The sequence below is a fragment of the Miniopterus schreibersii genome, assembly GCF_964146895.1.
Source record: "Miniopterus schreibersii genome assembly, chromosome: 4".
NCBI lineage: Eukaryota > Metazoa > Chordata > Mammalia > Chiroptera > Miniopteridae > Miniopterus > Miniopterus schreibersii.
Window position 1 is genome coordinate 82346248 of NC_138105.1, and position 141717 is coordinate 82487964.

Sequence of the window (141717 nt, forward strand, 5' to 3'; positions counted from 1 at the left end):
CGAGCAGAACATGGGCTGTATTTATTCATCCTTTAGCCCGAGCCCTTAAAAATATAGACGGCTAATGTCTTCAGTATGTATGAAATATCCCATATGCTCGGAAACAAAAGGGGCTCTGTTATTAAAGTTTCATTTCCACACGCCCCCTCCCCTCCCTCCCGCCCGCCCCCCTGACACCCTGCCCTCCTCCCATCCTGCTCAGCCTGCTGGAGACAGAGCGGGACGAGGAGGCAGGCGGGCAGCCGTGGCCGGAGCCTGGGCACAGCGGGCCCTGCGCGAGCGGGTGCAGATCCTGGCTCCAGGTGAGGGGAGGCCTCGGAGGAGGAGAGCAGGGTCTTCCAGGGGAGAGGGGTCTCTCAGGTCCCCAGGATGGCCAGTGGAGGAGTGAGGGGCAAAGTGGCCCTTCTTGTGGGCGCCGATGGGGCCGGGGCCCTGCCAGGGCCCCGCTGTCTGGGACGGAAATGCCCGCTCTGCTGCTAACTGAAACCACATGTGTCTCTAGGCAGCGGGACAGAGACGCCGCCAAGCCTGGGGCCTGGGGCCTGGGGCCTGGGGCCTGGGGCCTGGGGCTTGGGGCCGGGGGAGGAGGGGTGCAGGCTGGCCCTGGGCTCTATGTGCATGAGGGGGCCTCCCTCAGGAAGGGTTGGGGTCTTTTGCATCCGTACAAGTGAGGGCATGTCAAAGAGTGTGAGTGAATGTCTGAGCTCCGTGTGTGCGCGCGTGTCGCGTGGATGTGCGTGTGTGAATGTGAAAGTCTGTCTGCTGGTCAGTGGCGTGTCCTGCTCACAGGGCTGAATCGGCCTCCCTCTTGGCCTCCTGTGACCCGAGTCCTGGGCAGACTTCTACCTGCCACCCAGAGCCTGAGAGCCTGCTGGCTACCTCCTGAGAGGGTCCTCTGGGTGATTAGACACCCCAGCTGAGTTGGTGGCTGCCCTTCTGTGCTGGGACTCCTCCGTGGCCACAGTCCTCCTTCTTTCTCTCTCTTCCAGCCAGTCCAGTCGTTTCACACCTGCCAAACTTCTACCCATTTCCAAGAGAGAAAGGCTGAGGCAGAGAGCAAGGGGCTGCTAACAATCTCTTCTCCCTCGTCTGTTTTCATCTTTTTCAGAATGCTCACCTCCAGGAGCGTGGCATGTTCGCAGTAGCCCTAGAAGGTGAGAAAACCAAGCCCAGGAGAGGGGCACAGCTTGTCCACAGCATCAGGGAGACAGTATGGGGGTTGTCCAGACCTGGAGGTGTCAGAGGATTACTGGGACGTGAGCTCAGCTTTGGGGGGGAAGGTTGGAGGCTGTGCTCAGATTCAGTGGCAAGTTTGGGCACCTGGGGGCCCCAGCGGGACCTGAGTCCTGGGTCTTCTCTTTCTAAGGCGCAAGGTTGGCTGGGATCTGGGTCTGGGTTCTGGTGGTGGTCCTGCCATTGCCTTGTGTGGATGTTGGACAGGTCTCCTTCCATCTCTAGGCCTTAGTTTCCCCATCTCTACAATGGCAACGCTGGGCCAAAATAGCATTTCCCAAAGTGTGGTTTTTGCCACTCTGGCAGCTCATGAGATGGTACCATGTGGATGACCAGTTTTTATTTAACAAGGGTTGTTATTTTCATCCACATTAGGTAAAAATATATAAAAGCAGGTCAAACCAGTGAGTGAGTTTCAATAAAAGTATAAATTACCCAAATGAATGAAGACTGGGAACTACTATAATATCCCTGGGGTCCTGTCCAGTTTGGCACCAGGCTCTCTTTATGCTTCTACCATTTAAAATGATCATAGGAGTGTTGGTTCTGGCTGTCTGGGACCCAAAGATGTGATCTACTGTGTAGACCATCTTTTGGTCCCCACAAATTTAGCAGCCCACTAATTCTGCGATTAGAGTGAAAAGCTCAGTTGTCACCTTGGAGTTTGTGTGCTGTGTGTGTGTGTGCTGTGTGACAAGGGGCTGGGGATGGAATAGGCAGAGTTAGGAAAAAGATCAGCCCATCCCAGATCAGGGCTGGGTGCCCAAGGTCAAAGGCAGGGAGTTTGGGAAAGAGATTGTTCCCTGATTGACATTTTCAAGTGCTTTGTCCAGCGTCAGCCTTGCTTTGAATTGCCAGGGTGGGTGGGTAGGCCAGGGGCCAGCTTGGCTTCAGCTTTTCCTGCCATTCAGCCTTGGCTCCATGGCCACATGGCTGCATTTTACGTGCTAACCCAGGACCGGCCTGGGAGGGGTGCAGGGGGTGTGGGGAGCCCCTTGGCAGAGACACACCCCGCCCCCCCCCCGCAACTTCTCTAGGCTGGGCTGGTTGGAGCTGGTGTCATTGAGGACATGCCCCTGCATGCCTCCCCCTTACTGAGCAGCTCGCTCTTGCTCTTATTGTTACTCATGGCGATGATTGTTTATCTGTGGATCCTCACTGGTAATTGGTTTCATCCCCAACTCTCTAAGCAAGCACATCCCTGCCCTCCTGCAGGGGGTGCAGCTACCCCATTGCCTTTTCTTGTCTCATCCTGCAACAGGCAGAGGGCACCAAACTTTGGTTCAAGGATGTAGATGGCATCCTGGGATGGGGAGTGAATTCATGACCCCTTCTTGGGGAGACAGCAGGTGCAGAGGAAGGAGCCCGGGGCAAGCTCCTTACCCTCTCGGGGCCTCGGGGCCTCGGTGTTTCCCACTGGCTCCAGAAGACTTTGTCCTTGGTAAGGCTGAAGTAATTCTCTAGCTCTGTCCTAGGATGGAATGGCATCTGTCTGCTTCTAGGAGGTTCTTGTTTCTCTAGAAGGATGCCTTCCCAGGGGTGGGGGAGTGGGGAGAAACCTGTGAGTTTTAGGACCAGGCTCCCTGGAGCAGGGATGGGTCACATGGAGTCATCCACACTTTTGGACCCAGGCTCAAAGCTGTGTCAAATCCTGGGGAAGCAGCTGGTCAGGGTCAGGGGCACATTTCTTGCTTGCAGAACTTATCACATTCTAACTGGCCTGCAGCTACACCCAAGGCCAAGGGCAAACAGAAGCCGGCTGTATGACTCGTTGGGCAGCTTTGTGGGCAGCGTTATAGAGAGATCTGCCTGCCCAGGGAGTGGGAGGTGGCACTGCGTAGTGGGCAGGATATGGGCTTAAAGAAGAACCTCTCCCTAATGGAACATTCTCAATTGGAAAGTGAAACTGTTTGTATGACCATGGTCCCCTTAAATGTGTCATTCTTGGTGGCCTAAGCCTGAGTTCAGATGGAGGCCAAGGATTCTAGTTAAACTTAGGTTACCACTCACAGTGATGCCCTGGGGCCCTGCTTTGTTAAATTCCACCTCGATTTCTTTTTCCTGACTTCCATAACAGCAGAGTGTGGAAGGGTGACAAAGCAGTTTATCTATAGGGTCACATCCAGGTCTATGGGTGACAATATTGACTCCAGGTGAAGGAAAGCTGAAGTTTGCTGCTGGGTTAGGGAAAAAGAAACAGAAGAAAAGAGGCCAGGTGGACCCGTACTCTGCTCCTGTTGCAGCTGTGGGCCTTGCCAGGTCGCTGCATCTCCCTCTACTCTACTTTCCTCATCTGTAAAATGGGCTGTTGTGAAGATTCAGGAGATGAGGCACACGAGCCCTGGTACACACTGCATCTGACCTGATCAGTAATAGGTCATAGATTATCGGCCCTGTTGATAACTCCACTGACTTAAGGAGAAGGTGTCACTGTCATTTCACTAAGAGAAAATGACACCGAATGATGTTCCCTGAGATGAGGGAAGAGCACCGGCTTTCTCAGGCCTTGGTACCATCCCAGCCATGCCCCTCCTAGCTGTGTAACTTCAAGAAGGTTGCTTAACCCCATCTGAGTCTCAGTTTCCTCATCTATAACATTGGGGAAGAGATAGCACCTACCTCAAAGGGTGGCTGTGGGGATTAAATGAGCCAACCTAAAGCTCCTGCACATAGTAGGTGCTCAGTGAATACTCCCTAGCTGAATGGAAGCCTGGAGGCCTGAGGCCTGGCCCTGAGCTGACCCCCTCAAATAGTCCCCCTATTCCTCAGTCAGTACCACAGCCTTTAGAGAGATAGCAAGGCCAGGGGAGATAGCAAGACGAGAGGCTGGGGAACCCCAGGAGGGCTTCTTCCCCAGGGACTAGCTTCAGATCTTGCCACAACAGGACCAAACACCTTCTAGGGGAAAGCTGGGCCTCAATCCAGGTGGCGGGTGAGCAGTAACCTTGTTATTCATGTTCATTGCCGGCAGGAGCACTGGATACTTTCCTACTGGAGGAAACTGGGAAACTGAGGCTCGGAGAGGGGAAGGGGCCTGTGTGGGGTCAACGTGGCAAGGAGGCAAGAACAGGAGGGTGGAGGCAAGGAGCTGGGAAATGGTGTGGAGGGAGAAGGGGAGGGCCCTGTACCTACCCTGCCAGGGCCTCCCTCCCAGCTCTGCTCTCTGGAAGCAGGAACTGGTTAAAGGGGAACCGGGAAAGGAGAGAAAGAAAGCAAACAGTCAGAGAAAGGCCTGGAGCTGGAAGTGCTGGGATTGTTTGGTCTGGCTGAGCCACCTCCTGGGCCACTCCCGGCAGCTCTGCAGACAGACTCCAGCAACCCTCGCCACATGTGTGCACGCACACACATGTGCACACGCGCGCACAGATACACAGGCATACAGACACACACACACACATGCACACACACACATGCACACAAGACACATATGGATACATACAGACACCTACCCAGACACACACTACACACATACAGACACATGGCACGGAAGCTCCAAGGGTGCCAGGGTCAGGGGCCGGGGTGGCGGGTTCCTGTGGCTCCTTCCCACTCAACCTCCTGGCTCCCCTCCTCCCAATAACTTACACTAGCCCGCCCCCCCTGCAGCCACCCTAACACCTCCCTTGCGCCCCACTGCGCTCTAAGCTCTTTACTCATACGAACTCGTTTAGTCCTTACAACAGCCTAGGAGGCAGGCACTAATTACCCCTGGCTTGCAGATGGAAAAACAGGCTCAGAGAGGTGAAGTAACTTGCCCAAGGTCACATAATTTGTTCAGCAGCCACTCCAAGGCGGCCCCCAGAGCGCAGAGCCCACGGGCCGACCGCTGCCCCACACTGTCTCCGAGGGCACCGGGCTCTGGCTCTGTGCCAGGCACTGGGATCAGCACCATTGCCCCCACAGTCCCTGCCACGTGAAGCAGCAACGTGATGTTGCCCTTTTCTCAGGCCCAGGGCAGGGCAGTGACGCGCCCGTGGCCCCAGAGCGCGGAGGAGCAGGCTGGAGGTGTGGGCGCGCTGAGCCGCGGTGAGGAGAGGCGGGCCAGCGTCAGGCTCAGTGCCCTCCAGCCGCTTCTTCCAGCTGCTTCTGCCATAGCCCCCCTTCCTCACCTGCCTGACCCCCGAGACTGCACCTCCATCCCCCAGACCTTGCGTGTCTCACATTGCCTCAACAAGTGTGTCCTGAGCGTCCTTAATAACAGCTTTGGGTGCTGTTGACAAAACATCTTTCCCTTTCATTATTTTATTTCATCCTGTATGTGTGGGGGGCAGGGGTGGTGATTATTATTTTCTTTTATCCTGGATCCACCTCTCGCTGAGAGTCCTTTCCGGCAGAGGGCCAAACTAACTGAAATACATATCAGAGTCCTCCACTGAGCCCAGAGCTTCTTGCAGAATGAACGAACGCTGAGCAGAACAGACGCGGTGCCAGCCCTGTGGAACCAGAGTCATGACCAGCGTTCCCTGAGCCCGACCCACGTACCTGGCACCAGGCCGCTGTCTCTCCCGCACCCCCTCATTAAATCCTCAGGACAATGCCTGGGACAATGGTGCTGATCCCATTTTACAGATGGGGAAACTGAGGCTTAGAGAGGCTATATCGCTCCTCATGCCCTTGCCCCCCTTGAAGATGCGCCAACCCCCATCTTCTGCCCACCTAGACTCCTTGAAGGCAGGAGGCACTTCTCTCTTCCTTCTGTTCTCTCTGTGGTGTCTTGCACGACGCTGGCCCCAGTGGCACCACTAAGTGTTTATTCCATCCCATTGGGTTGAATGAAGCTTTAGGGAAGAACAGGATATGGGGAGGAAGAGAGGATTAGTGGGGAACACCCAGCCAGGGGCAAACAGCGGCGTAACTCAGCGTCAATGCCGGCAGCCTTCTCCAAAGGCCATTTCACCCATTGCCTGTCCCACCCACCTTCGGTTTTTGGACTCCCTCTAGAGTAGCCTGCCAAGGAGTTTCCAGGCTCTGCTTGTTCACCGCCAGTGACAGGTGGCTCAGCACCTACTGAGGTAATCCAATGAAATGACTTAGCATAGTGCCACGTGGCCCCCTGATAGCTGACCTCTGCTGGGTGCTTTCTCTGTGCACATTAAATCCACACCAAAGCCAGGAGAGGTAGGTACAATTATTAGCCTAGTTTTACGGCTGAGGAAACCGAGGCATGGAGAGTTATGTAACTTGCCCGAAGCCTCACAGCTGGTAAGTAGCAGGAAACAGAATGCAATTCAAAACCTGGGACACGGCTGGAGAGCATGCCCTCCTGACCCCTAGGCCAGCGCTGCCCATGGACATAAATGTGAGCGCGTGTGCAATTTTAAATTTTCTAGCAGCCACACTAACAAAGTAAAGAGAAACAGGTGAAAAAAGGAAACTATAAAATTTATTTCAATAATACACTTATTTAAATCCAAAGCAGCATCATTTTAACATGTAACAAATCTGAAAAAATGTCATTGAGACATTTTACATTCTTCTTTGGGTTCTAAGTCTTGGAAACCTGGTGTGTATTCTTAATTTGCAGTATATCTCAATTTGCACTCGTCACATTGCAAGTGCTCAGTAGCACATGTGGCTGGTGGCCACCATACTGGACAGCACGGCTCCATACTAGGCGCTTACTGTGGCATATCCTAGCGCACGGGAAAATGCAATACATGTTAGCCACTGTTATGATTCTTTTTATCCCTGCTTGTTGCTGATGGTGGGCCAGGGGGAAGCTGGGCTGAGGCCCCAAGCCTTCAGTATCGGCACTGATGTTTCTATTCTTAATCTGAGTCCTCCAAGCCAGCAGCTCGATGGCTCCCAGGCTGAGCCAAGCTGTGAGCCCCTGACCTCTGGGTTGAAAAGAGGCAGCCTAATTCTCTCTAGGAGAAGAGGGAGAGACCAGACTGAGGACTCTCCATCTCCCCAGGCGGCCAGCTGAGCACCACATGAAGTGAGGCCTCTTCGGGGTTTATAAACCTCTGGCCCATCTGCCTGGAGTGTGTAGGGCGGCCAGGCGCACATCTGGATGGGAGAGGGCCAAAGCTCCTCCTTCTGCGGTCCCTGGATCAGCACCTCCTGCACGCTTTAGGCAGATTAGGCCTTTAAATAGAGCAAACAAGCAAACAAACACATCTCCATCACTTTTTTAATACATTTTTTTCTCATAAAACCCCATGAGTTAGGGGTGGGGAAACTTTTGGATATTTATAACATCATTCGAGGGCCATACGAAATTATCAACTTAAAAATTAGCTATGAAAAAAGCTCCTAGATTTATTGAGTTTTGAGTCCTGCCTGTGGTTGCCTTGGCAGGGCCAGACCAAATGATTTCACAGGCAGTATACGGCCCACGGGCCGGACATTCCCCACCCCTGAGTTAAATGAACCACTGCCCCTATATCTCTGTGGGTCCTGGACAGCTGCCCAGGGCTAGCGAAGAGGCAGCCAACATGAGCCAGTGGTTCCCAAACCAGTCTGCACACTGGCATCACCTGGGAAATTGCAAAATACACTGGTGTCCCCAGAGGTTGTGACTAAATGATCTGCAGTATGGCCAGGGCTTTGCAGTTCGTAAAAGATCCTCATGTGATCTACTACGCAGGCGAGTTTAGAAACTGCTGTGCTAACCCCCAGGGGCACAAGCTCCTCTAGCCCTCACAGTAGCTATGATGGAGGTGTGGTTATGGTCCCCACTTCCCAGGTGAAAAAGTAGAGGCTCCCAGCCCAAGTTCAGCCAGCCAGGGAGCAGGCATGGTAGGAATCCACTGGCCACGGTCTTGCTCAGCGGTGTGCTGGTCAATGCATAACAGCTGGCTCTCTGGGAGATTTAAAAAAGCCCTGCTTGTAGCATCTGCCCATGTCCATGGTGTGGTGACTCCCACCATGGCCGGTTTTAAGCTACCGAGTGATGTCACCGAGTGCAGAGTTGGGAAGTGATTCACACAGTTGGCTGCCGGCTCAGTTGGCGGCTCCAGCACGCGCTGGGCCACCCTGCGTGGTCACAGGAGGTCCTGCTGAGTGGGCGGCAGATACGGTTAGTCGTTTTCTGGATTTTCAGTCATAGAACCCTCTCCCAAATGAAAATTTGGGAACCTCAACATACTCAACGGATAAAACGCAGTATGTTATCAGTAGAGGCTTCTTTTATAAACTTAAATCATAATATCTTGCTCCTGCTTAAACTGGGTGAGGCCAGTTTGACCCCTCCGGATGGGGTGAGAGGGACTGATGAACATGGGCCGTAGGTGGGATGAGGAGCAGCCTCTTCTCAGAGCCAGAAGTCTGTGCCTCAGGCCCACCTCTGACCCTCGTTCCCCTGTGGCCTTGGGCAAGTCCCTGACCCTTGGGGCCTCCACTTTTTCACGTGTCCAGGAGGAGACTGGACTGCAAGCAGGATCCCCAGGGCATGGTTCCCCAGGCTGACTTTGACCCTGCTACACCTCCTGCCCGACCCCAGGCAGCCTTAACCCCGTATTTATAGCCATGACTTCAGTCTCTCCAGTTCCGCTGAAGCTAGTTCCCTGGCCCACATATTTATAAACCCAGGCGGGCAGAAATAGATGTGACGTGCAGGGGATTTGGCTGATTTTGTGAGCAGGCTGGATTCATGGCATCCATTTGGAATGGGTTCGAGTCCCCCCGCAAGCTGGGTGCCAGGACTCACGGGCAATCCAGAGCCAGAAGGGCGCTTAGAGACTCTAAGCCCAGTCCTGTAATTGTGTGGCTGGTGGTCACTGAGACCCAGGAGTGGAGGGAGGTAGCCAAGGTCACAGAGGGCATGGCAGAGCCAGGGCCAAAATGAAGGATTCTCTGGGCTGTGCAAAAACGGCCTCTCCTCGGACCCTCAGAGAATCCCCCAGTGTCCGCCCTAGCACCCAGGCACCTGTCAGGTCCCAGCTGGGTTGTTTTCCTGCTCTGGGACCAGGAGCAGAGATTATCCTCCCTGAGCCTCCATATACCCATCTGTTAAGTGGGGATAGTAGTAGGTGCCTGTCTCATGAGATTATTTGGGGGAATAAACAAGATCGTACTTAATATAATGTATCAGTATGGAGCCCCGCACATAACCAATGTTTACTAAACAGTTGTGCTTGTTCTGATTATATTCTCAGTCACCCCTTAACAAAAATAACAATCGTAATAAGAAAGTTGCATCTTTTGAGAACTTATAGGGTTAATTCATTTAGCTCTCACAGCAACTATATGGTATCATTACATTACCTTCCAGCCCACTGTATGGTATGTGTTTTCCATTGAGGAGACACTCTATCAGTATAAGGAACTTGAAAAAGACTGTTCTCAAAGAAATAATGCCAATATGTGAAATCATATTTTTATATACCAGACCATAAAAAATAGTCTTAAATGGTAGACATGTTCCTAGTGAAACATGAAGGTTCTAAAATGGTGAGCAATTGAATAGTCAGAATATTAGCATAAGAAATAGATCTCCCAGCGCTCTGCAAGGTTTGAGCTCCTGAGTTTGCCACCTAATGTTGATTTTATGTGTTTATAGTTGCATATGAGAATTTAACATAATAATGAATTTGAAATACATATGCCATACAAAACACAGGATGGGAGCTGTCAGAGTTTTTTGTATTAATACCACTGTTTTCTCTGTCTTAATGATACACTGCACGCCTCGGTCCCCTTTCCTGCTTAATTATTTTTCCACTGCATTTATCACCATCTGACATACTTTCTTATTTATTTATTATCCGTCTACCCCAACTAACATGTGAGCTTCACGTGGGCAGGGTTTCTTTCCCTTTTGTTCACTGTGTACCGCCAGCACTTAAAATAGCAGATGGCTCATGAGCATTCAGTGAATACATGCTGAATGAATGAATGCATGAAAGTGACTGACTGAGTCTGGATCTCCATGCTCCTAAGAAGGCAACTAAAATTCAATGAGATGAGTGACTGGTTCAAAGTCACCCAGTTATCTTGAGGCTAAACTGAGGCCTGGCCTACGCTCATCTCTCCTGAGGCCACCCAGTGTCCCAGGTTGGAGAGTTCTTCCCAGCTCCTCATAGCTACCTCTTGCAAAGGACTGCTTTCCTGATGCTTCCAGAGCTCCCCCCAGCTTCCCTTGATGCTGGTCTAGCCCTGGCCCCTTCTGCCCCAGGAGGTGGACAGGAACAGAGGGAGGAGTGAAGTAGGGAGGAAGGAGGAGAGGGCAGGGCAGGCTGGGCAGCCCGGGCAGTGATGGCTGGAGGCGGAGGCAGGAAGGAAGGAGGCCAGGATTGGTCAGTTTGCCCTGCAGGACTGGAAGGAGGGGTTGGTCATGGTCATGTGGGGTCACACTTGTATATCCCTGTGAGACTGACTGTGGGAAATGCTGAGAGAGGACAGGTCCAAGAGGATTCAGGAATAGCTTCAACCTTGGTTACTGTCAGTCCCACCAACCACTCTGCCCAAGGCTTTTTTCAGCTGGGGAAACCAAGGCCCATTGAAAGGAAGTGACTCTTCCAAGAACATGTAGCAAGGTAATCACAAATGCCAGGCTTCCTCCTGCTCACCAGTTTTGGAGGTTGGAGCAGTTTGGGATGCCTCCTTTGGAGTCAGGGGGAAGAGACTCCACGTTGGCACCCATCCCCTCCTTGGAAGGGAAACACTAAGGTAGGAACATACTCTTAGCTCAGATTCTTGGGAGCAATGGAAGTTCTCTTCCTAATGGCAGGGAAAACTCAACTCTGGACAGGCCAGACACCATTCCCCACCCCACTCCTGATGCCAAGGTGCTGCCAGACAAGTGGTGTTGGTACGTGCACCTTGAGCCACCTGGACCATTTCTGAGTTACCCCTTTCCCCAGGATAACCCCACTTTTGTCCTTAGGCTACATGTACAGTTAATGCCTCAGCCATCCACATTCATTATTCTACTCGATAAGTATTTATTGACTACTATGTGCCAGGCAATGTACCAGGCACTGGAGATAATCTCTTCCCTCTCTCCCTCCCATCCTCGCATCCTTCCTTCTCATTCATTCACTCACTCATTCACTCATTCACTTAGGAACTACTTAAACTATTGAGGCAGCACAGCTTTATGGGTGACAGTAATATCTGGAACTAGACTGTCAGGATATGAACCCTGACTCAGTCACTTACTGGCTGTGTGAACTTGGCAAGCCACATAAGCTTGATTTCCTATCTGTAAAATGGTGATAATAATAGCGCCTTCCTTACAGGGATGTGATGAGAATCAGATGATGCACGCTAAGTGTCTGGAATAGCACCTGACATAGTAAACATTTCATAAACATTAGCTATTATCATTGTTATTGTTATTATGTGCCTGGCACTGCGCCAGGTGCGGAGGAAATTGCTCTAAAACTCTCCTCTCACAGGGACCCCTGCATGTTTCCGTCTGCCACCCTCTGCCCTGGTCTTCCTGCCTCCAGCCACTCAGCTAGGCCTCCGGTGCTGGGGACCCTGCTTGGACTCATGGGGAGCGAGACGGGGAAGCTGACGGCTCAGGGGGAGCAGGGCTATGTGAGGAGCTGGAGCATGTCTGGGCTCCTGGGTTCCAGCACCAGGCGTGCATCTGACTCACTGTGCAACCTGGGTGATCCCTTCTCCTCTTTGAGACAAGGACAGTGGGTTGGCTGGACTCTATCAAACCTGCCTGCTGAGGCTCAGAGTCTAGAGTCTGTGGCTAGATGAGGGATGTGGATCCGGGGGAGCTGGCATTAGAGGACCCCCTTTCATTTCTGCTGAGGCTGGAGCAGACCCTCGGTGACCCACTGTGAAGATGCGCCCACACGGACAGGTGTGCTGTGTCTGAGTTTGCAACCTCAGAGGCTGTGGGGATCCCCAGAGTCAGTGTGCAGCCACTAAGAGCCATGAGTCCTGCTCTACACTCACCATCCGTGTGACTCTGGATATGGAATTACTTTTCCATGCCTCAGTTTCCCCATCTGTAGACAGCACTCACACGCCTGCCACAGACAGTGTTAGGTAAAAGGCTTGGCCCAGTACTAGCAGATGCTCAGAAGGTGGCAGCTGCCATTATAGTTATGGATCCCAGCCCTCACTACCTCCACTTTACCCCGGGCTCCTGAGCAGGGTGGGTGTCCCAGGTCTCGGGCCCACATGGGGCCTGCCCAGGCCCCCAGGCTGGGTCGGGAGTTCTCCTCCTTGGAAGGGAAATTTGAATTGGAGTGCTCCTGCCAACCCCTCCCTCCAGGCTTGGCAATGTGAAGACAACGCTGGCCAAAAATATTTGTGTGGGTGGCGGAAAGTTAACTTTTCCGCCTCTCTCTTCTTTCCTGGAAACCGTGGCCACTGTCAAATACAGCAAAACAGAAGCAGGGAGAGAGCGAGACAAGGCCCCTGCGGGGTGTCAGAGGGAGCCCTGCCCCCCATGCCCACTCCTCCTTCCTCCTGCCATCTGGCCTTCTGGTGGTGTGGGCGGCAGGTTGGGGGGCTCCAAGTGCTTAGAAACATGGCATCCTGCAATGCCAGGGCTAGACAGACCCCCTCCTCAGCATCCTTCGTCTCAACCCCGACATCGTGTCTTTGGGCAAAATGACTCCAAAATGAAGAAGGCGCCTGCCCAAGGCCACACAGCCAGTTAGGGCTCTGAATCCTGCTGGGCTCAGAATCCTACTGGCCTTTCATTAGATTTTAAGATTCTTTGAAACTCTAACGGCAGAAACCTGGCAGCAGCTAGATTTGGTGAGTGAGAAAGGATTTGGAGAGGAATGAGGCCCTGGAGCTCTCTCTTCTATGTCTCCGTGCCCACCGTCACGGTCAAGGTGTCGGAGCTGGGGTCTGATCCTGGCCCTTTCGCTCTTTGACTTAGGCCAGAAGTCACCCTGCCTACCTGAGCCTCAATTTCCTCACCTCTGAAATGGGCTAATAATAACAGTACCTCCCTCAGGGTTGTTGTGAGGGTTTACTTCGATAACCTAAGTAAAGAACCCAGCACCCAATAGGTGTCCAATCTTGTGAGCACCTGTTCTCTAGGCAGAAGGTTGGCTTCTCTGTGCTGATGTCTCCGTCTGCGAGACTGTTGTAACAGGTGCCTCTTATCTTTCTGATCCCGATATTTGTTTGCCTTCCCCTGGTTGGCATTGATTTTCCCCAGGGCCTGGTAATGCGCTTATCTTTCCTCTTGCCTACCAGACTCTCCCCGGCACAGCTCCAACCAGAAGCTGAGGCCCTGACCCAGCCTGCTGGGGCGGGGTGGCGGTGCCTGGGGATGGAGGCGTCAGAGCTGAGGTCAGTCCAGGCCCTGAGGTCAGCAGTGTCCACAGACTTTCATAATTCTCTGGGCTCTCACTGCCCAAGGGGTAGCCAGGGCGTGTGTGAGGGTCTTCTCTCCCTATTTGCAGAGGGTAAGTGAGATTCGGAATGTTCACCCTCACTGGAGTTCACACAGCTAAGAAATGATGGAATCAAGCTCTGTTAACCAAGACCTGCACATTCCAAGGTGTCCTCTACCTCCCCATCTTGGGTCATCTTGTCCACCTCTGCCCTGTGCCTCCACAAATGATTTGCAAACCTTTGTCTCCAGCCTGGAACTCTTCCCTGCTTTCCAGGCCCCCGTGTGGAGGTGACTGTGCTATCTCCCCCGGAAATCCCAAATTGAATTCATCTCCCTGCTCCCCTGAACACCTGCTCCTTTGCTCCTTCCCATTTATTCCTGATCTCTATTATTGAAAATCAAGAAACCACACTGTCACCAGAGTTGCATCTTAGACTCCACCCCCTTCCTCCACACCCACTCTCCATCTGCCTCCCAGCCCAGCCAATTCTTCCACCCAAGTTTCTCTCCCATCCATTTCCTCCTCGCATCCCCTCTCTCCTGGGTTATTATCAGTTAACATTTCTAAATAATCATACTGTTATTATTATTATCCCCGGTATCATCCACAGCTCCCACCACCACCAGATTTTAAGGCTTCATGAGCCAGAGTATATCTTCTTTATCTCCACTGTATCCCCCGTACCTTTTATAGTGTCTAAAATGTGATAGGAACTCAAGAAATGTTTGTGGAATGAAAGAATAGCCAACATGTATTAAGCTGCATCTCAGAAACTGTGCTAAGTCTTCTGCACGCATTTTCTCACTTAATCATCAATGCAACACTACGTTGGAGATATTTCAGTTCCCATTTTACAGATGGGGAAGCTGAGGCTCAGAGAGGTCACATGATTTGCTACCCATCACACAGGTGGCAGAGCTGGAAGCCTGTCACATAAGCACATTGCTGTACCATCTACCTTGGTGCACAGCCTTCTCAGGGGTCCCTGTCCCAGTCTTTTGCCCTCTGCCCCACCATTCCTGTGATTCCTGTGTTGTATGTACCTTTGGTAGCATGTGGGAGAATTCTTTCCAGAGGGCGCCCAGATAAGTATTTTTAAATAACTAGATATTTATTTAATGTGTACATATTGGGAGAATTGACTTAGCCCAACATACTTGTGGTTTCTTTGCAATTATTGCTTAAGTCCAAAGTAATAGAAGTTATTTAAAGTTGATTTACAGAAAAACATTAAGCAAATAAAGTGTCAAATGGCATAAGGATATGGCAAAACCATGGGATGTCGAGTGCCTGAAGCTTGGGACTTTCCTGTGGATGTGTGTGGGACCAGCCAGTTCTCAGGGAGACCCTAGGTGGACAGGTCTCAGAAATTCAGCTGGAACAGTCAGCCGACTGTCTCATGTGCTGTTTCTTTTCCCCCTGTGCAGATAGATCGTCTTGAAGGGGGGGCCTCACTGACTAGAGACGGGTTAAGGAGGAGGGCTCGGGGGCCCACCACCCCACCCAGCCCAGGAAGGCCGGCAGTTGGACCTCGCCCCAGCTCTGTGTCGCCTGAGGAAGTCAAAGCTGTAGAGAGCCAGAGGAGGCCTGGAGAGGAGCAGAGACCAGGGCTCACACAGGTGGCCCGGGCCCCAGCCCAGGAGCCAGCTTTCTGCATCACCGAGGAGAGACAGCACCATGCTGGGCCCTCACCTCCCACCCCCACCCCTCGGACCCAGTGAAGGGAGGCCCAACCCCTGTGCCTTCCGGATCCCGGATGGGAGCTACAGGTGTCTGGCCTTGGAGGCAGAGGAAAGCGGCGGTGAGGAGAGCCTGCAGGGAGAGGCAGGGCTCACCGACTTGGAGGAGGACAGGATGGTCACCAGGAATGGGGACAACTCCACCTGCAGGGCCACCCAAGAGGCACCAGAGTCGCCCAAAGCCCTGGGCATCCAGCCACCCAGCTGCTCCAGGGGGGCACGAAGGGAGCCCCAGCATGACAACAGGACCAGCCAGGATTGGGACATGGTAAAGGCCCAGCAAGTGATGACAGCCAGCCCCAGCCTTAGCCCCAGCCCCAGCCCTGGACCCAGGCTTCCCCAGAAACCAGGTAAGTTCATATCCCTTTTCCCCTGGACTGCCAGAGTCACAGGGGACCCCACAGGTCCTTAACATAGGGGCTTTTGACCATATTTTCCCATGATGCGTAACAGCCCATCACAGTCTCATGGGCATGCCCAGATTGACAGCTGTGGAGCTACAGGGAGGCTGTGAGCTACGTGCAAGTCCAGCTGTCCCACATCTAAGACCATCTTCTCTCTGCCAAAGAGGGCACATGAAATGGCAGCTAGAGAAAGCTGTGTTATCACGCTTGGTTGAAAACAAGCCCATCTCTCACTTTTGTCCGCCCTTTCATCACTGGTGCTAACAAATGACTGGGGAGTGTGAACAGCTGATGGGGCAGGACTGCCTGCTTGAATGTATTGAGTGCCAGCTGCTCGAGGGTGCCGGGGACGCAGCGCTGGGCAAAGCAGATGTGGTTGCTGCCCTCATGGAGCTTCTGAGGTAGAGACTGAAGATGATCTAATCTGACCTCCTAATATTACAGGTGGGAAACCGAGGCCCAGAGTGAGGACGTTAAGGACCAGTTGGTGACTGAGAGGGACGCACATTCCTCACCCAGGCCTCGGTTTCCCATCTGGTAGAGATGACAGAGGCAGGACCCACATCACCTGGGCTGCAGTGAGGACCCAACCAAGGCGGGTAGAGGAGAGCTCCGTGTGAGCAGCCCAAAGGAAGGAAGGAAGGAAGGAAGGGTGATAATAGGCAGCCGGAGTCAGCAGCAGGGCGGGGCAGGGAAATCGACACTGAATCACCTCTACCACCCGGCCCATGGAAACGCTGAAGTGGGTCCAGATGGGGAGGACGTGAACTGGGCCATGCTCGCTCAGGCCCGGGAGGGCTTGTGCGTCACGCAGGAACACTTCATTTCTCTGCAGGCGTTGCTGACGCCCCGGCTGGCATCTCACCAGCCATCCTGCCCACTCTTTTTTCTGAAATAATTCTTTCCAGGCTCTGATCTCCCCCCATAGCCAACCCCCACCACCTCCCACACTTGGGTCACACGTAGAGCTGGGCAAACTTCAATGCATCTGGGGCAGGAGGAGGAGGGCCCCAGGAGGCCCCAGCAGCCTTGAACTTGCAGGTGGGCCCTCACACCATAATCAGCCCAAATTCAGTTCCCCTAGAGCCTGAAAGCCCAGGACTTGCTTCCATCCCTCTCACAGACCATGTGTGGGGGCCGCGAGACATGGGTGCTGCTTCTGGAACCAAAGCCGACTAGAGAAACCCCAGCAAACCCCTTCCCCTTGGTAAGCTCCAGTTTCATCTGTACAAATAAAATTAAAATATGAGCCCTATCTACTTCATAGAGCTATTGTGAGGTTGTAGTGATCTTGGGGCAGCGTTTTGGAAATTTTAGTGTAATCTAGAAAAGCATGTGAAGATGTTCATAATAATTAAAATGCTCACAATCAGTTCAACAATACAATAGCTATTACTTGTTAAGCCCGTATGTGCCAAGCCCACTGTGCTGAGAGCTTTTGCACAAGTCATTTCATTTAATGATCCCTATGAGGGACATACTGTTATTATCTCCTATATACAGATGAGAAGACTGAGGATCAGAGAATATAACCGATTTGGCCAAGACTCATGGGTAGCAAGCTGCTAAGCCATGATTCAATCACAGCTTATCTTGAATAAGGGACTTTGGCCTTGGCCGCCACTGTATTGTGGATTTATAAGGGAAAGGTGTGGCCTGCTGACACCTGGAGTAAAGAGACCATAGATGGAGAGGGGAGAAGGGACTACATTTAATGAGCCCTGTTGGCTTCTCATATGGAGATAGATCATTTCATAGTATCTCATTCTCACTGACTGAGACTGTGGTCATGTTCCTCTTACCTCACAGTCTGGTTCATTCCTCTCTTAAACATCCAGCCAGACGGTTCTCCAGTTCTGTCCTGAACAGTTCTAGGGACAGAGGAGACAGAAGTGGCCTCAGAAGGATGGAATGGGCATGGGAGACTTCTCAGAGGCGGAGGCAGGAAAGAAGCTGGCTCTCGCAGGAGAGTAGAAATCGGGTGCTCTGGGGTCAGAGCCCTCACTGGCCTTTCTGTTCCTTTGGGAAAGGGAGTAGCCAGAGTCCCTTCTCTCTGCCCGGAGATCCGGAGGGAAGAGGCCTGTGGAACTGCCAGGTTATTAGTGGATTAGGGTTTCTTTTAAAGCTTCCTCCCATTACCGCCAGAGGATTATAAGCATCTTCAGACAATTACACCCGTCCTTCCGCAATTATAACTGCCTCTCTTGATAGCTTTAAGTATGGGTCAGGACATCTTCTGCCTTGGGTACTCACCACTTGGGGTGGGTGGGTACCAGTGCCATTTCTCTTAGGCCTGAGTACCAGCTGAGCATGGCAGAATGGGATCCTTGGCAGGCTGGAGGGTCAGAGGCTGCGGAGAGATGAGGTGGGCAGCAGCTTAAGTTCCCTGCCATCACCTGCTGCCAACTTGGGAGAATATATGTGGGAAGGAAAGTGTCGTGTATGGCTCATTCTCAGGCCCCAGCCTGCATTGCTTAGTCCACAGCTCACCAAGAGATCCCCGCACTATAGCTGTCCTCTCTGCAAAGTCTCAGCTAGTCATAACTGGAAGGGCTCATTGAGATTACTGTGGAGATAAACTGGTGGAGACTCTAAAGCCCAGAGCTGGCAAGCAATTTGTCCAAGGTCACACAGTAAGTTGGTGGCAAAACTAGAGCTAGAACCCAGGGCTTCTGCCTCCCAGCTCAGCTGCCAGGCTCTGTGCTAAGAGCTTTGTATGGGTTACTTCAGTTCCTCCTCTGAATAACCCTAGGGAGTTCATACTTTTCTTATCTCTGTTTCACAGATGAGGAAACTAAGGCAAACCGAGTTTAGTGACTTGTCAAAATCTCAGGCCTGCGGGTGGAAGATCTAAGATTTGAACCCTGGGAGGTCTGGCCCATGCTTTACACCACCCTCTGTGCTGACTTGTCTCCATGGAGATGAGGCAGCAGGCTGTGTTCTTCCACCCACCTGGGGCTAGGAAAAGGTTGTTCAGGCTGGGGGATGGTGGGGGACTCTGCTAGGTCATCTTCCCTCCGCCTAGGAGACACTCCGGGAGAGCTAGGCTCCGAGGCTGACCCAGCCCCTCCTTCACTCACGGCCTTGGGAAAGCTACCTCCCCTCCTCTCCTGGCCACTTGCTGTTGGGGGTTTGGGGTATCTGGAGGATACTGCCTGAGCCTCTGGGGTGGAGATGAGGACCTGGACCTGGGCTGTCAGATGAACCCTGCCCCAGGCCACGTCCATCCGGTGGAGGCGGAGGAATCTATGCCCCTGATAAGAGCTGACAGTGGTCCCTGGGCCAAGGACATGGCCCTGCTCCTCAGTCCTGTGGGAGAAAGGGCAGTCAGAGAGGCAGGGGGCCACCCACTTCTCCCACTCCTCACACTGTAGTGACCGTAATAGGAGGGTGATGGTGTAGGAGCAGGGCTCACAGGTTCATGTATACCTTGAATGTGCACTAACACATATACGCTCACCCCCCCCCATAAACATGCATGCAAACACACATGGTGTATATACACCATGTTCTTATGCAAACGCATGTGTGTACTCACATCTGCACACATGTGCATGCCCTCAGGCACCCACACATCCATGCATGGGGTATATATCCACACATACCCTCCCACAGCCCCCCACCCCTGACCCATGCATGCCTAACTTTCACATGTATCAGATTTGCATACATAGCTACGGTCCCGCCTGAAACATACAAGTACACAGATTCCCTCCTTAGATACAGGTTGAATCACGGTCCTTTCTCCATTTTCTCTTGCTCACACACCTACACTTTGCAATCTCTCTTACATATGCACACATTCTCCTTTACAGGCACATCCACTCTTGCACGCCCACTGTCACACACCTACGGACAAAACGAACCACTTTCTGCCCTCCTTCCTTTTTCCCATCTCTTTTTCTTTCATACCCACCCACACAGTAATCCTAGCCTTTCTCTTCTCTCTCTCTCACCCACACAGTTTGGTTTCCCACAGGCTGGGCTCTAGCCACTTTCTTAGCACACGCACTCACCCTGTAGGCAATATAACCTGCCTGATGCCAATTCCCCAGGTCCCCTCTGTGCCTCCCACCCCCACCTGGGGCAGCCCCAGCATAAGAGCATCTACAGTATCAGAGGGATTTTCTGTGGCCCCACGAGGCGGAGCAGCCAGGGAGGATCTGTCCCCTCCGTCACCTGACCTCCTGCGCTCTTGAGCCCGCCCATTGGAGATAGGGGATGTCCCCAAACCAGTCCACTTGTAACTCTGTGTTTGGATTTGCATCAGCACACTTCTCACTTCCTTTAGCAGAAATCTAAAACACAGAAAGAACCCTGACATAAAATACAGATGAAAGTGGAACCATTCTGGTTGAAGGGGTGGGGTACTTGGAACCCAGGGAAACTTCGGTGAAAACCCAGGCCGGCATTTTTCCAAATGTAGTTTTGTTTCAAAATTGTTGGGAGCGTGAAGGGTGCTCGTTATCAGTCCTGTTTCCAAGCCCACTGAGTCTCCCCTACACTGGGAGGGGTCACCAGAATGCGGGAATCTTGACTTTGAACAGCATCCCATGTGACTCTGATGCACACTGCCTGCTGCCTGCCAAGGAGCTCAGTGTGAATGGAGTTTAGTTCAATGAAAAGATGGGGAACTGAAGCCCAAGAGACCCAGGGCATGACTGCCCTTGTGGTTGCTGGCCCACCACTCAAGTCAGGGGATGGCCCGGGGCTTGGGAGGAGGCGGCAACCTTCCTCAGCGCCATCTGCCCAAGTTCCACCAAGGTCCACAGTTATTGCAGCTCCTGGGGCTGAGACGGGGAAAGACCAAGGTCCACAGTTATTGCAGCTCCTGGGGCTGGAGAAGGTGCTGCACCGGGTCAGAAAGGGAACGGGCTGGGGAAGCGGGAGGTGGCGCCAGTTATGGGGGAAGAATCACAAAGACAGATTTTAAGGTGCGTGAGGACAGAGAAAAAAAGGTGGAGACGGCACAGACGGGGAGGCGTGCAGATGCTGAGCGAACAGAAAGCAGAGTTTGGAGACGACCTAGAGACGTAAAAACGTGGAGGAAACAGAGAGGCAGACGAGCAGGCAGCGGAGAGTGAGGCAAAGCGGGGGAGACAGGGCGAGAGAGGGGACCCGCCGGGGGACTGAAGCCGAACCTGGGGGGGGGGGAGTCGCACCTCGGAGGGCTGGGCGGGGCGGCGAGAGGGGCGGCGCTAGGGCCCCGGGGAGCGCTGGTAGGAGCGCGGCTGGTCGCCCGCCCAGCCCTCCTGGCTCCGGGTCCCCCAGAAGCCGGCGAGGCGGTGGAGGTGGCTGTGGCCTCCGAGCCGAGGGGGTCTCGGGGCGGGGCGCCCTGACGGACGCTGCCAGGTGCGCGGAGGTGGTGGCGTCAGTGAGCTCGGGGACCGCACGGAGGCTGGAGGTGAGTGGGGGGCGCTGGCCGGGCTGGGGTGCCGGCGCCGAGCGCACCTCGCCCCCTCCCACCTGCGCTGTTCCCGGCACCAACTAGATGGAGGTGGCACCTCTTGGCTCCAGGTCCCCGCGGGCAGGGTGACCTTGGCCAAGTTGCTGCTACACCCCTGGGCCTCAGTTTCCCCATCTGTACGGTGGGGCGGAGGGCCGGCTGGAGACATCTCGAGGCTCTGGAGCAGCTCGGGAGCCGGAGGACGCCCCGACGGGAGGCCGCTCCCGGGCTGCGTGGGCGCTGCAGCCCTCCAGCCCCAGCGCGCGGGCGGATCCGGGACCGGGCAGCGCCGGGCTCGCGGGTGGGCAGCAGCGGGGGCTCTGCGCTCCCCAGCCCACCCTGGGAGAGATCGGGCCAGCTGGCCTCGGGAAAACAGCGGCTTGGACTCTGCCCGGGGTTGGCCAGCATGGGCGCCCGTGGGGCAACGGAACGGCGTGTGCTGAGCCGGCGGCCCCCCTTCCCGCGGGCGCCCCCCCCCCCGCTGGGTTCGGGCTGCGCGCGGGCCAGGCGCGCGGGATGCGAACTGTCCCACCGCAGGGACCGCCAGCCCGAGCCCCGCCGGGGAAATCGAGGCCTTTCCTGAGCTCCTCGGGGAGAGGGGGGACTGTCCCAAAGGGCCACACATCTAATTCTCACAACGTCGCTACTCTTGCTCCATTTGCCAAGAGAACTCGGAGGCCCTAGAAGGGCCCCATCCAGGGCCCTGACAAGACACCCCACCCCCGCCCCGCCGCGTGCCCCGCCTGGGTTGTCTGCAAGGGACCCGAGCGAGCAGGGAGGCAGCCCCGCCGCACGCCCCAGCCTTTCCACAGTGGCAGGTGGCGCTGGAACAAACCAACTTTCTGTGTGAGCTTGGGGCAAGACCCCTGCCCTCTCTGGCTCTGGGTGAGAGGGCGGGAAGGGAGCCCTCCAGGCACTGCCTTGGGGACAGCAGTACTTGCGGTGGCTGCAGGGGCGGTGGGGGTGCGCCCCACCCCTGTCGTGTTGCAAGGTGTTGGATGAGACAGGATGCTGGTCAGAGGGACTGGGGTGCACTGGGGTAAGGGACTGGAATCTCTGCTGGTGCCAGCCTGCCTGTCATCAGCCTGAGGCCTGGCCCCCATCCTGTGTTGGGGCAGAGCCCCACTACCTCCTCTTCCCACTACCTACCCTATACCCCAGGCAGTGGAATGGGACTCCTCAAAGGAGTTGAAAATGTCCTACTGCTTGGAGGCGGGTCCCCTGCCTCTGTCTCCATATGAGATCCTGGGTTGGTTCCTCCCCCCATCTTCAGTTTCACCATCTGTACAATGTGGGAAATGGACTAGGATCACTCTAGTTCGATACTCAGAGAACTTTGCAAAAGCAAACTGTTTGTTGCTGTGCCACCCTGGCTCCCAATCACCACTTTCCAGGTTGGCCCCCATTTTGCAGGCCATGGACCAACTGCCCCTCCCCACCTCTCAAACTAGTACCGATATTAAGTGTGGTTGGAATCAGTACCTACATGGTTAAAATAGGCCTCTAACTCCTTCCCTCCCTTGTTAGCTGTTGCTCTTCCCCTGAGCTTTGGGGGTCCTTAAAACCCTGTGACATTCAGGTGCCTAGTTCCCAACTCATCCTTAGCCCCTTCAGTCATCATTCTACCTAATCTCCCCATTTTAGAGTTGGAGAGACTGAGGCTAGAGAGAAGAGATTTGCCCAGGGTGATTCTGTGAGTAGAAGGCCGCAGAGCTGCCTTTCCTTGGAACAGAGCTGCTGCTTCTTTTTTTTAATCACTCTTTTTAAAAAAAATGTTTTTATTGATTTTAAAGAGAGGAAAGAAGAGGGGGGAGAGAGAGAGAGAGAGACGTTGATGTGAGAGAGAAACATCAGTCGGTTGCCTCCCACATGCACCCTGACCAGAGATGGAACGTGCCACCTGGGTATGTGCCCCAACCTGGAATTGAACTCGCAGCCCTTTGGTGCACAGGACGATGCTCCAACCAACTGAGCCACCGGCCAGGCCAGAGCTGCTTTTTGATAATGGGACAGGGCACATATGGCAGAGGAACCTTTTCTGTATCTCCTCTTCACCCTACCTCCACCCCCACCGGACTAGCTCTGTGGTTGACATGCGTCCCCCTGAGCCCATGTCACAGCTCTGGGAGGTAGGCTAGGCAGGGGTCAGCTTCCTCCCTCCACCTGCCAGGGCTATCATCCCACAAGGCTGAACACACCTCCAGGCCTAGGGGCCTGGCCTGGGAGGCACCTTTTCCTTCAGAGCAGCTCCCAGGCTTCCAGACATGAGCTCATCAGAGCTGCTGATGCCAGGAAGGGAGGGACTGAGGGGGAAGCAGGCAGGGCTGCCCAGATTGGGGCACTGTGAGCCCCTGGGGAAGTGGAGGGGTGCTGTTGTGGAGGACTTGCAGGCCCTGGCCCCCCTTGCAGTGTGGCGGCAAGGGCAAGATAAGCCAGCAGAGAATCATCTGGAATGGGCACGGGGACGCCGCAATGCAGGGACCTAGGTGCTAGGCCAACCTCTGCCACTTGCTTGCTGTATGACCTTGGGTGAATCCCTTGCTCTCTATGGACCTCAGTGTCCCTGGCTAGCAATGGGGTGGGTGGGTCTTTAGGCACTGGAGTTGCAATCAGGCCCCTGCCCTCAAGGAGCTACATTTTAATTGGGGAGATAGTCAAGAAAAAAGGAAGCAAAGAAATCAGCAAGGTAATTTCAGATAGGTAAAAGTGGCATGATTAAAAGTAAGCCGTGCTGCTGAGATGGAGAGGGGCTACTCTGTGTCGGTGGTTGGGGAAGGACTCTCTCTGGAGGTGGCATGGGAGCAGAGGCCTGAATGTTATCTGAAGGTGTGGTCATGGCTGGCTCATGGAGGAGGCATGACCAGAATTTAGGTCTAGAAGAATGGGAGGGATTGGATTGGGAGGAAAGTGTTTTTGAAGATGGTAAAAGGTCTAAGCTAGGAACTGGAGGTATGGAGGGGGCGGGGCATTGACTGTGGTTATGAAAATGCCTTCATCCCTTGGGGCTTCAGGCTGCGCACCCACCCAAAGGAGCCTAGGGCCCATGATCTGGTCAGACGGGTGACCCGGGCTCTGTTGAGTTCGTCCAGTGTGTGTGAACTCAGAGTCCTTTGTGAACTGTCCCAGAGGAGGAGTCAATGTGGGGACAGCCTCCCGGCCCTGTAATTCCAGAGGCTTACAAAAGCCCTCTCTCTCCAGAATGAAATCTTTACCAACTGGCCACTGCCTGAAATTCCACCATCCTAGCTTCATCTTTTCCACTTGGTGAGGCAGTATTGTATAGTACTGTGACCCTACACTACCCTGCCCCTCCTCCCGGGGCTGCTACACATGGACCAAATTCAATCTACTCCAGTACTACCTGCTTCCCTCGAGGCTAATACACAGATTCTGTGGTTGGAGCCCTGGGTTCTGCTTCTGGCTAGCTGGGAGAAGCTTGAGCATGTTATATAACCTCTCTAGGCTTCTGTTTTCTCATCTATAAAATAGAAACAATAATAGACCTTATACTGTTGCTCTGAAAATTAAATGAGATGATAAATGCTAAAGAAAAGATTACTTATTAAATAGCATTATCATGTTTTGATCTCTGTTAAAATAGCAAGCCCTTGAGGAGATGGACACTTACTCAAGACTCATATCTCAGTATAAATTACTTTTTGGCGTTTGGCCAGGAACAGGTTTTGAGGGTGGGAGGATGGGCACAGCACAGTGGAAAAGGGCCTGGCCTACGCTTCAGGAATGGATACCTGAACCTCAGGCCTTAGCTGACTGGCTGATAGTCTTGGACAAATTATTTGCTTCCTCTGGGACTCAGGCCTCTGTTCTGAGCTGCTATGAAATGGGCTAAGAAGGATATGTGGGGGTCAGGGTGTGAAAGAGCTTAACATACTCCAAAAACATGGGGTCAGCAGGAGGGGCTGTCAGCATGGTGGGTCAGAAAGGGGCAGGCTGAATGAGCCCCACAAACAGGAGAGTGGGCTGACCTGAGACTCGCATTTATCCTCTGGAATAACATCTCTTAGAGACTAAGAGTGTTCAGAAGATGAGAGCCAGTGTTCTGGAAAAATAGTTCATGTTTATGGTTATTTGCTATGTGCCAGGGGTGTTCAAATTTCTTTACATGTCAACAACTACATCAGGTAAGTACTGTTATCATCAGCATTTTACAGATGGGAAACTGAGGCACAGAGAGGTTAATTGAGCTTGCCAAATTCACACAGCTGGTAAGTGGTCAGATTCAAACCCAGGCAGTCTGGCCCCAAAACCTGTGTGCTACTACTGCATAATATGGCCCCTCCTGCTTTAGACAGAGTGCCAGAGACTCAGAGGGGCCAAGCCACCTGCTTAAGGATGCACAGCACTCTTCTTTAATCTTTGTCATCTTTGTCCCTCAAGTCCTAGAAGGAGAAACCTCACTGGGTCTGGGGTCTGGGGTTCTGAGGTTGGCCCTTGAGCCAGCTCAGCCTCGTTTCTTCCCTGCCCCTCCTCCTCTGGGACTAGGTCAGGGAGAATCAAGTGTGCCCTGGGAATGCTGTGGGCATGGGAGGTTCTGCCAGGGCCTGACGAGTAGGCGTCATTCGTGTTGTGGAGCTTGAGTGGATCCCAAGAGCCTGAGTTGTTATGAACTCCCATGGAGTCTGGCATGCCTCCCATCACTGGACACATGGTGGAAACTGAGGTCAGTGAGTCCAGAGACGAGCCCAAGGTCACAGGCAGGAGGTGCCCTTTTCCCCTGGGTCTCCTGTCCTATCCTGGGCCACTTAGTACTTGTGGGCATCACGGGGAGTGGGACTTGTGGACCCTACCACCCATCTCCAAGGTGGCCCTGGTCTCAGCCAAGATTCCTGCTATCGGGCCCTTTGGGAGAGCACACGGAGTTGGGGGATGGGAAGGGTGCTGATTAAAAAATAGACTGTCACGCGCATGGAGAGCAAGCATGCTACCACCCAGCCTGTGCCAGTTGGCTCCCCCATGCCCAGCTGACAGGTCCCACTCAGGGCTCCCACTGGGGCCCCACCCACCACACCCTGGCTCTGGGCCTGAGGCTGAATGCTCCCAGCCTTCCTCTTTTCTCCCTTCTCCACCCCTGCCCAGCCTCCAGGCAGATGGTGCCCTTACAGAGCCTGGGTGGGCCTGAAGCTCAGCTATTGGCTTTAAGCTGTGCCAGGGTGTCTGGCATCGCTACACATTGGCTGTGTGGCCTTGAATGAGACTCTTTCCCTCTCTGAGCCTCAAACAAGGCCAGAGTAATGCTACCAGTTAATGATGCTCTTTACAGCTTTCAGAGGCTTTCTCAGATTCCCCCTCATATAGACCGGACCAGCAGTGCCGGAGACCCATTCAGAGAGGCCCTGTGACGACGGAGGCCACTCAGCCTGAGTGTGGCAGAGTAGAGGGCTATGTACCCAGATAATCTTGCAAATCCCAGTCCTGTACAACTTCTCCAGGGTAAGCGAGGTCACTTGGAACCACGGAGGTGAAGGTTTTGCGGTAGTAATGTGAGCAGTGTTTTTATTAATTTATTCCCTCATTCAGCCAACAAATATTTAGTGAGCCCCAGCTATGGCGGGAGGGCAGACACAGCAGACCCTGCCCTGCGGGGGCTGCTTAGGATCAGGCAGGGCAGACTGATGCTAAAACAAATAATGATGGAATTACTTTCTCATGGGAGTTTGGAGGAGAGGCCAGGGTGCTGAGGCAGAGGAATGTGACGTTGGAGGGCAGACAAGCCCTCCCTAGACCTGGAAACAGACCTGAAGGATGAGAAGTGAAGTATGGTCAGAAAGGGACAACAGAGGGGTGAGGGGAGAAACGGGTCTAGGCAAGAGCAGCAGCCAGTGCAAAGGCCCTGAGGCGAGAGGTGCTTGGCCCCGTCTGAGCACAAAGGCCCTGTCTGAGCACTGTAGCCATTGTAGCTGGAGGGTGAAGCACCCTGAGGGGACCTGCAGCATGGGAGGAGGGGCAGTGGGGCTGTCAGGCAGGGCCTGGAGCCTGCAAAGGGGTTTGAGGCCGGTCCTAGGAAGGAGGGGCTATTCCTTGTGCCAGTTTGGGAGGCTGATCTTGCCTCCTTTCTTTTCTTCTTTCCCTCGGATGTCCATCCAGATAGTGCTGCCAGTGGGCCTCTCTGCACTCCCCCAGCCCCTTCACCCTTGACGGAATTAGACTGACTTCCAGTGCTCTGGCCAGCCCTTCCTCTCCATTGATCTGATTTGCATTTGAATGACCACCTGTTGCATCCTGCCTTCCTGGAGGGTTTGGGTCCCTCAGTCCTCAAATGCATGGTGGCCAGGGCTTGCTCTTGGGCAGGAGGCTGTAGTCACTCTGGTTGAGTGCCTCTGTTCAGGTGAATTCTATTTCCTTTTATTCCTTGTGGGAGCCTGTGGACTCAGGAGGTTCAGCTTTTGGCTGAATGAAGGCCTGTCCCTGGACCGATTCCCACAGCCCGTAATTGCTGCCTGTCCCTTATTCCACTCCAGACACCTCCATTCAACCCCAAGGTTCCCCTAGGACCAAGCACTAGGAGGAAACAGGAGGCCTGTGTTCTGATCCCAGCTCTGCTGTATGCTCTTGGCACATCCCTTTTCCTCTCTGGGCCTCAGTTTCTCCATCTGTTTGGTTTTTTAAAAAATATATCTTTATTGATTTCAGAGAAAGAAAAGGAGAGGGAGAGAGAGATAGAAACACTAATGATGAGAGAGTCATTGATCGGCTGCCTCCTGCACCCCCCGCCACTGGGGATCTAGCCTGAAACCCGGGCATGTACCCTGACCAGGTTCCGGAGATCTGCTGGATCATAGGTAAATGCTCAACTGCTGAGCCACACTGGCTGGGCTCTCCCTCTGTTTTAAAGAGAAATGCTCTAGTTTTTCTGTACTCAAGGTATGGCCCATGGATGCAATATCAGCATCACCCAGAGCTTCTTAGAAATGCAGATTCTCATGCCCCAACCCAGACCTCCTGAATCAAAATCTGCAGTTTAACAGCATCCGGAGTAATTTTGTACATTACAGTATGAGAGGCACTGTTCTAGGTTAGTCATTTCTAAACTGAGAAAAAAATAACATTAAAAGCTATCGAGTCTTCCTCTCTCTCCAAAGTTTTACATGGAAACACATAAGAGGGGAAGCACCCACTCTATTCATCACATGACGAGGGAGCAGGAGGGTGGTGGAGCGGTAGGTGAGAGGATTGGGCTTATTTTAGGATGGGGGTCAGGAGGGAGGAGACGATAAAACAGTTCTGGTAGAAAGGAAGGGGGCTCCATCTTCCCAGGCCTCCCCTCATCCTCTGAGAGCTCCCGACCAGGAGCCTCTAAGAACCTTTTAGCTCTGACCTCCAGGGTCCTCTGTCTCACAGGTTGGGAAAGATGTGCTTGGAGGGAGGGTGGTTGCCAGTCCTGTCCAACGACGTCTTCCCCTGCTTGTCCCCGTCTTGATGTCCTGCTCTCTTCACCGTGGAATCCCTGAAAGGGTAGCCGGTGCTATTCTTAGCGTGACGCAGTGGCAAGAAGAGAACATGCTGGTGCATTATTTATGCCTCTGAGTCAACAGGATTGCATTCAGGGCTCCCGGAAAACGGCCTCTCCTCCTCACTGCCTTGGCAGATGGAGGGCATTTCCCAGGAACCACAACCCCTCCCTTCTGGCCCTGACCATCCCTGCTCAGTGCCTTCAGCTCCCAAGCTGGAAAATGGGTCACAAAATACAACAGTAAGCTAGGTAAGCCAGGACTAGCGGAGTTGCTTTGGCGATATCAAGTCTTCATTCATCAGCACATTTTTATTGAGCAGGTATTACGTGTGGTAGGTGCGGGTACACTGATGAATGACAATTTCTGCCTTCCAGGAGCTCACACTTTAGCCTGCGAGTTAGTGGGGTTCCAGCCTCACAGGAGCGTACGTGCCAGGCCTGACGCTGGGTACTTTGCACAGATGAGACCTGATCCTCCCAATCGCCCTGCAGGGTAGGAATTAGGAGACTCTTTTACAGAAGAGGGAACTGAGGCTCAGCATATACAAGGTCGCCATAGCTAGGGATCGGCTCAGCTGGGACTTGAACTCAGCTTGGCTAGAACAGAAGGACCATTTCAGATCAGATGGCAGATGCAGTGTTAGGGCTTTGGGAACCCCCTGCGCTGCCCAGTGAGGAGGCCCATTAACTGGGTGAGGTTGTCCCATTCTCCATGAACCTTGAGTTATTGGAGAAGGTATGTGTGTCTAGAGTTTCTGTAAACCTGGAGTGAAAAGACAGGTACACTGAGGGTGGGAAGTCAGAACCATGTGGAATGAGGTGATAAGGCCCGAAATGGTCCATCTCCTGAGGCTGAGCCAACGACCTGCATTCTGTGATGCCCTTGGCCTTGCTCTGCTTCCGTTTCCTAGGCTATAAAATACTGTAACAATCCCTGCTCTGCTTCTGTCTCTGGCGGATGTGACAGTGCTAGGAAAACTATAAAAATGTGCATAATGAAGGGCTGGTATATAATTAGTATATATACTTACGTATATAAATCTATTCTCTTAAGTGTATTTTTTGTTAACATTCTGCATTTTCCTATGTGTTAATTTGCTTATAAACACATTTATAAAGCCATGGACTCTAAAGCCCAGTGGGTCCCCCACCTGACTGTGCTTCAGAACCCTGCAGGGAGGCTGTTCACCTGCATGTTCTGTGGTCCTGGGTCTGGGGCAGAGCCCAGGGATCTGCATTTTGGACACACTCCCTGATGGATTCTGCAGCACTGCAGGTTTCTGATTTGGGTTGGATCAGGGATGGTGCTTGCCTGAGGCCTCACAATGAGCTGGAGACTAAAATCCAGGCCTGTAGCTCCCAGTCCAGCCATTTCCTCCTACTCTTCAGCTGCTCCGAGCATCCTAAAGGGATGAAGCCAGGGATAGTGATGACTGCAATGAGCAATGATGCTGGGAGCAGCTGGTAACATTTACAGTGCTGTGCTAGGCATTTTACATGGCTTATCCATTAAATCGCAGTAGTGGTAGAAAAGGGAACATTCTCCACAGCAACAGGATCCTCTGGCACATTTGAGCATGAGGTGGCAGATTTTAATGTACCCCTGAAAAAGGGAAACCATGACGGAGGCACAGACATACTGGAGAATTGCATTTGAAACCACACCATGGAGCACTTTCCATCCTCCATAGCACGTGCCCTCCACGCAAAGGTTGTCCGGTAACTTGGTTACCTGGAGGCAGGGTAGCCTGGCAGGAGGGGGACACATGTGCCCTTCCACAGGGTGTGTACCTGCTGCATGTGCGTCCACGCCAGTCTGCCACCTGAGTGCCTGTGTCTCCATGTGCACACCTGTGGGTGCTCATCGTGCATACAGTGTGTGAGTTGGGCTGTGTGTGTGTGTGTGTGTGTGTGTGTGCACACTCTGCTTCGTGTAGGGCAGGGGTGAAGCAAGGGCACCTCTGTGCTTGGGTGTGTGTGCAGGGGAGGATGTGCTGCTGCAGGCTAGGTGCTCACCAGCATTGAGAAGCTATTGAGAATGCGTGTGTGCGTGTGTGCATGTGTGTGTGTGTGTGTGTGTGTGTGTGTGTGTGTACAAATGGTAGCAATGCAGGGGGATCCCTGAGATCCCAAAGGGCAGAGGTAGAAGGGCCATTAGAGAACCTGTTTTCCTCATTCGTGCCCCACCTCCGCACTGCATGCACCATCCTCAACCCTGCCAGTCGCGAGCCTGCCTCAGGACCTTAGCACTAGCTGTTTCCTCTGCCGGGCCTCTTTCCCTAGGCCCGCATGTGCTTCATTCAGCCCGTCACCTTCACTTCTTTGCTCAGATGCGACTTCTCAGTGATGCCTACTTTGATGATCGTTATTTGCCTTTGCACACCACTCCTCCATTTATCTCCCGTCCCCGCTTCATTTTTCTCTGTGGCATTTCTCTGTGCCACCCTGGCTTGCTTGTCTATTACTCATATATTTATCTTGCTCCCCTGCTAGAATGCGAGCAGGGATTGTTGTCTGTTTCTCTTCATGACTGCGAACAGAGCCTGGCCCTTAGCTGGTGTGCGGTAAATATTGGCTGAATGAATGAGTCCTTGCACCACCTAACTTACTTGTTTTCTTTAACTTGTCTAACTTTTGTTACTAAAATACCCACGTTCACCTCTCCCTAAGCAGTAATATACCTTTAGCAGGAATGGTGTGTTTATTAGGCTCCTTTCCCAATACGTATGTGAAATTTACATAACTATTAAGATTTTCATTATCAGGGTGCCACCTAAATACTTCTGCTTCCACTAGAGATGTAGGGGCACGACACTCTAGGAATCACTGGTCCAGGCCAGTCCCCTCTTAGAACACATGGACAAACTAAGGTCCAAAGAGGGTCAGGAATTAGTCCAGTATCTCACCCAGTCTGTGACAGGACTCACACCAGAACCAAATCTCCTGACCTCCAGTCTCCTTTTCTTTTGCAATTTGAGGGACAAGGGGAAGGTGGGGCTGGATGAGTCAGCCTCTCCTCTGGCACAGACTTCTGCTGGAGGAGAGCCAGACATGTGTAGTAATTGGTAAATGGCATGGGGGCATGGCAGGGTCAGCAGCCTCTGGCATGCCCAGGACCTCAGTGCCCTCCTGGCTGCAGGGCTGTGCACCCCAGTGATGGGAGCCAACCTCAGCTGCACCTTCCCTTCCAGGAGTCTTGGACCTGGGACTACTCCAAGGGGCCCTGGGTGCTCACATCTAGCATGAGGCCGACCTGGGATTCAAACCCTGTTCTCTCTTGCTACAGCATATTGTCTAGCCGTTGATGTTGGGGTCCCCTTGCAGAGAGGATTCTGGGGGATAAGGGGATGAGGGTGATGGTAGTTGGGCTGTGCCTGAGTGGACTGAGGAGGAGAGACCAGACCCAGAGATGGCTGGGGAAGGGGGGGAGACAGACAGAACCCTAGCTTAGTAGAATTAAACAGAGGTGAGTTTGTGCAAAAGGCTGGAGTTAAACCCCCTCAGGTGTACACAGTACTATATACTATGGAAATCATTTCTTCATCTCATTTGCTCAGCACTGGCTCTACAAAGCTGACATCACCATCCCTGTTTTACCGATGAGGAAGTTGGGAATCAGAGAGGGGAAGTGATTTGCTAAAGGTTGCCCAGGATGCCTTGGGAACAGACTGCACCCCTGGTTGGATCTGGTAAACAAGGGTTGTCTAGGGGAGGGCAGGCCTGCTGAATGAACATGGGAGTGAGAAGCAGGGGTGGACACTGCAAACCACTCACTGGTGGTAAATAATCTTGGCAAATCACAAAACCTTTCTGAGCCCCAGTTTCCTCATCTGTCCAATGGGTATAACAGTACTCCCAGTTCACAGATTGTAAAAGAAAACAAATCAGCATAATAAAATAATGGTAATGCTGAAATGAAATGCCTGGAACGTAAGAAGCAACCTGAGTAATAGATGTGAAATGCACCTGGCCCCTGATGAGCTTGCCTACCCAGGCCACCTGCCATGACCCAGGGCTGGATTCCCAGGCCGCCTTTGGCAGATGCCTGAGAGCTTGGAAGAGCCACGAGGGGCTGGGGGGGGGGGGCTGCCTGCCCCTGAGCCCCGCGGGTGAGGATACCCCCTGGGCAGAAGCAGCAGGGACACAGCCTGAGCCCAGAACAGCCTCCCTCCACTGTTTACCCTGCGCTGGGCACTGCAGCTCCAGCGCTCCTGGGACGTCATTACCATTCCTCCTGCGTTTTTTTCTCCTGGGTTATTTATTTTTCTGTGAGGCAGGAATGTGGGGAATTTACCACAGGGCTCTGCCCTTGCTTTTGGCTGCTGGGCAGCTCTTCTGTAAGAGGGAAGCAGCCGAGACAGATGGCTGAGGGCGCAGAGGCGGAGGTGGAGGCAGCAGAGGGTCCCCCTGAATCTGCGGCCCCCCAGTGGAGCGGTTATGTAACCCACCCAGAGTCTCAAGGCAGAGAGCACAGTGCTTCTGGCCTCTGGGCATGATGAACCGTAATGTCAGAGCTCCCGTGGAACTCTGCGTGTACCAACCCATTCACCCTGTCTCTAGGGAAGCCCAACGGGCGTGTTCCTCTGAAAGGTGCCGCTCTGTGCACCTGGTCTGGATTTGGGGTGTGGGTGCGGTGTGGGTAGGGGAGTGGAGTGGAGGAAGGGATTGCCTTGAGCCTTCCAGCCTCTGCTGGGCTGTCCCATTACTTGCAATGCTGCCACATCTCCATCTTTCAAGACCTAGGGCATATGCCACCTCCTCCAGGAATACTTCCCAGATTGCTTCCTTCTAACCCATCTCACTCTTAGGCTCTATATTCTCCCAGCACTTAATGGAATATTCTGCCTCTTAGGTCTAGTGTAACACTGTGGTTTAAGGTTTCATCTCCCTCTTCACCCACAGACTTGTTGCTCCCTCCCTACCACCCACTCCCACCCCCACCCCCAACAAACACCCTCTGGATCTCTGATGTAGAATCTAGACAAAATGTGAGATGCAGATGAATCTAGAATTCATCTCCCTGGGTGAGTGGACTTGGACTGTGGGAGTGCTCATCCCCCAGTAATTTATCTAGTCAACACCTATTAAACCCCAGCTGGGTGATGGCCTCTGCTGAGTGTGGGGCATTTAGAGAAGATGGACACCAGCTGCCACCCAGGCTGCCACAGGGCCCAGAGGAAGAGCTACATCTTTGTAGAGGGCCCAGGGTCTGCCAGGCCCTGGGCTGGGGGCTGGGGACCCAGAAATGGTCTGGGCCCAGTTCTGCCCCTGGTAGAGGCACAGTTTAAGGGAAACAATCACTATCCCCCCACCCCCACCGCCCACCCCACCCCAGCTCACCACCTTTTTTGTCTCCTGGATTAAGTGTTTCCTCTGGAAGGGAGGGTGTGGCAGTCCTGTGTTCCTAAGGCCCCTGGGGCTGGGATGATGGAGGCTGAGGCAGCAAGGGGGGGCCTAGGGGGCAGGCTTAGCAGGACTAGACTGGGAGGTGGGAGCCTGGGTCTGAGCTTGGCTCTCAGTGAACCAGCCCTTTCCAGCTTTCTGTGCACCTGGGGCTGAGCCTGCCTCTCTCTGCGTCACCATTTCCAAGTCCTTGAAAATCTAATTGTAGACTAATGTTTAGGCCAGTAGGGAAGGCAGGAGGGAGGGGCTTAGCTCCTGGCCCTGGACCCCACAGCAGGGTCCTGGTCAGCCAGCGGTGAGCAGTGCTTGTGGCCTGCAGGGATAGCTGCCAGCCAATGCCCTAGCCAACTTGGGAGCCCCAACCCACCCATCCTGCTCTGCCTGATCCCAACCCACTGTCACCCGGGAGATACCAGGAGTTGGGCCAACACCTGCCTCCTTCCCCTCCAGCCTTGCTTTTTGAGCTTTCTCAACCTGTGGTTTCTGCCATTGAGTCTTTCTGCTCTAAGTCCCCTAGGCCAGGTTGAGCAAGGGAAGATTACTAATCTAGGAGTCTGAATGGATTGAGAAGGGCTTCCTGGAGGAAGCGGCAGTTGAGCTGGGCCTGGGACAGTGGGTAGGGAAAGTGAGTGTGCTTTGTGGGCAGAGCTCTTCAGGAGGGGGCACACAGGCTCAGGATCAGTCAGGTTCTCAGTTCCAACTTTACTCTGCCTGCTTGTTGCTGGCTGCAGAACCTGGGGTAAGTTGGCTAATTCTCCAGACCTCGTTTCCTCATCTGTCAAATGGAGGTAAGGGAGCTTCCCTTATGAGTTGCTATAAGGATGAAAAGAGAAAAACATGCTAAACCCTTAGCTTGGCAGCATCTGGTGCTCCTCACATGTTGGCTGTTGGCATCCTCAACTTCATTGTGATTCTGTGACACTACGGAAGGTGTGGAGGGCAAGGGAGGAATACAGCAGGGGGCCCTGCTCCCAGGGCTCCTGCAGTTTATGGGGGGAAATCACATTCAGACTCAGATTGCTGCAAAGCAAGATATTGGGAGGCTACAGCCTGGCCCATGGGATGGGCCCTGGACTTGACCCTGGGCCACCCTGGGTTTGAATCCCAACTCTGTCTCTGACGAGCTGTGCCACCTTGAGCAAGTCACTTCACCACTCTGAGCCATTTCTCCTCCAACACAGGGATAAGGGTACTGCTGACCTCAGGGGTTGCTGTAAATGAGACAAAGGTCTGGCATGTGGTGAGCATGCCCTGAGGAGTAACTTAGTAAAATGAATTATGTGCAAATTGATGAGGTAATTGAATGCTGCAGATAAAACATCGGTCGGTCAGGGGAGGCTTTTTGGAGGGCTGGCGGCATTGGAGTTAGGTGGGAAGGCTGGGGCACGTAGAAAGGATGTGAGACAGAGAAAGGTTCCCGGGGGAGGTGTCTGTGCAAACCCCACAGAGGCAGGAGCTCACGGCACAGGTGTGGGAGTCGCAAGCCATTCGACCCACTCTGGCCATTGCCGAGGGCACCAAGAGCAGGGTAGCAAACTTTTGGGTGGCCCTGACGTGAGGGGCTCTGAATGCCACCATGAGGACTTGGTACTTGACCCTCCACGTCCTGGGGAGGCAGGAGAGAGACACAAGTGGAGCCAGGCGGGAGGACGATGGATCTGGCCCTGTGGGGCGGGTAGATTGACGGGGAAGAGACTGGGGGCGGAGAGGCCATTTAAAATGCTGTTGCAAAATCAGTGTTCCTGATAAAGAGCTGGGCTGAGTCATCTGTGGAGGAGTCACATCCAGCTCCTCCGAGTTGCTGGCAATGTGGGATTTTCCTCTCTGTCAGTGAGGCGATTGGCTGCCTTTCCCAGGGGCTTTGAGAACCAAGGCCGGCTCAGCACCAAAGGGAAAACTGGGCTGCAGGGAGGACCCAGCCAGAGTGAGTAAGATGGGCACTCAGAGGTGCCTTCGTGGTTGGGGGTGTGTGGCTTAGCGCATATGGCATCCCTCTCTGGTCTCAGTTCCCCCTCCGGGTATCAAGGGAGAGGCATATGGTGACTTCTGTTAGTGGCAAGGAGCTAGGTGTGGGGCTCCCCACTCTCGTTCCTATGCATCTCATGTCCTGGCAGTCCTTCCCACCTTAGTGTGAATTATTCTTCTGAGAGGAGGTCTGGCAGTCTGCCGGGACTCGGTCAGGTCGCTCTCACCAGGACTTTGGCATGGATGGAGAACTCTCCAGAGAATGAAGGCTGTGTCATTTCCTCTTTCAGTGGGAAGGATACGGGGCAGGGGCTGGCAAGGTAGCCAGACCATTACTCAGGCCCAGTTCATCTTCCTGCCCCCAGCGGAGCCAGAGGTTGTGCAGCGGCCAGCCATTGGTTCCTTCCTGACCCCACCGGGGAGGCAGTTTACCCAGCCTGTTTACCTGTCCCATTGCCAAGGCTCCCAGGCAGCCAGAGCGAGCTGCCCCCAGCCAGCCTCTATTCCTACCTCTTGCTCCCTGCCCCACTCCACCCTACCCGGGCCTAGAGACTCCCACTGACGGCAGCATGTGAAGAAACATTTCCTTGAATTCTCTCCCTGGCCTGACCTTCTGCTCTGGCCTCCCTTCCCCTGCCCCACCTCCCTCCTTTGGGTCCTTCGTCCAGACAGGCCTGATGGTAGGCAGGACAGGCAGCGACCTGTAGAGCTGATGGGTGAATGGGAGGGCAGATCCCTGCCTGAACTCAGGTCTCCTGACTCCCAACACATGTTCTTCCCACTCCACCAGTCTTTTATGTCCTAGCAGTCATTTCTACCTTAGTAAGAATGAGTTCATCAGCTCTTCTCCTGAGAGGAAGAAGGGTGAGAAAGCATGAGTTGTTCTAGGCAGCCAAATATGCCGGGGAGAGGGCACTGCCGGGGCACTGATCATGCGGTGAGGAAACAGGGTTCTGCTGACTGGAGCCTCTATCCGCGCCCCTCCCTCCAGAGTCAGGGTCTGGAAGGCAGAGTGGCTAAGAAATGAGACGCGGCAGCCAGACTTTGAGTTTTGAATCCCAGCTCTGCTACTTACAAGTTGTGTGACCCTGGGCAAGTCTCTCTGAGCTCCGATTTCACCTGCAAACTGGGAAGAATAACAATCTTATCTCTGGGGATTGTTGGGAGGGCTGGAAAAGATGTTGCGTATAAAGTGCACAGCACAGCACCTGGGCTGCAGTGAGGCCTCAATAATCACAGTAGCCATTGTGCCCTCATTCCAACGCCCTACTCAGGGCCTCCTACCCCCCATTTAGGGATTGAACCCTGGTCTTCTACCCCCTTGCCCCCCTCCGGCAGGTCTTCCTTGCACTTGCCCTCCCCTTCCTCTCTTGAAGGCCTGTCTTCAGAGTTCCTGATCCATTTCGAGGGCCAGCACCCCAACCTGGCCCTGTAGAGGCTCAGAGAAGAGAAGGGGTGTTGTGACTTACACAGGTGTGGGCTATAGCCAGGCAGACTGGGGACTCAGCAAGGTGCCTGTCCCCTGTGGCCCTTGGCCACCTCCTGCCTTTCTGACACCAGGGAGCACAATCTTGGACCCGCTGGCTGGGGCATTGCCGGGAGTGGCAGTTCCCTTGTCGGAGGAATTTGGGAGGGAACTGCCTCCCCTGGTCCCCTGCAGTGGGGGACTCTGGGGGCCGGGAGTTGGCCCAGCCCCCTTCTCTCAGCTTTGTTTATGCAGGGTGGCAAAAATCATCTGGCTTGCTAGCTGGGTCTGGTTCAAGCCTCCTGCTGAATTCCTTTTGCATGGAGTCACTGTGGGCTGGGGTGGAGGGCATGGGAGCTTCATTGGAGGCTGCACTTTCTCGCCTCCTGGCCTTTTCTGCCATGTCCCTCTGGCCCCAGAACAGCAGCGTGGGGGAGGCTCTAAGTCCAGCTGGGGGTCAGCAGACCCGGTCCAGCCCACCGCCTTCTCTGCAACCCTTTCCCTCTCTAAGCCTCGCAGGCCAGTTTATCCCTGAGACCTTCACGCTCTACATTTGAGAACTTTCTAAACCCATGGCCTTTAGAAGCAGCCTGGGGATAGATTGAAGAAGAGAAGTGAGGGGGGAAAACAGAAAGTTTTAGGAGTTCTGGGGCTTTAGGTGTTCTGGGTTAGTCAAACCGAAGCACTTTCTCTGAGCCTCACACTGTGGGAACCTCATAGCCAGAAAGGTTGGAGCTCACACATGGCTCTGCTACTTTCTGCCTCTGTGACCTTGGGCAGCTCACTTTACCTCTCTGAGCCTTGGTTTTCTCATCACTAACAAATGGATAACAATAGTCTGTTCTTCAAAGGGTTGTCGTGGGAATGAAATACGACAGTATGTATAAAGCACTTGTCGAGGTACACAGGAAGAGCCCGATCAGCTTCAGCTACGGTCGCTGCCGTTGTGTCCTAAGAAGCATCAGTGGGACTGGGGACGTTTATCCTGACCTTGTCTCATAGGGATGTGCTTTGTGTCTGTGAGTCTCTGCAGGGCTGTCAGGTTGGAAAGAGGAAGACTCTGAGGTTCTATAACTTGGGGTAATAACTGCCTGCCACCACCAGAATTCTGGAATCCCTTGCTGTGTGGCCTTAAGAGAGTCGCCTCTTCTCTCAGGACCCTGATCTGTGGAGTTATTCTCCTTTGCTAGATAGAGGAACCTCTGACCCCCTTCCAGAGAGAAGGGTGGGGTCCCCAACACCACCTCATCCCAGGGGAGCATGAGCCCTCGGCCCCATGCACCTGGGCTGGATGACAGTAAGCACCCCGCCCCCCCCAGCATTCATGACCACATTGTAGCCTCCCAACCCCAATGCCAGTGCTTTTATCATCTTGTCAGTTAAGGAAACTGGCTCTGAGAGGTGCAGTCACTTGCCAAGGTCACGCAGCTAACAAATGGCAAAGCCCAGATTTGGGCCAGGAGGCCTGGTTTCTAAGCAGAGCAGAGGAGATGGACCCTGTGAGCTGAGGGACCTCTCTGGGCCCTGATAATCTCCCCCCAGGTGGGCACAGGTGTTTGGGGGTGCAGATCCTGATGGGAGGAAGAAAGAAGGAGGTTGAGGCCAGACAGCCTGTGGCTGCTGGGCCTGGTCCCAGTGAAACTGCTATCTGCGGCCACTCTGCTCTGTGTGGCCTCCCTGCTGACCCTAGTGGGAGCTCTCCCCGCACTACTCTCTGCACCTCAGTTTCCTTATCTATAAAATGGGGGTGGGGGTGAAATTGCTCCTCTATAAGGGCCCTTTCAGCTCTGAGAGTCCCTGAATTCTGAGCCTTGCTGGCAGGATGCCTAGAAAGACTGTCCCTGGACACTCACTCAGCATGTCATGGCCAGTGCTAATGAGGGCAAGGGAGGAGGAAGGGCAAGGTCAGATTCCTCAAGAACTAATTAGCTTCCCACAGTGGGGCACAGTGGGGGAGGAATTTCCTCAGCCACTGAATGAGCTGCTAATTGTGAGCGCAGCCTGGCCCATCCACCTGTCCCTCAGTCCATGTGTCCATGCATCCATTCGTTCAGTCATTGTTCAACAGCATAAATTGAGCACCACTGTGTGCCAGCTGGGCACTGGGGATATACAGAGAAGTAGTTGCCCACAGTGAACTTACAGGTTAGTAGGGATCTGACCACAGCCTGATCCCTGACCTCCAACCCCAGACTCCAGCTCCAGACTGAACCCCGAACCCTTCTGACTGTGTTTCCCGTACGTCCCAAAGGGACCTTTTGAAACAAGCATGGGCTGTGGACCCAAAGAGAACTGGTTCTGACTCCAGCTTTGCCACCCTTTGCTGTGTGACTCTGGGCGAGTTATTTACAGGTCTCTAGACCTCCACTTCTATAAAACAAGGGCAAGGAATGCTTGTCTCCTAGCGTTCTTGAGAGTATAAAATGAAGCAATGCAATGTTCTAGTATAGTTGCTGCTGAAATTAGTTCAATTTATTACTTTTATAGTCTTAAAATATGAGAATTTTTTAATGATTGCTTAAATAAAAATGGGAAGAAACTCTGCAAGGACATAGAAGAAACTAATGACAGTTGTTACATGATTTGTGGAGTGAGGCTCTCAAGGGTGGAGGGACACTTTTCACTGTATACTTTCTTTTATGTCTTTGAACACTGTATACTTTTTAATGTTTTTCATTTTTTTAAGATCATGTGAATATATTGCCTATTCTAAAAAAAGAAGTGTTAGTGTCCGTGTTAGCAAATGACTATACTATGAGTTTGAAATGTAAAGGCCCTAAGAAAGGCACATAGAAAGTGTCCTGGGGGTTCTTTTGTGCATTTAGTCAAGCTCACTGAGAGCCCACTTTATGCCAGGTGCTGTTCTAGGAGCCAGGGTCAGAGTGCTGAACAAGTGAAGCAAGGCCATTGCCCTCTTAGAGCTTATATTTTAGGTGGGAGGGACAGATAAAGAAGATAATTCTGAATTGTGGTGAATGTCATGAAGAAAATAAAACAAAGAGATGAGATAGGAAAGGGGAGGGCTGATTGCAGAGGAAGGGCCCTGCAGAGAGATAACATTCAAGCAAGTCCTAAGTAGCAAGAAGGAACCAACCAGGAATGGCCACCTGGGAGAAAAATCGTTCCAAGCAGAGGGAACAGCAAGTGCAAAGGCCCTGGGGCAGGAACAAACTTGGCATTTTCAAAAAACTGAGAGAAAGCCAGCCAGGCAGAGCCTAGCGAGAGAGGCGAAGGTAAATGAGACGGGGATGTAGTGGGGCCTGGACTGCTAGGGTGAGGTCTTCCTGAGTTCTTTCAGCAACCTGTAGGCTCCAAATGAAGGGCTGGTTAGTCCTGACACAGTGATCAGGAAAGGTTGTACACAGGTGCTGGCATTTGATGCTGGCATTTGAGTTGGGCCATGATGGCTGGGTCAGGGATCTTTATAAGGAGAGGGTATTCTAGGAAACCAGAGTAAAGATCAAATGCCAGAGGAAAAGATCATCTGTAGGAGAGTCACGGGTGACCATCTGTCTGTCTGTATATGCCTGTGGCTCCGCATTCCCGTTTGCTAACCTGGCCTCTGTCCCTCCCTGCAGCATTGGGCCGAAGCACTAGCCTCACCGAGAAGGATCTGAAAGAGGCCAAGGCGCGGAGCCAGCAGATCGCAGCCCAGCTGACGACCCCTCCCAGCTCCAACTCTCGAGGCGTCCAGCTCTTCAACAGGCGCCGGCAGAGGGTGAACGAGTTCACCTTGGAGAGCCACGGCCGGAGGGGACAGAAGCCCAGCCAGGAGTCCCTCAGAGTGCCCCCTGCCAGCCCTACAGGCCATGCCCCAGGGCTCAGCCTGAGTCCTACCACCCTCCCAGAGCCAGACCCACCGAGGAACCCCAACGGCCAGAGCCCTGACCTAGGGGTCCCTGGTCACAGCATGGAGGGGTGCTCAGAGGAAGCCAGCTTGCTGCGGCACCTGGAGAAGGTGGCTAGTGAGGAGGAAGAAGTGCCACTGGTGGTTTATTTAAAGGAGAACGCAGCCTTGCTGACGGCCAATGGGCTTCACCTGTCTCAGAACCGAGAAACCCAGAAGAGTCCGCCAACCCCTCCTCCAGCTGAGGTCCACAGCTCAGCTGCAGATGTCAACCAAAACCTGGCCTCCTCCAATGCCGCACTCATCACACCAGCTTCTAATGGCAACCACAACCTGCCAGCCACAGATGTCAATCAGAATCCACCGGCGACGGTCACCCCTCAGAGCCTGCCGTTTTCTAGCCTCCAACAGAATTCTTTGGAGGCACAACTCCCACCAAATGGCACAGTGCCAGATTCTAAAGCCAGCACCCTGTGTGCTGGTGGGCAACCCCAGGAACTGGCTGTGGAGGTGAGATCCAGCACACTCCTAATTGACAAGGTATCAACTCCATCTACCACCACTCCCAGCTCCACCTCCCGGCCCCCAGCCCCAGATTTCATGTCCAGCTCCCTGCTCATCGATGTCCAGCCCAGTGCCTCAGCAGTGTCAGCAGAACAGGAGACGTCTGGGCGGGCAGCCGCCACCACGCCCACCAAGCTGTACAGCGAGGTCCACTTCACGCTGGCCAAGCCCCCATCCGTGGTCAACAGGACGGCCAGGCCCTTTGGGATCCAGCCACCAGGGAGCACCGGCCAGATGGAGCGGAGCCCCATGGTAGAGAGAAGGCATCTCGGGGGGCAGACCCCAGCTCCGCAGCCCCCCAGCATAGCCAACAGGAGCCCTCGGCCGCAGAGACACATAACGTCTCACAGCCCCATGGTGGAGAGGAGGCCCATGGCACAGCGAAGCCCCGCCTTGGAGAGACGCCCCTTGGGGAACTTCACCCCACCCCCCACGTATGCTGAGACCCTGTCCACGGCTCCCCAGGCTTCCCGGGTTAGGTCTCCCCCATCTTACTCCGCCCTGTACCCCAGCTCTGACACCAAGCCTTCCCATCTGAAGAGCCAGGCAGCTCCGGCCAGCAAGACGGGCATTTTAGAGGAGTCTATGGCCCGGAGGGGCAGCCGGAAATCCATGTTCACCTTCGTGGAGAAGCCCAAGGTGACTCCAAATCCGGACCTGCTGGACCTGGTACAGACAGCTGATGAAAAGCGGAGGCAGAGGGACCAGGGCGAGGCTGGCGGGGAGGAGGAGCCCTTTGCGCTGGGGGCTGAGGCCTCCAACTTCCAGCAGGAGCCAGCACCCAGGGACAGGGACAGGGACAGCCCCACCGCAGCTGAGAATGCGGTCCCTGAGTGGGCCTCGTGCCTCAAGTCCCCGCGCATCCAGGCCAAGCCGAAGCCCAAGCCCAACCAGAACCTGTCCGAGGCCTCCGGGAAAGGAGCCGAGCTCTATGCCCGCCGCCAGTCCCGCATGGAGAAGTACGTCATCGAGTCTTCGGGCCACGCGGAACTGGCCCGCTGCCCTTCGCCCACTATGTCCCTGCCTTCGTCCTGGAAGTACTCCTCTGGCAGCCTCCGAGTGGCGTCCCGAAGCCCAGCTCGGACCCCACCTGCCTCCCTCTACCACGGCTACCTGCCTGAGAACGGGATCCTGCGCCCGGAGCCCACCAAGCAGCCGCAGCCACCATACCAGCTGCGGCCCTCGCTCTACGTCCTCTCTCCCATCAAGGAACCTACCAAGGCCTCGCCAAGAGCCACCTCACCCGCCAAGCCCAGCTCCCTGGACCTGGTGCCCAGCCTGCCCAAGGCGACCCTGCCTCGGTCACCCGCCCTGCCTCGGCCCTCCCGCTCCTCGCCAGGCCTCTACACGGCCCCCAGCCAGGACGGCCTGCAGCCCGCCGCTGTGACCCCGACCTACAGCAGTGACATCTCCCCCGTGTCTCCCTCCAGGGCCTGGTCTCCGCGAGCCAAGCAGGCCCCCAGGCCCTCCTTCTCTACCCGGAATGCCGGGATCGAGGCTCAGGTGTGGAAGCCTTCCTTCTGCTTCAAGTAACGGACCCCACAGGGGTCCCGCTGCCCGGCAGGGTCCCCTCTCTGAGGGCAGGATGGAAAGCAGAGGTGGCAGGAAGTGGCACAGGGCGGAGAGTCAGGAGTATGGGGACTCAGGGCTCGAGGGCTGATGCTGCTACCAGCTAGCTCTGTGACACTGGGCGAGTCACCGCCCCTCTCTGAGTTGCAGCTGCCCATCCCCTGCCACGAGGGTGGTTGGACTTCATGTCAGAGGGATACAGAGTCTGCTGCCGGGTGGGAGGAGGGTCATGGAGAGAGAGCTCCCAAGGCAGGTCGCAGCGAGGCTGGGGCTTCCTCTGGCCTTTGTGAGCTATTGGGATGCCAGCGTCTTGCTGGGGAATGGCCTAGAAGGGGGTCCTAACGGGGACTTCTGGATAAACAGAACCTGTCAGAGCCTGTGGAACAGCCAGCCGAGGGGCTGCCTCCTCAGCTGCCCCAGGGGGGCCACCCTCACGTGGCCCCGGCTCCTGGCATTTCTGCCTGTTGCTGAATTCTCACCTCCACGGGTCTGTCTCTCCCACCTCTGCCTTCTGGACACCGTTTCCTCTCTGCTGCTTCAGGGGGCTTTGCCTCGGCCTCCACATTTTCTCCTGGATGAAGACAGCCCACCACTGCTGTCTGATGCTTTTCCCCTTCCCTCTGCTCAGCTGCCTCCATGCCTTCTCCAAACGTCTGGCTCCGCTTTAGGGACAGCTAAAGCAGTTCACCCCACACCTCCGGCCTGGTTCCACCTGGCTTGCCCTCACTGTTCTGGGGTAGGGGAGGTCCCAAGGGGCCCCTGAGAGATGGAGAGCCCTCTGGGAGGATGTGCAGATGTGGGTGTGCAGCGAGGAGAGGAGCCCCTGGCAAGGTATCCAAGGGCTAGTTTGGCTTCAACTTTGGCCAGGATCTGCCCAACTAAAAGCATCCATCTCTGTGCAGTGGAAGGGAGACAGGCAGGAGGGGAGGGTCTGGTCCCATCTCAGCCTCTCATTTGCTGTGTGACTTTGACTAAGTCACTTTCCCTTTCTGGGCCTCAGTTTTGTCATTTATCCAATGGGGGCTCTAAGAGCTGTGACAGTCTGTAAGGACTGAGAGGATAGGCCGGTGCTTCTGGAGAAAGGCCTTGTAAGTGATGGCAGTCCCCTGGGAAGAGAGGGGAAGGAACTGGGCAGTTGCCATAGGACAGATGGAGATTAGATGTCTGCAAGGACATTCTGAGGAGGGTGTGGCTGAAATGAGCTGCTGGAGGAGCCAGAAGATCAGAAGTCTAGGTAGGGATGGCTCAGGTGCAGGACTGCTGGAGACCGTGGGAGCGGGGTAAGGGCTGGGCGGGAGCACAGCAGCTCAGTGAGACGGGACGGAGGAGACCTTACGGTTTTGAGGAAAAGGCAGGGATATAAAAGACTGACTCCATGTATATCTTTGGGTCTCAGTCTCCATGTGTATCTTTGGGTCTCACTCTTAGTACACAGTGAGGGTGTTGAGTCGGGTAGTATGAGAGCTTTACCATCTGACAGCTTTGATGTGCTACAGCCCCCCCAAACCAAGCTTTGTGGGGGATGAGAAGACAGAGGCAAGAGGCAGAATTCAGATGGAAGGTTCCCAATGCTGGGGCCTGAGCACCACCCACTTTCTCTCTCCCAGCCCTATTTCTGGGCTCCCCTGTGGGGAGAGGGGTGGTGGAGGCGGTGCCCATGATGGGCTGAGCCTGCAGTTTTCCCGAGCTCCGGGCTCATCTCCATGGGAACAGGGGGTGCCCTCCCAGTGAGTTCATTCTGCCCAGAATGCAGGGGGCATGTATGGGGAAGTCATGAGTGAGCTCAGCGACTCAGGCCAGCCCCCTCCCAGAACAGAGTGAAGCCCCTGCCCCTGGGCCCCGCTCCCTCCTGAGGGCCAGCTGCCGAAGAGCCCACCCTCCATCCTGCAGCGCCTGCGGCCAGGCCGGCCGCGCTCTTCCCCGACTTTGTTTTCTCTCCTGTTCTCAATACACTCTGCCTCAGATCTGTCTTGCTTCTTTCTTCCTTCCGTGCTCGCTGGCTTGGTGGTCAGGGCTGTCGCCCTCCTCCCTGATTCTGGCCTGGGGCTCGGGGCGGGACTGCTCAGCTACGTGTGTGAACGTGTGGTGCGTCTCGCGTGCTGCCTGCGTCTGCTGCGTGTGTGCATCAGCCCCGGGCACAGATGTGTGCCGGCGTGGAAGTGAGGTGCCCCCTCTTCCCGGAAACCAGAACCCTGTGGGAAGCACGCTCTTCTGTTTTCTCCTCCCTGCAGAGTTTGGCCCAGAAGGTTGTAGAGCACGGAGAAAACCTACAACCTCTTACAGTCCAGGTTGGTTTGAGTTCTTTTAAAGTGGAATGTAAATGCCTTTAGCCAGAGCATACGCTTTCCGGTCCCCTCAGGTCCCCTCCTCTCCCTGCTATATCTAAATCTGGCCATTTCCCATGTTCATCACCACCTGCCTCCTGAAAACACTGAGTTTCTGCCCCTGGTGGAGGGGAACAAACTGCCATCGAGAGTCAGAACTGGATTCTAGTCCCAGATCTGCACCTGACTCCTGTGTGACCTCAGACAACCCCTTCCCACCTCTGGGCTTCAGTTTCCCCTTCCAGGCAGTGAAAGGATTGCAGAGGTGGTCTGGGAGCTAGCTCTGGTCGCTAACAGTTCCTGCCTGACTCTGCTCTCCTCATGCCTTCAACCCCACACACGTGCCCTGCTTTGGGGCTGGGGCTGGCTTAAGTGGGTGCACTTTCTGAATTTTCACCCATGTGTTTTTCAGAGGAGTTCCAGTGTATACAGGTGCATACAGATGCATTGAGATCATTGCCAGAAAGTGAACAGCTCTGATTTCCTGCAGCCTTTTTGTACTGTGCACCCCATTCCACACACACCCCCCCCCATACACACACACAGTCAGTATCTAGCCCTGGCAGTTCCAATGAGGTCAGACTTTGGCCCACCTCCAAATGACGAGGAGCCGTTCACCCTCCCCCAACATTCCAATACAGGCTTGAGAAGTCCTGTTATTCCTGCCACTTGCCCGCCCTAGCCTTCCCCCTGTGGCCACCAAAGGCAGAAGCAACCCTTAGAGATTTCAGACATTTATTACGGCTCCCCCTGCCTCAGCCTACTTTTCTGCCTAAAGAGCCCTGGTTGTTCTGCGTCAGTGCGTGTTGATGGGCTTTGATCACGAACTCTTGGCCCCACTTCCCTCAGCTGGGCTGGCGGCAAGCTTTCTGGGATGTAGCACAGACAGAGTAGCTCCCAGTGTCTGTGGCTCACGTATACACAACTCTGACCCTGGGAGTAAAAGGGGTGGATCCCATGCCGAGCTTTAACTTTCCTACTTGATGACTGAGGCCTTGGGTCACTTCAGCATTCCCATCCCATGAAAAACTCCTGTTCAGACTGCTGTACAACTTTTCCCGTCCGGTTAATGGGCTCAGATTCTCAGTCTGGACTCATTTAGTAGCTGCTACATTGGAGAAAACAAACTTTGTCTATTGCTTCCTTTTGATTGGGAGAAATCAGGTTCTGATTGGATGAGAGGCTGAATGGCTTGGCTGTGGCTGATTACTGACTGGACTAGAGAATGCGCGTTATGAGATATTGACTGGGTAGGAGGCATTGAATGGACTGGCTAATTCTGGACTCAGGGATGACTGGTGGTGAATTTGGATTGGATTGAAGGATGAGTGGACTGGTTATTGCTGGAATCTGATTGGATGAACACTTGGATGTTTTAGCAGATACATGCTGGGCATAGACCCCCACTCCCTGCACTTTCTTACCAGTTTAAACTGTTTAAGCATGATGTAGCCTTCAAGCAGTAGACAGTCACACACACACACACACATTTCCTGTGGGCAGAACACACCGGATAGTTATTCACACCTCTGAACTTCATCTTCATCATTGTAAAATGGGTAGGACAATGCCAGCTACCTCACCAGTCTGTTGTGAGGGATCTAATGAGACCAAGGACGAGACTGAGCCTTGTAGACTGGAAAGTCCCTGAGTAGGCAGGAAACAAATACAAGAGTGTCTAGCAGAGCAGTGCTTTATAACCTCAGAGATGTCCACACTCCCCACCCCATGCCAGCAAGAAGTCCGGTGAGTGTGCTGCCAGGGGAGGACCCGACTTCCTTTTGTGTTTCCATCTGTCAGTGAGATCCAAGGAAAAAATCAGAAGGTGACCATGGCAACATGGCAATGGGGTTGGTGCTGAGAGGGCCTCTGCCTAAGTCCAACCTCCATAATGATCAATATTTTTGCTTTTTAATTTTTGAATAGATAATACATCCATATGGTTCCAAAATCTAAACTTACATAAAAAGTAATACATTACAGGCCTTATTCCCATCCCCGGGACTGTACCTTGCCCCGCTCACCCCATTTCCTAAGGAACCACTTTGGTTCGTTTCATGTGAATTCTTCCAGTGTTTATGGTAACTGACATCCAGTGAGCACTTTCTCCAGGGAATCGTCTCCTACATGTAATACTCTTCTACGTTAGTTAGCTCATTCAGTTCTCACAACCACCCTATGGGGTACGTGCTGGTATGAGACCCCCATTTTACAGAGGAGGAAATGAAGCCCAGAGGTTTCCAGCTGCTTCTGCTGCTGAAGCAACTTGCCCAAGTTCAGTGAGCATGGGGGGCTGTCTCCAAAGCGAGAGGGCCTGACCGGTCGCCCGCCTGGCTGTTGGAGGCAGGGGCAGGCAGCGCGCTCCTTCAGGCGCCTGGGCTGAGCGGGGCACCTGCGCCCTGTTGCAGGCGCCACCCGCCTTTGGTCGCTGGCCCCCTGCCCGTGCAATGGGCAGGCTGCACTCGGTCTCTTCTGAGACCCCGGAATGGAGGACCCCAACACTAACGCTCGCCCGCACCCCCTCTGCTCTCTCCGCAGGACCGCCGCGAGAGCCTGCCCACGTCCCCGCCGCGGACGCCGGGCGCGTCCCGGCCCCCCAGCAGCCTGGACGGCTGGGTGAGTCCGCGGCCGTGGGAGCCCGGCCGTGGGAGCGGCATGAGCAGCCCCCCGCCGCTGCCGCCGCCGCCGCCGCCCATGTCCCCTTCGTGGAGCGAGCGCTCGGTATCCCCGCAGCGGCCCGAGGCCGAGGTGCGGCCCCCCAGCCGCCAGCTGCAGGCTCTCCTGGCGCGAAACATAATCAACGCCGCCCGGCGCAAGAGCGCCTCCCCGCGGCCGCCGGGCGCCGAGAGCCTGCCGCCCTTCTCCCCGCCGCGGGCGCCGCCGCCGCCGCCGCCGCGCATGCGCTCGCCGCAGCCCGCCCGGCCCGGCCCGGCCGCCGCCCCCGGGGCCACGTTCGCGCCGATCCCGCGGAGCCCGCTGCTGGCGGGGCCCTCGCCCTGCGCCAGCCCCCGGAGCCCGCTGCCCGCACCGTCCAGGCCCTTCCCCTATCGCCGCTCGCCCACGGACTCCGACGTGTCCCTCGACTCCGAGGACTCCGGGGCCAAGTCGCCCGGCATCCTCGGCTACAACATCTGTCCCCGCGGGTGGAACGGGAGCCTGAGGCTCAGGCGCGGCGGCAGCCTCCCGGCCGAGGCCTCCTGCACCACCTAGAGCCGCGCCGCCCGCAGCCCGCCCCTCTCCCGAGGGCCACGCGGGACGCAGTCTCGGGCTCGGGAGGTCGGCGCGTCCCCGCGGGGCCTGGCCTCTGCGACAGCCCCGGAGATAGGGGTCGGGGAGGAGCGCTCTGGGCTCGGGTGGGGTCGCGACCCAGGCTTGGGTTCTGGCCCTAACTCTATCGCTCAGTCGTCGTGTGAACCTGGGCAAGACCCTTCCTCTGTCTGACCCTCAGTTTTTCCACCTGTTTAATGGGGTTTTGGCCAAAACAATCTCCGAACGTCTAAATGCCCCTCCCCATCAGTACACACACACACACACACACTCACACTTACACACACACACTAGTGCCTTGAAAGAGGCAGGGTGTTGTGTACATGGACCCCTGGACTTTCTGCATTCCAGGGTTCTGTACTCCTCCCTCCCTTCCTGGCTCTGCTCTCTGGAGTCTGGCAAATGAGGGGTGTGTTCAGAAGATCATAGCCCTAAGTTCCCTGTCCAGGTCCTGGCTTGACCATCCGCCTTCCTGGCTCCAAGTCCCAGGCAGCAGCAGCTGTTTTCCATCCCTGCCCAGACTAGCTCTATTTTTACCGCGGTGACCTTTAGAGAGGTCTCCCAGGCCAGCTCAAGGTGCCCCACTCCTCTGGAGAGAAGGGGCAGGAAGATTCCTCCTCCCTGATCCCTTTTATGCTTTTCTCCGCCCCAGCTCAGACTGCCCAGGGCATCCTATCTGCAGCCAGAGAAGAGCGCTGTACAGCAATGATTTTCTCCAGGCCCAGGACTTGGGCCTCCAGCAGTGCTATAGGTGCCTCCAACCCATCTAGCCCTTCTGGGCCCTTTCATGGCAGCCCTTTCAAGGCTGAGCCCTTTCCGAGTTGATATGGAGCTCTCTGCTCGCCTGTGGCTTTACCTGATGGCCCCGAGTTTGAGGTTGCCTGTGCAGCAAGAGGGAGGCAAAGAGTTCCTTGTTATGGGATGTATGCAGGCAGTGGCCAGGATGCATAGAGGAGATTTTAGCAGCAAACAGATTGGCTCAGATGACCTCTGAGGGCTCCTCCAGTCCTGAAATGCATTCCACAATATTAGGAAGGGAGGGAGAGTAGTGGTGGAGGATTGGCTGGGCAGAATTCAGAGGCAGGTGAGCTTGGGTGGGTGAGGGGTTAGACCAGAGTCAACCTGTGTTTCTGGTTCCCTAGGAAGTACCCACTCTTCAGTTCCAGGCCCCGGCATCCATATCATGCCCTAATGAGCAGGGACTTCCCTGTCCATCTCCTTCCCATTGCACTCTAGTACCTGGTGCCCAGTAACCTTGGGGAGCCTGGCAGCAGGCTCTAGCCTGTCCTTTAAACCTTGGTGGCCCTGATTTCAATCCCCAGAGGAGATACGGGGAGGAATGTGGGTAAGTTCAATAGTTTCCAGAGTTGGCTGGTGGTGCCCTCTAGAGGTCCAGACCATCGACCTCAGGATCTTAGGTGCGGGGTGCAGGTGGGGGGGCGGGGTGTTGGAATTGGCTGAAGATCAAAGATGTGTAGGTGAAAGGATACACCAGGATGTTGCTAAAGATGAAGGACAGAGAATGATTTGGGATTAGGGGTAGACTTACCCTCACCCAAACTGACTTGTTGGACCTGGAACTCTTAGGTGAGGCGAGGAGAAGCTGGGGGTCCTAGGGCCTAAGGATGAGGGTTCCTAGGGCCTAAGGATTGGGAACACAGGCTCTGTAGGTGGGGAGATGAGAAGGTGCTCCAATTTGGTCAATGATGAGTGACCACATTTACCAAAGTCCTCACCTGCTTCAGGGTCCCTTGTAGCATGGAAGCTGAGCTAAGACCTGTTTCGAAGAGACACTCTTAGGCCACTGGCTGAGGCAGTGGCATAGAATAGCTCTGTCTACCTGCATTTCCACAAAGAGCCAGCAGGAGGCAGCCTTGGGAAGCTGCAGTTCTGTCTGGCTGTTCCCCCGCCTCACTGCCTTCTCCCCCAGTCCTCTCCTCTCACCCACTAGAGATTGCCTGTGTCCTGTCTCTTGCCTCCTATAGAATTCAGCTCTGGCCCTAAATAAATACTTTCTGAATCCTTCTGCCTCCTGGGTCATTTTCAGCTGTGTCTAAAGCCCTTCCCTTCTCCCCAACTATGGGACAGTCCATGGAACTCTGAGTGGCTGGGCGTGTTTGACACACATGGGATGGGAGCTTGGGAAGTAGCAACGGTAAGGAGAGATGCGGAACAACGGAAAAACTCCAGGCCACAGAAGAAGTCACTGAGTTGAAGACCTGGTCCTATCATCTATTAGCTAGGTGACCCTGGGGAAGCATACTCCTTCTCTAGGCCTCAGCGTCCCTGTCTGTGTGATGAGTGAGCTGGGCTAGGTGATGCCCAGGGTGCTATTGCCCAGGCCCTGACCACAAAGCACTATCGCTAGAGTGTGCAGGCCAAGCTGGAGCATGGCCCAGTGTTCTGGGGCTGCTTCCTCATGGCAGTCGGGCCTCCAGGCAGGAAGAGGAGGACATGTCCAAGTCCAAACAACCCTAGTGAGCTCAGGACTCAGACAATTAGGAGTGCTCCTCTCCTGATGGGGGTGTCCTTCACCCAGAGAAGGGGATTGTGGCCCCACTCCTGGGTGATGCCAAGCCTGCCCTGGGAACATTCCTCACCTTGCTCTCTAGAAGCTCAGGCCCCGCAGAGGCTGGGCAGAGGAGCCTGAATGGAAGCCGAGCTCAGGCAGTCCACAGCAAGGTCCAGCTTCTTCCTAAGAGGGTGTCAGAAATACGTCCTCAGACATGCAGGTACAGACGCTCCCTGCCCCAGACCCAACGCATCCCTGCTGCTCCCACCCGTCCATGGGGTGGTTGGTATGCCTCTCACCGGTCTTTACCTTTAGCTGGAACCTCCCCTAAACTCAGTGTCGCCCTGCCTCCTGGTGATCTCAGTCCCCAGACAACTCAAACCAAGTTCATCCCAAACTGAATTCTGTATCCGCGCCCCCAACCCCCAGTGCCCTGCAATCTGCTCCTCCTGTTACCTTCCTTAGTCACCTAAGCCAGACACTAGAGTGGCCCTCTCCTCATCTCCCACATTCAGTCTCTCACCAGGACCTGGTGATTCCCCAAATACCCCTCAAGTCCCTCTCCTCCTCTGGATGCCCTTTGTCACTGCCTCATCCAGCCACCCCCATCCCTCCCCTGACCACAGTGAAGGGCTGCCTCCAGTCTGTCCCCCTCCCCCCATTTTCCACATGGCAGCCAGAGATATCTTTGGAAAAATGCCAATCTGACCACTCCATTCCACCACTTTAAACTCTTCAACGGCTCTTTATAAAGCACACTTGCCTTTGGAAAAGCTTGCTCTGATCTGGCCCCTGCCCACCTGTCTGGCCTCATCTCTCAGCACTGCCCCACCCCCGGCTCTGGCTCTACTTGCCGACCCCCTGCCACCCTTAGCCACGCAGCAGCCTCTGCCTGCAATTCCTGTGCCCTCTCCCTGCCCAGTGAACTCCCACTCAGCCTTCAAGGCCCAGCTCAAATGTCTCTTCCTCTGGGAAGCCTTCCCCGCCCCCAGGCCGAGCTGGTGGCACCCTCCCCTGGGCCCTCCCAGAGCATTTCCCATGATGCATCTCAGAGGCTTATTTATGGGTCTGACCTGGCGGAGCTCCTTGAGCACAGAGTCCGCTTATTTATTTTCAGTCCATAGAGGCTCAGAGAATGTGAGAAGGTGGAGGGAGGGAGAGAGAGAAGAAGGAAGGAGGCAGAAGGAAGAAATGATGGCAGGAAAGAAAGAGCAAGTCAGAGAAAGATATTGAAGGACAGTTCACCCATCCACCCACCCATCCACCCACCTATCCATCCTTCCATCCATCCACCCACCCATCTACCCACCCATCCATCCACCCTTCCACCCACCCTTCCATCCATCCACCCATCCATCCTTCTTCCATCCATCCATCCATCCATCCACCCACCCACCCTTCCATCCAATTACCCTTCCTTCCTTCCTTCCTTCCTTCCTTCCTTCCTTCCTTCTACCCACCCTTCCATCCATCCACCCATCCATCCATCCATCCATCCATCCATCCATCCATCCATCCATCCATCCATCCTTCCATCTATCTATCCATCCATCCATCCATCCATCCATCCATCCATCCACAAATATCTATGGCAATCCTATCAGGCCCGTTCTAGGCACTAAGGCTACAATTAGCAAGCTCGTGACTGGAGACTGACTCTCAGCATTTCCAGGTGACTTTGGTGTGTGCATATAAACGTGTGTGTACATGTGCATGCAAACCCTTCTGTCGGCAAGGGCCTGCTGCTGGGGCACCTGTCTTCCCTGGGGCCTGGTGCTTTTAGCATCTGTCCCTGGATCCTGTTGCAGCCCGAAATAAGGCTGTGAGCCACGACAGGGCAGGAACAAGTCTCGTCAGCTGAGGCCAGAGCTGGCTGCCGGGCACCCTGAGCTCTCTGAACGCCCGACCGCTGTACAGACACCGACCACCCAACTTTCAGCTTCCTGACAGAAGTGTTAATCTTGAGGGTCTGACATTCTCTCTGCCCACTGTGGTCCCAGCTCTCAGGTACCAGGATCCTAGGGGAATTTGAGGAGCTGTGGGGAGTGGGTGGAGGAGATGAGCCAATTCCCGGGGCCCCTTCCTGTCCAAGCAGAGGAAGGGCCCTGCAGAGAGTCTGGGGAGTGTGGGGCCTCGTGGAAGCCTGAATCCTGAGTTGGGAAGGGAGGGATTCTAGCCCTAGGTCACTCTAGGTTAAATGGGGAGGGGATGGCAAGGATTCATGGTGGGGGACTCCAAGATCTTTAGGTAGCAGAGGAAAGCAGGGTCCCTGCCTGGAAAATAAAGAGCCTTCCAAATGTCTCTGAATTTCTGTAAAGGGGGTACTTATTGAGGAACAGATCCACAGCCTGTGGCGTCCTCAGTGGTCACAGTTGGAGCACTCTCAGTCATCTTCTGACCCTCACCCTAAGTGCATGCAGACATGCTCATGTTTGCATCTAGTTTTAGGGGTCTCGTGGATGCTCTGAAGCCCATCCATGGATCCCCATGATCTAGCCCAATGCCCCTATGTTACAGAGGGGGGAACTGAGTCACAGAGCCGGAGAGCAACTTGCTCACAGTCACAGAGGAGTCAGGGACACCGATTAGATGCCAGGTCACCCAGCTCAGTACCCCCAGACCTAGGCTGGGAGTGGGTGTGCGGGGTACAGAGGGAAGCAGATTGTTTTTCTAAAGGGAGGAATATAGAAAAACCTGGAAGCAAAGCAGAGGGGCACAGGGGTGTGTAGTCCGTCAGGGATTCAAGGGCTCTGCCTTCTCTTTTGAGGGCAAGTTAGGGGATCTGGATTTGGGGCCTGGGGGGGCTTGGAGGGAGGTCTCTGGACCTCATTTTATTTGTAAATTTCCTGGAAAGTGCCATGAGATACAAAGGGGGGGATGGAAGAAGAGGAGAGGGGTAAGAGAGAAGAGGGCGTCGTGAGGTACTAGACTTATCGGAGTGGTCACTTTGTAAGTTATGTAAACGTCCAATGACTATGCTGTACGCCCGAAACTAATATAACACTGTATATCAACTGTAATTTAAAAATTAGAAGTATTATTAAAATAAAAGAGAGCAGCATAAAAGTCAGCTCCGGGTGGTGCAGAGGAAGGGGGCGATGGTTTTCTCAGCTTCCTTGGACCAGCCTGTGCCCTCAAGTCTTAGGGCCAAGTACTGGGGACAGGAGGGGAGGGCTGGCCTTGCAGACCCCAGTGTCACCCCAGCCTATCCACCTATATCTCTTCTCCCCCTGATGTAAACCTCCAACCTCTTTCAGCCGCTGATCAGAACTCACCTGAATCAGTGGATGAAAGTAGTTTGGTAGCCCCACCTTCCCCACCCCTAATGTCCCAGAGTTTACGCGGTGAAGAGAGTGCTTCTCTAGCTGCGTGGAGGCATTGAGCATCCTCTTAACCCTCCCTGGACCTCAGCCTCCTCCTCTGCACATAGGGACCCCGAAGACCCTTTCAGCTCAGGCAGCCCTTGCTTGACACTTTGGGGTGGGCTGGAGCTGGGTGGCCCAGGGGCTTGGAGGAGGTCTGAGAGGGCAATGGAGGCAGCCTGGCCCATTTGGGGATCATTTCATCTACAGGATGATCCCCAAGGAGCAGAAGGAGCCAGTGATGGCTGCCATGGGGGACCAAGCTGGACCAGGTAAGGTGGACCCAGCCTGTGCGCATTCCTCAGACCCCATCCTTTCTTGGTCCCAGATTGTAGCCGCTCAGGCCTGCTGGCCCCAGGCCTATAAAAACAGGTGTGAGTTCCAGGCCAGCCCTGAGGGACTGCCTGTGGAATCTGCCACTTGGGCTGGGAAGCTTCCTGAAGCATTGGGAAGGGCCTTGCCCTGCTGTCCTCACACCCAGGAGCTGAGGTTGTGTGCCCTAGACCAGGCCTGGCCCCAGCTAAGTCTTTAGCTCAGCCCCAAATTGAGCTCTGCGGGCTCTGATCCCAGATCCAGCCTTAACCGTCGCCCCAAGCTCCCCACACACTTGTCCTTGCTTGTTCCAACTGTGTGTCTCACCGAGCCCCTGTGGCAAGAGACAGGGGGTCCGGGGAGAGTGGGGCAGGGCGGCAAGAGCAGGCTACCCAGCCGAACTCAAACCATTTCACCTAAAAGCCGACTCAGCCAATGAATAAATGATCTAAAATAGATGTTTATCAACTTTATGAGACCTTCCAGAACTCTTGGCATAATTTTGGAGTCTGTTTATTTGGCCTATTTTAGAGCATTTCAAGCATTTTAAAAACAAATTCAACTAAGCCAGGCCTCTCAAGCTTTCGTGTGAATCATAGTGACATGGTGCTGGTTAAAATGCAGATTCCCAGTGTCTGCCCCAGGGAGTCTGACTCAGTGGATCTGGGGAGGGGGTTGGTCATTCGCCTTTTAGAGAAGCACCCAGGAGATTCCAGTGCAGGCGGCCAGTGAACCAAGCTCTGCTGAATCCCTCTAAGACCACTGCTAGGCTTTGCCTCCTAAGAAGTACTTGCTTATGTTGCACGACTTCAAATGTGAGTCATCCTTTTAACCTATTTTGTGTGTTCTTGGCTCCTTTTGTTGGAGGCAAGTTTCTTTTTATTATTCCATGAGCTCATGTGCTGAAATACACAGATATTGCGAAGTGTTGATGCTCTAATCAGGAGCATCAGGCCATGCATTCTCTCTTATTGTATCTAAGTAATTAGTTAGACCCCCAAATATTGACACACATCATCTATGCCAGACTGGAAATATGTAAATTGTTGACTATTGCAAGGGTGTTAATTAAAGACAATTTTGAAACCAAAGAGTTGTAGAAAGAAAACTCATGGTTTCACTACCAAAAGACACGCATTGTAGAGTAAGAATAATAAAAAACGCCATTATTTTGTGCTTACCACGTCAGATACTGTGCTAAGAGCTTTGATGCTTTGTGTCATGTAACCTCCACAACAACTCTGAAAATTAGACATTGTTATCACCATTTTGCAGATGAAAAAGCTGAGGCTCAGCAGAGCTAGGTGTTCGCACATCCTAGTAGGTGGTAGAGCTGAGATTTCACTCCAGATCTTTGTCTCCAGATCTGCTTCTTTACTATATGGTTATACAAATAATACATCATTTAATAAAATAATTCAGACAAAACAGACATGAAGGACTTTGAAAGTGAAAGTTCCTCCTAATAGAACCATCTGGAGATAACCACTGTTAACGTATTTGTGTCAATCCTTCTTCTGTTCATATATAAACATGCTTATATAAGTGCAAATACACACACGTGGGCTGAAGACTATACACTGTGTTCTTCAGCTTAAATTTCTTTTCATTTAGTAAAATACCACAGACTTCTTTCCATCCTCATATGATTTAGCTCACCACCTCCCCCCTTGTTTCCCCAGCATGTCATATGTTATATATATTTATATTCATACGCACACCCTAGTGGTGCTCGTGAAGGCTCATCTCGGGTTGGGACCCTTAGGAGCAGAGCCTGAGGCTCCTTGAGCAAGTGGCTCACGGAGGTCGCGCGCTCAGGAGGAGGGAAGTGAGGCAGGACAGGGCAGGGGACATTGCTGAGCCGGGATGCGGGCTCAGCTGCAGCCTGGGTTCAGTGTGACCCCCGAGGTGGGGGTGGGCTGGGCTCCACAGAACTCATCCCACCTTCAGCAAGGGGACCATGACCCCTTCTGTTCACCTGGGCAGTTCTCTGCAGAGGTGGCCGTTGGGGACTGTCAGCCACTGATAAGGGCGCCTGGGCAGCACTCGCCACAGACTGATCCCAGGTGTCGGTTTGAAACCTCACTGTGATAAACACCCTTGTACGTGTATCTGCTGGGCATGTTCATTCAACTTTTCTCCCCGAGAATGAATGCCAGAGCTGCTTAGTCAGATAGGTTTTGTCTATAGTTTTTTTTTTGTTTCCTTTTTTTAAAATATTAAGCTCAGTTCATCTGGGTTGTATTTGAGAATATGGTGCCAGGAGAATTTTTGTTATGTATTTATGTATAAATAGTCTTTTCTTCTTAAGTGTGCAGTACATTTTCTTGTTTTAAAAAAATAACAGTGCAAGCAATTTCCAGCCCTCCTCCTTCCCACGTCCCTAAGTCATCACTGCTAATATCAGGCACGCTCCTTGCAGGTTTTCATTGAGCGCATGAACATATAATTCTTTTTTTAAATATATGAATGGGACCTTAGAATATGGAGTTTCTCTGAAACTTATTCTTCCCTCTTTTAACCTACAGTGGATTTCTTTCTACCTTAAAAAACATGAGAAAGGTACTCTCTCTTATTTGCTGAAAGAACGAAAAATAAAATCAGCCCCCTTTTAAAAGCCTGTGTAGGAGTCCATTGAAAGGAACGAGTCACAGCCCCTGGCCGGCCTCAGTGCCGCCTGGGGACCACCTCCACCTGCCTGGCCCGGTCACCCGCCCATACTACTCTCAGAAACCTTGGCAACCTCTCTCCTCAGACCTCCAGCGCCTCCTCCCCCATCTTCATTCTCGGCGAGTGACCTTGCTGCTCATGTCACTGAGAGGAGGGAAGTCACCAAAAGGGAACATCTGCGAGCTGCCCCCCCACATGTCCACTCGCTTGCCCCGTGTCCACGCTCTCAGTTTCCCCTCCTGATGTGGTGGATGAGCTCCCCTTGCCCGTGGGGAGCCAGCCCTTCCAGTGGGGCACTGGATGCCCTCCCTCCCTCTCTCCTGCTCAAGGACACTCCTCAGTAATTCTCCTCTCTCTATACTTCACTGTGGAATTTTCCCAACAGCTAACAAACACGCTGTTATTTCTCCCTCTTTAAAAACAAACAAACAAACAAACAACCCCTCTTGATTCCACAGCTGCCTTCAGCCACGGGCCTCTAGAGCACAGCTCCTCAAAGCAGTTGTCTCTACTCTTCCCCTCCTCTCCTTCTCTCTTTCACATTTTATCAAGCCAATTTCCAAACACACATAAAAGCAGAGCGCAAATCCCCATGGCCCTCCTTTCATTCCCGGAATCCAAAGCAAATCCCAAAGAGCGTGTCATTTCATGCTCCAAATACTTCTGAACCCATCAAAAAATCCTAAAAAGGACATCTCCTTACGTGCAACAAAGATATTAGCACACAACACAAAACTAGCAATATTGATTGAATGCCATCTAATAACCAGTCCCACATTCAACCCTCTTCAATCTTCTCCTTTGCTATAATAAAAACAAGGGCCATTGTTTTTATTTGGTTGCTATGTCTCTTAAACGTCCTTTAATCTAAAACAACCCCCACTTACTTTTCCCATGTCATTCACTCCTTTGAAGAAGCCAGGCCGGTTGCCCTGTAGAGTGTTCCACATCCTAGACTTGGCTCGTTGCTTCCTCGTGGTGTGCTCAAACGGTTCCTCTGTCCATTTTCTCTTGAACCCTCTCCAACACGGCTTTTACACCCAGATACTCCCCAGCAACTGCTCTGTGAAGATCACCAACGGTAACCGCATGGTACTAAATAGCAGGCTCCATGTGCCCTCATCTTGCTGGACGCATGGCCAGCGTTTGGCTCTGTTGACCACCCGTCTTCCCCAAAATGCTTTTCATCATTTGGTTTCCAGGACACCACACACGAGACTCCCCCCAGGCCCACCGGGTGCTCCTTCCTGGGCTCCAGGGCTGGGTCCTCACTTCTTCAGTCTAAATGCTCGAGGCCCCAGGCCAGACACCAGCTGTAGTCCTAACTATAGGAAAGAAGTAAATGTGATGCCCTTCACTGAAAACAGCACAAGTACCAGTGATAAGGTCGTGGCGCCCCAATCCTTGTCTCAGCTCGGTTACCTCCCTCTCCACGTGGCTGCATACAAGGCTCTTCAAACCTAACATGTCCAGTTTTGAAGAAAAGTAGGGGGCTTTAAATATGGAGTAAGCACCACACAAAACAGAAATTTGTTCACTTGGAAAGGTGGAGATCTTAACTTGGCTAACGAAGTTACAAAGCACTCAGGCTATGGTTTCATTTGGGGTGAAAACTATTGTATGAATATACAGTCGCTGAGAAAGATAGCAAAGGATACACACTAAGAGGTCAATAGTGGTGACCTCCGAGTGGCAGAAAGTGGTATTTTTCTTCCTCTCTTATATCTGTATTTTCTAACTTTTTTCAATGCACATATATAATGTTCTATAATCATAAAAGGCTATTTTAAAATTAAAAGAACACATGGAAGACTGAACTCCTGACTCTCCCCACAACTTCCCCTTCCCCAGACCTCTCCCATCTCAGGGAGCGGCCAGGCCATCCTGCCAGTGGCTCAGGTCAGAAAGCCTGCTGCATGGTCCCCTCCTCTCTCTCACATCCCTTACCCATGGCTCACCTTTAAAGATGTCTAGAACCTGGCCATTCCTCACTACCTCCACCACTGCGGTGAAGAGCTGCACAGGAAATCCACGGAATAAATAAATGCAAATGGCCAAAGGACGTCTGAAACGATGCTCGATTTCACTGAGTGCCAAACACATGCCAATTAAACTCTGAGGTGTCATTTCTGCCCACCAGGGGGGCAGAGTCCACTGAATGACGACAGTGTTGGCAAGTATGGGGACCGTACTGTGAGGAGGCACCCTTAGAGATGGCTCCCAGTGACCTGGCCTCTCCCCGCAGTCCCTTTGCTGGACCTGGGCAAGAAGCTGAGCGTGCCCCAGGACTTAATGATGGAGGAGCTATCGCTACGCAACAACCGAGGATCCCTCCTCTTCCAGAAGAGGCAGCGCCGGGTGCAGAAATTCACCTTTGAGCCCCCGGCCAGCCAGCGGGCGGTAAGGCCCCACTGTGCGCACAGGGAAACCGAGGCCCGAGGAGGCCAGTGGTTTGCCTAAAGCCCAAGGGCGAGCCAGGCGAGGACCTCTGGCCCCTGGGCCGCCCCTCGGGCCCCAGCAAGGGAAGGCTGCGCATTTCCCATCAGACTGAGCCCCTGCCTTGCTGTGCGAGCCTAGAAAGTGTTACCTGCTCAGGCACCTCTCTCCCGAGACAGCACATAGCGGGGGTGGGCAGGAGGAGCTGCGGGGCGAAGGGGCTCTGGCTCCACGAACAGCGCTGGACAACAGTCCTGTCGCGGGGCGGAATTCGCAGCCAGACCGAGACCTGGCCCGGGAGGGAAACACATGCTGCCGTTTTCCCGCCGCCCCACGGGGAGAACGGGCCCTGGAGCAGTCGCCGGGCTGCCCGAGGGTGTTTACCCTCAGGCCTCAGAAAGGCAGCGGGTAGTTTTGGGGGCGCTAATGAGCGCAGGGGTGTCTCGTCCACACTCCGCCCAGCTCGGGATGAGCCGGGAGGAGGCTGAGGGGTTACGTAGCGAAATAATAAAGGTGACAGAACACTGCCTTTGCTGTGTGTCCGAGACAGGCTAGCTAAGCACTTGACGCGCTATCAGCTCATTTACTGCTCAGAAAGTGATGCGACCACCATCTCCATTTTACAGAGAAGGAAGCTGAGGTTCAGGGGGTGTCTGCCCAGGGTTAGTATTATAACAGCAGCTAACATACATAGAGCATCTCTCTGGCCCCGGCGCTGGGCTTCGGGCCCTGCACTATTCACTCATGCCCCCCACATCCCTGGGAGGTGGGTGCTAGGGTTATGTGCCCCCTCTTTTTTGTGGAGGGTGATCCATGGCCCCTTGCTGGGCTGAGCCTCCCTGCGGTGAGGAGGGAGGCTTAGCCCCCTCCACCCCCACCGCCCCAGATGGTGCCTGGAAGCGACCAAGGGAAGGGGACTGGAACAGCGGAGCCAGGGACCGTGAGGTGGAAGGAGACCCCACAGAAAGGGAAGCTGGGGCATGGGGTCTGGTGACATCAAGGCGGCTATCAGTTGCCTCTGAGCGCCCACCCTTGTGCCCAGGTTGCCGACAGCCCAGAGTTGCAGACCTGCCGCTCGGAGCTCCACATCTTCCCGACCTCCCCTGGGGACTCCGAGGACACCCAGGCCGAGGCTTCCAGGGCAGAGAGGGCCCCCAGCCCCAGCGCCCTGGCACCAGGTGAGTGGCCTCCGGAGCGAGCGTGAGCTCACGCAGGGCAGGAAGAGAGCCCAGAGAGCACCTAGATCGCCCCCTTCCCTTCCCAAACCCACACACCCCTCCATGGACCTACCACAAGCCCAAAGAGGAGCAGCAATGCGCCCTAGGTCACCAGCGAGAACCTGCACCCCAACTCGCCGCTCCTCTGCTCCAGGCCTCTTTGTTTCCAGGGATGGGAAAGGGTACCCTTGGCTGGAGCAACTTTTGGGGTCACATTCCCCTTCCCCAACTTTGGTCTTCCCTCTTCTAATCACTTCCTCGGGGTGGGCGTGGGAGTGGGGAGCCCAGGGAGAAAAGACCCACACGCCCTTCCCCACCCCCAGGCTATGCTGAGCCACTCAAGAGCATCCCGCCAGAGAAGTTCAACCACACGGTCATCCCCAAGGGCTACCATTGCCCGTGGCAGGAGTTCATCAGCTACCGAGACTACCAGAGCGATGGCCGAAGGCACACCCCCAGCCCTGCCCAATATCGAAATTTCAACAAGTAAGCAGGGCGGGCAGCTTGGGGAGAGCGGGAGGGTGCGCAGGTGCCAGTCACAACCACAGCAGTAGCTGGATTTCCTGAGCACCTTCTACATGCCAGGCTGTATCTAAACACGTCATAAGCATTTATTGAGCTCTTGCTAGAACTTCACAGAACTCTTGCCTCAGCACATAGTAGGTGCTCAATAAATGTATGAGGAATGTGCCACACATCTGGTTGGATCCTCCCCACAACAAGGTGGGGCAAGTGCTACAGTTTTTCCTGTTCTGCCTGTGAAAGGACCTGCTCAGGAATATCAACAACCTGCCAAAGTCCCAAAGTAAGGAAGCGAGGCAGGGTTGGGGTCCAAGTCTGGACCCTCTGATTTGAGAGCCTGGTTTCTTGCTCGAGAGCCCATCGCTGCCGTGTGCCACCTCTCTGATGCTCACTAAGGGGCCCAGATCTCACCAGTCCTAGATAGCTCGGCCTTTTTCTCATTTTCATCAGTGATCTGGGAGATGCCTAAAAAGTGGCTTCGAGGCTGTACCAAAGCGGGGAGTAGCAGTGAAACGTTGGACACTAGAGGTGAGGGCCACAGAGGAGTGGTATGTACTGTTTAGAGCATGAGGCCTCAACATGGGCTTAAATACAGACTCTTCACCTGGCTGTGTGACCTTGGGAAAGTGACTTAACCTCTCTGAGCCTCCATTTCCCCATCTGTAAAATGAGACTGTTACAGTGCCTACTTTATAAAATTGTTGTGAGAATGGCATAAGAAGCCACAGGCCAAGTTTCTAGCAAGTAATAGCTCTCAATAAACAATAGCTGCTATTATAATCATAATTATTTGCAGGTTGAAATGATAGTTGGAAAAGCTAATGGGAAATAAAGGGATATATTTAACATTCTTCCCTTAGGGCCCAGGAACAAATCATAGGAGTCAAGACAGGAGCTTGGCACTGGAAGGAGGCCTTGGGGTGGGGGACGGATTTCAATTGCAATTGGCTTCCTTAGTCTGATGCTATTTCTGAAAAATGCTCCCCTGGCTTGGACCACAGTAAGTGTGAAAGTGGAGGGTCCGGGGAGAGGAGGCCACAGGCCAGCTCTTCTGGCACCTGCTCAGACCACACGTGGAGACTGTGTCTGTTTGACAAAGACTGATGGGTGGCGCCAGGGCCTGGCTGGGGCTGAAGACCAAGCCCTCTGAGGAAGGGCTGAAGGAACTGGGGTGATGGGCTTGGAGAAGAGACTGCTGAGGCGGCATGTTACTGCCCTCTAAGTCAGGGAGGGCCTTGATGGAAAGAATTATACCCAACAGGCGCCGTGTGAGCCACGAGCCATTGGCAGATGCTCTGGGGCTTCTCTCGAGCCAGGACTGTGCTCTCTCACCTCCTGGGGCCCTCAGACCCTGCCTTCCCAGCTATTTAAAACCCTCAGCAGACATTCAGTCCTGACAGCCAGCTTCCAGGCTGGCCAGCTCAGGTGGCAGCCCCATCCATCTGACACCTCAGGTATGATAGACTGAGGCAGTCTCACCAGCAGAAAGAAGCTCCTAGGGAGCACTAAACCCAGATCCTCTGGGGCAGAAGGGCCAACTGAGGCAGACTGAGGAGGAACAGCAGTGTTGGTTGCCAAGCTGTGCTCAGGGGCCAGGTCTCTGGGCTCCCAGTCAAGGGCCCAACTGTGAGGCTTGCATCGGCTTGGAGACTTCCCAGCCTGTCCCCATGGGGTCTGGCTGTTGCTGCCACAGCTGGGGTGGTCCAGGCAGAAACCCTGTCGTGGCTGGAACCTAGGCCCTGGCCCAAGGTTTGCCTTTCTACCCTAGGGGCAAGCACTCTCCTCTTTCCATTGGCCTGAGGCTATGGGGAAAACACCACACAAACAATGCCTTTTGTTTTTCTTAAAATTAAAGAATAGTTTTAAAGTCACGTACTTACATTCTCTTTTAAAAAACACAAAACTATGCAACTATAAATAAAAGGAGGGTTCTTTTGTTCACCATCCTCAATATCAGTTTCCTTCTCAAAGGTAACACCACTGTCAGGTTGGTGTGTAGGTTTCCAGAACATTTTCTAAGGACAGCTACATACCTATAGGGATATAGCATTGTTTGTGTATTTTAATACTTTGCATTTCTTTTTGTAACTTGCTTGCCTTTTTCACTCAACATCATGCTTTTAAAATCTACCCTACTTAATACACAGAGATCTTTTCATTCCTTTTGAGTGCTGTATAATATTCCATCACGTGACTACACTACGTTTGTCGTGTCTGCTCCTCTGCCAATGGACAGTGGGCTGTTTCCGGCTCGTCACCCACCCCTGCTCATATCTGCTTCCTTATGCGTATGTGCACGTGCTTCCAAAGCCATGTGCTTATAGGTGGAGTTGCTAGTTGACAGAATTGGCACATTTTCAGGTTAAAAAGATCCTGCTAAATTGTCTTCCAAGGGACCAGCACCAGTGTGGCCCCCAAACAGCAGCATATGAGTGAAACCCTGCCCCGTTATCAAGTCATTTCTTCCTGCTGGTCTTATGGGTTAGAAACGCAGGTCTGCTGTAATCTGCACTCCCCTGGTTCTCAGTGCTCTTTCTCATTCCCCCCTTTTCACTCCAGTTTGTGGCACAGTCCTCTAAGGAGAGATGAAAAGACAAAGGAAAAGCCTATCCCAGCTCTACTGCCTTCTGGAGCTTGCTTTCGGGGAACTTAGAGTCTTGCTTAGGACAAGCCAGTTCTAACTCTGAAAACTTGGCTCCTATATCTAAGCAATAAGCCATCCCAACTAGCGGCAGAGCTAAAGAAACCTGTTAAAGAGAGTGCAAAACCTTGCTGTATAGAAGGGGAAACTGAGGCCTGGAGAGAGGCAGGGAGGAGCCCCACACGGTGACCCGCATGTCAGTGTGCTGCCATCCCTTTCTTCTCCCAGCCCACCTCTCCTGCTGCTCTTCTTCCCCCAGGACCCCTGTGCCCTTTGGAGGAGCCCTGGTGGGGGACAGCACGCCCAGGGCAGGCACCCCCTTCCTCCCGGAGCTCACCAGTGGCTTGGAACTCCTCCGCCTCAGACCCAACTTCAACAGAGTGGCGCAGGGCTGGGTCCGCAACCTCCCAGAGTCCGAGGAGCTGTAGCCCCAGCCTGAACCTTCAGTCGCCCGGTCTCAGAGTTTGGACAACACCAGGAGCCAAGATTTGTGTACTGCACTTCACAGTTTATGAAGGGCCTTCAAACACAAAACCTAGTGCAAATAGCCTCAGAGGTTACAAAGTTCAGTAGTCCCCAGACATGGGGTTTAGAAAGTTTTTCCTTTTACTGAGATATAGCTGGTCTTTATCTATTCATGCTCTAACATTTACTAAGCACCTACTATGTACTAGGCACTGTGGCAGCCCCAGGCCTTGACCTAGAGTAGGAAAAGGTAGTAGGGAAGACAGATTTGTAAAGCAGTAAATTACCTTAATTTTCCTTAAAGCACCTGAATAAAAAAACGTAGTGGGGCGGAGGGGGGAGGGAGGGGTCTTGAACCCTGAGTGTGGGGTGAGATTCCAGGAAACCTCCCAGAGGATTTGAGCAGGACCTCAGAGGGGAACTAAGAGCCCATCAAGGGAAGAGGGTGTGATGGGGGGGTGCTCCTGGCCAGTGGAGCAGCACGTGCTGGAAAGGTGCAGGATGCCGTAGGTGCAGGGTACTCCAGGGCAGAGGGAGGGCTACGGGAGAGGAGTCAGGTTGGGGTGGGCTGCACTAAGGCAGTGGGGGGGGAGGTTCTTAAGCTGGGGAGTGGGGGCTCTCGATGGCTGCTGTGTGGGCACAGATTGGAGGGGAGTAAGGCAGGAAGCCGGGAAGCCTTCAAGGAACAAGGCCTGGACTAGTGAGGTGGCCATGGGAATGACAAGGAGAGGCACCTCTCTGGGCACCTTGCAGGACAGGTGCCAGGTGGGGCACTTATAAAGCCTCCTTCTGCTCACCACTCTGAGCAGGCCCTGGGTAGATCTTGTCCTAGTTTCTACCAGGGGTCATTCAGGGCTCTACTCTGACTCATCAGGAAAGAGAGAGAAAGGAATGAAGTTCTAGTGATGATGATGATGATGATGATGATGAGGGCTGCTTTTCATTGGGTGCCTCAGCACTTCACCTGGTAGTAGGTTCTCTACATACCTAATTTCTAATTTTCAGTACAACCATAAAAAAAAAGTCTTGTCCCATTTTACAGATGCGGATATCCAGGCTCAAAGGGAAAAGGGGTTTGTCCAGGGACAGAGCCAAAATGGAAACTGTCCTACCCCAGTGACTGTCTCTCTGCAGGGCACTGGGTGGCCACGCCAATGCCCACTCACTCTGGCATCACCTCAGAGCAGTGCGGGCCTTAGAGTTCAGAGGCCGCGCGTGGGGCAGGGGAGCCGGGCTGCGCGGGATGGCCTAGTTGCCTCTGCCAGCGTCTCTCACCCGTGGGCCTGTTCTCCCCTGTAAGAAGCCCTGCCAGCGGCTGTTGCGAGCACATACACAATGAGCGCTAGATCACTATTAGGCTTCATGCAACTACTGCTCCTCACTGAAAAGATGCCCTTGCAGTGGATGCGTGAGCAGCAGGCTGCTGGGATGTCACTGGAGGTCAGTAGAGCTGGAGCCAGAAGGGAAAGAGCCTCTGATCACTGTAGGGCTCCCTCTGCACATGAATCTCCTCTTCCCCTGGCCTCCCTCGCCTCTCCCCTGACCCCTCTCTTGGGGAGATGAGCAGGTGAGGAATCCACCTGGTTCCCAGGGCATGTAGGGTAGTGGTTGCCTTTTCCTTTTGCTCTGGGCTTTCCCTGTGCCCCACACCATCTCCAGGGGCCAGCGGCCTGACTTAGAATTGCTTGCAATCAACGTGTTGTCTTGGATTTGGGCACTGCTGCTTAAAGCCATGTTTCCATGAGCTGAAAACCAACCATTAAAGTGTCTGAAACATAGAAGAGGATTAGCCCCCCTTGGGTTGGCTCTGCTGTGCTCTGGAGGGTAAAGGCGGCCACCGGAGCACAGCAGGCGAGAGCTGGTGGGGAGCCTGCGACGCCCCAAAGCAAACCCTCATTCCTTTCTCCTTCTGATAATATGACTTTCACTGATGTTGTTTTTTAAAAAAGAATTCTTATTGTAAAAATATATGAGTAAACCACCAAATAAAGGGAGAAGTAAAATGTGAAGGTATCCGGCCACATAGCCGCTCCCCTGCGGCGCACACCTTCCCGCCCTCCTGCGCTCTGCCCCACTCCCACGCTCCGGAGGTAGCCACTGGTAACGGCGGGGTCCTTCTAGAATGCGAGGATTATGTGACTAGATAAATACGTACCTGGCATAGCTGCGGAAGTGCAGAGGTGTATGTCTTGGTTTTGTGGGATCATACTGTATGTATTCTTCTGTATCTTGCCTCTTTACTCAACAATAAGTAAAATGTGGATCCTGAAAACGCAAGTTGTTAACCTTTCATATAATTTAGGGGCCCAACAAACCTTTCACATAGAACTCTATACTTTGGCCTGTTTTGTTCTTTTTGTAAATGATATCGTATAGTGACATGGAAATGAAAAGGACCGCGAACAGCCAGAACATTGGGAACCTGACGTTAGACGTAGCAGCAGTGACCGTGAATGGACTGCAGTTCGTGCAGCAATACAGAGGCGTCTCAGAAACAAGGCGCTAAGCAAAGGCACATGTGTGATCCATGTGTGTGTTCACGGATGCAAGGAAGTGTTTAGTAAAGTTGGGATAGTGGTAACTTTGGGAGGAAAGAAAGGTTTGTGAGAGAAGAGAAACTGCTTCTGGGAGAGCTGGAAGTTCTCCATTTCTACACCTAGGTGATTGTTACACATTCACTTTAAAATACCTAATTTAGCTGTAAATTTGTGTTTTATGCACTTTTTCTATACATATGTTATATTTTACCAAAATAACCCCTCCTTTAAAAAGAAGTTACTAGATTAATAGAAAATTAGATGTACACGAAGGGAGACTCAGTGAACTAAAAATGGCATTAGATATACCTGAAGAATTTGTGAACTAACAGTGCCCACAGTGCATCACAGAGAAGTAAAGAAATGGAAAACATGAGAGAGAAGTTAAAAGACATGGAAAATAAAATTAAAATGCCCAACACTACTAACAGGGGTTCCAGAAGGAGCGTAAAAATGACTGGAGGTTTTCCAGACATGATAAAAGACATAAACTCACACAATCCTCACCCTGTTGTGAGGATAAATTAAGTCCATACTTCAGAAGCACTAAACTGAAATTATAGAACGCGAGTCACAGAGAAATGTCAAAGGCACCCAGACAAGAAAGTTAGATTACCTACAAAGGAACATATAGAATAACAGCAATAGTGAAATATATATGTAGATATGTATGTGTGTGTGTGTGTGTGTGTGTGTGTATATCTATCTATCTATCTGTCTGTCTGTCTGTCTGTCTGTCTGTCTATCTATCTATCTATCATCTATCTATATCTATCTATCCTATCTATCTATCTATCATCTATCTATCTATCTATCTATCTATCTATCTATCTATCTATCTATCTATCATCATCTATCTTCAAGAAGTGAGAGCCAAATAAATTACTTTTCAGACAAATAAACATTAAGAGTTGTCCACTCACCCCTGCAAGGACTACAAAAACATGTTTGGGGAAGGCTCCAGAAAGTATAGACTCTAACAAGCAATGGCGAGCAGAGAAATCAATTCCATAGACAGCAGAAAGGGAGAAAAAGCAGCAAAGGCACATAAAATAAAGTAGTACAAATACATGAGACTATATCGGTTTTCACAATAAATATAGAGGGGTAAGACTCACCAGTTTAAAGACAGAGACTCACAGATGGGATTAAAAGTAACTCTGGCTCCATGCTGTTCACAAGCAGCACTCCTAGAAATATAACACAGAAAAAAATAAAGAAACAGGAAAGGATAAACCAGTCAAATACCATCCCAAAGAAATGTGTTCTACCCTCATGCACTGCTGGTGGGATTATAAACTGGTACAGACACTATGGAAAACAGCATGGAGGTTCCTCAAAAAATTAAAAATAGAACTACCATATGACCCAACAATTCTACTTATCCGAAGAAATCCAAAACATGAATTCAAAAAGATATACGCACCCTTGTGTTCATTGCAGCATTATTTACAAAAGCCAAGATATGGAAGCAACCTGAGTGTCATCAACAGACAAATGAATAAAGAAGAGAATAAAGAAAAAGAATGAAATCTTGCGATTTGTGACAATATGGGTGGACTGGCCCAAAAGGTATTATGCTAAGTGAAATAAGTCAGAGAAAGACAAATTCCATACGATTCACTTACATGTGGAATCTAAAAAAAATAAATGAATAAACAAAACAGAAACAAACTCATAGCTACAGAGACAAAGCTAATGGTCACCAGATAGGAGAGGGAATGGCGGATGGGCAAAAAAGATGAAAGGGATTAAGAAGTACAAATTGCCAGTTATAAAAATACTCGTGGGGACATTAAGTACAGCACAGGGAATATAGTCAATAATATTATAATAACTACATATGGTCCCAGGTAGCTACTAGGCTTATTGGGGTGATCACTTTATAATGTATATAAATGTCTAGTTACTACGTTATACACCTGAAACTAATATATGTTAACTATAATTGAAAAATAAAATTTTTAAAAAGAAATGTGATCTAGCCATGTTACTAGCAAAGACTTTCCGAGAAAAAGCATTACTGTGATAAGGATCCTTACAGGATGACAAACTCATAATCATAGTGGAAGATTTAACAGAGTTTTTTCAGTTATTGATCAGTTATCAAACAAATAATGAGTAAAAGTATAGAAAATTTGAACAATAAAATGAAAATGTAGAATCCTGCATCACCAAGTTAGAGAATACTCATTATTTTCAACTACCTCTGAAATACTTGAAAAAATGCACACACAAAATTTAAAACGTTTGTGTGTCAAAGGACACTGTCAAGAGAGTGAAAAGGCAACTCACAGAGTAGATTATAATTCAGAGAATAAAGTAAATATCCATTAACCCATAGTAATATAAATAAACGACTCCAGTAAAGTAGGACGTTCTTTACAAACATCCGAATAGTGCATGTAGCTACTCCCCCTTCAGGAGGTGGAGTGTAATTCCCCTCCTACTGACTTGCGAATAGAACATGGGAAGGGAAAATGGTACCTTTACAAAGCCACCCGAAAGGCACCGCCTTAACCAAGCGATCAAGCAAGAGACCTGGGGGCGGGGTCACTCTAGACCCCTCTTCTTTTACCTCCATTTATTTCACTTTACAATGTCTCACTGTGATTTGCCTTCCAAAAATCTGTCGCATAGCACTCTTTGCCCCACGGGCAGCCACTGCCTTGCTTCAGTGGTCATGATGCTGTTCCACCTGGGCCTTCTCCACAAGGGAAGCAGCTCAAAATACTACAGGTAGTGGGAAGGGTTAGGAGACGAGGCGTTATGACCATCCGACTGAGGTTAAGTAACATGCCCAAGGTCACACAGCTGGGAGGTGCTGAAGTGAGGATTTGAATTCAGGCAGTCCGGCTCCAGAGTCTGTTTAAACCATTTCTCAGTATAAATAAAAATGGGTTTTGAAAATCCTTTGTGATCAGACTTGACTACATCAGTTATTCGAGTAACACTAGTTGCTTTAACGGAAAAATCCCAGGTCTCAATGGCGTATTATAACAAAATTCCTCGTATCACAATGCTCCCAAGGCAGTGATAGAGAAGTCTACATTCCTTCTGCTGTGTGACTGCCACCTTCCGGAGACCCTCCTGTGCACTTGGCCAGCAGATGGGGGGAAGCTCATAGGGTTGCGTAAGATGTTTTTATAGACCAGCTCTGGGAATAGCAAAGGTTTCTTTTCACCATTTGTACCCCCAGCTGTGTCCCCTAGAAGAGGACATGGAGTTTGGTGAGCACCTGAGTTTTTGCCAAAATCTAACTGCTTATAATTCTGATTTACTTAAGAAAGACTGACTGAGCATCTACTCTATACTTCAATTTATACTAGCTTATGCTTTTCAAAATATGTATATATCCAGAGCCAGACAGTGCACAAAATTTAGAATCTCTTCCATCTCAAAAAGGCAGTATACAATTGGAGAGTCACACATTCACGTACGCGTATATGGATAGCTATTATCAAACTCCGCAATTATTAACACTACATGACTCACATTCACGAATTGGCTAAAATTCTTTCACATGCTCAATAACAAACAAAAAACCCTCAAACCCTACCCAAAATAGTGTCAAATACTTGCAAGTATCCTATATTACTAGGGAAAAAATCACATTTTTGAAGTGTTTCTAATTTTTAAGTATTAAAGGGAAAAAAAGGCAAGACAAAATCCTCTAAGGAAAACAAATTCTCTAGTGACGCTACAAAAGGGTGTTTGTCATATAGGGCATGTCCATCCCATAGATACTATTTTAGATAAAAGTGACATGGAATTGGCTTCAGGAAAAGGGGGTTTATAAACTTTGCATTTCCTTTTAAAACAACTTGTACATGAGAATGGTATTTTGAAGTTACCATTTACCAACCTCCTGCCGGCTGTGGGCCTTTTTACCATCATGAAGTGGACAGAGGTAAAAATCAAGTCTAATGAAAAAATTTACATTCATATATATCTTGTTTGTCCACTGACCTCAAGTTCATCCACCAAAGGACAAAGAAAATAGAAATCTAGAAATAAGTCTATGACATTTGGAAAATTGACCCGTTTTAATTTCTTAAAAAACAAAAAACACAACACAACATCAAATTATTTTTACCATCTACAATTCAGTTATATCCAAACATTCTAAGACCAAACAGAGTTCCCTGCCCAGAAGCGGGGAATGAAAATGAGACACGAAGGCGAACGCTGAAGATCAAAGTTCCAGCTGTACGTCGCAAGTCTTCCATTCAAACACATTCCAATGCTTTTCGTTTCACAGTCTGTTAAAGTGTTTTACAGGAAGTTCTTTAAAATAATTTCATCCCAGACACCAGGTTTCTTCAATGATACAGCTTTGTGACACTGGTTTCCATCAGATAGGAATACAAAGTAACTTTTATTCGTGTCTTTTTTGGTAGCGTAGAGAAGTAAAACTATCAGCCAGATTCCTTTAGTGATCAATGAGGAAAGTAGAGGTGAGAGACCTGGGCTGTGCTGGCTGCTGGGCTCCACTTGTCTTTCTGAGGGTGTGACTTGAGAAGTGTAAATCACACTCATGCCACTACAATGATTAGTACTAGTAATCTTTTTTTAGATGATAAAAAGGAAAATACCCAATGGACATAAAAATGGTCAAAAGGTTTTTACTGCAGGTTAATTTCCCACCCCTCCCAAAAAATAATACAAAATGAACATATAATTGGAAGGTAACTCCATTGGACATTCCAATTCACCCCTTTGCTTGCTCCTCATAGAAAGGGAACAAGCATTAAGTTTTATTAGTAATGTTATAGTAACCAGATGTGTAATGGCAGCTTGAGGTCCATCAATCAAAGCATGGCTATCGTTCTCTGCCCACATCTGAACACATTCAGCTACCATGGAAACTACAAAGGAAGGAAAAATATATTTATTCCAAGATCCATTTACTGGGATTTTTAAGCGCCCTGTCTTCTTTAGAGCCCCAGAATGGTGATGATGTGCTAGGGGCTGCTGTGCTTCCCAGCATGAGCCCCCATTCTCTGAGGGTCCTGGGAAGGATAGTGGATCGGTCCTGGTGCCCTCATGAAGGGAGGAGGTGGTCCCATTGCATGGAACATATGTGGCCCAAAACCTGCAGATGGGAGACAAATCTGTTAGGCTTGCAGTGCCTCCGACAGCCTTTGAAACCTCTGAATCTTTTTAAAGTCAACACCACTTGCACAGAAACCAAATGACAAGGATCTTTAGAAAATGTCAGTTCACAGCACTTGCTTAGGAGTGTCTCCCTGTATTACTTCCTTGATTTGAGAATCCATTCCTCTTGGTCCAGGTTAAAAGAAAACTGCCCAGCCGGGCGTGGCTCAGCCATTGAGCATCCACCTAGGATCCAGGAGAGCTCGGTTCGATTCCCGGTCAGGGCACATGACTGGGTTTCCAGGCTCGATACCCAGTGGGGGGGGGGGGCATGCGGGAGGCAACCGATCAATGACTCATCATTGATGTTTCTATCTATCTCTCCGTCTCCCGTCCTCTTTCTGAAATCAGTAACGATATATTTAAAAAAAAAAAGAAAGAAACTCCACAGGACTCAAGTTATCTGCTCGTATGTCATCTGAGCCCCTGCTAGGTATCAAACATGCCAATCCTGCCCAGCAGGATCCCATCAGTATTTGGGAGGTGAGGGGTAAATCAAGCTGACCCTGATATGATGGAATCAAATGATGGAAGACCCTGTCTCATCATTAACGTCAATGACTAATACTAGAATGGAGGGCGTTCGGAAGCCAGAACTTTCTTCAGAGAGTATGGGAACTCCGCCACAGAAGCACTGGCCACCTGTGACTTACACTGTTCACACTGTCACTGACATTTTCTAGAGCAGCACTATAGAAAGTGCCAGTCCTGGTAACAACCATGAGCTAAATGTAACTAATTACACAACCAAGCACACTTCTTAGCTAATCTGATGATTTTTTGTAACAAGACTTTCTTAATACATTTACACCCTGGCACAAGCTCCTTATCTTGTTGCAGACAGGTAATGACACTGTGAAATGACGAAAGCCCACAGCCTACACTTTAAGCAATGGTGCTCTAGGGCATCACAATTACATCAGCACAGGGAACAAACTGGTGATAGGTCATGATAATCCAAGAAATTCCATCCTGATTTTACATATACTCAGATCTTTAGAAAAATGGCTACTTTCCCCTCCTCGCAGGCCAAGAAAACAATAAAATATCAAAAATCCTAACAAATCAGATTTACTTGAGAATTCCATGAGGCAAACTCAAAGGATTTAGACTATTAGACATGATGGTGAGGTATAAAGACAGGGCTTTCAAAAGGATTTTTCTGGGCTAAATCAGACGTATTTACAAGGAAGGTGGAAGTTACCTGGGGGTGGGGGTGGAGCAATTCCAGGGGGGGGCGGCAGGGCGATGTTCACCACAGCTGGAGGGCCACTGGGGGGTAGGTTGAAGTAGTTGGCAGAGGCTTCTTCTTCTGCTGCAGGAGGAGGAGGAAGAGCTGGAGAAGAGAAAACAGCCACCTGTTAGAGGGGAAGCCAAGTGTGCAATGTTGTTTCCACCGCTTTTAATTCGGGGAGCTCCTGCAGGGAGACGGCTGTTTCTGGAGCCAGAGACCTGGGTCTCTTCCAGCACCGAAGGCACATCAAAGCAGCCCGAGCATCTGAAGCCAGCAAGCTCCTGGGCAGGCGGGAAGCCTGCACTCACCTCCTGGCAGGCCTGGAACGGGCTCCAGCTTGATGCCAGACTCCGTGGTCCCGTCCTTCTCTTTTTCTTTTCCTCGAGCTGCTTGGGACCTGAGAGACACACACGTCAGCACTGCGCCCCTTCTCTCACACCTTCTCCTGCTCCCTAGTCAGATGAGGCTCCTTCACTCCTTGCCTCGTCAGCAAGCACTCCTTCCCCTTAAATGCCACCGTGCAGAGTGGATAAGAGCAAAGGCTTTGAAGCCAGAAAGACCTGGTTCAAGCCCTGCTAGAACTGTTGTAAGGACAAGAGGCAACCTATGCCTGTTTAGCACCCAGGAAGCACCCCATAAGGGCCCCTGCTGCTATTAGCCATCTTCTCCCTGGTTCCAAGTTGGAAACATGTTCCCCTTAAACCTTCAGGGTGTTTTATCCCTTTCAAACGTAAATTAGCTATTCTTCCCCACTGGACAGTCAGCCCCTAGGGGACAGAATCTGAGTCTAACTCATTTGTAAACTCAACTCTCAAATCTACCTTTCAGGCCGTGGCATTATATCTGGCCTATAAGACTGGTCACAAAACACATGAACCTTCAAAGGAGATTATTATACCAAAACCCCAAATTAATGTCCAAAGCAGGGTGCTCCCACGTCCACAGGAATGAATGCTGGATAGACAATGAAAAATTCTTTTTGGCCTATTCACCAAAAGCTCTCTAGCCCCAGGTAATGAAACAGTTTTCTTGAAAAGATCTTTTTAAAATAGTCTGTTCTCACCTTCCCCATTTCACGTTGAGTCTACGGCCATTGACAATCAGCTTATTAAAGGACTTCTCCGCAGCCACTTCGGCAGCCTGCCTTGTGGCAAACTGAATGAAAGCACACTGCTGTCGCTGCACCACGGTGATCGTCCGGATCTCTCCAAACTGGTAGAAATGATTTCTGAAGGGACACAGACAGAGAAAAACGAGAGTTAACAACACACACATTTCCAGGAGGCTGAGAGCCGATTATTCACTCTTCCACTGACTCACCACAAGGTACATGGCCCCATGGTGATCTGCCTAACTACCTGCAGGTAGTTCCCCCAATACCTTATCTACTATGAGGCTGCGTATTGAGAGGGAAAGAAAAGTAACAAGCAATTAAAGGTTATTCAATATCTCAGGGTTCTCACCATGGAGGAAAGGGGGCGCCACTAAGTTCCTTAAGGGATCCTAAACCCTAGATAAGAGACTGGCCAACTAAAGCCCACGTGGCCCCATAAGCCAAGAATGTTTTTAAAAATTTTTTTAAGGTTGTAAAAAAGAGAAAGGGAAAAAGTCTGCCACCTCCTGGGGACTGTCTAGCTCACTTAGAGTGCAGTGGAAGCAGCTACCAAGGGCAGCTTATAAAATTATATGAGTTTCTTCTCCACTTTCTCTCTTTGGAAGAAGTATTTCCACTCTGCCCAGATGTCTCATCTAGATCACCAAAATACAAGCCAAGAATCATACAAATTTCCAAATGCCAATCTCTTTAAAAAGCCAACAATTTAAACCATAAGAATTTTATAACTGCAAAGCTTTCCCTCCCCTACATAATTAAGCATACTTGGACGTGTGCCCTATTCTAAAAACTCTAATTGGCTATTAGGACAAACAGAATCTCATGTAATTATTACCATATGGAAGATGGACTAAGCACTCTTGATGGACCTTACTACTCTGGCATCATGAAGAACAATTTTATAAAAATTCTAGCTGGCATATTTACTGACTACAGACTGACTAAAGAAAAATGTACTTTGTAAAGGATTATCATGCCTGCCTGTTTCTGCCCCGCAAAGTTATTCCAGGGCAGTTAAAAACAAAAAGAGCTCTTAAATTGTATCCACAAACCTTAGATCTGTCTCAGTAATGGTATCACCCAGACCACCAACATATAGTGTGGTGATAGTCTTGTCCTCTGGCGGGTCCAGACGAGGCATTGTTGAAGCCCGCTTTAAAAGCTTATCTGCCACAGGGTCATTGATTCCATAATATCGGTCTTTAATGTTCTGATCAGCAAGGGGGTCATCTGGATCTGTAGGCTTCTCATGTCTATGGTTCAAGAAAGAACAATGAATAAAGGTGAAACAGTGGAAAACATTTATAGGTATCACCCAACAGTAGCAATGTAAGTCCCAAAAACATACCCTAAAATGCCTTTTGAACTAAAACCTTGGTCATCTCAAAACATAATCATCAAAATAGAACTAAATGATTTACTATATTACAATGACTTGCCAACCTCCTAAAAGCCATCTAAATGACCATCTAGGATGGCAGAGTTTCCATACAGAGAAATGCTTTTGGCATGATCCATCCCAAAACAAAGGGTAACCAAAACACTGTTGTCCCTCCCTAGGTCAATGGCTCTTAACATATTTGAGGTCTTGCATTCCACTGAGTCTGATTAAAGCTATAGACCCAGCCCTGGAAAACGGAGTAATTTTTTTGGCAGGGGTGGTGTTAATCAACCCCAAGTTAAGAGCTCCTAACCCAGATGCTTGGCAATTTTGACTGAAACATACTCACACACCCTTAGATTCCTGGCTTTAATTTGACCTCAACTATACACTGAGATTCAAGCCAGTGATACCATGACAGTGAAGGCTTACACTTCAGGCAGAAACTCTTAGGGTCAACATCTATACTATACAGCAGAGTGACTTAGCTTCCCAAGGCTCAGCTATAAGTAAAAGCTCCATTATACATAAAAACAATTTAATCAAGCTTTTCTATATTTAACAGTCTAAAGACATGAGATATACCACACTAGTTGTATAAACTTTTAGACTTTAAAGCAGAAATAGTTTAAACTGGCACCTCCCAATTCTTCGATAACTAATCATCTGAAAGCAAATACTGAAAATGCACTTTTTAGCTCTTACCTGTATGGGCACTCCTCTCCTCTCTTACACTCTCCTTTCACCCAGAAGGAGCAAATATGGGGTCGATTCCTTTTGTAGTAGGGTGTGGTCCGGGCCAGTTTGAGCAGCATGTCACTGGTGGATGTGGCTTTCCCCAGCATGCCAACTGGCCGTGTTCCATCAGAGTTAGAAATCTACACCAGGATGGCAAATTCAGAAGATAAATGATATAAACTCTGTCAATCCACTAGGATTCTTTTATGAAATGTAGGACTGTATCAAGAAAGTGGCAGCATACCTCCCTCTCCATGTTCTGTGTGTAGTACTCCTTGTTGACATCTGATTTTGGCATGTCATCCTTAAAAGACAACCCTGCGTCACGAACCTGGATGGGCAGGCCTGGTACAAAGAAAAGAAGGAAAAACACTCAGGTATATTTTAAAATATTACTGAATATACATATCATCCTTTCCTTCTCCACTTTCTTATTTGGTACCAGAGGCTTTACTATATTTTCACTCAATATCTTGAGGACTATTAGGCAAATATTGCTACAGATCATTCGAAGAAATTGTCCTAATTCCTGAACTGTCATGATTTTGAAACAAATGTTTTAGAAAATCTTTTAGATGAACAAACTTTGGGTATAGTCAAACTTGACCTGTAAATCAATAATGTGTCTAGCTTTTATTATAACACAATTTATTTAAAATAAACATAAAAAGTGGTTAATTTTTAGGTTGGTCCTACAGATTGTCTGGATAGTCATGGTCATATAAGGGTAATTGTATTCTAGCTCTGGAACACCTCCTAACGAACATATAAATAATATGTGACCAGGCCCTGAGAAGCAGGTTAGCTTTCTGAATTTAACATATACAAACTCATATTTTCCTTTTCCCTTTTATTGTATAGTAAAAACTCTTGTTGAAAAAGTATTTCCTCATAAACAAGTCACTTTCAGTTAAGAAAAAAAAAGCACTTACTCTGAAACAGTGGCAGTATATCAATCCTAACAATACAGTTGAGACAAAAACTTAAAGCACAAGTAGCCTATGAGCTTCTGATAGGGATTTTGGAAAAAAGCTTTGGATCTAAAAAATAGCTTAAGGCAAAGAAATTACCTACCCATAGGAACAAGGCCTTTACCTCCCCTTGGCTACAGGGATGTACATGAAGGAGCTTTAGGCCAGCTCTAATTAATTCCCAACTTCTCCTTAAGTTCCTACTGTTGCTTAGGAGGACTCTAGGATGGCCTAGTATGGTTCTCCTCTTACTACAAAAAGCAGACCACAGGTGACATTCCAAGCTGGGCTCAGAACCAGAGGTAGGGTAGACATGGGAGATAAAAAGACTGGTTTGCTGTCTAGGGCACCTACATACTTTTAGATCTACTGGACAGGGCAAACATACCATACTCTAGATCCAAGAGGCAGGTCTGGCAGACATTCTTCAATTTACTACAGGTCTGGCACACTTCAGTCTTCTTGAAACGCATGCGGACCCCGGGGCACCAGCGAAACACTGTGAATGGCCTAGCACAGATCTTTAACACAAAATAAGAGCCACAGAGTATGAATGGTCCTTACCTAGACAATCAGTGCAAGAGATTTAATAACAATGGGGGATTCAAAGAAAGGATCCCTGAATCTAGGGTATACAAGAGACTTTAGCAATCATCTAGTCTAACTGCCATCTGATATTTCAATCTTATTTTCAACACCTTGCCCTAGTAGTAAAAAACTCACATAGTACAGAAATAAAATACTCAAAAGTCAAAGTCCTCTCCACCCCAGAGGTAACCACCATTAATAATCTGACTCTTAATCTTTTTGGAGGGAGTGGGGAGTGTCATATACTCCTTTGAGAATCTTATGACAACTATGATATTCCTCTTCAGCTAAAATTCTCATGTGCACAATCAATCAACACTTCATGTATAATCTCAAGGGGTTCAAAATCCACAGACACCAGGTTAAGAACCCCTGCATTAAAGGGCTCATTTTCTTACCTCACACACTAAACAGTTAACAGCCAGTGAGTATATAAATGACACATGAAAGTTGCGTAGCACTGACTTTTACTGGAAGACCTCAAAGCTCAGCAAGTTGAAGGCTAATTTGGTAGAAAAAAAGGAAAATAAAACGAAATCATTACTCTTTAACAGACATACTTACTTTGCATTCCTTCCCGTACTTTTCTTTGGTCTGAAATAGAAAAAAAAACACCAGAAAACAACTGAAGCAGACCAGATATCTGCTTCTTCCCCAAATACAACCCAAGAAATGTGTCTGGAGATCCCTGGCATCCCAAAGGGCAGGGAGTGGGGTATATATCCTAATCACCTACTATGAGTTATAACCTCTAAAGAATCTTATGGATCTAATACCAGGTAAGTATGCGTCTTAACAGAGCCACAACTCTTAGGTTCACTACTGTCTTCCAAGTTCTCTCCCAAGAAATAAACTTCCTAAACGTCCTGTTTCCACAGTCCCTGCATCAGGAAGGATGTAGCCATGGTCAGCCCATTTTACAAAGTTTAGTTAGAAGGTAACTACCACAGGCTGTGCTAATATCTTGCATGTATTAAATGTTCCCTTCCCATAAGCTATTCGACATCTTGAACAATCAATGTATCAACACCCACAAGAATATAGTCCTGCCCAGGCAGCATGGCTCAGCAGCACATGCCCAGGTTGCGGGCTTGATCCCTGGTGGGGGTCGTGCAGGAGGCAGCAGATCAATGACTCTCTCTCATCATTGATGTTTCTATCTCTCTCTCCCTCTCCCTTCCTCTCTCTGAAATCAATAATCTAATTATTGAATGTTGTCACTAATTCTACCCTTATGTGACAATAGGGGCCACCTTACATTAAAAGAGACAGACAAGGTGCAGTGGCCAAAAGGCATTTGATTAGGAGTCAGGAAACCTAGCATCCTGGTTCTCTTCCTAACTTGCTGAGGTCCCTGGAGCATATCTGAATTTAAATCCCAGCTCCACTCATTATTTGCTATGTAAAAAGACATTAACTCAACTTCTGGTTTATAGGTGTCTCTCCCAGGTAACAAATCTGAGCTTTCATTATGGCTCCTATATCACAGGAGTGTCGCTGAGTTTCAAAGTGACAGAATAAGCATGACAGTCTTTGCAAACTGTCATAGACTTTGGGTTAGTAGAGGAGCATCACTACTTCTGCATGGCTAAGAGAAGCACTTCAGGACAGTTGTGCAAATACCACCACGTTTACGGAATACGAATAATTCCCGTTTCACACACCATCACTCACCATTCGGATATATGGGTTTTCTCCAAGACACGTCTGGCAAAGAATGGGGAAGTCCTGGTGAAAATGGGAAATCTGGTTGAGAGGTAGGTTCCGGGGACCCTGCCATCTCAGCCACACTCGTGGGGCACGGGGAGGTTGGCGGGGAGAAGGGCACGGGGCGAGGGCGGGGGACAGGCAGGACAGGAACCCGAGGTCTAGCACGGGCCCGGCCACGGGAGGGGGCGCTGTCTGCTCTTCCGGCAGGCGGCGGGAGAGGAGACCGGCACGAAAAGAGCGGAGGGGACAGGCATGCAAAGGGGGCTGGTCTCGGACCCTGGCTGAGCCCCCTCCCTCCACGCCCGCAGGCGGGCCGCCCTCCGCCTCCCGCTCCAGCCGAGCTAGGCCGCGGCGCCGCCTCCTCCCCGGAACCCCCTGGGCCGCGCCGCAGCCACGGCCTGGCCCGCCCGCGGGAGGCCCAGCTTCGCCGCCTCTTTCCGTCCCCCTCCGGCAGGCACACTCACCGCATCCTCCCAGTTCTGCCTGTTGTAGGTGTTGGAACCCAGAGATGTCGCCATCTTGAGAGCGCCCGGAGGCAGCGGCCGCTTCCGAGTTGGAAGAGAGGACCGCCACAATCCCGTCAGGCCCCCGAGCTGCTTCCCGGCCTGTTACGTCTTATTTGCGCGTCTAGTGCGCCCTTGGGGGGCGGGGCCTTGTACGTGCGCCCTGGGGGCGGGGCCTCGTGCGCCTTGACGTCATCGGCTCGGAATTTCTTGGCTTCACTTTTGCAGTCTTGATGTGTGTCACTGGTCTGGGTTGGTCCCTGCTTGGGATGAAGAGCTACAAGTGCATCTGATTTATTTAAAAATTGAGTGAAAGAATAAAGGAACAAGTAATGAATGAGGGGATGGGATTAAGGCAGCGTTAGCTCCCACTGAGAGCCTATTATGCCAAAGCTGGGCGAATGTCTTGCCGTGCGAGTGGCTTAATTGCTGCAGGGTTGCCAGAATTAGAAGCAAAAACACCGGATGCCTAGTTAAGTTTGAATTTCAGATAAACAACGAACCATATTTTAGTATAAACATGTTTCAGACATTTATACTAAAAAATGACTCATCTGAAAGCCGAATTTAGCTGGATGTCATGTATTTTTATCTGGTAACCACTACCCTCTACTCTAGTATGATTGTCCCTGTTTTATAGAAAAGGAAACAGGTTCAGACAGATTAACTTGCTCTTGGTCATATAGTTAATAAATGGTGAAACCACAAATCCAAAGACAATAGTACTGTTTTTCCAACTTCTAAAATGAAAAACGTCTTAAGGATCAACATAAGCATTGTTATATCGTTTTGGGAACAACTTGTAACTACTCTGCCAATATTTTACTAATTTCAAGCATTCTGGTACCACTTTAATAATTTTTGACATATCCAATCATCATTTGTCACCTAAAACATTTGTCACCTAATTTTTTTTTAATGAGGTTTAAAGTATAATTTCTGTACAGAAGTTTACCTTGTCCTTTTACAGTTAGAAAATTTTACACACATTCACAAATATATAGTTCCACCCCCAAAATTCCCTTGTGCACCAATCAATCCACTTCCCACATACACTGTCAGTGGTGACCACTGGTCTGTGTTCTGTCCCTATGGTTTTGCCTTTTCCAGAATGTCATAAGTGGAATCCTATATAGCCTTTTGGGTCTAACTTCTTTTTCTTAGAATATTGTATTTGAGATCCACTCATATTGTTATGTTATTGGTAATGTGTTCCTTTTTATTGCTGAGAATGCCACTGTGTGGCTACACTGGGGTAAAACAATTCATTTGCCAGGTGATGGACATTAGAGTTGTTCCAGATTTCCATGAATATAAATAAAGCCATTATAAACATTCATACACAGGTTGCTGCATGGCCACAGGTATTCATAGGTAAACACCTAGGGGTGAGATTTCATCATATAGTATATATATCTTTTCCTCTATGAGAAAGTGCTTGGGTTTATCTGAGCTTCTTGGATCTGTGGTTTGTCTTTTCTTGTATTTTGAAAATTCTTAGATGTCATCTGTTCAAATATTCTTCTGCCCATTTTCTTCTCCATCTGGAACTCCAATTACACATTAGACCATTTGATATTGTCCCATAGATCTAGAATATTTTGTTGGTTCACTCTTTGGGGGGGGGTGTCAGTTTGGATAATATCTATTGACCCATCTCTAAGTTTCCTGATTCTTCTTCAGCTATGACAAATCTACTAATGAGCCCATAGAAGATATTCATCTCTGATCCTGTATTTTTTTATTTCAATTTGTCTCTTATAGTTTCTACTTCTTTGCTGATATCTATTCACACATATTACCCATATTTTCGACTAGATTCAACATGTTAATCAGAGTTTAAGTCCCCGTTTGTTAGTCCCTACATCTGGATCATATCTGTATGTGGTTTTGTTGACTGTTGATAAAAAATGGCTTGGTTTTTCTTTGTGTATCTCATTTTTTATTGCCAGTCAGTGCTTATATAACAGTAGAGACTGGGTAAAAAGTAGTAATGCTTGAAAATGGACAAGCCTCTTCTATTTGTGTGGGGTTTGGTCAATCTAGTCAGGAACTGAGCTGGGTTTGGGTTTTGTTACGATGGTTGCCTTCAGTGTACCACAGCTTTCACATCCTCCAGCATTATTTTGTGCTTTTGGTTAGAAATGAAGACCATTTCCAGTAGAAGGAGGGAAGGAAGAGTTGAGTACAGATGAAGGTGGATGAGTGGCTACTTGTTGGGGTTGGGCCATTTTGTATATTTGAAAGGATATTTTTGGGAGCAATGACCCAGGATAGAAGCTGGTAGAGACCAGCAACGTAACATTTATATAGTGGTTCTGAATATGTTTATAAGGAGCTCAAGTAACATCCATCCATATGTTACAGTGAACCAACCTGATATGAGGTTTTAGCTTAGTTCACTTAAAGAAATGGAAGGGAGCATTCCCCACTGATTCTCATACTAACTCTTAACTCCACCTGTCTTCTGACTAGCCGTGCTGTTCCAGTCTTCATGAAACCAAACAAAACACACTCAAGCTTTGTCCACTTTATTTCACTACATTAAGTTAAGCAATAAGGCAAAACAGGAACCTGCCATTCATTAAGATCAAGGAGTGCCCCTCATTCCCCAAAGGGACCAAAAAGGATGTTTCTTCACAAATACGCATGACATTTAGCTCAATATGCCTACAAGCACTTTGAACAAAATAAAACTTTGGTGGGCTAATCAAATCACAAATCCAAATTAACTTTGCCTTAAGTTTCCAAAATTGTAGTTTCTAGTGCTAATGACATCTAATTCGCCTGCAGTGGTGCACACCGACTATGCAGTAAAAATCCTGCATCTAATCTAATATACAAAAGTGACAAATAAAATACCGAATTCACCAGCTACAGATGTTGAACCATTTCTACTAACACACAGAATACCAGCTTGCACTGCAAACTATTTTGAGGAAACATTAAATCAATGACTCTGTTATTCTGCAAGTTAATTTGGCTTCTGAAGAAAAAAAAAATTCTATGATCAAAAGTGTTTTTGTGTTTCTGTGTCACAGGGGGTGACGAGACCCATTACTTTAACCTTATTACTTTGGAAACAAATACCAGCTACATGCCATAAATGCACAACATACAACTGTGTGTAGTCTATGCAAGTGTGTAAACTAAGAAAGCTATCGTCTACTTTGATGCCCTTTACTCCACCGGCAAATGGAGCGGCTTCACAGTAGGCTCTAGCAGGTAGTGAAATAAAAATTAATTTGACGCTCTGTGGGGTCACACATGAAACTATTTCTATAGTTTGCAAATTTGTAATTACACAATCCCTGCCCCAACTTTTAGGAGCCTAAATCTTACTTATTATTGTTATAACATTAGAGATGAGTTTTTTCTTACACTGCACCATATATATTACTCTGTGGAATATTGTTTCATAAAACTGGCTTGACCTCAGGAGTACCACTTAGTGTCTTTCAAAGGCTTCCTAAATATTTTTATCTTCCAGAGGGAGCTGACAAGATACTAAGTCCTGTCTATATTCTAGATTACTATAGATCTTATTTTTTTTCTTTTAAACTAAAGGCTTTCACTTGAAAACAAAACCATGGTAAACAGGAAAAATTTCTCTTTTCACCAAAAGTCTGTTGGCCGCTTGCTAACAATGCATGTACAGAAAATGTGGTGCAGATGGTGGTCTACTTTGCTGTCTCATTTTAGAAAACATCACAGAAATTCAGGTTAACAACCCAACTCCAGGATATGGAATGAAAACAGAATGTGTGCTGTTAGGCAAGTGTTCTGGGCTACTTGCTGAGCTATTTTATGGTTTACAATCAAAACAGTCTCATTTGACATACCATTTGAAAAAAGTCATACTCAGGAAAGGTTCTTTTTCTTAATATCCAGTTTTGGATTCAAGAGATTATAATTGTTAATCCCACCTCAAATCAATGGAAGAACAATAGTTCAGATCATGCTAACAATCTAACCTTTAAAATGTTCTCTGCATTCCAGAAGTAACCTTGTCTACCAAGTTTTCTTTGGGTTCTTTCCAGGTTGCAAATACTCACAACAATCTACTGAGTTAAAGAGGCAGAGCAGAGAAGGGGTAGAGAGTAAGACATACAAAGATTGCCTCCATGTGGAAGTATTCATCCCTGGATATTGTGGCAAAATTTGAAGTGAATGGAATTTGCCACCCCCTTGACATGACATGTAAATGCCTGCTTCCCAAATTCTTCTAAAAAAAAAAAAAAAATTCCATATTCTGCTGGGAAAACATTTTTAAGAGCAACCAATAAGTATCCTGTATTCACTCAGAAGAGAGCATATCAAAGTGCCTTAAGAGTTTTCAATCATCGCAAAATTAAAGACAATGTGAAAATTCTATTTTCCTGTCAAATGGAAATCTACGGCACGATGGCAAGTCAAGGGATACGTTTAGATTGCTGATTATATCTAACGGACGCAGAAAGCAGTTGACACTGAGACCAAGGCCAGATCGTGGCTAATAGGTCTATCTTTCAGTTGTCATTTTAAGCTTCATCTGTGAGATTATGATCCTGTGTGAGATCAGATCAGAAGATATATGTCAGTGTTTCTAAGCGGCAAATCTAATGCCACGCCAAGGAACAGCCATCCGCTTTCTTGGGATGAAACTATGCTGTTGTTATTCAACGTGCAGGGTTCAGTGAGGGAGACACAGACGTACTGGTGTTAACAGAAGTGAAAGCAAGAGGAACAACAGTTGCCCTGTGTTCCTAATGCCTTGCCTATGCCCCACCCTCCTGGGAACAGGATTCAGTAGTGCATGGGTACATCATTATAAACAAGGCCTAATGAAGCAGCGGCTTCCACATTTTAACACAGGTTTGTGGTGACACTGTCCTTTGGGATCTGCCCACCAGTGAAACCTTTTAAGGAAGAAGTGGGCCCAAGCTGAGTTCCACATGCTGAGTGAGCCAGATGACTTCTGTGCCCTGGTCACTTTCTTCGATGGGGCGGATGGGTGCTGCCAGGTTTTTAAAATCATGCTTCATCTTAAAGCACACGGTCACCTGGCCCTCCTCACGTTGTGGGGTCACTTTGATGAAAATACCCACTTTGTTGGCCTTTCTGAAGGCTATAATGCTATGGAAGGAAATAAGCACAGTATTAGGTCACAAGTCAGCCAAGCCACTAAGATGTACAGTCGTTTTATGCCCCAACAGGAAATCTGATGACAAGATATAACCACCACCCGTTTATCAGCAATGAAGAGTTTCTTCAGCAAAATAATCTCCTTTTTTAAATGTTACAAAAGATATAGTCAAACAAATTCAAATGGGAAAAAGTAAAAGTATTTCCTCTTATTTTCCCCTTCAGCACAAAAGAAAAACTGCAAACACTTTGGTTCTTAACCTACCAGATATTTTCCTGTTTCCACTTTTCTGTTTTTTTAACCAACACAAAAGGTACACACTATCTGCAACTTGCTTTTCTCAACTTGCTCTGTTTACCACATTCTGTTTATCACGCCTTTCCATATTGGTGCATACAGATCTTCTCCATTCTCCTTAGTGGCTGCCTAGTATTCCATTCTGCATTTACCATAGCTGGATACACTGAGGTGGCTGCCAACGTTCCTGCCATAAACAAGGGTGCTGGGAAAATCCCTTTACATTCACCTTTGTGCACATGTGGTAATATTTCTATAGGACAAAGACAGATCATAGCTCAGAGCTAAAGGAATTTCTGGAATACCATAAATCAGTGTTTTTGTAAATAATCTCTATAAATTAGGAACTTTTAGAATAGAAAAAATATCTCTTTAGTTGAGGTTTCCATTTCAGTTCTCTCTGACATGCACTGAAGTGTTTGCCTTAATAACATAGCTTCAAAAAGTAATGAAATAAACAGAACTTGATATACTGTCCAAATGACAGTTACTCTCAGAAAAGTTGCTGGAATCAAACATTTACATACTTAAGCAGTACTGCATAACATTAATTTCCAGGTATCTAAAAGTCCTATAAAGTATAGTAATGTGAAATATAATTAATTCAGTTTTGTCAATCTGTCATATAATTAATCCGACTGGAATTTCATATCTCAGATGATCTTTCAAGAAGTTGGCCTTGAATTTCTGTACATCATGAATGTAATTTAAGGACTCACATGAAGCTTAAGATTACAGAGCACGCATTGTGTATTGTAGTTAACTAAACCTTTGATTTGTTATCAGATTCATTTTTTAAAATGCAGTTAAAAATAGTAAAAAGGAAAAAGTCTGTTTTCCTATCCTTAATTTCCCAGGCAACCACAGCCATCTGGAAAGTTTAAAAAGAAATTCAGACTTCTGGCGCCTCCCCTAAACCTGCTGCAGGGAATCTCTGAGGTGGAGCCCGGGACTCTACAGAACAAAATGAAATAAACCACCCACCGGGTGCTTTCTCAAGAGAACCTTTTTGGTAACCACTGTGTTAGTCTCACCTGTGCTCCCACTTTACTCTCCCAACCCATCCTGTGTTCTCGATTTTTTCCAAACCTTGCTGAGGGAACTTCTGATCATTCTGCTACAAAGCCTTAAATGTTCCCTGTGCCAGTGTGTTAAGCTATATACATGCTTCTCAGCTCTAAGCTCACTTTCTACATCTTGCTTTGTGACCCAGGACTCTGCTAACCACATTCTGCTCTGTAGGCTGGCTCCCCGTCAGGTTCTCTTTAGGGGGCTCTAAAGGGAGACTAGAGCCTGCAAGAGAGAGGGGCTTGCTCCGCCCTGGGAGCTTCCTGTTTGTGTGTGGTTCCCATGGGCACCACTCCAGCAATGCTCCTTCACCCAGAAAGTGGCAGGAGCCAACGGCAGTTTTCCAACTCTTGCATAGCTGGCTGCACCATGCATGCCTCTTCTGCCACCCTGAGATGTCAGCACCTGCCAAGCAGTGTCCCTTCTCTCACCTTCCCCAAAGGTTTGAATTTCTGCTCCATGGGGCTCCTCCGTCAAGCTCCTAAATTTTAACAATTCTCACCATTTTCCTGTGTTCCCTCAGCCCTTAGGTGGTAGCTGCTTCATAAAATTGCCAGCTCTGGGATACTTCAAGTTCTTTATAGCCTTTGAAGTTACTCAGTTAACAATTCTTTATATCAAATCCTCTCTGTTCAAATAACTGACATGATTTCTGTCTTTATACTGAACAATGACTGATGCACTCCTCATTCAGGAAAGGGTTTGGTTTTTTACTTTTCAGTTACTAGGTATGAGAGAATAAAATCTATTAATTACTCTAAGAAAGTGAGGGTGGGGTGGACAAATCCAATGATAAATCTATAGGGATACTATATTCTGTTCACAAGCTGTATTCTGTCCACAACTATTATAAATCAAGCATTTGATATTGTTTTATTAACATGAAAAAATGTATTAATGTGAAAAAACAAAGATTAAAACAATGTGCTTACCAAATGATACCAATGATGAAAGAAATATACAACAGGACAAACACCGGAATGTTAACAATGCTTATCTCTGGTGGTTAGGTTGTATTCTGTTTTCTTCTTTATGGTTTTATATATATTTCCCAAATGTCCATAGTAATTATTTTTATAAGAAGAGCAACTTATTTTTAAAAATCCAGATAAAAAAATTAGGATTGATAAGTGGGCCTCCTGCATCAGCCAATGTGGTGTGGGGGTCACAAAAAGCTCACTCACTCAGGATCGTCCTGAAAGTCCTGGGGTTCTGCCAACTCGTCATACTCAGCTGCTGCATCCTTGCCAGCTAACACAAGCTCTTTAGGAGGCACCACCACCTGCAGAGCAACAGAGAGGCCTTTTTCAGAAGGAATCAGAGAGTTGTAGGACACTCATTCAACGGACTACAGCAAAGTATTACACTGATGTAGACATTCATAAATAATTAGCAAGACTCAAGAAACATACAGCATTATATCACTAATATAAACTTTAAAAACGCTGTTTAAAAACACAGACATTTCCAGTAAAAATATAAGGACAAAGAAATTTAAGACAATGATAAAGTCAAGCAAGTGCTTACTTCTTTGCAGCTGCACTGGGAAATTCAAGTGGGAAGGACGCAGGGGCTTTAATTGTGACTAATGTTTTATTTCTTAAGGGGATGAAGATACACAGGCAATCACTATATTAGTCTTCAAGCTTTGTGGTATATATGGAACAGTTGATCTTTTTTTTAAAAAAAGAAAAGCATAAAGGAGAAACATTGGTTGCAGCATAATATTTCCTGAAATGGGGACGTTGGGGATGTTTATGGTCATGGAAAACAGTTAAGTGTTCTTCAGACTTATCCTCATGTTTAACTAGGTTTCGACTTCACTGTGTCAGAGGCTGACAGATAACAATGTCAACTACATTTCTAATCATGGAACAAATGAGGCTGGGGAGGTGTAAAGAGAAAAAAATAGCAAGTCCACAAGCTGGGCATATGCATCGGGCACTTACTTGTTGCTATCCTTACTGGAACAGCTTAGTGTTATTTCTTACAAAAAGGAGCAAGGACAGATATGTGTCATTTCTCTTTGGAAGTAATGCTAATAAGTAAAATAATAAGCCGTTCACGACTAAAAGGAAGGAAGTCTTTATACATGAAACAGGGAAATAAAAAAAGGGATAAGATAAAGAGATTCTCTACTAATTACTATTTGAAAGACATAGGCATCCTTTTGACCAGTTTCCGTTCATGAACACCATGCTGAGTGATGAGTCAGAAACAGATGGTCTAGAGAAAAGTTCTTGACCCAAAGTTTCTCCAAGTATTAACTGAATGACCCAATAGCAAAAGGAAGACGGGCCACATTTCATTCATTCAACTAACACAGAGACAAAATCACCTACTTTAGTATTTGCTTAGTGCTATGTATCCTCTGTGTAAGCAGAGGGCATCTAGGGGAGGTGTACCAGCTTTTAAAGGCCATGTGATTTCCTATGAGTCTTGAAGAATGAGTACGCGTTAAGACTGAAAGAGAGGTGCGGGCATGAGTGCCAGGGGAGCGGGGGCAGGAGGTAAGCATTCTAGATAAAACAAATAGCATATGCAATTCTCCACTATGGAAGTTCACAACCCACTGGGTCTGCTTGGACCTCAGCCATTAATATGTATGATTTGGAGGATGCCAGATTTGGGGATCCGGGGGAAGATCATCTGGAAAAACAGACAGAAGTGAGGACATTAAGGAGCTCTTCTGCTATGTCAAGGCATCTGAATTTCATCCCAAAGTCAGAGAAACAGCAAATAATCAGCATGTCATGATCAAAGTTAGATTTTAGAAAGATCATCCTGGTGGCAAGACAGAAGATGGACTAGAATGGATGTGGGGTTGGACTAAAAACAGTGAGATCAGTTAGGAAGTTACTGTCACAGTTCAGGTAAGAAACGATGAGTCCTTCAAATAGGGCAGTGGCAGTGTGTTTGCAGATAAACACAGTAAAGTAAAACCTTAGGAGGTAGAATCAAAACTGCATGGATGTGGAAATAGAGACGGTATAGAGTCCTTTAAGCCAGGTCAAATGAGGTCACTCCAGGAAAAGTCAGGGTCAGTCAGGATAAGACAAAATGCTCCTACCTTAGCAGTACTGTTGATATTATCAGGGTCCCCCTCATCACACTCCAGCAGTGTCACATGGGTGAGGTTCTCCACTGGATTTGTAAGAGTCAGGAGGACCTGGCTCTCCTGTGAAATAGGAAAAGCATCTCTCAGACATGATCCACTATTGTCACCTAGGTCCACTTTCCTAGCTGCTGTACCAAATATTTCACAAAATCATCACCCACCTTCCCCAGTTACTGAGCAATAACATCCACCCATACCTCTCCATAACTACATTCTCCAATTGCTCACTCATTCCTACTCTATTATTTATGTGTTAGGCCATATTCTCTCTAGAGTTGCTATTTTCACTGAGGAAATGGGACAGATCCAATGGAAAGGGCCAGTTACTACAGATCCAGAAATTCTAAGGAATGTATATAATCTAAGTGATTATTTAAAGTTTACAACTCTTGCTCCACCCAGTCCTTCACTTAAGGACTAAAAAGAAGCCCTCAAAATAAAACATGGGAGCCACAGGCTAGTCAGATGTAATAACATAGATAAAATGGCACATCAGACTGTAAAAGACTTCTAAGAATTCTTAAACCATAATTTGCCCTTGATTTGTACTCTCTCGAGAATAGCAAAAAAAATCAAAGTCAAAATGAATTGGGACTTCATAAATGTCTTTATGGGCACCATGAGAGGAAAGAACTAAAGAGGTGCTGCAGAAGATTCTTCAATTCATTAAAGGGTGGTGGGGGGGGGCACATAAGGACCTCAAAGCAGAGCAGCTGTGGTAAAGAAGAAATCTACATGATTCCTGTTATCTGCTACATATGCACACACGAGATGATGGAGAAGAGCTAAAGATGCCTGTGGAGTTCAACATCTTTCTTTTCGCCACTCACGATTCCACCTCTCTGTATGTGCACACTGCTCCTTCTGCATGCATTCAGAGATGCTATTGTCAAGAATCCCAGCTTAAAGAAATTTAAAAATCTCAATCCCTTTATTATCCCAAACTTTCTTCTTTTTTTATCCCTTGCTCACTGCATGCATGCCAAATATACACTGCCACACACACACACATACACCTCTTCAATCAATGAATTCTTTCTTTTCCTGTTAATAAAGCAAAGTACTAACCTTCATGTAGCGAAGGTTGGGAATTGACATGATTCTCACTTCCGGTATATAATTGCTGTGCATAAGTAAAAAAATGTATTACTAGTCACTGGAGCCTCATAAAAGTTTTATTTTCTTTTAGTTAGTACAGCAAAGATTTCTTCATGTTAATTAGAACACGTCAAATAAAAAGAATTTGAGAATTGTATCATCACCACAGTAAAAACTTAAGACATTAAACCAAACTGATAATGAGTTCTTTCTGAAATCTTACGTATAGTATACTTCTGGTTTAGAGCCTATAGGTGTGTGGGCATCATGGAAGATATCTGCCTTTTATACTTATTAGCTATTTTTTTGAGATTTTAATTCATTTCTATAAATCTAAAAGCTAATTATAAGACCCAAGAGAAATTTAATAACACATTGAAGGAGTGTAAAAACACTAACTACCACATACTTTTATATAGTACTTGCTATGTGCCAGGCAATGTTTTAAGCACTTTTCAAATATGAACTCATGTTCATACAACTGCATGATGTAAGCATTATTTTACCCCCATTATAAAGATGAAGAAACCAGGCTGGGGAAGAGAAGTGCCTTGCTGGTAAGTGGCCAGGATTCAAACCCAAGCAGTCTGGCTCCAGGTCCTTGCTCTTACCCACTATGTTATGCTGCCTTTCTAAATAAGACCACAGAATTGTATTCGTAAGTGTTTGTTCTGGACTGAAAACTGTCCAGGTTCAAATTCCAGTTCAGTATTTAGATACCAAGATATTTCTCTGAAAAGACCAGGGCAAGATATTTACCTCTTTGTGCTTTGGTTTTCTCAATTTTAAAATGAGGACAAGGTCGCCCTGGCCTGTGTGGCTCAGTAGTTAGAGCATCAGCCCACTCATCAAAGGGTCGCAAGTTTGATTCCAGATCAAGGGCACGTACCTGGGTTGTGGGTTTGCTTCCCCCCCCCCTGTTCGGGGTGCACTCGGGCAGCAATCAGTTAATGTATCTCTCCCAAATCGATGTTTCTCTCTCCCCCTCTCCCTCCCTTCCCTTCCACTCTCTCTGAAAAGCAATGGAAAAAATATCCTCAAGGGAGGATTAACAAAAAATAAAAAATAAAAAGAAGACAATAATAGTAACTATATCTTGAGGTTATTGTGGAGAATATAGTAAATAATATATATAAAAGCACTTGGAACAAAGCACTCATAAATGCTATTAATTGTGCATATATTAACGTAAGACAAAATCTATTACAGAGACACTAAAAGGGGGGGTAGGAGTAGGAGGAAGTGAATCTTAAAATAGAATAAGGTATTTTAACTTCAGACTAGATAGTTTTCATGCTGGTCATCAGGATTACCTAAGTAACTTAATACAAATTCAAGGGCCCTGTTATCAAGGTTTTTGTAGGTCTGATGTGTGGCCCGAGCACATGTATTTAGATTCCCGGGTAAATACTGCCATGATGTCAGAAAAAAAGCATTTTTGCTCAATGGCACATCCTGCCATTCAGGGCTTCTGTAATGTGTGTAATTCTTAATTAAGAAAGGCGTTTGCACCAGACTTCACATGTACCATTTTTATAGTTTTCTTCCTTGCTAACCAGTAATGTATTAAATAATAGTTAGGAAAACAGAATATATTTTATGGTGATTTACAGTTATAACACATTTGCAAACATAATAATAGCTCAATTGACTCCACTCATAACCCGGAGAGACAGACAGACTGGTATTCCCATTTCAGAGATGAGGGAAATAAATTTAGACAAATACACGGGTGGGCAAAAGTAGGTTTAGGGTTATTCATATGGAAAATAATACAATAATTAATAAATAATACAAGAATAAACTGTTTCATGTACTCACAACTGTAAACCTACTTTTGTCCACCCCTGCAGAGTAAAATAACAGACCCCATATGAGGCCCTTTTAGTTCCTTCCTCTTACCTCACCAGCACTTCTAACCTTTTGACAGCCAGTGACTTTTTAATTGCTGCATAATATTCTACAGCACTAGCATATCTCAATTTAATCAACTATTTCTTTAATGTTGATCAGCTTGACATTGAAACTGTTTCCAGCTCTTGTCATTAAAATGTTGCAATATTCATCCTTATAAACGTACCTTGAGATGTGGGAACTTTTGTTTCTACAGAATAGATTCCTGAGATGGTACTGCTAGGTTAAAAGATCTATGTAATTTTGTCTTGATATTCCAGACCATTCTCCAAAAAGACTAGCAAATCACAAGCCTGCCATCAGTGTATGCAAATGTTTACCCACATTCTCAGAGGCACCAGATGCTGTTTATTTTTTAAAACTTTCCTAACAAGTCTCAGCATCATTCCACATAGTACTTCTGGCCATTTGGAATTCCTCTTCTGTGAGCTGCCTGTTCAAATCTATTCCAATTTGTGAGGAATTCTGCATTCCAGGGATTTAACTTTTATTTGTCAAGGAATGGCAAATATTCTTTTCTGTTCTACTGTCTCAGGACTTTGTTGTTGTTTTTGCTAAGGTCAAAGCTGTCTATTTTACTTAGTGGCTTCTGAGCTTCCTGCCTTACTTAGGACAGACTCTTTCACCCTAAAGTCAACACAATATTTTCCTTATTTTTCAAAATATTTTTGTTTGATGGGTGATTTTCATACACAAAAATTCCCTTCTACTGACAAGTTCCAGTGAGTCAACACTAACTTAACCACTTTTATCCCATTCAGTGAAGGGCTATTAGAACAGAGTTAAATAAAATGAACACTGTTACAGGAATATTCTTCAGTATGCTATACTTTATTATTTTTAACTTTAATTTTTCAAAGATAATTTCCAAACTTTGGTACTTTATAATTTGTAATGAATGACGAGTGCCTCTCCAGCCAATAACCAACCTACCACATTGCCCCAGACCACACTATCACTGTGTCACTGATACAAACACACCCTGGATTCTATCTATAGATTTGCCTTAAACTTCATGGTATATAATTCAAAACATAAACAACAGCAGAACAGCAAGATTATTTTAATGTAGTTTTTCTTTTCTTTTTTAAGCCAACAGTAAGCACATGTTACAATGGGGGGAAAACAAAACACACACAAAAACACCAATCCCAAAATACTCACACAGCAACCAGCTGGATTTTAAATTTGATAGATGTTGGATTAAATTCTGGCTTGCTCAAATTATGTTCACATTTCTAAAAAGAAAAAATATATAATATTTATCAGAGGAAAACAAGAACACGCTCCGCTGATTCAGGGAGCTAAGTTCAGAAGGACAGCATTTACTAGAGTTTTGTTTTATTTTGCTGCAAGACCTCATGTTTTGAAATAGTGTACGCTACAGATAACCAAAATAGACAAAAGATGTTTTGAACTTCTGGATATAAGCAACCACACTCTCAAATATTATTATACCTTTGCAGTGTTTCAAAACTACTGAAATAATAAAACTAATACACTTGCTATGTGTGCTGAACAATGTAGACTTTGTTGATCTTTTTTCTTGTTTTCTTTTATATTATTCAGTCCTTTTTTAAAATTTCCTCTCTACTAGCCTAGAAGGTATACATTCTTGGTTTAAGAAAATTTAAACAACACATCATCTTATGAGGTAGGTGTATTATTGTCCCCATTTCACAGATGACGAAAATGGGGCACAGGAAGAATATGTAATCTGTGCAACTTCACAGAGCCAGTAAGAATTGAAGCTGGGATTTAAATCCAAGTAGTACAATTCCAGAACTCATGCTTTAAAATACAGTAACAATTATCTACTTATTTCTTGAATGGGTACTACGTGCCCCCTGGTTAAAAAAATCTTTTTAACAGTACAAAAAAGGTACAATGTAAAGATACCCACTACCTGTCCCCTTGTTCCTCTCCAGAGCCAACCGGTTTCTCATGTTTTCTCACAGATAACCCATGCACATAAACGCATATGCACAAATCAACTTTCTTTTTCACAATAACACAAAAAGGACCATTCTTCTGTCCTTTGATTTTTCCCCCCACTTAATCTATCTTGGAATTCCATACCAGCATACACAGAGGTGCCTCTGTATTCTAGTCTAATGATTCCTATTACTTACTTAACCAGACCCAAATTGATGGATGTTTCCATGATTTTGCTACCACAAATAATTCCACATGTAAATACATATGTAGAATAATTTCTTAAAAGTGGATCAGTGGGGCCCTGGCCAGAGTGGTTCAGTGGTTAGAGGGTCTCAGGTTCAATTCCTGGTCAAGGGCACGTACCTGAGTTGCAGGTTCGATCCCCAGCCCCGGTAAGGGCATGTGCAGAAGGCAACCAATTGATGTGTCTCTCTCACAGTGATGTTTCTCTTTCTTTCTCTCCCCCTACCCTCTAAAATCAATAAAAATCTCCTTGGGTGGGGATTAAAAAAAAAGTAACAATACTATTATTATCCCTAAAACCTAAACAATTCTTTTCATAGAATTAAAAAAAAAGTGTTTAAAGTTCCCCAAAGGCTTCATAAATTTTCTTTCCTTCCTCCTTCTTTCCCTTCCTTCCTTCTTTTCTGGGCCCCTTCTGTTTTTCTGTTTTGTCCAAATCAGGAATTAGATAAAGCCTACACACTGTGTTTGATATGCCTCTTAAGTCTCTTCTAGCTCTTGAGCTGTGTTATTTGTAACAGTAGCCACTTTTTACATGTGGTTACTTAAATGAACTAAGATGAAAGATTCAGTTCCTCAGTTGCACTATCATATTTTAAGTGCTCAGTAGTCACATGTGACTAGTGGCAACCATGTTGGACTGTGTGATACAGAATATTTTCATCATCACAGGACGTTCTGTTGGATAGGACTGATCTAAAAGGTCTCCTTTCCGTTTTGCTTTTTTTCTTTTACAATTTATTTATTGAAAAAACTCTGTTCTTTCTTCTATAGATTCCCAGAGCCTGGGTTTTGCTAATCTTTCTTCTTTCTTGCTTTACCTTAAATTATTTTTTATTAGTCCTCTTTGTTTCCTCTCTATTAAACTAATAGCTATATAGTCTTTTATTATTCTTTTAGGGGTTAGTACTATGAACTTAACCTTCAGATACCTCAGTTTCCACATCTGTGAAACAGGGGTAACAACAGGACCTACCTTGAACAGTTGTGAGGATTGAGTTTATGTTGAAAGCATTTAAAATAGTGCCTGGGCACCTAGACATTCTCTATACTTACTACATTCCAGAGATTTTGTTATTGGCCAGACACCAATTCTGTTTACTTTAATTCTGCTTTTCCCTGGTACAAATGGCAACTCCAAAGAACACAATACTTACCCGGCAGCGCAGGGACCGTTTGATCAGGAGATGTTTGTGGCGAGGATAGAGCTGAGAAGCACAGATTGGTTGGAAGTCAGGCTGTAAGAGGCGCTGCTGGAGAGTGGTTACTAGCATGAAAGGCAGAAACCAGGCTTAGTTAGTGACTTGCTCAATATCAGACTTACATGAAGTAATTACATAAAACAACACTGCTTTTGTGAAGAGTGTTCTTCAAAAAACTACCATATAGAAATTGGGCATTTTAAATACTCAGAAACCTAAGCATATACGTTCTTTTTTTACAGGCAAAAGGAAAGAAACCATTATTTGTACAGTTGATCCTGGAAAATATATGGAGTTTGTATAATGCTGTCTTTTAAAGGTTAAAGTTCTTCAAATGCTTACTTCTATTACATCTACTTTTTTACATGATTCATTTTTCTAACAACTACGTTATAAAAAATCTCAAATCATAGGCATTAGAGTAACAAAAGCGGAATCAGTTGTAAAATATAAACAAAGTAGAATCATGTATAAAATTACCCTCTGTTAAGTTGACTGGTCTTGTATAATAGTCTTCAGGTAGAGGTTCCACTTCATCTACAGCTTGAGCTGGCTCAATCTTTATCTCTTTCTGGTCCTCTCCTTCTTTAAGGCTAAAGAGAAAAAGTAATTTCTCAAGGGTCCACATGATTACCTTCAGTCTGTGACATCAAAAACTGAAGTAGTCCTCTCTTATAGAGTATTCTTCTGCTTAGGTCTCTTCTAAGTATGAGAATCTTCTTCATCATCAGCAAATGTCAGTTATTTGTTTATTTAAAAATCACATCCCTTCAATATTCATTTTGATACCTGCTTTTTTTCCTCAAAGGCACTTAATGTCCAAACTTACGAAAGTCCAGCAAGGGTACTGATGGTTGCACCAGCTCGTGGTCGCTGAAGCCTGGTTCCAAGGCCATATTTGTCCTAAACAGAGTTCAGAAATTCCTATTAGAAATTCCACCTTTAAATATTCGATTTATCAAAAGAAAGAATTTTGGGTGGGATAGCATGAGAAGCTCAGGGAAATAAGCAAGAAACAAGCAAACGAAACCAAAACAAATTTGAAAGCTTCTTTTAAAAAGAGAAATTTGTTGCCCCACATCATATTATTCTTAAAATACTAATAAAAGCACCAAACATGAAAACTGACACTACATTAACATAGTAAAACTGAACAAAATGTGATTTTTTTTTTTACTAGTAATCTAAAAGTATCTAAACTATGGTTTAGACCAGAGCTATGTGGAGTGTCTAAGACACATGATGAATGTCTTCTTGGAACACCAGTGATCACGTGCTAACTTCCTCAGGGTTAGCAAGTTATAAAAGAGAACTTACCACTACATGAATAGTGTGTTGCTGTAGGCCCCAAAATAGCAGCAGGTTGCAACAGAGACAAAAAAAAATGCAGCATAAGATAGAAGCAAACTCATACAGCGGGCAGGTTACATGGGAAAACTGAAAGAATGATGCATTTAATTCAAACCCCTCTCCTAAATACACCAATACATATGCTGTTTGTACCACTGGACTCTAAAGTTTTTGGCAAATGTACATGCTTTTCAAGTTTTAATGCTTTATTAAATTCTAGATATTTTTATACAGAACTTACCAATTCTTAGGGTTTCAACGGCTTAACTAATTCTCATGCAGAAGCTATATGACAAGTTATTTAACCTATACAGACATTTCCTCAACTGTAAAATGGGGATATACTCTCTATTCCACAGTATTATTGTGACAAATAAATAAAATAGTATGTGTAAAGTGCTTAGCACAGTGCTTGACACACCATTCACTGTCATTCAATAAATAATATTTATTAAATACCAACCTGCTTGGCTCCAAGCAAACACACAAAAAACCAAATTGTTTTGTGATAGCAAATAAAATTTGAGGACAATAATAAAAGCTCCAAATCCTAATCTCTTGCTTCTGATTGTTAGCATACAAACTAGTAAAGAACGACTTCCATAAACACTTCCTATCAAAAATTACACTGGCATATATTACTAATTATTTAACCACACAAATACACTGTGTAAAAGTCAGTGTTTTTTATACTGGAGAAATATGGGAAGGTGCCCCCCAAATTATAACGAGAGCTGGAAAACCACTACTACCAGGGTGTCAAAGGTGGGATATATAGTAATATAAAATCTACCACTTCTGAGCTTCTGCAATATCCAAAAGCTGTTAACAGTTCTGTGGTGCCTACAGAATTAAATATTAGCCTCTTTGGAGAACAATCAGAAGAGAAAGGGGAGTGATGGAGAAAGAAACACAAATATCCTTAAAACTCAAAGAAAACTAATGATGTGGTAAAAGCATAACTGCTGGACTTAACACCTATAATCTGAGGAACCTCTCTCTGTTATCTATCCTTCAGGAATCTGGGGACAATGGCCACTTTCTGAAACAGTCACTGTTCTTATGCCACCAAGGTCCTGATCAATGAAATGCAAACTCCTTTTTGTGCTGAGTCCTCACCGAAAAAGCCAAAGGCATATAGTTTCTACGCCGCGCCAGTTTCTTGCGATCTCGCTCAACCTTTTCTTTCTGAGCCAGCTGCTGGTAATACTCAATCAGCTTGTTCATCTGCAATAAAGCAAAGACTCAGTATCTGTTTCACGAAAAACCTAACATGAAGCATAAGAAATTCACCAACGACACTGATTAGACACATAATAAATGGAGAAGACAAATTATTAAGGTGGCAGATGTGTCCTCATCTTCAAGGAGAGTTTATCTTCATTATATGCTGTTTCGGAACTGAAATGGAAACCTTAAGGTCGCCAACAGGAAGAAATGGGCAATGAAAAGGCTTGGAAATGTCAGGCTCTCTGTTCATTGCTCTTTTACTTCATTACTTATTTCCCCTCACAAATGCTCCTATTTTTCCTACGTGGCAACAGGACCATCTATATCTAAGAATGAGACATTTCATACTCTATTTTCTCCCCCACTCCCTCACACATTTTCATTTTTAAAGTATTTTTTTAATCATAAAACAATATATGTTAATTGTGAAATTCAAACAATATACAAATATAAAAAATAAGTGAAACTTTTCTTTTATCCCTAATTTTAGCCCAAATCTACCCTGACCAGAGGTATCCACTTTTAGAGTTTAGATATCTTTCTTACACATTTACAGGTACAGGTATGATATTAAATTTTGCATACATTAAAAAAAACTCATGTGTAGACATACAGCTTTTATATATATAAAAGTAGATACACGTCTTTTTATTTTTCACACAGAAAAAACCTAACATTCTGAAAGTACCCTAAACTTCCCATCCAGTACAAATATATGTACCTCATTCTTTTTAAAGGCTGCATCTTACTACACAGCACAGATGTCCTATCAGGTGTTTAACCATTTCCTATGATAGGACTTAATGGCCTCCTGGTACCCACGCCTGTCCTCTCAATTCCGTAGCAATTATGTTTTAGAAACACTAATCTGATCCAGTTAGGTCTTCACTTAAAACCTTTAAAGGCTGATCTGACAGCAAAAATTTCTCTCCAGTCGCTCAATGCTATGCTCCACTCGTCACCCTCACCTTGTCTACAACTTGCTTTGTTTCTTCCACTTACGAGCTCCTTGCATATGCTGTTCCCCTGCCTTGAATTCTTTCCTTCTGTGCCTGCTGTCCTCAAACCTTAGCAACATCCTCAGATATGGATCTAACTAGTTGCAATTCCCCCTAATAAATGTCCACATGGCACAATTTCTCTTCTTCACATTACTTAGTTTTTCCTTTACCTGGGATTATTTGATTTTCTTTTCCCATTAGACTTAAGTTCTGTGATGGCAGGAAACATGTATCCCTATTTTTCAGGACAGTAACTGGCACACAGTAACTACTCCATAAATTAACAATAATTGTATATACAAATATTTTGTACATAAGTGTAAGTACTTCTGTAGGTCAGAATCCAGGAAGTAAACACTGCTGAGAGCTCAAAAAATTTGTACTAATTGACACTAACAACAGTATATGTAAAAAGGTCCAATTCCCCACACCATCATCCAATTAGTATTTCTAATTTTTGCTGATGTAATAGTAGGTAATTATAAATTGTTATTTAATTTGCAGTTTGATTGTACATATGTACTTCATTTCAATAGTATTTCATTATCTTCCTCACATTCTACTTCCAGAGGCAAAAAAATCAGCTCTAATGTATAATAACTACAGAGATCAATTCTCTGTGAACTGTTAAAGGATATTCCAGTCATGGTTCTATAAGAAACCACTATTGAGTCAAAGGGCATCTTCTAAATTAGTGGTGTTTCCAGGGGTTAAAATGTCTATGTTGATGATTCTTCAAGAGCATTTGAGAACAAATGGAACCTCAACTTAGTTGGTGGATATGTGAAAAACAAAAACATATCATTTTGTTTTTCCAATTCCCAACTTGAGTACAGAACTAAAATTATATCTAGGTTTTTCTATTAACTTAATGGGGAGGAAACTTGCCGTTGTGATTTAATGTCTTACAATGAGAAGCACTTTCTCTGTGTAATAGACACCAAAATAGGCCATATCCACTGAGAAAATGGAAGATCTTCAGTCTTTCTTTCCATCTTTTATTTCATAATTTCTCTAGTGACCCTTTACTTACCCGTTGAGTGTGAGGATTTTCAGGTTCCTGCCAACCACCACTAGCTGGAAAATAAAAGAACATTAAACAAGAATTAAATCATAATTCAATAATTTTATTTTCACAAAAATAGGTCAATCTGCAGGCCACAAAATAAAACTTAAAAACATAAAATCACAGAACTTCCAAGAAAGAGTCCTAGAAATTATACAGACCAAATGCACAGAATGAAATTTTTTCTCTAATAATGGTGATAATGATCACTGCCCCAGCTAACACATGTGCAGCTTCTGTGCCAGGCACTTGAAATGTATTACATTTCATTTTATTCTCGTAATAACCCTGTGAGGTAGGGACTCTTATTATTAGCCTTATTTTACAAATGAGTAAATTGAGGCTTAGGGAGTTAAAAATTTGCACAAAGTCACACAGATAGTACATGGCAAAGTCAGAATTCAAACTCTGACTCCAGAGACCCTGTTCTTATCTGCAACACTGTGCAATTCTGTTTTACGTTCCTGGTTTGGGAAAAAAATTCTTACATAAGAAACAAACAGCACAAGTCATAAAGAAAAAGATTATTCCAGAAAGCTGAAAGTAAAACCATAATGAATACTTTCAATAAATGGTGCTGCAACAACTGGACACTCATCTACAAAAAAAATGAACCTCTACCCTACCTTACAACACATATAAAACTTACCCTGCAATGGATAAATTGGCTTACATGTAAAGAGCTGAAACTACAATCTCTAGAAGAAAACATCAGTGAAAATCTTAGTGACCGTAGGTTCACGTGTTTCCTCACTAGGATACAAAAGGCACAAACTATAAAATAAATTGATAAATTCGACCTCATCAAAAATTAGAAACTTGTGTTCTTCAAAAGACACTGCTGAGAAAAAAGGCAAGCCACAGACTGAGAAAATATTTGCAAAACATATATTGAACAAAGGACTTGTTGTATACAGAATACACAATTGTTACAACTCAATAAAAAGACAAAAACTCAGTTAAAAAAATAGGCAAAAGATTTGTACAAACACTTCACCAAAGAAAATATATGGATGGCAAATAAGCACATCAAGAAAATGCAAATTAAAACCACAATGAGGTATCACTACACACCCATCCGAATGGCTAAAATTAAAAAGACTGACAACACGAAGGGTTGTTGAGGAACTGGAATTCTCCTTACATTGCTGGTGAGGATCCAAATGGTGTAGCCACTCTGGAAAATAGTTTGGCAGTTTCTAGTCGTTAAACATATACTCACCCTATAACCCAATTCCTAAGCAATTCCACTCTTAAGTATTTACGCCAGAACAACGAAAACATATCCGCACTAAGACTTGTAGACAAATGTTTACAGCAGCTGTATTCATGAGACAAAAACCAGAAAAAACTCAAATGTCCATGAGCTGGAGAAGGAGTGAAACAAACTGTGGTATGTCCATACAAAAGTACACTACTCAGCAATAAAAAGCAAAACCTGGGTGAGCCTCCAAAGTATTACGCTAACTGAAAGACACAAAAGACGATGGACTACAAGACTCCAATTATATAAACTTCCAGAATAGGAAAAAGTACCGTGATAGAAGGAATATCAGTGGGTCAGAAGCCAGGTCGGGGAAGAAACTGGCTGCATAGGGGCTGAGGAAACTTTTTGGGGTGACAAAATTGTTCCGTCACATGATTGTGGTGGTGGCTATATGAGTATACACATTTTTCAAAAATCATAGCAGTCTACACTTAAAATTGGTGAGCTTCATCATATGTAAATTATATCTCAATAAAGCTAATAAAAAAAGTGAAAAAATAAACTGTAATGAGATACCATTTCACAACCATCCATTTGGAAAAACACTACTAAGAAATGCCAAGGCTCTAGAACAAGGGGTAGTCTACTCTTATACATTACTAGTGGGAGGAAAAACTGGCCAACCATTTTAGAGAGCTAAAGAAGTACACAACTTAAAACCAGCAATTTTACTTTTAGTTTTGCAGAGAAACCCTACTGTTATCAACTTAAGAAACACATACAGGAATGTTTCTAACAGTACTGTTGTCAAAAGGAAAAAATTGACAACAACCTAAATGTCCATTAATAGGAGACTGAGTAAGTAATCTGCAGTAAGTCATGCATGAAATCAACTACCATCATAAATACAATATTGATAGAGAAATGTTGTAGCAGGACACACACAGTATGTTCCCATTTGCTTCACATTGAAAAACATGATTTGCTAGTGAGTACATACATATGTGGAGAAGTATAAAGACAGGCAGTGGACACTGACAAACACTGAATTCAGGATCGCGATGACTCTCTCTCTGGGAGACAGAGGAAGGGGATGTGGTGGGGAAAGGCGACACAAGCGGTTTAAACCGTTTTGGTTATATTTATGCTCTTAAGCTGGGGGATGAATACATGTGTATTATTTAAGTTAAAATAACTTTTTTCAAAACAAAAACGACTCTTGCTGAAGGTGTCACTATACTCCCTTGCAAAAAACGGCAGTAATAACAGCCTTTACTACATTACTCATATTTTAAAGGATGCCTAAAGGCAATCATGAAAAATAATTATGTAAAAGAAATGTTTTAGTTGTAATATTTTTCAAAATCTGAATGTCCTACCTAATTGCTTCTTTAGAACTGGTAATTTATTCTAAACCGCAATTTGGGAGACATGACAATGTCATTATGTTTTCTCTGCACATTACCGACACAGTGGCTTACTTGTAAACAGTTCCAACTAAAGTGGTTTCAGAGCTCCTCAGACACCAATGACATCATGGAAAAAATGAATTATCTGTCCTCTTTTAAGAGCTCCTAGAACTCAATTATCACTGTCAAGATACCCTAGAAGAGAGAGACTTCTAGAAGCAAGCATAGATTTTAAGTTCTGAAATAAAAATTCTCTAATCTTAGTAGCTATAATCCAAAAAGCATAAACATTCATTTACAGAGGAACAAACTGAGAAATCTATTTGGATTTGTGGACTTTGTTTCTTTAATTTGCTAAAAAGAGACAGAATACAAAATGGAAAAATACACTTTAACTCACTGAGGCATATACTATGCCACTTTGAGGAATTTTTATATTTTTACATTTAACTTAAATTCATCAATAAATTCAAACAACTTGCTTGCTACATTGAAATTAAAACATATACACACAAATATTTACTCAAAATCTAAAAAAATGCTATGGAGTCATTCTAAAATAAATCACATTTCAGGAAATATTTACCCACCAACAAGCACTTTTAAGAAACTAAGATATATTTGTTTAGTTAACTTTTTTGGTTTGTGAAGAATATTTTATCAACTTAATCTACAAAGTCTGAAAAACAACCAAGAGCTCATGCATTCTAAACCAAGAGGCAAAGTAAAAAGAATCAAAGACTACATTTTTAAGAACAAGGTTGAATCTAAAGAAACATCACTCATATTAACTTCATTTTAGTTATGTAATGAATGAATAATGAATTTGTTATGAGCTTGCTCATATATTAGTAAGCTAAAATCTTTTATGAAAATCCAAAAATGGAAATTTTTAACAAGTCTAAAAAGTTTTTAGATAATTAAATAAAATTTCAGAAAGAAAAAAGACAATGGAGAGTTAGCAATGCTACTATTTATATAAAAAATAAATAGCAACTCAAGATTTTGAACTGACTGAATAAAGAGTGTTTCTACTCTGACGTTAACCACGAAGTAAAGGAAATGTGAAAATAAAGGAAGTTTCCTAATAAAGATAAGTGCAACCTCCACTCTGAAAGGCTCAAACGATGATCAGGTAATTAATGCCTTAGGTAATTTTTAAGTCCACACACACATAACTTTTTTGTTTCACTGATAAACATTATGTGTGTGTATATGTGTGTGTATACACATACACATACATACACATATACACATATACATATATATACATGTATCCTTGAGCACATGTTTAAATGCTCCAGGATAGAAACTTGGGACATGGCATTGCTGGGCAGAAGGAAAAAAGCAATTTAAAATTTTAATAGATGTTATTAAACTGCTTTTCAAGGTAGTAGTGTATGAAAGAACTATTTTCCCATATTCTTGCCAACACTTGATTATTACCAGATATAAAATATTTTACCAAATTAATGAATTTTTAATTTGTATTCCCTGATTACTAGTAAAGTTGAACATATCTTTCTACATACTTATTGACTTTTTAAAAAAAACACTGCCTCAACAAGTTGCGTGTGAAAACAAAAATCCAATCAACTGGATCAAATGAAGAATTCATACATTCGATACAGGGTCTTTGCTCCCAAAGAACTCATATTGAAAACACTTGAAAAATTCACATATTAACAATATTAACAGTACAAGGTAGCGTCTGATATTCAAACAAAGAGTAGAGATAAAAAGGAAAGTCTATAAAATTTGAGAGGAGGGAAACATGAGAGGGTGGGATGTGAGTTATGACTTCAAAAAAGGTTAGAGTCTTCTCATGGAATCTGCAAGGTTGCTTAAGAGTGAAGCCCTGGCCAGTGTGGCTCAGGCAGTTGGAGCACCATCCAGTACACTGAAAGGTCTCGAGTTTGATTCACGGTCAGGGTACATACCTAGGTTACAGGTTTGGTTCCCCATTGGGCAACATACGAGAGGCAACCAATGTTTCTCTCTCACATCAATGTTTCTTTCTCTCTCCCCCTCTCTAAAAATCAATGAACACTGATTGGGAAAAAAGAGTGTGGGGTGAAGACAGATATCATTTTAATCCTACTGTGGTCTCTTCAGTGTGCACACTTTGGTTACTGACCATTTTTATTTCCACTCTGAGAGCAGCTGTTAATATCTTTTGCCTATTTTTCCATTGAGTCTCTTTCTTATTGATTTATAAAGGTTCCTCATTTTTGGTTATTTACCTTTAGTCTGTTGTATAAGATCCAAATATTTTTCTTAATTTTTCACTTTTATTTTAGTTTTGTTCATGGTGTGTTTTGTGATCAGGAGCATTTATTTTTTATGAAGAGCATCAATGTTTTGATTCTTAGAAGTCAGATTTATAAAACTACTTTCCAAACTCTAAGGAAACAAAATAGTTAACCTAGTCTCAGATGAAATATTGTCCATAAATGTGAGAATTTGGGAATGCAGAAGATTTGATGAAAATATACTCTAAATTCAGCTCCTACTGTCCAAGAGATAACAAATAATCTGCATATAATTACGGCACTGCTAATTTCACAAAATTTCATGAAGTCTACTCCACTCACCCACAGATTTGTCTGCCATGCCCACATCTCTAGATGTCCAGCGACAAAATCCACAGGCCAGGTAATAGGCTTTCTTCATGGTGGTCTTGGCTGGGTCATCTGGAAGCTGTGTGGAGATGCTTGTGGCCCGGGTGGAGAGGGTGTGCATGCAGCCGGGACAGTCAAAGCAGTTGGCGCATCTATGATATAAAAAATATAACAATTTGCCTGGCCGGGCGTGGCTCAGCGGTTGAGCATCGACCTAGGATCCAGGCGATCGGGGTTCGATTCCCGGTCAGGGCACATGCCCAGTTGCGGGCTTGATCAATGACTCTCTCATCATTGATGTTTCTATCTCTCTCTCCCTCTCCTTTCCTCTCTCTGAAATCAATAAAGATATATTTTTTAAAAAAAACAATTTATTCACTCCGCAAATGTTACCAAGCACCTACTAGGTACTAGACATTGGTCTAGGTGTTAGAAATTCAAGAGAGAACTATAAGGGAGGAGTGTCTCTCAAGCAAGAAGAAATAATAAAGTACACCTGAGACTCTTACAAACTTTGTTTTAAAATTTCAGAAGTATTATATTCATTATTTTTTAAAAGGCAATCATTACCAAAGTTACTGAAGAATTAGAGCCTGACCCAATCTACTCCACATAGGGAAGCAGTGTTAACAGTCTGGAGTTAACTATTTTCAGACTCTTTTTATGTTTGTACAGACCACAAAGAGTTCTGAGAAAAACAGAAGTGTCACAGTTTATGCCTTTAGAGAGAACAGACCAACTGCACAGTGGAAAACTGAGAAGCAACAATACAATGATTGGAAAATTGGTTTGGAAAATAACTGCTCATTTGCTGTGCCAGGAAGCTGAAAGAGATACCAAACAATGCTATCAAACTGGAATGGTTCAGAAGTGCCGCATTTTCAGGGCTTCCTGACACTATTCTCCTAGTGCTCAGTCAACACTTCCCCTGTACCTTGTTCCTTTTAAGTTCTCCATCACCTGAGATTATCAAGATTTCACTGCCAGTCCTCGACTTGGTCTGAAGTTCCATTCCATAACTCCAATGAGCTGCGATATTTTCCCATCTGGATAATATCCTCAAATAAGAATAAGAATAGTATCCACCTCTCAGGGATATTTTGAGGATTAAATGTTAAAATTAATGTGTGGACAGCATACAAAACTGTCTGGCTTATCAGAAGATACTTCTCAGAGACAGGAAAGACAAATAATAGTGGTTCACATCCATAGGGGTGTAGGAATGTGACTGGTGGCAAAAAACTTTCACATCAAGGGAAAAACCAAACAGCTCCCAGGAACAATGAGCATACCTACTACCCAGATGTTGGTTTTTAATACCCTTCTCCAATAAAAAAAAAAACAGGGGTCCTTGGAGAAATGGCTAATTCTAGGAGTGAGGCAGAAAATATACAGGATGAGCCTGGAGTATCTTATAGTACCGGGGAAGTAAGAAAGTGATCTAATGAATGAACAAACAACCCTCCACACACAACAAATGGGATAAGTCAAAGGGATATAGGAGACTACTTAAATATCTACAAGCCCATTCTGCTCTTTTAAGTAAATGATTAAATAAATAAATGGGGAAGACAAGAAAAACCTTTCATGCAAAAGAATTCCAAATAATTTATGTAGATAGTCCTCATGGGGGGGGAATACAACTCCCTACTATTTAAGTGTGGGCTGTGATAGTGATTTTCCTTCTAAAGAGTATAGTACAGAAGAGGGGGTGGGGGGAGGAACTTTACATGGGAGAAACCTGACAAGCACTAACTAAAGCCAGGTAATCAAGGTTAACATCAACAGTGATAGCCATATTGACAGCATGTTCCCTTGATATGTTCAGAGATGTACTTTTTACCTCTGTGGTCCTCCTCCCCAAAAACACATTTCCCCAGCTGATGAGAAAAACAGACACATTCCAACTGAGGGACATTCTACAAAATATCTGACCATTACTTCTCAAAACTTTTAAGGTCATCAAAACCAAGGAAAGTCTAAGAGGATGTCGTAGCAATAGGAGCCTAAGGAGACATAACTATTAAACATAATGTGGATATCCTGAATAGGATCCTTGAACAGAAAAAGGAGATTAGGGAAAAACTAAACAAATTTGAATAAAATGTGGAGTTTATTTAATAATGTACCAGTATTGTTCATTAGTTGAGACAAATATACCATACTAATGTAAGATGTTAACAGTAGGGGAGACTAGGTGTGGGGTAAATGGGAATTCTCTGTATCATCTTCACAATAATTCTTAAGTCTAAAACTGTTCTAAAATGGAAAGTTCATTTAAAGGATCAAAGGACATTTCATCTTTGGCAAAGGTGATGCAAAAAAAAATGAAAACAGCTAGTTGAAAAAGAGAGTTAATTCCATGTGTTTTCTTACCAGCTATTACAAAAGTCATTGAGAGAAACAGAAAATGAATCCTGGTCTTACCTGTTCTTTTTTAGTTTGGCTTCAGCTGATGGCATATTTTCTAAGCAACTGGGACAATAATGGGAGTCCACCTAGAAAGAAACAAGAAATCAAAAAATCAGAGGAAAAGAAATTCAGTTTAGCTTGAATATATGTCTCTGCCAAAAAGTAAAATTTGAGGTATATTATTACACTGAAGTCAGCTACAGCCAACCAATTAGATATATTTAAACAACAAATTAAACTACTGAGCCAAACTACTATTGTATTTAATTCAAAAACACAGTATAAAACTTAAATTCACTGTATTTTTAAAGGTCTGAATAATTATTTTCTTAAATGCAGGTAGATCCTATTTGACAAGTCTAGAACTTTAGTCACCTGCAGATGAACAGATTCACTTGAACATAAATACTATAGAAACTGGTTTCTCTTCTCATCATTTGCTATAAACAGAACCATTTTTGAAAAGATCAATAAAATTGCTGCTCAAATAATCTCCCAAAACATAAAATATAGCATTGCTAACAAATACTTGCACTGACTCATGACAAAAGGCAAAATATGGCATTCCTTTGTGCCCCTTTTCCAAATTACGCTTGTCCCTTCACGTGCAGCTCCAATACAGATTCTCCATTAGAACTTTCTGGACTGCTCCAGCCCTCACTGGTATTACCCTTCCCCAAGCCCTAATGGCCTCTATCTCACAGGTACACACCAGTCTGTAAAAGATGCAGTTATAGACTGAGCGTCCTGAGTGAAGACATCCTTAAAGATCATAAAGACTGAGCTCCCTAGCAACCACCAAATGAAAGGGCAGAGCTGGACCAGGGAAGCATCTAAGAGAGTGGACCTGCCAAGGAGATACACACAGGTACACACAGGTACACACACACACACAGTTAATGAAAAAATCCATGAAAAATCAATGCCATATTACACATACATGGCATTAATTTTTCTTGTATTATTTAAATGCTTCCCCTCAGTATTCTTAATATCGTAAAAAACATCCCCAATAAAATTATTATTAATAATATGTAAAGTGGCTTATAGTACAGGATATGATTTTCATACATATTTTTTAACAATCCAGAGATCTTCACTGAAGTTTTAAGTCAGGATGCTCCTTTTCAAATCCTAGTCCTCCCTCTGACTCCCAAATTTCTGGCTGTGTGATCTAGGGCAAACATTATGTGTCCATTTCTTTAACTGTAAAATCATTTTTTTTTTAAAAAAAAGGTATCCATTCCATTGGGTTGTAGGAAGATTAAAGGACATCATGTAAAGCATATGGCATATGGAAAGTATTGAATAACCTGCATCTATTATTACTATCAGTTTTTCCTTCCCTAGACTGTGAGTTACTCAACAGCAGGATTGATGTCTTACTCATCTTTTAATCCCCAAAGCTTACTGAATAAAGAAGATGTGCCAAGCGCTGCAGAAGTTATGGATCTGGTGATTTTTAATGGGGTGGGGTCTTGTAACTACTAAGCAATCCCACCCCGAACGCCCACTTGTTGTGAAGGACGAGAGCACCCTACTCTCAGGGGAAGCGCCAGGAAGATAACCCTTCCAGCTTCTTACATGACAAGCCCTCTTGTAAATGCTTTTCGCTCAGCTCACGCCACCCCAACCTCTTCCCTGCTGCAGGCCTTGGCCTGAGCCAGGACACAGAGCCAGGCGGTCTAAGGGCCCAGTTTCTGGCCAAAGTAGAGGCAGAACTTCCAGGATGGGAGCGGCATGAATGACAATGCCGCGTCCACCCCACGCAAACGAACCGTGGAAAGACTGTAGCCCCACAAGTGGCGTGAATAGCATGAACTAAGCACGCCCACACCTTTTTCTCCCCGACCCACCCAATGATCATCCGCCCCCCCACCCCACCCCCGGGGGCAGCCGGGGTTCCCAAAGTCAAGTTTGTCCAATCAGCGGGTGCTCTGAAACCAGACGATCCGCTCAGCCGCACCCAAGGCGGCTCCTCCTTCCCGAGTGACAAATTATGAGCAAATTAAAGCTCGGGCACATCTGAGTGACGGAAAACCGGCCAATCAGCAAGGCAGGCAAATGATTCTCCGCCTCCAACCTGCGGAACCTCCCCGCCCGTCGCGGTGACTAACAAGAACGCCTCCCCCTCCCCCAACGCCCGTACTCTTCCCGGGACGACTGCGTTACCTCGTGAGACACGCATTCCAGCGACCGCAGCTCGCTACAATAGCGGCAGAAGTAAAGCTGCGAGAGAGGGGCGCGAACCTTCTTTTCTCCCTGGACTAGGTAGAGAACCCGCTCCGACTGCAGCAGAGACGCCATCTTGGGGAGGGAGGAGTCAACGACGCTCCTGCCGCGTCACGTGACCGGAGAGCCAGCTTTTTCCCCGCGGCCTCCCCTACGTCTGCGACGTGGACTTTGACGTAAGGTTTCCGACCCAGCGGGGCTTTGCGTCCGCGCGAGTCCCAGTGCGCCTGCGCAGGAGGGATTCCCTGGTCTGGCCGCCGTGGGCCCGGCCCGCCTCCCGGTTTTACGGAGAGTCCGCGCCCTGTGCCGAGCGCAGCCTTTTCTGTCGTCAGGTACGGACTCCCAGGGCGGGTCCAGACAGGCTCCGCGCTCTCCTTTGGTTTCTTGCAGAGACGAAGGCAGCTCTTTTGTTTTATTGGCAGCTGCCTCTCCACCCTCACCTGCCAGGCGAACCGAAGGTGGATGGAAGGTTTCAGGGACAGAGTTCCACGGGGAATTGCAAAGCGAGAGTCACACCAGCACTTTCTTCCGATGGTCTTGCCGCTGGCCTGGAGGAAACTTTCACAGACCGTGGTATAGCAGGCAGTTAGGCAGACATGAGCAGAGTAGGAACAACAGGCCGGGTGCCGGCAGAAAGCCCTAGGTATCTAGACGGGCAAACCGGATGGGACCTCGCCCCCAGGGTGGCCTTTCCTCCCTCAGCGTATCACTGATCACGTGGTTTAGACCCCCCCCCTTTCAAATCGCTGGTCATGCTGGTTGGACCCTCCCCTGACCCCCCCCCCCCCCCCCCCCCCGCATGTCACTAGGCAATGGGGTAGATCCCCTTAGAGGAGGAACAAAGGGGCGGGAGAATAGCCTCTTCCGACTCCCATTCCAGCAGTAAGCCCCAGGGATAACATCCAGGACTCAGTCCTGTTTTCAGCTCCCGGTAGGGAAAAGCAGCAAGGCCAGGTGGGGTGACACTGGCAGACATCAGGACCAGCTGCAAAGACTATGACTGCCTACCCTAGTGCCGACCAATCGGTGGAGAACAGGACCCTGAGGAGACACCTAGAAAGCTGAATATTCTATGGAGAGCCTCCCTTGAGGCCTCCAGATAAAAGCCCTTAAGACAGAGGACTCAGCGGCACTTTCCCTGGAGAAGGCTTGCACGGTTTCCTTCCCCTTCTTCTCTCAGGTTTCCTTCCTCTCCTTCTCTCAAGATGCTTACCTTTGCTTTCTTTCTCCTAAGCTCCAAGTGCCCTTCTTTTGCCTCTGTAACTTGTTTCCTGAGCCCACACAGCTGAGCTGGCTCACTTTTTCTACAGCTCACTTCTTCTACCTCTGTGATTTTCTAAATAAACTTTTGCTTGTATTTGAGTCTTGCCTCTGAATTCTTTCTTAGCCAAAACTCAAGGACCAAGGTCTAACATCTGGTGCCACTTCGGCATTAACAATTTGAAATTCCTTAGACTGTCAGCTCTTCTACCCAGAGGTCATATCTCATTCATTACAGGTTTCAAGTACTTAGCATTAGGATTCTATAAAGTAGACCCCCTTATCTGCAAGTTCACTTTCTGTGTTTCAGCCATGGCCAGAAAACATTAAATGGAAAATTCTAGGATTAAGCAATTTGTAAGTTTTAAATTGTGTGCTGTTCTGAGTAGTGCAATGTAATCTCATTCCATCCCACCTTATCTTACTCAGGAAGTGAATCATCCCTTCGTTCTGTGTATCGTTGCTTTAGTCTCTTAGACTTGGTTATTGGATTAATTGATATGGCAGTCATGGTACCGCAGTGCTTGTGTTCAAGTCACCCTTATTTTACTTAGTAATGATCTTAAAGCGGAAGAGTAGTGATCCTGGCAGTTCAGATACGCCAAAGAGAAGCCATAAAGTGCCTCCTTTAAGTGCAAAGGTATGTCTGTATAGGAAGAAAACAGTAATGAATATAGAGAGTTCAGTATTATCCGAGGTTTCAGGCATCCACTGGGGGTCTTGGAATGTATCCCCTGTGAATAAGGGTGTTCAATATGTATTGATTAATGATAGAATGATATTAATGAATTAACAATGTTACTAGGTGTCATTTACATTTTTATAATGCATAAACCAAGGCTTAGATATGTAAAATGATCATTTACAACTGAAGCATGTAACCCTCATTTTTCAATCATGAAGTATGTAACCCTCATTTTTAATCTGTCAACCCTGTTCTATAACCCTGAACAAAAAGTTACAAGCTAGTGCCAGGAAATAACCAACCGTAACAGTTAAACAATGCTTACCTTGGCTTCTGTACATTGCTTCCCTAGGTTCCCACCCTTCTCCGTGCCAACCAGGATGCAGTTTTGCCTTTATATTTGATCTATTGAGACTGTTCGGGGCTGCGAGCTTGTTTAGGACAGGAGTCCACTCACAGTCACTGGCTAATAAATCTCCAAACACTCAATTTAGTCTCTGTGTGACTTAGTCTTGCGTAAGTCAGGTATAACACAACTGGCTTAGCAGAGATGAGCCCATGTTACTTGCCACCAGTTCTATGCTTTTCTCATTGTACTAGTGCTGTCTCATTACAACACTGTCTGACATTAGAGTTGGTGCTTGAGAAAAAATGGATCTGAACATTAGCTAATATTTACTGAGCACTTATTGAGTGCAGGACAGTGTGTCAGAATTCCTGGTTCATGGCCCCACCGACTCCTTGCTGTTCCTCGCTTAGGCCTTAGAGACTTTTCTCAGCCTCCAAACAGCAGGTATTATCATTATCTCTGTTTTACAGTGCGGGAAACTGAGGCTCAGAGAATTGCAATGCCTTGTCCAAGGTTTCATAAATAACAGAACGCTGTTCTGTCTGAGTCCACAGTTTGTGTGCATTACCCTGATGCACATTGCCTCCACCATATTTCCTTCCTTTCTTTTTTTCTAGCTTTATTGAGGAAATGAAACACTTTTAATTGACAATTAAAAATTATTTATTTAAGGTGTGCACCTTCATGATTTGATATACATTGTGAAATAATCAGCTTTATCAAGCCACTTAGCATATCAATCACCTCACATAGTTACCATTTTTTTTTTCTGGTAAGAACATAAAAGATCTGTCCTCTTAGCAAATTTCAAGTATATAATACAGTACTGTTAATTATAGTCACATTGTTGTGCATTAGATCTCCAGAACTTATCTTTGATAACTTTGCATAACTGAAACTTTGTACTCTTTGACCAACATCTCTCCATTTCCTCTCTCCCCCACGCCTTGGCAACCACCATTCTTTCTGCTTCCATTAGTTCAGCTATTTGAGATTTCATATATAAGTGAACTCATGCAGCATTTGTCTTTCTGAGTCTGGTGTATTTCACTTAGCACAGTGTCCTTTAGGTTCATCCATGTTGTCGCAAATGGCAGCGTTTCCTTCTTTTTTTAAGCTGAGTGAGATCCCACTGCTCTGTGACCAGCAGCAGCACAACTCCAGTTGTAGGTAGCGACTAGCATGGGCCCCAGGCCTCAGCAACGCATAGACACTGGCATGGAAGACAGGAACTGGGAGCAGAGGGAGAAAGGGGGAACGGAACTCAGGAGGACACCTGGCTTGGTTACTGAGGCACACAGTGCCAGCCTGCTTCAGTGGTGTTTGCAGGCTTTCCAAAACCAGACAGCAGCCGGGGGTTGGAGTTTGCTGACGCCTGCCATAGTATCCTGATGTAGTAGACTAAATGACTTAGAATCATGATGTACAAAAAGATCCTTGTTCAACCCCTGTATTTTCCAGCTGGAGAATATGAGGTCCAGAGAGTCAAATGAACATGCCCACAGGTTTTCTCACTCCTGGTACCATATTCTGTTCTCTAATTCCATAAATGCAGTTCATTCATACCCACAGCCATGTAAGAAACTTGTTGCTCTTTTAACACTTAAAAAGAAAAGAAAGCAAATGCAAGGGAAAGCGGGATGCTAATAGGATAGCCTATTCTATTTGCCCTGGAAATTTGCTGGAGCTGTGTCATTCCCATTTTGGGCACAGGAGCCTCGCATCTCTGGAATGCTCTCCCTTTGGCTTCCATGAGAATTCCTCAAGGGTACCTTAAGCCTAACCAAAACTTGTCCTCTTCGCTCTCCCTTCTCTGTGCGTAGTCGACTAACCAGAAGCTGATGTCAATTCTGTGGCACCATGGAACACTTCCTCTGTGCTCTGCTGAGGATACAGGGACACAGGGTGACCTTGGGTTAACCTCTACAGCTGTTACCCAGTGGCTGCTGGTGCTTATGGAAGACCTCTGGCCCTGAAAGTTCTGAATCATAACAGACAGATCATGGCCATGCCGCTGTTCCACTCATCTCATCCTTTTGCATGTCTGCCCATTCGCCCCAGGGATTCACAGCTGACTCAAGAGACCCCAGCTCTCAGTGAAATGCGGGTAAAATCATGAAACAGTAGAGCCAGAAGTAACCTTAGAGATTTACTAGTCCACTCTGTTTATTTTAAAGATGGACAACTGCCGCTCAGAAAAGGGAAGGGAGTCTCCCAAGGCCACTGAGGAACTGAGGTGAAGCTAGGGTTAAAACGCAGGCCTTCGTTTCACGTTTATTGTCTTCACTAACTTGGCTGGATCTCCATCTTGACACAATTCACCACCCAACCCAAAGGCTTGCTCCTAGGAGACCACCAGGGTAATGCTTGTTGAATTGAATAAAATAGAACTGAAGATTGAATTTCTGCCTAACTCAGTGCCTGACACAGAGCAGGCACTCAGTAAGTATCTGTTGAATGGATGAATGCCATCTTCAACTATCTGAAACTTGCTGGAAGATGGAAGATGGTAACTAATTTTTTTTTCTTTTGATTTTTAAAGAAAATATGTTTTTCTTGATTTCAGAGAGAGGAAGGGAGAGGGAGAGAGAGAGAGAAACATCAACGATGAGAGAGAATCATCCATTGGCTGCCTCCTGCACGCCCCCTACTGGGGATCGAGCCCACAACTAGGGCATGTGCCCTGACCGGGAATCGAACCCTGATCTCCTGGTTCATTGGTAGACACTCAACCACTGAGCCACACCGGCCGGTCTTTTCTTTTGATTTTTAAGCAGTACCTTCTTTTAGAAGGTAAAGGAAGAAATAAGGGAAGGGAGGTAGATCACAATTTTAAATAGGGTGGTCAGGGTAGGCCCTGTGAGAAGGTAAGATTTGAGTAAAGGTTTGAAGGAGGTAGAGAGTGGGCCTAGTGGATATGTGGGGGCAGAGGCTGAGAAAAGTCTCTAAGGCCTAAGTGAGGAACAGCAAGGAGTCGGTGGGGCCATGAACCAGGAATTCTGACTATATTTTGAAGGTGAAGCCTGATGCCCAATTCTGGGAGGTCATGTATAAAGAATAAACTGCCATGTGAAGGGTAGTTTGGAGTCACAGAGACCCTTTTTGGGTCAGGGAATAATCCATTTCATGGTTTGGCCAAATTCAGCTACTGGGAGTTTATTTGCTCAGAAATTATCAAGGCTATCTGTTTCTTCTCCCTGGGGTCAAAATAAAAACATCATGGAAAGAAGGACATCAAGCTAACTTGCTGAGTCTCTAGTTTACTTTGTTCCAAATCACAAAGCCTTGATTACCACACAGGAAAGCATATTTCACAAGAGGCTCAGAGAAAAAGCCAGTCCATTGCTGAACACATTAATCGCATGGTTAGAGCTTCAGCGTGGTCTGAGAAGGAGGAACTGATGTGGGGCAGAGCCCAGCCCATGCGGAATGGAGCCAAGGCCTCTTACAAATAAGCTTGACCCGTTGCTGTGAAGGCAAATGAGTTAATAAAAGTTAAAGTGAGTAGAGCATGGAACATCATAAACCGCTATGTAAGTATTTGTTTTTAGGCCACAGAGTTTAGTCCGATCTCCTCATTTACAAGTGGGGAAAACAGGCTCAGAGAGAGGAAGTTACACGCTGGATCTCCAGCTTACTTCATGAGCACCAAATTGTTTTCTTTTATTATGTTTGGATGATCGGGATTTCCAGTCTTTCCCACGTTCCCATCATGGGTGCGTGCCCCTCACAGTTCATTTCTGGGACGCTTCTTTAGACTTAGAACTGTGGGTGCTCATCTGAGAATCTGTCTGCCCTCCCAGGGAAGGGAGTGCAGCGGGATGTTTTGTTACTCTAGGGCACCTGTGGAAGGAAGCCAGCCTCCAGCTTGGCCCTCAGTGGTATTCATACCCTTGTGTACTCTCCCACATTGCACCAGGGCTGTGGCCGACAGCGTACAACAGAAGTCGTGGTATGACACTTCTGAGACGAGACTGTAAAAGTCTGTGGTTTCTGGGTCGGGTGCTTTCTTGGATCACTTATTTGGGAAAAGCAAGCTGCCAGTTTGTGAGCAGCCCTATGGTCATGTGGCAGGGAACTAAAGCCTCCAGCCAACAGCCGGTGAGGACTGAGGTCTGCCAACAACTAGCACATGAGCTTGGAAGTGGATTCTCCAGCTCCAAGCTCAAATATTGAGATGACCCACAGCCCCAGCCGGCAGCCTGACTGCAATCTCATGAGAGACCCTGAGCCAGGACTACCTGGCTAAGCAGCTCCTAGACTCCTGATCCCTGGAAACTGTGAGACGGATAATATTTGTCTTAAACTGTTAAATTTTAAGATACTTTGCTGCATAGCAATAGCTGTGTAATATCCTCACCTTCCCTTACCAGTGAGCCTCTGTTGCACTGAGCTCTTGTCTCTCCATCTCTGCTCCTTCCACCACTCTCGCCATTGCCTTGTTCATTCCCCATGTGCCCTCATCTCCAACTCTCGGAGGCCAAATCCAGAAGTCACCAAATCTGCTGAATCACTGGTGATACCAGTGGGAGCAGATGGGGGCTAACATCAGAATTTGAAAAAGGCTTAATAAAGAGATTATTTGCAAAATTGTAAGTGGGGTGGCAGGTAATCACAAGGACGCTGCAGTGCCCCAGGGCTAGTGAAGGTGGGGTGCTGTTTATGGCCTGAAAGGGTAGAGGGAGGGAGCACTTCCTGGAACCAGGAGACAGAGCTGTGTGAAGAGGGCCCCTCACTGGAGCTGGACCTTTGGGTCCAGGACAGAGCCAGGCATTGGCAGCCCCTGGGGTGGAAGGTAGAAATGCAGCATGTCTCAGCTCTTTCTGGCACTTCCCTCTTAGCTGAACCCAACAGGAAGCCAGACATCAGAGAAGCCTACTTTAGTTCAGGTTCCCTCAGAGCAGACTATGGGATAAGGGTTTAAGTGAAAGTCTATTTAAGTGAAAAATTATTTGAGAGGTTCAGGGTGCACCCGTAGAGTGAGGGAACGAGCGATAAAGGGAAGGGAAGGCGGCCAAGAAGATTGTGTTACTAAGCCAACTATAATAGGGGTTTAGTTTCACAGAGAAACTCTGGGAAACAATGTAAACACATGCCCCAGAATTATTCCACCAAAGGGGAGGTGGGCGGAGTTGGGGCATTTATTGCCCCTAGAGCCTGGTTGAGGGCTGCTCCCGGGATTGGAGTATTTCTTGGGTACTTTTGGATAGCCAGACTGGCAGACTGGCCTTCTTGTGGGTCGGGGGACAGCCCTCAGACACAAAGATGCAGATCCTGGCAGTTGGAAGTCTGGGGAGAGCTGAAGTGGGTGAGGTCCGAGGAATGTGGGCAGGGCATTGACAGTGCCCGCTACAGGGCTCATTGGTGGCGGCTAGATGTGGTACCACCCGCTGCACAAAGCGGGATGGAGAAGTGTGTGGAAGGTGAATCTGGAAGGACAAATCAAATTTACATACATATTTAAAGTAAATAAGTAATATTTACTAACACTAAAATTTAATATCACTGTTTAGGTGTCAAAACAATTTTTCCTCTTGATTCTCACAGTCATTGTCCTCTACCATCTGTCACAGCCATACACCTAATAGTCGGCTTGTGCTTCTGTATTTTGCACTGTGCACTAGCTAGGGCCGGAATCACTCCATTTCACAGAGTAGAAGACAGAGGCACAGAGAGGACTTGGTTCAGCAAGAGTCAGCTAGGTGTAGAACATTCAGAATCATTCTGCCACTTAGTGGCGAGCTAATCTCAGACAAGTGAACTGATCTTCGTTGGGCCTCTGTGTTCTCTTGTGTAAAACTGTTGCAAGGATTAAATGGTATGATGTATGTAAAATACTTGCTATAATGTAAGTGCTCAAGAAGTGTTCTTAAAATAAATAATCTCTTTTTCTAAAAAAAAGGCAAAGGCTTTTATTATACAGGGTGGGGTAAAGTAAGTTTACCATTGTGAGTACATGAAACACGGTTTATTCTTGTATTATTATTTATTAATTATTATTTTTCCAACTGTAAACCTACTTTCCCCCCACCCTGTATATATTTTTTTGAGACCACATTTACTTCAAAAATTAGACTGGCTGGACTGAAGGTGTCTGCCAGTAATAGGCATTCTTTTGTCTCTCAGCTACATGACTGTGTAATAATTGAACACTTTGGAATTAAGCCATGAGAATTGATTCAAATAATTATAACTATACCAACGAGACCACATGACTATCGCTCCACTTTAAAGCTACAAAATGCAACCCTTCCATTTCCTTTTCTTTCTTCCTGTCTGCTCAGTTTGTTTTATCTCAAATTCCACAGGTTTGGAAAATTCCATCACTATACCTCCTTGCCTAATCATTAGCTCAATGAGGACTTTCAGCTATAATTTTAAAAGTTGTAATTAAAATTAAAACTGCTGCATTCATTTTCAGGCTAAAAGCATATTTCTTTTGAGAATTAACAAGCAAGTGGGGCTTCCCCAAAGAATAGAGGCATGTTGCCCAAGGATCTGTAGAGCAAAAGGAACCTTGGGCATTTTTCCAGGGGCAAAGAGGAAGGGGGGGAAAGAGAAAGGGGGAGGCTCAGGAGTCCTGGTACCCAGTGCCCGACTTCTTGGGAAGGACTGAGCTGTCTAGGGAGGGAGCTGACATCTCAGCCAGGGAAGGTCCATCAGTGGAACAAGATGGATCACCCCACACAGATATGATTTTAACTCAAAACTGTAATAATCGTAAGGTCTTTGATCCTTAGCTTTGAAAAGTGCAAATGACTTCAGAGAATAGCTAATTCAACTCCCTTCTTTTCACTTTTGGGGTCAAAAGACCTAGGGAGGGGAATGTCACATCATGACAAACTAGTGATAGAGCCAGGACAAGAAGCCACAGCTTAGTGCCAGCTTAGGGCCCTTTACATTGTCCTGTGGTGCACCCACTTCCCTCTGTCTCCGCAGACCTCCACCTTCCCCAAAGAATCACATGCTTGTATACCTCCAGTGTCAGGGAGCTCATGACATCCAAGCCCATTCTCTTCCATTTCAGGCAGCTCTCTTAACAAATTTTTAGAGTGAGCTAAGATCTGCCTCTTCTCAACTAGCACTCTTTGGTTCTAGGTTGGCCTTCAGCTAGGCTCCCTCTGCCCCAGGACATACCTCAGAGGTTTGAGTAGAGTCCCCACAGCTACTACTAGTCCCCCCATCTCTAAAACAAACAACTTGGTTTCTTGCAATTCTGTCTTTTTCAGTCTGTTTTAGAAGCTGAGAGGATTTTTATTATCTAGACAAGCAGTTACCTAGTTAAGGTTTCCTTCAGACTGTGGTGGCCAAGAAGGAACACAAATGTGATGGTTAATCTTATATGTGAACTTGGCTGGGCCGTGGTACCCAGATACTTGGTCAAACATATCTTGGTGTTGCCGTGAAGGTGTTTTTCTGTTTTTTTTAGATAAGGTTGACATTTTAATAAGTAGACTTTGAGTAAAGCAGATTACTCTCTATAAAGTCGGTAGGCCTCATCCCATCAGTTGAAGGCTTTAAGAAAAAAGACTCCCCCTGAGGAAAAGGGAATCCTGCCAGCAGATGGCCTTTGGACTCAAGCTGCAACATCAGCTCTTCCCAGGTCTTCTGCCTGCTGGCCTGTTTTGCAGATTTTGGAGTTGTCATTCCTCTACAACCATGTGAGCCAATTCCTTAAAATCAATCGATCTCTCTCTCAATCTCTCTTTACACACACACACACACACACACACACACACACAGTTGGTTCTGTTTCTTTGAGAACAATGACTAATACAATAAGTTTTCAAGCATGCAACTGTCTTTAGGCACAATCCAAGAACTAGAAAGAAAAGCTTTGGCTGACTTTTCATCTTCCCCTGAGCATTCATTCATTCAACAAATGCAGCATTTGTTCTGCACCAGATGCCGGTGATAGAAAGGAACGTATTGCAACCAGAGTTCTGAACTTAGGGCCTTGAGAAAACCAGGCCCTGTCCCAAATTGTTAGTGCAGAGAGGCACAGACTTTAGGCCCTATAATCAGACAGTCCTATTCTGGCTTTGATAATTGCCAGCTGGTGACCTTGGAAAGTCAACCTTCCTGAGCCTCAGTTTAGTTTTTCCATCTATAAAAGGAGGCATTTGGATGAGATGATCTTTAATCTTCCCTTGTATTTTGAACATGCTCAAGGCCTGAGCTCCTGCTTTTCAGAAGAGTAAGAATGAAGAACTCTGGACTACTGAATTATAATTTGTGGCTACCTAGATAGGACCTGCAGCCCTGGTCACTGGGTGGATCACGGAAGTGGGCGGAAGATCACAGAGTTGGCTTTGTCCTGTGTGGAAGCTGGGCGGGGACTGGTAGGGCATGGCAGGCTTCTCTGAGGCTAGACTCTAATGGGCCGTTGATCACCTTGGATTGGGCTGTTTCACTGTTATCAGAAAATAAACAGGGTGCTTGAAGATATGTTACAGCAGACAACCAACCAGCTTCACACCAGTCCTCTAAGTCAGCAATTTTCAACAAGTGTGCAGCAAGAAAGTTTTTTAAATCGTCACCCAAAGATATTTTTTCCATTGCTTTTCAGAGAGAGTGGAAGGAGGAGAGAGAGGTCAAAGTGAGAGAGACTCATCTATTGGTTGCCTCCGGAACGCACCCAGACCCCAGCCTGGGATTGAGTCTACAATTGAGGTACATGCCCTTGGCTGGAATCGAACCCGGGACCCTTCAGTCCACCAGCCTACACTCTAACCGCTGAGCCAAACTGTCTAGGGCCATAGCAAGAATTTTTAAAACGTGCAACACCTGACTATTTATTCAGGGTCACCGACCTCTTTTCCCTTAGATTGTCAAATTTAAAAAATGGTAACAGCGGACATCGCAACAGCCGTCCGGTGTGAAGGAGTCCAAATTATACTTATTTATTTTGTCAGGTCGACAGAAACCATAACATATTTTCCAGTGTGCCGCCGAATTTTAGTAACTAGTGTAGGTGTGCCCTGAGATGCACAAGGCTGAAAACCGCTGCTCTAAGTCCGTGCCCGCAGCGGGGCTGGGAGCAGGTGTCCGCGGCCTCGCTTTGCAGAGAACGCACGTCCGCGGGCGGGCGGCGTTTCTCGGGAGGATCCTGCGCTCCGGTGGTGAGACCTCGCCCTGCGCGGACCGGGGGGGCTCTCGGCCGACACGTTCGGGTGAGCCCTCTGGGCTCAGGGTGCAGAGCGCGGAGCCCCGACGGCCGAAGTGCCTGTCCGGGGACCGTTGAGGGCTTTCCGGCGAGGGCGTGGCGAGGCTGCGAGGGGAGCCCGAGACGCCGGGGTCCCTCGCCTCCCTCGCCGGCCCCTTTCGCAGGCGCAGCCCGCGGGGAGCCGGGGGAGGAGCCGAGCGGGGGGGGGCTGGGGCCCAGGCTTTCCGGGGGCGGTCCCTGGCGGCGCCGATTCCCGAGCCGCGCGGCCAGAGCCGGGTGCCCAGCCGCGCGCCCCGCCGCCGCCGCGCGCTCCCCGCGGGGCTCGCAGGAGCCGGGCAGGGTCTGGGCCGGAAGGTCCCGGGGCCGGGCCGCCTCCCGCTGCGGGCCCGGGGAAGAGCCGACGCCGTCTGTGTCCCGGGACCTGGCCGCAGACCTGGCGCGACCGGGCGTTTTGAAAGCAGCTGCGCGGCTCCGCGGTGAGTGGGGCCGTCGGGTGTCGCGCGTGGGGCCGCGGTCCTCGTGCTGGCCCCTACCCCCCTGCCCTCCCGACTCTCCCCTTTTACCCCCGCTTCTCCCGCGCCCCCTCCCCCCCATCACTTTTGCATTTCCTCTTTTCCCTTCCCGCAGCCCTTCAAGTTCCAGCCGCCTCTGTACACGGTCTTGGGCCTCAGGGGAGGCCGGGGCTCGGGTGGGTGAGCCCCATTCGCACAAGAGAGGCTTCTGTCCGGTTTGTCTCGAAGCCTCAAAGCCAGCGAGGAAGGCGCCAGGAGTTTGCAGTCAGGGGCGGTGGGTGGCAGCCCTGGTCTGTCCCTGCCCCCCCCATCCCCCATACAGTGAGCCTTCTTTGTTCATCTGTGAAATGGAGAAAATCGCCTTTGCAAACAGAAATCAGATGAGAAAGGGTGCGCAAAGTATCTCGGAGGGAACCCTTCCTTCCAGGCTCCCTCCTCTGCCTCTTCGGAGTGAGGACTTGGTTGTTTCCGTCGCCTGTTCTCTTGCACACCAGTCGCTTCCACAAATTCCTTGAGGGCAGGGACTGTCTCTCTAGGCTCATCTCTGAGGCATCCTCAGCACCCGGCCTGGGGCCTGGCACCTGGCACATAGGTGCTCAGTACTGTTTACTGAGTGAAAGAGTGAGAGCCGAGACCCATGCAAACCTGTACCACACTCAGAGGCTCTTACTTTGAGTGGCCAGGCTGGGCTCTCACTCCTGTAGCTCCACTTGTTTCTTCCTGACAGCCCTGGTCCTGTTGGCCCCTGGGGCTCACGCACCCCCCCCCCTTTGTCTATAGATCCCCCAAAACACTAGGCTCTAGTTCTGAAAAGTTGCTCAGTCATTCAAGAAGCAAAGATTATGTGCACACCTGCTGTGATCTGTGCCACCACTGGCAATGTGTAAGTAGTGGAGAAGGGTTGTGAATGCCAGAATGGGGTCAAGGGTGGGGGTGGAGGTGGAAAGAGCAGTTCCCTGGGAACCAGCAGACACTGAGTTACCTTGATGGGGCATTTCCACTATCTGCACCTCGCCTTCCCATCTGTAAAATGAGCAAGTGGGGGGTTAAACAGATGGGCGGCTGTGGTTGAGCCCCATGTGCTCTGTGGGCTATGTAGGCCATCCAACAATCCTCTGAGCACATTCGAGACAGCCCAGCTGAGCTCAGGACATGGCGCATGCCGGCAGTAACAACTGAAAAAGCGAAGGAGAAGCGCTTCTCTGCTCTAGCAGGGACCTCCTGTTTCCAGCTGTCCCAGGGTTATGAGTCATGCTGTGGAGGTTTCAAGTCATGCTCCATCAAATCTTCCAAACACTGACCTGACCTCTCAGCACGTCAGGACTGTGGGCTCCGTTGTATAAAAGGTCTGGGGAATTCCCCCTTTCTGGCATAGCCTGAGAATCACTGAGCTGTGTGTTTGAGACATAAAACAAATTAGAGACTGGGGTTGGCAGGGGGAATGGGTCTGATGTGGTCGGTTGCATCCTGAGCCCAAGGGTGACAGACCCAGGGGTAAAGTGGCGGTCACAGCCTCAGAGGTTTTCCCAGCCATGTTCTGATCCTTCTTTAAAAGATGCACTTCTGTTTCTTCTCCATGGATTAAACACACACAGGAAACATCTCCAAGGAAAGAGGGTCTTTATCTGAGCAGATCTTACACTGCCACTATTGGCTGTGGTATCAAAGATAGACACATGTATTCATGCTTACAGTTTATAGGAGTAAATGTTGGTATTACCACACCCCGCAGACCCCTTCCCTGGTTGGCTAGGTAAGATGAATGATGTAAACATAATCATACTTGACATATATTGAGTGCTATGAGCCAGACATTACTCTAAGCATTTTACATGTATTAATTAATTTAGTCTACCTCAATCCTATGAGGTAGGGACTATCAGTACATCCATTTTATAGATGAGGAAACTGAGGTCCAGAGAGAAAGTGACTCACCCATGGTCACTCAGGAAGTAAATGGTGGAGCTGTACTTTGAACCCAGGCAGTGTGGCTCCAGGGCCTATGTTCTGAATTTCATTGGAATTGGAGGTTCAGGGTCCAGATCTTGCCTCTCTCACTCACTTGCAGGGTTACCTAGGGGGAGTTAAATGAGAATTTGACAGCCACTGGACTAGTGAATTACTAAGGACCCTAGTACCCTTCCAGCTCACTGGGGAAACAGGCAATGAACGTCAAGCGAGAATAGTATATTTCCAGAAGTTAGGTGGCCAGGAAGGGGAACTGCTTGACACATTAGACAACAGCAAGCCAGATTTAGAATGAAACTGTCTAAATTGCTTAATTGTGTATAGATACAGCCTCGTTATTTTACTGATTTAGACTTTGGTTGACTGGGCATGTGAATTGCTGGTGACCCGCTACGTAGGAATAGGGGAAAAGAAATGGAAGAGAGAGGAGGAAAGACAGAGAAAATTAAACTGTGTTTCAATTAATGATGACACATATCTGACACACATGGCCCTACTCCCACATCCCATGCCCCAGGCAGACACCGATAATCAGGACCTTGCACGGAACCTCCGCAAGGCCAGGAAATCCTTCTCAGCTCAGCGCTCTGACAGCCTCCACCAGCTGACTGTGAAGCTTTTATCTTCTCTCCCAGACTTCCCACTCCATCCCCTTGGAGTACGGTCAAGGAAATGCCCAGTGACAAAACAGGAGACCTTTCTTTCTGAGTGCCTTGGTGGCATCTTAGGAGACACCTTGGAGTTTTTTATTTAATTTATTAATTTTGCTAGTCCTCCCCCGAGGGTATTTTGTCCACTGATTTTTAGACAGAGGAAAAGGGGGGGAGGAGAGAAACATCTATGTGAGAGAGACACATAGCTTGGTTGCCTCCCACACGCCCCAACTGGGGCCCCCATGAACCTGAAACCCAGATAGGTGCCCTTGACCGGGAATGGAACCCAAAACCCTTTGGTGCATGGGCTGAAACTCTAACCACTGTGCACACTGGCCAGGGCCTTGGGGCTTTTTAAAGATTATTCTTCTCTCCCCCTCACTCCTTTCTATTTTTTCTTTAATGGTTTTCAAAGGAAGACCGTCCTGGCCCCGGGGCAGGGTTCCAGGGGAGGTGGGATGTCAGGAGAGCAGAGGCTGTCTTTGAGAGCCGGCCACACCCTTCGAGATAGATAGCTCTGTCCATCCTTTCCAACTGACTGACAGGAACCTGAGGCCCAGTTTGAAAGAAGGAATTATTCAGGATCACGCAGTGTATTGGTTTTCTAATGCTGTCACAAATTACCACAAATTCAACGCTCTAAAAAAATCAAGTGTAGTAATATATTACAGTTCTATAGCTCAGAAGTTTCCTTAGGAGAAAATCAAGGCATCATTAGGCTGTGTTTCTTTCCGGGCTCTTTAAGGGAGAATTGGTTCCCTACTCATCTGAGCTGTTGACAGAATTCAGTTTCTGTGGTTGTACGACCAAGGTCACTGTTTTCCTGCTGGCTGTAAGCTGAAGGCCATTCTCTGCTTCCAGAGGCCACTGCATTCCTTGGCTCCCAAGCGCCTGCCAGCATCTTCCAGGCAAGCAGGGGAGAGGCACATCTTTCTCGTGGTGAATCGTCCGCCTTCCTCTTCACTCGTGAGGCCTCGTGATTAGATCGGGCTCACCTGAGTAATCCACAGCCCTCTTCCCATGCCATAGTCCTCAACTTCAGTCACATCCCCAGAGTCCCCTTGCCTCCGTCCTCATGGCTCCGCCCTCCGAGTCACGTTTCCTTTTTCATAGTCAGGGTTCTGGGGACCAGGCATGGACACCTTTGAGGGCCATTATTCCGCCTGCCATACACGGCGAGGCAGGGAATTGGCGCCACCCCGAGCCCCCCGGCAGCCCACCTCATGGACAGTCTCCTCTGTCAGGCCAGCACGCAGCAGGCACTTAGTCACGGACTAGTCACAATGATGGATGGTAGAGCTGAAACAGGATGCTGTGGATTTGGCCTGGGTTTCTCCCCTGCTGGCTCCCGGTTGTTTCTAAGACGCCGTGATTGGCTGGGTCGGATGTACGTGCAGTCTTGAGCAGCTCTGGCTGCTTTCTGGTCTCTTTGAAGTATCCTGGTGTTTTTCCATTTTCCAGCCACAGAGGAACAGATAGAAACTCAGAGAATTAGTCTTTAGACTGTTAAGAATTTTGGAGGAGACAGAAGCCAAATGGGATAAAATGAGAACAGAGTGCTCCTCAGGGATGTCGGGTCACTGGAGAAATGCCTCTGATTTGATTCATTTCACATTTTGATAGTTGTGTGTCCTGCCCATATCTTCCTCTGGCCCCTTTCTATGGAACAAAAGTCCCTGGTGAAATGGACTCTGCTGGGTTGGCACATGCTTGAGACTAACTCTTACATGCTGGGAGGGGAACTATTTCCAAGAGTAAATGTGAGCTAGGACAGCCTTTTCACACTGAGCTTGGCATGGGAAATCTCCTCCCCTTCTATCAGCCTCCCTGATCTCTACTTTTTTTTAAAAAAAAAAAAAAAAAAAGTTTTTTATTGATTTTCAGAGAGAGAGGAAGGGGGGGCAGAGAGAAAAAACCATCAGTGAGAGAAACATCGATCCGATTGGCAGCCTCCTGCATGCCTCCTACCAGGGATCAAGCCTGTAACCTGGGCATGTGCCCTGACCAGGAATCGAACCTGCGGCCTCTTGGTGCATGAGACAATGCTCAGCCAACTGACCCACACCAGCCAGGGCTCCCTGTCCTCTTCTAAGAACAGAGAAAGAAAGGTTTAGGCCCTGGGCAGCAACTCCTACACCCCTACACCCACCTCAATGCCCAGCTCCTGAGCACAGGGAATCAAAACTCAGATATGAACTCACCAGCCCCAGCAAATCAGCAAGAGCGGATCCTAGAGGATGTTATTCTGAAAGTCCAGTCCTCCTCTGCCTGGTATGTACAGGGTGGGCTGGGAAAGAGAAGTCCTCGTAATCCTTCCTGGATGTACAGAGAGCGCATTAAATGACCAAATCAGAGGATGTCATTTATTTTAGAGATAGGGTTCTGACTTTTAGGGCCACTGGACTTTCTGCAAGGGTGAGGATCCTCTCTGGACCTCCACCAGAAGTCCAGAGAATTGAACTCAAATCTGAAATTAGCTCAGATTCATTCCTTCACCAGTCTCGAATTTATTGGGCACTTACTGTGCCAGGGCCTGCCATAGGTGCCGAGGGTACAGCAGTGAACAGGAGCTGAGGCTTCTGCTCTCCTTGGACTTACATTGGAGCAGGCAGAGATGGCCCTAAGAACAAATAAACAAACAAGCTAATTTTAGATTGTGAAAAGTATATGAAGAAAACAAAACAAGGTCTGAGATAGAGAATGGCTGGTGGATGAGGGTGGGTCTGGAAAGATTTTTTTTTCTAAAGAGGTGACATTTAAGTTGAGATCATGGACGTTGAGACACTGGATGTTGCAAAGGAAGATATGGGGGGAAGAGCATTCTAAGAAGAGGGAACAGTAAGAACAAAGGTCTCAAAGTGGGACCAGCATTTGGAACACGGGTCATTAGGTTACTCAGGCTACTAGGTGGCCTGTGGGGCCCCTTCCTGGGACTTGAGTTGTCTTCTCTGTCTGGTCTCAATGCTCCATTCTTCTCTGACAACCTCACCAGCTCCTGAGTGTAGACCTTTGCAGGGGTCCCATAAGCTGTGTGATGCTGGTAAACTCCCAGGTCTACTGCCCTGGGACCCATCGGCCTCCTTGTTCACATTCTGCAAGGTGCTTGAAGAGATGTCCCAGCATCAGTGACTCAGAGCTGCTTCCAGCGGCCTCCTCTCTGGCCCCTGTGTCTGGTGTGAATGAAGCAGCAGCGGCACTGTCTGTGAGCTCTGGCGGTGACACCTGCAGGAAGCCACCTCCCTCCATCTGCCTTTTCTCCCACTTTGGGATAATTAAGCTTGCCTGCCAGCAGGAAGTCATTTTTTTTATTGCCTTCTTCCTCAGTGAGGTCCTTGCTGATAAAACTGGTCGGATAACCATTGGCAATCTCTCAAAAGTTAACTGTTAGCAGCAGTTTGAGGTGGAGGGTGTGCATTTCTGGTGGAAGGTCAAAGCTAGGACAGGCTATCAAAGGCTATTTGCTTATAAACTATCACTGTGGTTTCTTAGACCAGATTCAGAGCAGTCACGGCGCCCAGACGAAGGGTGGAGCCCCTGAACGCTTTGCATTTAGGAGCTATGCTGTGTTCACTAGCTCAGCTGAACAAATCTGAAGCTTACTGTGTACCAGGCATTGTCCTGAGTGCTTTATGTGCATTAGCTTGTTCCACTTCCCTGGCATCCCATTGAAGTAGTTACTACCAATAGTTATTATACCATTTACACGTGAAACTGAAGCTTAGAGGGGTAAGCCCCTTGCCAAAGCCACAAGGACTGCGTATGCTCCCAACTCGCCACGTAGCTCATCACCTCTGGGCTTTGTTGCTGTTGCCTCGTCTGCTTATCCTGCCTTTCCTTTTATTTCTTCCTTCTGAACTCCTACTTATCTTCAGAGCCCATAGCCAAAGGCCCCCTTCTTTGTAAGGCCTTCTGTTTTACTTAGACCAAAGCAAAGCACTGAGGATTAATATTTTTTGAGCACCTGTTATGTTCCAGGACTCTACATATTTTGCCTCGCTTTATCCTCACGATGGGATGGCGCAATGTAGCGCTTTTAGTGTTCCTAGTTCACAGATCAGAAGATTGAGGTTTGGAGATTTTAAATAGCTCGTCCAAAGTCACATCTCCAATAAGGGTAGAAAGCAGGATTCAAATTAAGATCCTCTTAACCCCAGAGTCCATGCTCTTTCTACTTCTTTCCTCTTCTCAGTGGCACGTGGTTTGTGCCTTCAGGGTAGCGCTTCTTTGCCTTGTATTGCAATTAGCGATCGATCGCAATGAATGTCTTTTTTCCTCCCTAGGAAAGTGTACTTCTTAAGGACAAAGACTATTTTATTTATCTCTGTCTCTGTGCCACTCCTTGATCCCCAGTGTTAATCACAGTGCTGTGAATGTTTCTTGAGTTAGATTGAATCCTTACTCCGCCAATTTCATACTTGAACTGGGGGGATAGGTCAGGTAAATCAAGCATGCTGCTGGCTGATTAAAAAAATCATTAATATAGATTAATCGTCTATCATCTTTGTGGATATAGACATGGTCCAAGTTAAGGATTCTAGCAAACTAGCTGAAGGGAAGGGGAATATTTGCCTAGGTCGGTGAGTCCCTATGTAAGGCCAGGAATTATTCGTCACAGAACGAACATTCTTAGGGCGCTTAATGTAAGTGTCGCAACACTGCTAAGTGCTATGTGTGATTATCCCACGGAATTCTCCAAACTCTATGCCACAGATACTGTTATTTCCCCACCTTTGTTTTTGTTTTCAGCTGAGGAAATGAAAGCATTAGGAAGTTTAAGTAAGCCGTTGAAGGTTGGTCCGCTAGGAAGTGGTGGAACCGGATTTAAGCCACCGGGCCTCCAAGCGGGCCGCTTACCGCTGCTCTGTAGTGTGAGCTGCTCTACAGTGTGAGCGTAAGTGTAAAGGGAAGGCTTCCTGCCGCTTCCCAGGGTCCCTTCCACCCAGGAGAGCATCCACCGCCCTCCCAGAACCCAGGAGCTTGGGGATCTGTGCATGTCGGAGTTGTCTGTTCAGTACCTACCTATACCACTGAGAAGAGAGGGAAGGCATTCGGCGAGGGGAAGGGGGCTGGGTTGGGTGAAGTCAGCGGGGGGGCAGAGTGGAACCCAGACAAAGTTATCCGTTTCTTCCCCAGTCCTTCATTCCATGTGCATGTGAGCTTTTCTTACTGTTTGGTGGAATCTCCCACTACAAGTAGGATTCCAGTGTCTCTCCCTCTCTTCTCTGATGTTCTTATCCAGAGTGAGGAACAAAGAAGTTATAAGGATTGGCCATTACCTTCCTCAGTAGATATAATTGCATTTAGGCCTTAAGTCAAAGGGATGGAAGGCAAAGGGTGAGACTGATTCTGATAGGACATGTATTTTTTTTACATGTGTGTGCGTGCATGTGTGTGTGTGTTTTCTTGGAAAACCATCTCACCTGCTTCACCAGTGGGGAAGCTCCTTAGGGCTCTGGGCCTCAGGTTTTCTCCATAACCTCTTACAAGTAAAAAGGTATAATCAAGAGGCCTGACCAGCTCTCACTGTTTACATCAGTGTATTTTCTGCCCCTGTTTTCTCCAGCCTGACTCCCTACTTTCTTCTCCCACCTCCTGTCTCAAACAGGATAGTGATGGAATTGAAAAGAGCATGCACATTAGGAGGCCTGAGTTCTCGCCTGCCATTAACTTGCTACATGACCTTGGGCAAGCTGTTGCCTTCAGTCTGTAAAATGGAGGGTGGGTTATGTGGTTTAAACTAGGTAGTGTCTAAATTCTGTGTCGATTTCTAGAATTCCATTAGTTTGTGGAAGTTTCATCAGCACAGGACAAACCCAGTAGGATATTTTCATTTGCACAGAACAAACCCAGTATTGCAATATTTGTTTTCTACTGTTGCCATTAAAATGAACACAAACTTAGTGGCTTAAAACACACATTCATGATCTCACAGTTTCCATTGTTTCTATTATTATATTTCCAGTTCTAGAATTTCTGTTTGGTTCTTTTAAAAATATCTGTTGTATTCTTTCTTGTAGTTTTCAGTTCTCTGTTAAAATTCTCAGTCTTAGATTTTTATTTTATTTTTTCTCCTTGAACATGGTAGGCAAGGCTATTGAAAGCCTGACGATCTTTTTCTATGATCTGTTGTTTCTGATGGTTCTGTTCGTGTCATCTTGCCTTTTTTCATTCCTGCTTATTTTTGGTTATGTATTGAACATTATGTTTGAATTAAAAAAACTGAAGCCTACTGTGATGTTATCTCCTCAAGAGAGGGTAAAGGTTGACTGCTGCCGGGCACCTGGCAATCTGGAACAGCCTTAATTCAATTCCAGGGACGGTGGTGATTCAAAGCTGCTTGTAGTCTCTGGGATTAGTATACTTCTAGCTCACTCTGAGCACTAAAAGTTCTCATTGAAGTCATCCTCAAAATGCAAGGGTTTGCCTGGCCGGTGTGGCTCAGCAGTTGAGCATCGACCTAGGATCCAGGAGATCACGGCTCGATTCCCGATCAGGGCACATCACGAGGTTGCGGGCTCGATCCCCAGTCGGGGCGTGCAGGAGGCAGCCGATCAATGACTCTCTCTCATCATTGATGTTTCTATCCCTCTCTCCCTCTCCCTCTCTCTGAAATCAATAAAGATATATATATTTTTTTAATGCAAGGGTTTAATTCTCCCTGTCTCAGCAGGCTTGAACTCCTGTCTGTCAGAAACACTGTTAATCTCCATCCGCTTCAAATGCCACTAGTGGAAATGCCGCTTCAAATGCCAGGCTCATTGCCCTGGATTTCTGTCTTCTCCCCAGTCGTAGCCTGGTAATTCATTATTTTGTGATTTCTTAGTGCCTTCAAGCATATTCTTTTGGTTCAGTTTTTCAGCTTGGTCAAAATGGTTTAGTTTTGGCATTTGGTCTAGTACTGGAAATAAAAGTCCTAAACTTTGTAGATTGCATATCTCTCCTTAAGTCTCTAAATCTAGAATGGCTTTTAGCCAGAAGCAGTAAGAATCTGACCTGGACTTAGAAGGGAGCTGTGGATCTGCCATACCCCATGCCCACACGCCTGGGTCTGTGTGACTGCTTTGGGGTAGCTGGAGGTGGTGGTGAAGACAGGGTCAGGAGACCTGCATGTGAATGCCATTCACTTAGCTCTATGCTCACTGGCCAGTTAACCTCTCAGCTTTAGTTTCCACATCTGTAAAATAATATATCCTGCACAGGATTATTGCGAAGGTTAAATAAGTTAATGTATGGGACAAGGCCGGGCACAGGGCTTAGCACTTGGTATTTGTAAAAGAAATGCTGGCTTGTGGGATTCTGTGTTTGAGGAAATAAGGAGAGGGGTACTTCACTTCTCTGTGCTTCTTCGAAGTAAAAGAGCTGTGTCTTCTGAGTAAATAATGGTAATTCCTAAAAGAGTATTTTGTATATAACAAGTACATGATGAATGAATGAACGAATGTTCTGGACAGAGTTACTTGCTCTGATAGTGCCCAACCAAAAACAATACTGCTCTGTCAGAGGTCAAAGTTGCTGCTGGGGAATGAGCCTCATAATTGAAAGGTGGGTAGATAGCACAGATTAGTCAACTTGAGTTCAGTTATTAGAAAATTCAGATGTGTAGGAAACTTTAATTTAGGAAATTTATATATTTTTTTGTTAGAACTAGAAAATTTGCTGTACGATGGAATTGGCTGGAACAGTGGCTTTTTTTTTTTTTTTTTTTTTTTTTTTTGCTAAAGGATGTTTAGTTCCTTAGAAAAATTGTCTCAGAATAAAACTTGATTTATCTCCAAGCAGGAGGCAGGGCACCCCCTGCCCCTTTTCTTCCTAGATTGGACTAAGTACAGTACTTGACAGATGAGATGAATTTTCCATCTTTGGAGAAGGTACAATGTTTTCTTTCTTTGGAGGAACTATAGTTTTTTATACTTAGTCTTGTTAATGGACACAAAAACAGTCATTTTGGGATTATTAACTTTTCCATTGAATTGTCTGTACTGCTTAACCCAGGACTGCTGGTGCAGGGACCTGGTGGTGTCAGTGGTTGAAGATACCATCGGCTTCCTTGCTTGTCAGCTCAGGGTGGTGTTAATGCAGTTTATTAAACAAACTTCCATTGAACACATGTCAAAGTTTATTATCCATGAACGAGGTCAACAGATAAAGTCTGCCAGTTTAAAATGATAGGAGTTTGGGACTGACTGCTGTTTTACCTCCCCTGGTCATAAAAACAGCACCTTTTTATCAGTAATAAGGTAAATTTGTGACGTGAATGGTTTGGGCCATGTTCTGACACGACCCATTCGTTAATCAGAAATAACAAGGAATATATCTGCAGAGCAAACGATAAGCAGATCGATCTTTGGTTATTAATTAAATGTGCCAAGAAGCAGGGTTTTGTGCATTCACAAGGAGCCAGTGCACCCGGATGCCAAGCAGGGGTCAAACAGAAGTCAGCTAGCAGCAGCTTAGAGCCCTGCTTTTTCTCAAGCAGATTTTCCAGCACGCCATTAGAGGCTGGACATGCGGTTCTCGGAGCTTTTATTTTGGGGACAGAGTTATTCTTTCACGGTGGGGGGCGGGGGGGGAGTGGTGAAAGTGACTGGAATGGAATCCCTATTGCCTGGACGGAACAGCCCACCAGAGGACACATCCTCAAGGATTGAGAAGGTTGAAAGAGGGAGATGGGGCTCCCTGTGCTCTGTCGCCTGGCCACGCGGATGGCCAGCCTCACAGCCCTGGAACCCAGGGGTCGAGGGGAAGCTGAACAGCTGTGCTGCACCAGGAGTGCAGGTTGTGCTAGGCAGACACCAACAAAACAACTGGGAAAATGGATTTTCTCTGATGTTCTCAGTTACAAGGAAATGACTTAAATTTCCTTGTAACGTACATTTTTGTGTTGTGGCTCAGCATTACTTTTAGTTTGAATTGTATATGTGAAGGGGGTGAGCACCCCAATCTCTAGTGGTTAGGGCCTGCAAGGATATTTATCCAGCCCTGTGACTGAGTAGGACCCCAAACTCCCCCTCCCTCGCCCCTCCCTGGCACTCGAGAGCAGCTGCGCTTTTATTTGTTTTTTAAACAATTTTATGTGTGAAAGAGTAATATTAGTACAGTGAATATGCTTTACAGAAAAAGTTCATTCATCTACTTGTTTGCTCTGTTTTTTTAGATGAGGCAGTGACTTGATCAGATTTCTGTATCTTTGATTATTCAGGATGGGGGTGGGGTTGAAGTGGGGGCCACCTCCGGACCTCAGTGTTGCCGTCTGTGAAACGAGGCTGGTTCTGGCGTCAGTGTTCTGTGATGCTTGCTTGTGGAGGAGCCCCGAAGCCTGATTCCTGTAAGTGACAGGTTTTGCTTACAAAAACCAGCCAGGGAGATGATGCGTTCCTGGCATTTGGAGTCACTGGGACTCATGTTAATGGGTTTACCAGAAAGAGCTTTTGTGGGGTTCCTTTGGCCCAAAGCAAGCTAGCTGTTGATGTAATCAGGAGACCACAGAGAATAAATTCTCCCGCCCCCGTACCTCCTGAGCGGCGTGTGTGAGTCCCCTGTGACTCACGCTTCCATGCCTCAGACCTCGGAGAAAGGCCCCAGCGTGACACTCCTGCGGCCTTAGGCTTGCCAGAGGCTTCTCCTTAACCCCAGACTTGCCCAGATCTGATCAGACTGGCAACAGAGCACCTAGGAATCAATTCTCAAATCACAGTGCTAGAAAGAGTTGTAGACACCTTATAGGTCGTTGAGTCCAGGGGTTCCCAACCCTGGCTGCACATTTAAATCACCTGGGAAATGGGGGCAAAAGGCCTTCTTCCATTTCCTCCTGAGTCTAATTCAGGAAGTCTGGAATAGGACCCAGAAGTCAGTGTTTTTTATACTGTCTGAAGATGGTTCTAACTTAGCACACTATATAACACTTGGTGACCACTGATCTAGTCTCATAGCTGAATCTTATTTGATTTAAAAATTATATATATTTATATTTACTCTTTTTAATACAGAGAATTATGAAGAACCTCCCCCCCCCACACACACACAATCCTATTTCCCCCACCATCCAGTTGACATAAAAAAATTAAAAGTAAAGAAGACATACAGCCCTGGCCGGTGTGTCTCAGTGGTGGGACACATTGGCCTGTGAATCGAAGGGTTACTGGTTCGATTCCCGGTCAAGGCCACAGACCTGGGCTACAGGTTCGATCCTGGGCTCCAGTCAGGGCACGTGTGGAAAGCAACCCATTGATGTGTCTCTCTCACATCGATGTTTCTCTCTCTCTCCTTCCCTCCCTTCCACTCTCTCTAAAAAAAAAAAAAAAAAAAATCAATGGAAAAAATATCCTTGGATGACAATTAACAACAACAAAAAAACACATGCAGATGGCCGGCATTTACATGAGGAATGTTAAACATCGCTAAGCATCAGGGAGGTGCAAGTGAAAACCACAATAAGCTAATCGCGTCACCCCTGTTAGAATGGCTACTGTCCAAAAGAAATAAGTGTTGGTGAGGATACGGGGAAAGGGAACTCTCGGGCACTGCTGGGAATGTAAATGGGCGCAGCCTCAGTGGAAAACAGCATGGAGGGTCCTCAGGTATTAAAAACAGAACTGCCATATGACCCAGCCATTCCACTTTTAGGTATTTATTCAAAGAAAGTGAAAACGCTGATTTGGAAAGATCGTGCACTCTCGTGTTCATTGCGGCGTTACTTACAATAGTCAAGACGGCACGGCGTCCATCGGTGGGGAACGGGTAAAGAAGGTGTGGTACATAAATAGTAGAATATTATTCAACAGTAAAAAATAACGAAATCCTGCCATTTGTGACAACATGGATGGACCTTTAGGACATTATGCTAAGTGAAATTAGGCAGAGAAAGAGAAGTACCATAGAATCTCACTTATATGTGGAGTATAAAGAAAACAAAAAATCAAACTCTTAGATACAGAGAACACTGGTGGTTGCAGAGACTAGAGGTGGGGGGAGGCAAAATGGGTGAAGGGGTCAAAAGGTGCAGACTTCCAGTTACGAAATAAATAAGTCATAGGGATATAATGTGCAGCATGGTGACGACAGCTTATAATGTATTACATGTTCAAAAGTTGCTAAGAGAGTAGTTCTTAAAAGTTCCCATCACAAGAAAAAAATTTTGTAACTCTGTGGTGATGCTAACTGGACTTATTGTGCAGATCATTTTGCAATATATACGAATATCAAATCATTACATTGTACACTCAAAAGTAATATCATATTATATGTCAATTGTACCTCAAATTTTTTAAAAAGAACCAAAAATCCAGAAAAGAAGAAAAAAAGAAAGTGGGGTTGCTTCTTTGATAATATCAAATTCTTAGGCTCTGGGGAGTCCTCACCTGTGCTCCTTCCAGTGAATAGAAACCCTGTGCCCATCCCCCTGAATCTTAGGCTATCAGAAATAATTAGCAGATGTCTTGTAATTACCAATGACAATGACAGTAGCAGTAAATTTTCATGTATGTACAGTAACTCAAGAAAAAAGTAATACGTGCTCATGTGTAGAAAATTCAAATACTATAAAGACATAGAGAATGAAAAGCAAAAACTTGCACTCCCAGTCTAACACTCAGAGGCAATCACTATGAACACTGACGTGGGATCCCACTCATAAAAGATTTTCCATTTTATACCTTTAGCTATCTATCTATCATCTATCTATCTATCTATCTATCTATCTATCTATCATCATCTATCTATCTATCATCTATCTATCTATCATCTATCTATCATCTATCTATCATCTATCTATCATCTATCTATCCATCTTTCTATCATCTTCTATCTATCATCTATCTAATCTATCTATATCTATCTATCTATCTATCTATCTATCTATCTATCTATCTATCCATCCATCTATCTATCATCTATCTATCATCTATCTACTTAACTCTCCAAAATCTGAACCAAAAGGAGTATCCTATCCATATTATCTTGCACTTACTTTTCCCCCCACAGATCATCATTCTTTTTAATAGCTGCTAAATAAGTTAATATTTGTAACACACTGGAGCAATGCTTGGTGTGTAACAAGCACTCCATATTTGTTAAACGAATGAAAATTGCTGTTTGGTACTCCGTTACATGGATATATCCTACTTTATTTTACTATTTATGGGCACCCCTGTTACATCAGTTGCTATAACAAACAACGCAGAAACAAACATCCTTATATGGACATCCTGGGGACTCGACTCTGGTCATCAGTACCAAAGCATGGTAATCCGTACTGGACTTAGAGTGATGACAGTGGGCATGGAGCCAAAGGGACTAGAAGGGGAAAGTTACTGATTAGGTAAAAGCAGGAAACAGGACTGGGACTGGGAATTTTGCCTGGGACCTAGAGTCACAGGATTAAAGATCTTAGATCTAGAAGGAACCTTAGGAGGTCGTTTGTTCCAGTCTCTGGGCAAGGAACGTATCACATCTGTGGTTCCCAAGTTGTGCCCTGAGCCCTAGGGAGCCACAGTGAACTCACTGGAAAGGTGTATGTATGGGGCTGCAAGATCTTTAACATTTTTGACAAGAATAGTGATATCTGACATGTCTCGGACTCTGTGTAAACGACTGGCTCGAGCTAGCTTACAGTTTAACATTAATCTTACTACATTCCTTTTGATGATGATATAATCTGTGGAGCCGAGCTTTTGGCGGTTGCCGTGATACAGCAAGTTCTGCGCACCATGAACGTGGGCTGGGAGTGAGCACGGCCCTGTCCAGTCTGACTCCGACGTTTCAGAAGTTGTGCGGTGCCCAGCCAGCCGTTGCACACATCCCATTAGTCAGTAACTGGTTAAGAATGAAAAACATATTTTTTCTTTCAGTGTGTGTGTTATTTTTTTTCAAACAGCTACTAATTAGGACATAAATGCTTATTAAGTTGTTTGAACCTGGCTATGTAATTAACAGAACTGCTAGGGTATTTCTTTTGGCCTGGAGCGCTGTCAGGGAATTACTAAAACACTAAGGGTGCCGTGAGTTGAAAAAGCTTGGGAACAACCGATTTATATACTTTATCCATCAGCTGCAAGTGAGAGAAACCAAACTGACCCTGCTCGAGCAAAACCAGAAATCACTGGCTTATAATTTGGGATGCCCTGGTTTGCAGACAGTGTCAGTCTGGGCTGGGTTCAAGTGCCCAAATGAAGTAACAAGGCTCCAGTTCTCGATTCATCACTAGCACAGGCGCTCCACATGTGGGTGACATAGCCCCACCCCCGTCCTTTCCACACTCACACCCTTCAGGTTAGCATCCCAGCAGAAAGAGTCATCTTTCCCCATAGCTTGTGCACAGAAGCCCTGGGAGGACTTTGGTCCATCTAACCTGGGTTGCTGTGGAGATTTGCAATGACCAAGCCTCAGCCCCACATCCATCTCTGTGCTCAGGCGAGCGCCCTAACTAAGGCGCGGAATATGTAGGTTCTTTGCAGGAAAGGGGGGGGTTCTGTGACCAGGAGAATGGGAGAAGGGGTACAGGACCAAAAGCAACGAATCTCCCGTTTTACAGGAGAGGGAACAGACTGGGAATATGACAGTTTAAGTCAAACATGGAGGCTCCAGAGTCCCACCCATCTGGCTTCATTCACTTCCTTGGGCAAATTAACTACATCTACGACCGTTTAAGGCGATAGAGTCCTCATCTCGAAAATGGGAATAACTGAAGATAAAGCCCAAGAAAGAAAAAAGCCCCAACAATAGTCCCCACCCCCTAGGGTTGGTGGTTGAAGTGAAGACTAAATGAGGTAGCACCTGTAAGTGCCTGGCACCGTGCCTGGCACATAGGGAGCCCTCGGTACACGAGGCCACTGTTATTACTGACCGAGCAGCCTTAAAGGTCTCACAGCTGGCAGGTGGCCCAAGTTTCTGACCCCTGGAGCAGGTTTCCTTGCGACTAGGGAGGCAGGGAGAGGGTACAAAACGGTGACTGCCTCTTCCTGTCTGTTACAGAGTGAAGCATGGATGCCGTCAGCCAGGTCCCCATGGAAGTCGTGCTCCCCAAGCACATCCTGGACGTCTGGGTCATTGTCCTCATCATCCTGGCCACCATTGTCATCATGACCTCCTTGTTGCTGTGCCCGGCCACTGCGGTCATCATCTACCGCATGCGGACTCACCCTGTCCTCAACGGGGCTGTCTGAGAACCTGCCGGGGGGGGGGGGGGGGGGGGGGGCTGAGGGCCGCGTCCCCTCCCGCGGACTCCTTCCCTTTCTCGGAGACGCAGCAGGAGGCCTGGGGAGTGTAGACTCTGGAGCTTGATGTGGGAGGGGACACCTGAGTTCCGATTTTGATTCTGCCACTGGCCGGCTGTGTGGGTTCCATCAGGGGGACCTCATTCTATGAGTTCCAGGTCCCTCGTCTTTCAAGTGGGGACTGTGATCCCTGCCCTTCCTACCTCATAGGCTTGTGAGAACCAAGGACTTGGTGGAGGTTTAAGCTGTTTGTGAGCAGTGAAGCCACCACGGATGAGCAGGTGTTGGGCTGAGTGCCAAGAAGCTCTGCAGAACCAAAGAACCTAACTGCTCCTGAAGGCCTTCAAGGTGGCGAGGGGGACGCTGAGGCAGAGCGGCCTTGGTCAGTGCCCCGCAGCTCGAGCCAAGCAAAGGCACCCTGTCCTCATTCCAAGGGGCCATTAGCACATTGGCCCAAAGTTATATCCTTTGAGGTGCCACTCCCTCCAGTTTTCTAATTTGGGAGAGAATTGATCATGGCAGGGGGAGGGAGATGGGTGGAACTTTCTAGGACCTTCTCGGTGCCAGAATCTCTGCCCCCTCTGCAATCTGGATGAGGGCTCTGCCACTTCTTGGCAATGCCAAGGGAGCTGGGGCAACTCTTTCCTTCTGCTCTGAAGTCTCATAGCTTTGACATCCTAGCAATGTTGGAAAATGCGGTGTGGCTGAGACCCCCAGCCAGCTTTCAGGATCTCCAGCCCCCAGCCCCTTGTGTGCCCCCACCAGGGGAGCTCTGTCCCTCTGCCCCAGCTCCCGCTATAATTAGCTCTGTGGTATAATGTGTACCCCCTTCACTCCCTCCCACCAGCACTGCAAACAATCCAAGGTACAGACTAATATTTTAAGAGATGTTCCCAGGAGTTGTGAAAAACCAACTCAAAACAATGATGGTTATTTTAGATGCTATGATTTATATTTATATAAAGAGATTTCTGGACCATTCAAGCTCTTTGACCCAAATCAGGAGCATCCTTGGATTTATTAAATTATGCAAAAAGATAGCACAGCTATTAGGACATTATTGTGTGAAAATGATGCTTTTACTTTGATCTCATTGATGTACACAACCAATTTCCAATAAAGTGCTAGAAAGAGCGTGCCTGAGTCTTTCTTTAAAGAGTGCACATCAAACTCAGGTCAGAGGACTCCACTGAATTTATGGGTCATAGAGACACAGTTTGAATGTAGAACAGAAAGGGAGAGAGAAGAAACAAATCGACTTCGGGGTTCTAGCTTCGGCAAGGGGGTGAACAGTTGTGCAATGTACACAGACGCAGAATGCAGGGAGAATAGACTTGGAAGTAAGACGTGAGT

The 141717-nt window shown here is 47.7% G+C and overlaps 5 protein-coding genes across 9 annotated transcripts; 3 read left to right on the forward strand and 2 right to left on the reverse strand.

Moving 5' to 3' along the window:
- Nucleotides 1-205: 205 nt before the first annotated feature.
- Nucleotides 206-50982, forward strand: SYNPO (synaptopodin). Of its 3 annotated transcripts, XM_081134228.1 has the most exons (6): nucleotides 206-302; nucleotides 1109-1154; nucleotides 14924-15585; nucleotides 40968-43303; nucleotides 45601-45657; nucleotides 48232-50982. In XM_081134228.1, the coding sequence occupies exons 3-6, from the start codon at nucleotides 15174-15176 to the stop codon at nucleotides 48901-48903; spliced, it is 3477 nt and encodes a 1158-aa protein (XP_080990354.1). In that variant the 5' UTR covers nucleotides 206-302; nucleotides 1109-1154; nucleotides 14924-15173; the 3' UTR covers nucleotides 48904-50982. The 3 variants fall into 3 exon arrangements, with proteins under 3 accessions (XP_080990354.1, XP_080990356.1, XP_080990355.1); XM_081134230.1 differs by lacking the exon at nucleotides 45601-45657; XM_081134229.1 differs by lacking the exon at nucleotides 1109-1154.
- Nucleotides 50983-52560: 1578 nt separating this feature from the next.
- MYOZ3 (myozenin 3) lies at nucleotides 52561-67429 on the forward strand. Of its 2 annotated transcripts, none has more exons than XM_081135729.1 (6): nucleotides 52561-53479; nucleotides 55045-55106; nucleotides 60062-60216; nucleotides 61295-61430; nucleotides 61793-61955; nucleotides 64892-67429. In XM_081135729.1, exons 2-6 carry the CDS (start codon nucleotides 55046-55048, stop codon nucleotides 65058-65060), a joined length of 684 nt encoding a protein of 227 aa, XP_080991855.1. In that variant the 5' UTR covers nucleotides 52561-53479; nucleotide 55045; the 3' UTR covers nucleotides 65061-67429. The 2 variants fall into 2 exon arrangements, with proteins under 2 accessions (XP_080991855.1, XP_080991856.1); XM_081135730.1 differs by having other exon boundaries at nucleotides 52561-53144.
- Nucleotides 67430-71649: 4220 nt separating this feature from the next.
- On the reverse strand, nucleotides 71650-81156 carry RBM22 (RNA binding motif protein 22). Of its 2 annotated transcripts, none has more exons than XM_081134686.1 (11): nucleotides 80992-81156; nucleotides 80492-80545; nucleotides 79216-79319; nucleotides 78618-78750; nucleotides 77503-77603; nucleotides 77226-77398; nucleotides 76192-76392; nucleotides 75089-75253; nucleotides 74334-74422; nucleotides 73996-74127; nucleotides 71650-72729 (listed from the first exon to the last, which is right to left on the reverse strand). In XM_081134686.1, exons 4-11 carry the CDS (start codon nucleotides 78700-78702, stop codon nucleotides 72599-72601), a joined length of 1077 nt encoding a protein of 358 aa, XP_080990812.1. In that variant the 5' UTR covers nucleotides 78703-78750; nucleotides 79216-79319; nucleotides 80492-80545; nucleotides 80992-81156; the 3' UTR covers nucleotides 71650-72598. The 2 variants fall into 2 exon arrangements, with proteins under 2 accessions (XP_080990812.1, XP_080990811.1); XM_081134685.1 differs by lacking the exon at nucleotides 79216-79319 and adding an exon at nucleotides 79382-79411.
- Nucleotides 81157-83545: 2389 nt separating this feature from the next.
- DCTN4 (dynactin subunit 4) lies at nucleotides 83546-112037 on the reverse strand. Its single transcript, XM_081135731.1, has 13 exons — nucleotides 111502-112037; nucleotides 109345-109415; nucleotides 106891-107069; nucleotides 101648-101691; nucleotides 99503-99610; nucleotides 97863-97936; nucleotides 97514-97626; nucleotides 96989-97098; nucleotides 94815-94888; nucleotides 91707-91761; nucleotides 90591-90698; nucleotides 88705-88802; nucleotides 83546-86145 (listed from the first exon to the last, which is right to left on the reverse strand). Exons 1-13 carry the CDS (start codon nucleotides 111634-111636, stop codon nucleotides 85932-85934), a joined length of 1383 nt encoding a protein of 460 aa, XP_080991857.1. The 5' UTR covers nucleotides 111637-112037; the 3' UTR covers nucleotides 83546-85931.
- An 11371-nt stretch (nucleotides 112038-123408) lies between these two features.
- Nucleotides 123409-141498, forward strand: SMIM3 (small integral membrane protein 3). The gene is made up of 2 exons (XM_081136929.1): nucleotides 123409-123497; nucleotides 140123-141498. Exon 2 carries the CDS (start codon nucleotides 140131-140133, stop codon nucleotides 140311-140313), a length of 183 nt encoding a protein of 60 aa, XP_080993055.1. The 5' UTR covers nucleotides 123409-123497; nucleotides 140123-140130; the 3' UTR covers nucleotides 140314-141498.
- The last annotated feature ends 219 nt before the right edge of the window (nucleotides 141499-141717 follow it).

Bases quoted from the DNA above. Each gene is read 5' to 3' on its own strand.
- RBM22 (XM_081134685.1), bottom strand. From the start codon at position 81,045: ATGGCGACATCTCTGGGTTCCAACACCTACAACAGGCAGAACTGGGAG. The intron at 77,604-78,617 runs GTATGTTTGCCC...TCTTTGTACCAG, and splicing joins CCTCTTGGATCTAGAGTATG to GCCTGCCCATCCAGGTTCGT. The intron at 77,399-77,502 runs GTATGCTGCCAC...ATCCTGGTGTAG, and splicing joins CACAGAACATGGAGAGGGAG to ATTTCTAACTCTGATGGAAC.
- DCTN4 (XM_081135731.1), bottom strand. From the start codon at position 111,636: ATGGCGTCTCTGCTGCAGTCGGAGCGGGTTCTCTACCTAGTCCAGGGA. The intron at 97,627-97,862 runs GTAAGTTTGGAC...TTTTCTCTTTAG, and splicing joins AGTACCCTTGCTGGACTTTC to CCTTAAAGAAGGAGAGGACC. The intron at 90,699-91,706 runs GTTAGTACTTTG...CCTATTTCACAG, and splicing joins CCAACCTTCGCTACATGAAG to GAGAGCCAGGTCCTCCTGAC.
- MYOZ3 (XM_081135729.1), top strand. From the start codon at position 55,046: ATGATCCCCAAGGAGCAGAAGGAGCCAGTGATGGCTGCCATGGGGGAC. The intron at 55,107-60,061 runs GTAAGGTGGACC...CTCTCCCCGCAG, and splicing joins GGGGGACCAAGCTGGACCAG to TCCCTTTGCTGGACCTGGGC. The intron at 61,431-61,792 runs GTGAGTGGCCTC...CCCCACCCCCAG, and splicing joins CCCCAGCGCCCTGGCACCAG to GCTATGCTGAGCCACTCAAG.
- SMIM3 (XM_081136929.1), top strand. From the start codon at position 140,131: ATGGATGCCGTCAGCCAGGTCCCCATGGAAGTCGTGCTCCCCAAGCAC.
- SYNPO (XM_081134228.1), top strand. From the start codon at position 15,174: ATGCTGGGCCCTCACCTCCCACCCCCACCCCTCGGACCCAGTGAAGGG. The intron at 43,304-45,600 runs GTGTGGAAGCCT...TCCTCCCTGCAG, and splicing joins ATGCCGGGATCGAGGCTCAG to AGTTTGGCCCAGAAGGTTGT. The intron at 45,658-48,231 runs GTTGGTTTGAGT...CTCTCTCCGCAG, and splicing joins TACAACCTCTTACAGTCCAG to GACCGCCGCGAGAGCCTGCC.